The sequence below is a fragment of the Schistocerca nitens genome, chromosome 5, assembly GCF_023898315.1.
Source record: "Schistocerca nitens isolate TAMUIC-IGC-003100 chromosome 5, iqSchNite1.1, whole genome shotgun sequence".
NCBI classification, from domain to species: domain Eukaryota; kingdom Metazoa; phylum Arthropoda; class Insecta; order Orthoptera; family Acrididae; genus Schistocerca; species Schistocerca nitens.
The window spans coordinates 418,055,262-418,199,440 of record NC_064618.1 but is presented as its reverse complement, the minus strand read 5'-3'; positions in this window follow the sequence as shown (position 1 = coordinate 418,199,440).

The following is a 144,179-nucleotide window of genomic DNA, read 5'->3' as shown; positions in this document are numbered from 1 at the left end:
AGCAGATGTCCTATCATCCTGTCCCTTCTCCTTATCAGTGTTTTCCACATATTCCTTTCCTCTCCGATTCTGCGTAGAACCTCCTCATTCCTTACCTTATCAGTCCACCTAATTTTCAACATTCGTCTATAGCACCACATCTCAAATGCTTCGATTCTCTTCTGTTCCGGTTTTCCCACAGTCCATGTTTCACTACCATACAATGCTGTACTCCAGACGTACATCCTCAGAAATTTCTTCCTCAAATTAAGGCCGGTATTTGATATTAGTATACTTCTCTTAGCCAGAAATGCCTTTTTTGCCATAGCGAGTCTGCTTTTGATGTCCTCCTTGCTCCGTCCGTCATTGGTTATTTTACTGCCTAGGTAGCAGAATTCCTTAACTTCATTGACTTCGTGACCATCAATCCTGATGTTAAGTTTCTCGCTGTTCTCATTTCTACTACTTCTCATTACCTTCGTCTTTCTCCGATTTACTCTCAAACCATACTGTGTACTCATTAGACTGTTCATTCCATTCAGCAGATCATTTAATTCTTCTTCACTTTCACTCAGGATAGCAATGTCATCAGCGAATCATATCATTGATATCCTTTCACCTTGTATTTTTATTCCACTCCTGAACGTTTCTTTTATTTCCATCATTGCTTCCTCGATGTACATGTTGAAGAGTAGGGGCGAAAGGCTACAGCCTTGTCTTACACCCTTCTTAATACGAGCACTTCGTTCTTGATCGTCCACTCTTATTATTCCCTCTTGGTTGTTGTACATATTGTATATGACCCGTCTCTCCCTATAGCTTACCCCTACTTTTTTCAGAATCTCGAACAGCTTGCACCATTTTATATTGTCGAACGCTTTTTCCAGGTCGACAAATCCTATGAAAGTGTCTTGATTGTCCTTTAGCCTTGCTTCCATTATTAGCCGTAACGTCAGAATTGCCTATCTCGTCCATTTACTTTTTCTAAAGCCAAACTGATCGTCACCTAGCGCATTCTCAATTTTCTTTTCATTTCTTCTATATATTATTCTTGTAAGCAACTTCGATGCATGAGCTGTTAAGCTGAATGTGCGATAATTCTCGCACTTGTCAGCTCTTGCCGTCTTCGGAATTGTGTGGATGATGCTTATCCGAAAGTCAGATGGTATGTCGCCAGACTCATATATTCTACACACCAACGTGAATAGTCGTTTTGTTGCCACTTCCCCCAATGATTTTAGAAATTCTGATGGAATGTTATCCCTTCTGCCTTATTTGACCGTAAGTCCTCCAAAGCTCTTTTAAATTCCGATTCTAATACTGGATCCCCTATCTCTTCTAAATCGACTCCTGTTTCTTCTTCTATCACATCAGACAAATCTTCAACCTCATAGAGGCTTTCAATGTATTCTTTCCACCTATCTGCTCTCTCCTCTGCATTTAACTGTGGAATTCCCGTTGCACTCTTAATGTTACCACCGTTGCTTTTAATGTCACCAAAGGTTGTTTTTACTTTCCTGTATGCTGAGTCTGTCCTTCTGACAATCATATCTTTGTCGATGTCTTCACATTTTTCCTGCAGCCATTTCTTCTTAGCTTCCCTGCACTTCCTATTTATTTCATTCCTCAGCGACTTGTACTTCTGTATTCCTGAGCCGGCCGCTGGTGGCCGAGCGGTTCTTGCGCTACAGTCTGGAACCGCGCGACCGCTACGGCCGCAGGTTCGAATCCAGCCTCGGGCATGGATGTGTGTGTTGTCCTTAGGTTAGTTAGGTTTAAGTAGTTCTAAGTTCTAGGGGACTTATGACCTCAGCAGTTGAGTCCCATAGTGCTCAGAGCCATTTGAACCATTTTTTGTATTCCTGATTTTCCCGGAACATGTTTGTACTTCCTCCTTTCATCAATCAACTGAAGTATTTCTTCTGTTACCCATGGTTTCTTCGCAGCTACCTTCTTCGCACCTATGTTTTCCTTCCCAACTTCTGTGATGGCCCTTTTTAGAGATGTCCATTCCTCTTCAACTGTACTGCCTACTGCGCTATTCCTTATTGCTGTATCTATAGCGTTAGCGAACTTCAAACGTATCTCGTCATTCCTTAGTACTTCCGTATCCCACTTCTATGCATATTGATTCTTCCTGACTAATGTCTTGAACTTCAGCCTACTCTTCATCACTACTATATTGTGATCTGATATTATCTGCTCCTGGGTACGCCTTACAATCCAGTATCTGATTTCGGAATCTCTGTCTGACCATGATGTAATCTAATTGAAATCTTCCCGTATCTCCCGGCCTCTTCCAAGTATACCTCCTCCTCTTGTGATTCTTGAACAGGGTATTCGCTATTACTAGCTGAAACTTGTTACAGAACTCAATTAGTCTTTCTCCTCTTTCATTCCTTGTCCCAAGCCCATATTCTCCTGTAACCTTTTCTTCTACTCCTTCCCCTACAACTGCATTTCAGTCGCCCATGACTATTAGATTTTCGTCCCCCTTAACATACTGCATTACCCTTTCAATATCCTCATACACTTTCTCTATCTGTTCATCTTCAGCTTGCGACGTCGGCATGTATACCTGAACTATCGTTGTCGGTGTTGGTCTGCTGTCGATTCTGATTAGAACAACCCGGTCACTGAACTGTTCACAGTAACACACCCTCTGCCCTACCTTCCTATTCATAACGAACCCTACATTCGTTATACCATTTTCTGCTGCTGTTGATATTACCCGATACTCATCTGACCAGAAATCCTTGTCTTCCTTCCACTTCACTTCACTGACCCCTACTATATCTAGATTGAGCCTTTGCATTTCCGTTTTCAGATTTTCTAGTTTCCCTACCACGTTCAAGCTTCTGACATTCCACGCCCCGACTCGTAGAACGTTATCAGTTCGTTGATTATTCAATCTTTTTCTCATGGTAACCTCCCACTTGGCAGTCCCCTCCCGGAGATCCGAATGGGGGACTATTCCGGAATCTTTTGCCAATGGAGAGATCATCATGATACTTCTTCAATTACAGGCCACATGTCCTGTGGATACACGTTACGTGTCTGTAATGCAGTGGTTTCCATTGCCTTCTGCATCCTCATGTCGTTGATCATTGCTGATTCTTCCGCCTTTAGGGGCAATTTCCCACCCCTAGGACAAGAGAGTGCCCTGAACCTCTATCCGCTCCTTGGCAGAATGAAGCTGACTTCTTATGCCGGAAGTCTTCGGCCGCCAATGCTGATTATTTATCAAAATTTAGGCAGTGGCGGGGATCGAACCCGGGACCGAAGACGGTTTGATTATAAATCAAAGACGCTACCCCTTGACCACGGGTACTCTAACGATGTCTAATGACTACTGAGGTCCCTGATACGGAGTACCGGCAGTAGGTGGAAGCACAATCCAACTAACTTGAAAAACGTATGTTATTGAGGGTGTCCGGATACTTTTGACCACATAGTGTACATCTCTCTTGTATCGTGTGAACCGCTGTGAATCTAATAAACCGCTTTGAAAAATATAATTGTTCCGAGAAAAACACAGGCTTGTATTAGTATAATGCTTTTATTCTTTGTTTCTTTTTATTTTCAGCACACTCATGCTTCAGTAGGAGACGTCACTAGAAATGCTGAGTTCTCCACCCAAACACTTACTCTAAGCATTCATGGAGCCTACGTACAAGTTAGGGTAAAAAAAAAAAAATTGCTTCTTTCAAATTATATCGCGTGTAGTAATTACGAAGGTAACGTTTGTAATTTCAGGCCACCGACAAACATATCTTTCTCCTGTGCAGGATTAAAGAGACTGGCATGTGCTGACAGAGATTTATTCTGTAACACCATTCACCCTGACCACTAAGCTTCCAACTGATTACCAGTAGCAGACAAGCCTGAGTTCTATCTTAATGAAATGAAATGAAATGTCGTGTGACGAAGGCCTCCCGTCGGGTAGACCGTTCGCCTGGTGCAAGTCTTTCGATTTGACGCCACTTCGGCGACTTGCGCGTCGATGGGGATGAAATGATGATGATTAGGAGAACACAACACCCAGTCCCTGAGTGGAGAAAATCTCAGACCCAGCCGGGAATCGAACCCGGGCCATTTGGATTAACAGTCCATCGCGCTGACCACTCAGCTACAGGGGGCAGACTTCTATCTTAATAGTTTATTGATTCTAATTCTATTTTAAATTGTTTAGTCTCCTATTTTCTTAGAATATTTTTATACATATTACTAAGGTAGGTGTATCCGAAGACGTCCTCACACATTGTAATTTGTTAAATACGCAGCTATGAAAAATTTGTTGAAATGTTTTTTAACATACGGACATCAAATTTATATGCAGCAAAACATCGCACAGCGTCTATATACCAAACTATCACCCCTGCTTAGCGTTGGGGTTCACCTCTATACTGCAGCATTACGAATGCAAAATAAGTTTACTGTACAGAACGATGATCGTACTTTCAAATGAACCCTCCATACCAACTACTGTGAAATAGAGTGTAGATTCTAAAGTTGTGTTACCATCATCATACTCCAGGGTCACCTTTTTCTCCTCAATCTGAATTTCCTGACATTAAAACGACCGGAAAATGTCATTTATTGCTAAACACAAAGTACTGTATCTCGTCTTTCTTCACGGCCGCCTCTGTGAGGTTTAAGAGGCCTTCAGAGCTGGCTCTGCACTACAAGCTCCAGACGCATAAACTCAGCACTAAACGCTGACCAAGAGCAAAGAAAACAGCTTCGGGTGGAAAACACAACTGTAACCAATAGAGCTTCTCAAGCTGATTTATTTTTATTTATCTCTGATCTAGGACTGTAGAGAGGAAAACAGGGGTGGGAAATTGCAGCTCAGAACTATTCGATAATTATGACTAAGAAGAATTCTGTCCAATTGAACTGTTTAGTCAGTGTAAGTTGAATAGGAACCATCAAAGTGGAATTACTGGTAGGTAAATCATAATAATCCAACGGCCTTGCCACAGTGGCGACACCGGTTCCCGTCAGATCACCGAAGTTAAGCGATGTCGGGCTGGGCTAGCACTTGGATGGGTGACCATCCGGTCTGCAGAGCGCTGTTGGCAAGCGGGGTGCACTCAGCCCTTGTGAGGCAAACTGAGGAGCTACTTGATTGAGAAGTAGCGGCTCCGGTCTCGGAAATTGACATACGGCCGGGAGAGCGGTGTGCTGACCACATGCCCCTCCATATCCGCATCAAGTGACGCCTGTTGGCTCAGGATGACACGGCGGCCGTCGGTACCTTGGGGGTTCACGGCCTGTTCGGGAGGAGTTTTAAATCATAATAAATTAAGTAACAGTTAAGCAAGAAATAACTTAAGGAAGTTTAATAAGACACTAATATTTCAATGCAACCAGTGTTAATTGAAGTTTGTTGTAATCGAGAGAAACATGGAACTTAAAAATAAACAAACGCCCATGAAGAAGGTAGAATGTTAAATCGTTCGTTTACAACACTGCAGTGTCACATGTACCTGGTTTTGTTTAGACTGTTAAGTGTGAAAATATTAAGAGTAATAGGTTGCATATTAAGCTGAAATCAACAACAGAAATGTGAAAGCCATAATGTTAGATTGCTTTTAAAAGGTAATTTTGGAAGTAAACGCAGGTAACATCCCTGGCCGCACGTCAGCTACCAGAGTGAATTCGTAAGGAACCGTAGGCCCTCTGCTAAGTTGATGCATCGTGTTTGCTTGCGGTTGGCATAAAAAATTGCAGCTTCATAGCGTTGCGAACTACTTTATCCACAGTGGACAGGAACACATATGGAGCGAACAAATTAATACAACAGACAGAAGATTTACTTAGCTTTTATTTCTCCATGTGAAGGTAAACTTATCACAAACATTGCAGCAAGGAATAGAGTCCTTCTCTCAATGTCACAAGGAAAAGGCTCCACCTGAACAGGGTTGAGTGGCTGCCGCCGGCCAGCCTATTTCGCGGCGGCGCAGGGCGTTCGTAGTCCAGAGCAGCCGGAGACGTGGCTCAGTGGGCGCACACCATTGGTTCCGCAGATCCCACGTGACCGTTATCAGGGTCAGACAGAAACTTTCAATTCCGTTACCAACACTGACACAGTTGTGGGTTGGTATCGATATGTGATACCACACATAGGTGCCGTCCCATTTGCATTCAGATCCTGATCGCTCGTATTTTCATCACTGTTTCACCCGCTTGCCTACTCATCCTTCTGCTGATTGACCGTTTGTCTTTTTGCCCTGTTATCTATTGGTTTCTATGCAGCTTCAGATCGAGGATTAAAACTGCCTCCCTCCAGGAGGCGAGAAACTGTCCTGACCATTATATTTTAATTAAAAGATCCAGAAAAATCTCCGTTCATTTGTTGTCAAATAGTTGCAACACGCTATACGTCCCTCGGTTACGGTCAACATAATTACAAGTCATAGGCTTCTATGGTATAGCAAGAAGCGCACAGGGACTGGTTGGAATTCTGACAGGTTTTCGCTTACACAGCTTTGTGAATAGCAGTTTCCCTCTCCAAGGTAAGATTTAGCCTTAAGCAAGTACTCAACCTAACTACAAATGTCGACATTTGTGCGTAGTTTATACTCTCGCGTGCGACGACAAAGGGTAAAAATTTAAGTTCCAACTGACTGTCTTTAGTGTCACCTGTCCCCCTCTCCTCACTACCCTCATCACATTCGGCAATCAACATTTGAGATCCTCACTCATGCATGATCCGTTATTCTGTGTCTGTGTGTGTATGGGACGAACTGATCAGGTGGCACCATCACATGTACATATTTCATGAGAGCTGACAGTGGAATTTATTACTTACGGCGCTAGAAGTAACTTGCCAGCGAACTGAAGAATACTTGGGTCATAAATGTGTGTGTTTTGCTCCTTTATCATATGTGACTCATTAATAAATGTGCCGGCCGTCATCACGGAACTACAGTTTATAAACATTCTAATGTATCCTGAAATATTGGATCAAAGTAATTTTCTATTAAACCATCGATTTTTTAGAAATACTTTTAGTATCCTGCCCCTTCTTCCTGTATATGTTTGCCATAAGTTCCATTATTCGCCGATCTGGGGAGAACCTCCTTTTCTATACCTTACCATTCCATTTAATTTTAAACATTCTTCTGTAGCACCACATCTCCAATGTTTCGATTGTCTTCTGTTCCGCTTTTGCCATTGTTCGTGATACACTAACATACATTTCCGTGCTCAAAACGTACTTTCTCAGGAATTTCTTCCTCTTTTTAAGGCCTATGATTGGTATCGAAAAATTTCTTTTGGCCAGGAATCCCCTCTTTGCCTATGCTAGTCTGACTTTAAGGTCCTTCTTGCTTCGTCTATGGGTTATTTTTTGTAGCAACTTAGCAGAATTCCTTAACTTCGTCTACTTCGTAATCAACAGCTTTGATGATCAGTTTCTCGCTGTTCTCATTTATTCAACTTCCCATTACCTTCCTCTTGCAGTAGTTTACTGTCGACTCTTATTCTGTACATGTTAAACTGTTCGTTCCATTCAACAGATTCTGTATTCTTCTTCACCTTCACTGAGAATAGCAACGTTATCAGCGAATCTTATGACTGATATTTTTCATCCTCAACTTAAACCCCATTCTTGTACCTTTCTTTTACTTCCGTAAGTCCTTTTTCAAAGTATAGATCTAATGGTAGGGGCGAAAGACTGCACCCATGTCTTACACCATTTTAGTCCTAGCAATTCGTTCTTAGTCATCCATTCCTACACTCCCCTTCTGGTTCTTGTACATTACCCGTCGGTCCCTCATAGTTTCGAAAATCTAGCACCATTTTACACTGTCGAATGCTTGTTTTCATATCGACAGATCCTTTGAAAGTGAGTAGGCTAAATTTTTCTTGAGTTCCATTACCAATCACATCAGGTCTGCCTCTCTGGTGCCTTTACCTTTCGTAAAGCCAAACTGATCGTCATCTAACAGATTTTCAATTTTCTTTTCCATTCCTCTGTATATGATCCTTGTCAGCGACTTGAAATCATGAGCTGTTAAGCTGATTGTGCGACAGTTCTCGCACTCTGCTCACGCTATTATCGGAATTCCGTGGATGATGTTTCTTTCTGAAAGTCTGATGGCTTATTGCCAGTCTCATAGATCAATTGCATTATTGGTTTGTTTACCGCTCTCCCAGTGATTTTAGAAATTCCGGTGGAATATTATCTTACTCCTCTCCCTTACCTGATCTCAAGTGTTCCATAGATCCTATGGATTCTGACTGTAATATAGGATTTCCTACCTCTACCATATCAATTTCTTTTTCTTCTTCTATTCCTCCTTCCTCCCCCCCCCCCCCCACCTCCACAACCCCGCCATACAGCCATTCAATTTCCGGTTTACACCTATCTGCACGCTTGCCATCCCCATATATCCTTACTTTTCCTTACACCGAAAGCTATTTTGCCTTTTCTGTATACTCAGTCACTCATTCAGGCAATCATTTCGTTTCCGCTTTGTTACATTCTTTCTGCAGTCATTTCGCATTGTTTACGTTGGTTTCCCTGCTCTTCCGACTTACTTCATCCCTAAGTGATTTATATTTCTGTATTACTGTCTCTTCCTGAACATTTTGTACTACTTTCTCTCGTCGAGTAGTTGAAATATTTCTCCTGTTACTCAAGGTATCTTCGCAGTTACCTTACTTGTACTTATGTTTGTGTCCAAAATCTGTCATTTTCCTTTTTAGAGATGTTCACTGCTCCTCAACTGAACTGCTTACAGTGGTATTCCTTATCGCTGTATGTACATCTTTAGCGAAATTCAAACGCCTCTCACGATTTCTCGGTAATTCAGTATACCACTTTCTTCAACAATGATTCTTCCGTACGACTCTTTTAGCCATTACTAAATTGTGATCTGGGTTTGTCCTTGGGTACAACTCCCGAACCAATTCTTGATTTCGGAATCTCTGTCTGACAGTGATGTAATATAACTGAGATCTTCCCGTCTCTCACTGCCTTTTCCAAATATACCTCCTCCTCATGTGATTCTTGAACATAGTATTTGCCTTTACTAGCTGAAATTTATTGCAGAACTCATTCTTTCTCCCATTCAGTCCTACTATCAGCCGTTATTCTCCCTTAGCTCTTTCTTCTTTCCCACAACTACATTAAATTCCGCCTGACTATTAGACTATCTTCTCTCTTTACATACCGAATTGTCAGTTCAGTGTCATCACATAATTTCTCTATCGCTTCATTTTCTGCTTGAGACGTCTGCATGTATGCCTTAACTATTGTTGTCGGTGGTGGTTGACCGTTGGATCTGACGAGAACAACTCTATCACTGTACCGTTCACAGCTGCTCGCTCTTTGCCCTACCTTCCTGTTCATAATGAATCCTGCTCCTGTTACATTATTTTGTACTGCTTTTGATATTATCTTGTATCCTTATCTCCTTAACATTTCACATCACGGGCATTCCAGTTTTCACATTTTCTAGTTTCGCTATTACGTTCAATCTTCTGACATTCCACGCTCCACCTCGCAGTGTGTTACGCTTTCGTTATTATTCAATCTTTTTGCCACCTCACCTCCTCCTTGGCAGACCCCTCTCGGAGATCAGAATGGGGAACTAATCCGAAATCTTCTGCGAATGGAAAAATCATAATCACGCTTTTCAGTTGCAGCCCACACGTCCTGAATCTATGCCTTACACTGTCTTTAATGCACTATTTTACATTGGCTTCTGTGTCTTTCCGCCGTTGAGGAGCAGTTTCCCGCCCTAAGGACAAGTCTGTGTCCTGAACTTTTGTCCGTAACTCGGCCATCTTTGACAAGGCCTTTGGCAGATAGTGGGCGACTTCTTATGCCGGATGTCTTCGAACCGCCACTGCTGATGACTTTTAATTCAAATTTTAAGTAGTGGCTAGTTTCAAACCCGGGACCTAGGTAGTTTTGATTGCTAGTGAAAGATGTTACAGATAGACAACACGATATGCTTCCTAGGGAATAATGGCTGCATTATCTTAATCTCTTTCCCCACTAAAATTGGCCTTTTAGTGCCATTCATAGCCTCATAGTATGTTGCTGTCATGATCTTCAGTTCGAAACATATTCTAATCCAGCATACCTATCCAATACAAGTTTCTTGAGATTTTGTACGTCCATCCTTTTGACTTGAGATCTTGGGGACCAAGGCGGATATATATATATATATATATATATATATATATATATATATATATATATATATATATCCTGACTGTAATAAAGGATCTCCTTTCTCTACCATATCAATTCCTTTTTCTTCTTCTATACCTCACCTTCTCCCCCCCCCCCCCTCCCCCCGGGTGGCGGATAGGGGAAAGCTTCATATATATATATATATATATATATATATATATATATATATATAGGTGGTACTGGGGAAATGAAATACCCAGGGCAGACCAAAAACCAACAAAAAACAGAAACTCAGTGGTGTCTGTTCAGCATCTGGTGGCCAGTGGTCAGCGTTTGTTTCTCTGGTTGAGGCGGCTGCACTAAAATCTTCTCGAACACAAAAATCGAGTCGTATACCTGTAGTCTCAACAGATACCATCACAAAAACCAAAATTCAACTTGAACGTATTATGGAAAAGACGACCACAGAGTCACTGTCTCAGGCACCAGTCGATAGACTGGATTCACCTGACCATCGGATTCTGGGGGGGATCAGGGACACCATGCAGAGAAGAATCGGAGCTTCTCAAAGACTTCTCACACTCTCAAAACGAAATGTAGAAACGTTATTGGAGTGAACAGCCTCTCTAAAACAGGCAAATTAAAGCAACTCACCAACGCAATGGAAAAGTATGATTTAATCACTGCACTGAAAGAGAGAAGATTCATGGATGAAGGACACTTTAACACAGAGAATTACAGGATCTACAAGGTCAAACCTGCCACAAAAGTAAGAGATGAACTACCACTTTTCGGAACTGGATTCACTGTACACACTTCCATACTCGACTCAGTTGTTAAATTCACGTCTCCCAATCAAAGAGTCTCCCTGCTTTCAGTAAAATAAGCTAATAGAGCCTACATTTTTATCAATGTGCACGACCCCACAAATCACCACAATAAAGTCGACCCTGAAACAGTGGACAATTTCTGGGAAACGATAGAAGAAACAACAAATAAAATATCAACGCTCCATGTGAAAATCTTATTAGGCGATTTTAACACAGTTAGGCTAGGAAAAAAAATCAGAGATACCACTGGCCCCCATACCTAACACAAATGTACCAACAACTGGTGAAAAACTAATCAACTTCTATAGAATTTTCGGACTAAAAATCATGAGTACAGAATTTAAAGAACCTGCACATAAATTAACGACATGGAGATCACCCAGTCTTAGACAGGATGAATAAAAAATTTACCTTGCTGCAATTTCCGAGGAAAATGTAAAAGAAATTCTAAATGCTAGAACCCGAAAAGGTGTCTTTGAATTAGATCATCATCTTCTCCAAATAAAAACAAAATTCCAAGCCAACAGAATGCTGAAAAGGCCACCCAAAAGTACCAAACCAGATCCGGAATATTGAAACTCAAAAAGGAAAAAATCATCATGTAAATCAGGCAGGAAAAATCAACAGACTGGAGGAAAGGAGGAAACTAACACAGAAAATTCAGGAAACCATCGGTTTAGGACAACCCCCTTACACCAGGAAACATCGCTGGTGGAACGCAACCTGCAATCAGGCGGTCGACAATCGACTAATGGCATGGAAAAAATTTAGCTGTCACAAAAGTGAAGAAAACAGGTGGAACTTTCTTAAAACCTAAAAACAGTCCTCAAAAATAATTAGAAAAGAAAAACGGGGATATAACAACAACAGACTCTGCGAAATACAGCAGATTTTATCAAAAACACTACAAGAAATTTCTATAAGACTTTCAGAGAAAACTTACAGGGATACAAAGCGCACAGTTTGTGCTTCAAAAAAACCCGATGGCTCTTTGGAAACTAACACGAAAAGTAACTACAAAATCTTAGCCCAATATTTCAGTTCTCTCCTCAACTGCGAACCACCCCAAGAAAACCTGGTTTTCCCTTCTCCAGTATTCACACACCCAGACTCACATACTCTGGATCTCGAAGAAATTATGGAGATACTCAAACAGTTGAATAATAACAAAGCACCAGGAGAAGATACGATCATTGTTCAATTCTGGAAACTAAACGATCCTATACTTATAGAGAAACTACATCATATAATATCAGACATATGGATGACGGTGCAAATACCAGAGGACTCGCAATGCGCTCTAATTCACCCGCTACACAAAAAAGGCGACAAGACAGATATCAACAATTCCAGAGGAATTTACCTGCTCCCAGGCGCTTATAAAATCCTTTCCAAAGCACATTTAAATAGGATAGAATCCCTAGCTGATCCACTAATTGGTGAATACCAGGCTGGATTCAGAAAAGGACGATGATGTGCGGAACAGCTCTGGTACTTAAAGGCGATATTTGCAAATGTGGAAATGCAGAAACACAGTAATTACATTCATCGACTTCACAAAAGCGTACGGTTCTGTGGACCGTTAAACCCTATTTAAAATCATGGAAAAATTTGGGATCGACTGGAAGACACGAAAAATCATAGAACAAACACTTCCAGGAACAACATCCAAAGTGAAATTCAAGGGCGAAATATCAGAACCCGTCGAAATAAGAACTAGGGTCTGGCTGGGGGATGGACTATACACAATGATTTTCAAAATTCTTCTAGAAAAGATCATCAGGGAATGGAAATCTCATGTAAAGGGCATCCAAATTGGTATCAAAAAAGAGAACCGAATTAAAGTCAAGTGCCTTTCTTTCGCTGACGATATTGTAATCATCACCAATAACAGAACAGAAGGGATTCACATAGTGGAAAAACTATACTAAATTTCACAAAATAACGGACTACAGATATCTTATGAAAAAACAAAATATATGGAAAGACAGGCAGAAAATAAATCCCCTTTAATCACAAAACATGATAAAATTACACACGTCTGACATTTCAAATACCTCGGAGAAATTATACAGTCCTCAGGATTAAACCGAATCGCCAATGAGCAGAGAATCACCAAACTCCAGAAGGCCTACAAGGTAACATGGACGGATAACAACAAGAAGTGCAATTCGACAGATGCAAAATTAAGACACTATAGGACAGTTGTTCTTCCAGAAACAATCTACGCAGCTGAAACAATGGTGATTGATGGTCATTAAAAAATTAGGGAAATAGAAGAGCATGAAAGAAGAATTCTCAGCAAGATTTACGGGGCAGTCAACAAAAACGGCATGTGGATGAAGAGAGCACAAAATGAGCTCTATATAAAGACCAACACAGTAACAGACGAAAAAAGAAACCGCAGATCCAAATTTTATACACATATCTACAGGATTGAAGACACCAAAAGAGCAAGGAAACTTTCAATATTATAACAAAGAGTAATGCCCCACAGAATGGATGAAAGAAGTTCGGAGGGATCTGCAACAGATCAACATACAAAATCTCGAAGACCACACTGAGTGTCGGAATAAAATCACAAGTATGATGTTTGAGGAAAGAACATCGCGCCAGCCTGGTAAAAAAACGGAAAGAAGAACGGAAGAAGGAGCATTCTGAGAGGATGAAGAGTTTTTGCGAAGCCAAGAAGAAAAACGTACTGAGATGAAATTATGAATTCAAGTTCAGTCGCTCTCCTAAAGGGGAACAGTCGTTATAATATATAGGTCGTTATATATATAATATATAGGTGTTAACCCCTTCAGCATCAGTTACGGCCTGAAGATGGCGCACTGAAGCGCCGAAACTCATAGCTACACAATAAATAATATCATAAGGACGGCTGTAGGCGTTTAATTTTTTTACAGTTTCCTTCATCTCTTCATATCTATTGCATAGGATGTACTTTTGAACGTGTTTACTGTAGTCAAGCCTTGGCGCCTCCCAACATTTTTCCCATCTCTCCACCACACCCAACCCTGCCCACACAAACAACACACACACACACACACACACACACACACACACACACACAGCCGGCCGAAGTGGCCGTGCGGTTAAAGGCGCTGCAGTCTGGAACCGCAAGACCGCTACGGTCGCAGGTTCGAATCCTGCCTCGGGCATGGATGTTTGTGATGTCCTTAGGTTAGTTAGGCTTAACTAGTTCTAAGTTCTAGGGGACTAATGACCTCAGCAGTTGAGTCCCATAGTGCTCAGAGCCATTTGAACCATTTTTGAACAGACACACACAAACGCAAACACACCACACACTTCCCTTCGTTACGAAAATGAACTACTTGATGACTCTCACGGTGTGTCTTGTCAATAAATCCATTCATTGCTGCCCACGTACTAAAATATTCATATATTACCATAAATGCAATAAATGGAACATGTCTTTCTCATGGTGGCATAGGAGTAGAGACAAAGCGGTAGTTAACTTTCAAGCTACATTCGTGTATACACACAAAAACTACAATTTTTAACCTACGATTACCGTAATGTCATTTTTGAACATTCATGTTATTATCAGTCTACATCAGTGTTTTTGCCCTCATGACGTTTATGTTATGCACCCAAAACCAAAGAACTGTTCCAAACGAAAAATATTATATCTTTGAGCTAAGATCCTTGTAGTATGCTGAATGGTGGCAGATTTATGGCGATGGGGTTTATAGTAATTAATGAAAATGGAAGCTGTTAAACAGATACTGAATACAATAAAACCTGTACCGCTGCAGTAAGTAAAGAAATTGGTTTTTCGACACCATTTGCGGTTTAAATGACACTCATGGGGATACATTTGTTTCCTACAGACAGAAGTACATTAATTCTGTATGCCCCTTCGGAAGATGAACCTGAAAGGCTCTAAGAATACTCCACATAAATAAACAAATATTATATTGACTGGTCGTCGTTAAATGCACATAGTTTACTGAACACTTTCAGGCAGTAAAATCCAGAAGTTAAAATGGGTACAACTGATGAAACTATAGCTGAATGAAAGCGCGTTAATCTATAGTAGCTGTATTTATCGAAGTCCTTACGGACTTCATAATCCAGCTATAGTGGATGAATGAACTTTCATTCAGCTATATGTTCATCAGTTTTACTCATGACGTTTATGTTATGCACCCAAAACCAAAGAACTGTTCCAAACGAAAAATATTATGTCTTTGAGCTAAGATCCTTGTAGTATGCTGAATGGTGGCAGATTTATGGCGATGGGGTTTATAGTAATTAATGAAAATGGAAGCTGTTAAACAGATACTGAATACAATAAAACCTGTACCGCTGCAGTAAGTAAAGAAATTGGTTTTTCGACACCATTTGCGGTTTAAATGACACTCATGGGGATACATTTGTTTCCTACAGACAGAAGTACATTAATTCTGTATGCCCCTTCGGAAGATGAACCTGAAAGGCTCTAAGAATACTCCACATAAATAAACAAATATTATATTGACTGGTCGTCGTTAAATGCACATAGTTTACTGAACACTTTCAGGCAGTAAAATCCAGAAGTTAAAATGGGTACAACTGATGAAACTATAGCTGAATGAAAGCGCGTTAATCTATAGTAGCTGTATTTATCGAAGTCCTTACGGACTTCATAATCCAGCTATAGTGGATGAATGAACTTTCATTCAGCTATATGTTCATCAGTTTTACTCATGACGTTTATGTTATGCACCCAAAACCAAAGAACTGTTCCAAACGAAAAATATTATATCTTTGAGCTAAGATCCTTGTAGTATGCTGAATGGTGGCAGATTTATGGCGATGGGGTTTATAGTAATTAATGAAAATGGAAGCTGTTAAACAGATACTGAATACAATAAAACCTGTACCGCTGCAGTAAGTAAAGAAATTGGTTTTTCGACACCATTTGCGGTTTAAATGACACTCATGGGGATACATTTGTTTCCTACAGACAGAAGTACATTAATTCTGTATGCCCCTTCGGAAGATGAACCTGAAAGGCTCTAAGAATACTCCACATAAATAAACAAATATTATATTGACTGGTCGTCGTTAAATGCACATAGTTTACTGAACACTTTCAGGCAGTAAAATCCAGAAGTTAAAATGGGTACAACTGATGAAACTATAGCTGAATGAAAGCGCGTTAATCTATAGTAGCTGTATTTATCGAAGTCCTTACGGACTTCATAATCCAGCTATAGTGGATGAATGAACTTTCATTCAGCTATATGTTCATCAGTTTTACTCATGACGTTTATGTTATGCACCCAAAACCAAAGAACTGTTCCAAACGAAAAATATTATGTCTTTGAGCTAAGATCCTTGTAGTATGCTGAATGGTGGCAGATTTATGGCGATGGGGTTTATAGTAATTAATGAAAATGGAAGCTGTTAAACAGATACTGAATACAATAAAACCTGTACCGCTGCAGTAAGTAAAGAAATTGGTTTTTCGACACCATTTGCGGTTTAAATGACACTCATGGGGATACATTTGTTTCCTACAGACAGAAGTACATTAATTCTGTATGCCCCTTCGGAAGATGAACCTGAAAGGCTCTAAGAATACTCCACATAAATAAACAAATATTATATTGACTGGTCGTCGTTAAATGCACATAGTTTACTGAACACTTTCAGGCAGTAAAATCCAGAAGTTAAAATGGGTACAACTGATGAAACTATAGCTGAATGAAAGCGCGTTAATCTATAGTAGCTGTATTTATCGAAGTCCTTACGGACTTCATAATCCAGCTATAGTGGATGAATGAACTTTCATTCAGCTATATGTTCATCAGTTTTACTCATGACGTTTATGTTATGCACCCAAAACCAAAGAACTGTTCCAAACGAAAAATATTATGTCTTTGAGCTAAGATCCTTGTAGTATGCTGAATGGTGGCAGATTTATGGCGATGGGGTTTATAGTAATTAATGAAAATGGAAGCTGTTAAACAGATACTGAATACAATAAAACCTGTACCGCTGCAGTAAGTAAAGAAATTGGTTTTTCGACACCATTTGCGGTTTAAATGACACTCATGGGGATACATTTGTTTCCTACAGACAGAAGTACATTAATTCTGTATGCCCCTTCGGAAGATGAACCTGAAAGGCTCTAAGAATACTCCACATAAATAAACAAATATTATATTGACTGGTCGTCGTTAAATGCACATAGTTTACTGAACACTTTCAGGCAGTAAAATCCAGAAGTTAAAATGGGTACAACTGATGAAACTATAGCTGAATGAAAGCGCGTTAATCTATAGTAGCTGTATTTATCGAAGTCCTTACGGACTTCATAATCCAGCTATAGTGGATGAATGAACTTTCATTTAGCTATATGTTCATCAGTTTTACTCATTTTAACATCGGAGTTTTACTGTTTGAAAGTTTTGTAAACTATGTATAAGTATTATTGTTGTAGTTCACCACGGTTCCAAACTATCTGTAGTGAACTACATTTATTTTCAATTTTATATCCAAAAATATTACTATGCGATCAAAAAAGAAGAAAAGGGCTTGGCAGCATGTTAAGCACAAGCGAAGATGTACGCCAAGGCCTACCACAAATAGGTTCGAAGCGAAGTTTCATTCGATTCATGCCCAGAGTCGCGAATACTGATGAGCATCTTCCAAGTGATGCAACTATCGGGATGTCATTTCTCAACTGTATGAGCTTTAACTGCATCATATTAAAATTATGGACAATGTTGCACATCTTAATTTATCATATATGCAGAGTAATCTACTAGCATACACAATTACCGAATATGGCATGTTCTGTTACGAAACAAAAACATTCGGCAACGTTATAGAAGTCAAAAGCGTCCGGAGAGACACAGAAAAAGGACTCTAGACGACTTCGATAGAGATTTTTCGTTCCTTCGTATATTGCATACCGTACACAAGTTCGTCGAATCTCGCTGGTGATGACTGTAGCACTGTCGGGTACAACGGGAGAGAAATTTCGCCAAATTCCTCACATTTCTCCCACTTCTAATCACGGCCGGCGTTCCTCGGGTGCAGCCCTTTTATTCGGCAGCACAAAGAGAGCGTCAGTTGGAACGATCACAGAGGGCGCGGGATGTCTGCGGCGCGAGTCGAGTTCCAGATGTAATCACTCCACAACACGAGTGAGATATTTTCCCCTGGAATCTGCTCTGAATCGGTCGGCTGGGTCAGCTTATTTCTTTGATGAGATCCAATTCTGTCTAGTGCTTTCTTTTTTTTATATTTTGTTCCCTCCCTTCATTTACGGCCCTCTCGCTGTCGTTCCTTTGTTCGCGGCTAACCCTCCTTCGACACGGGTCCCCTACTGCACCCTCCGGCATGGTCCACCACAATTCTCATTCCCTGTCCGTGTCTGCGTGTCTCCGTGTCACCGCCCCCGTGTTTCCCACCTTACGGCACGCTGGACGAGCCCCTCCGTACCCGAACTCCTGACTGACCCCCTCCCGCCGCCCCATTCACTCCCACCACGCATCCAGTACTGAGAAATCAGCAGCCTATATCGGATCTCATGTTATATCATCGACACAATGTTCACAGCTAACGCCAAACTAGCATTTAGCATGTTTTTGTTTGTATACATTTATATGCGGTGTCAGTACAAATTTTTACATCTTGGTATCATCAGAAGAGATAAAAGAAACTTCTTAGCTAAAGAGAAAGAAAAAAAGCAGTACAATACCAAAACCTTGTAACTGAAAATTTTACTTAAGTGACAGGCAAATTGAAGTGGACAAGGGGCGCTAGGTAAGTAGTAGGCAACAAGTTGGAATTTGGAATGGCCGGGAAGTGTGCTCGGATAGCCTAAGTGGTGAAGACCATCATTCATGGAATGTGGGAAATCTGGGTTCGTGTCCCGGTCCAGCACAACTTTTCACTTGTCGTCATTGAATGCATTTCAGTGACTGCCTGCTCCCGATGTCAGATTTTCTATTTCATTTTGTCATGTATATGTATGGATGTAGGGTCAAGAAGGATTTCTGCTCTTTCGGACAAGTCCGGAAGAAAAGACGCCACACATATATAAAAATTGAAGTCTTTTTTGTAATAGTAGACTGATGAATTCATTGAAAAGAAAGCTTATCACAAATTAAATAAAAATTATCAACGATATCATACGAATACCAGTGATTATGAACTACTTTTTTCCCGTTTTGTTGCAGAATTCCTTAAATTCTTTTGCTTCGTGGTGACCAGTTTTGATGTTAAACTCGTTGCTTACCTAATTTCTGCTGCCTTCGCGTTTCTTTGGTTTTCTCTCAATCCATATTCTGTAGTAATTAACTGTTCACTGCATTCAACAGGTCTCACAACATTTCTTGTTTTTCACTGACGATACCAAGCTCATCACTGAAACTTATAACTGAAACCGTTCATCCCCCATTTTAATCCCCCTCTTAATGAAATATGACCTTTCAGAGTGCAGCTTAACCAAAATCAAACACGTGAAGTAAGTGGGCCAGGATTTTAAATACGTATCATTCATCAATCGACAAACTTTATTATTAAAAAAAAAAGAAGAAGGAAAATTTCACTATACATACTGGCAGAAACAGTTTCTTAGATGAGCTATTAAAAAAAAAACACCAGATAAATCACTCACTATATTTTATTAAGAAAGAAAAACAAAAAGATAACAGTTCGGATACCAGCAACAGTTATAAAATGAAACAGAGCCTCGTATCAGATTGTAACTCTTCATAGACAATCCCATAAGATTCGACCTCTAATGTCAAATTAACCAAATTTTATCATCAGTTACACCACACACAGAGAGTATATATTTTAACAAAGGTCATAGCTTGGGTAAACAGTAAAGGGCGCAATACAATTTTTCCGTAACCTTTGAAAAGAACGTTACGAACTTGCGCCACTGGCCTGACTCAGCATTTAAACAACTATGAAACTATGACGCAATGGCCTGGATTTTACAATAAAAAGATAACAAATACGAAAAATCGGGGCTAGGTGCTGCTTCTAGATCTCCATCGAGAAACAAATTCCGGCGCCGTAGCTTTCCTTAGAATTCTGTGGCTGGAAAATCAGTTTTAAAATTTGGCGCTGTGGTATATTTCCACCCCTTGAAAGGTTCAGTATCAAGGAACTCTAGCCTGGACAAGACAGCTCACATTAACGACGCGAGGCCACAATGTTCGGCACGGATAAACCCCTTAACCAAGGCTTAACCACAGAGATTGTATGCTTTTCCTCTTACAAGATTTGACTGATAGCACCAAACACAATAAACAGAACACAACAAATGGTTCAAATGGCTCTGACCTCTATGGGACTTAACATCTGAGGTCATCAGTCCCCTAGAAATCCGAACTACTTAAACCTAACTAACCTAAGGACATCACACATCCGATTCGAACCTGCGACCGTAGAGGTCACGCAGTTTCGGACTGAAGTGCCTAGAACCGCTCGGCCACTGCGGCCGGCACTGAACACAATAGGGCGATGACCTGACAAAATAAGATATAGCTAAAACAATCTGTTTACATGTAGGCAACTATTGCCAAATCAACCGCAATGTGTCCAAAGCCAATGCGTTACAGTCCCCGACATTAAAGAAAAACAGGTCGGGGTGGGGGGGGGGGGGTCTATCACATAAAATAACCTACTAAATCAGAAGAATGAGCAGTTTACAACAGAAGTAGCTTCCCTTACTAATTAAAAAAATATTTTGCCAAGTTTAAAAACATATTACACTGTTAAAAGAAAGGGTATAGAATAAGCGAAAGACTTGGCCGCTTGGGCCCGTAGAATGAGAAAAACTGGAGGTACATGATGCAGTTACTAGTTTACAAGCTAGCGAACGGCGACCTCCACTGACCACTTAGGCCTTTAGAATGAGGAAAACAGCAGTTAAATGAAACAGTTAAAAGATATAAATTACGTAACTTAGCGAGCGGCGACCTCCTTAGCAAAGATGGTGCAGGTCGGCGTGCCATGCAGAAGCACAGCTGTAAAGACACTACGGTAGAAGAGCTGCATAAGGCGGCATATCACCCTGACCGTGACGATGGAACAGACTAAACGTATGTCTATATTCGGACTGTCACTACGCGCTCAATACCGTCTCAGTTCCACCGCTCAACGAGATGGTTAAAGCTGAGTAAACACGCTGTTGATATCACGAACCAAGATAGCAGAACAGAAATAATTATCGTACTTCCGAGCATGGACTGTTGTAGTTGCGGTCTTCAGCCAAAAGACTGGTTTCATGTACCTGTCAATGTTGCTCTAACCTGTGCAAGCCTCTTCATCTCCGAGTAGCTACTGCAACCTACATCCTTCTGAATCTGCTTAGTGTATTCATACGAGTTTTACCTTCCACTCTTCGCTCCAATACTAAATTCGTGATTCCTTGATGCCTCATAACGTGTCCTACCAACCAATCCTTTCTTCTAGTCAAGTGGTGCCACAAATTCCTCTTCTCACCAATTCTATTCAGTACCTTCTCATTAGTTGCGTCCTGTACCCATCTAATCTTCAGCATTCTTCTGTAGCACCACATTTCGAAAGCTTCTATTCTCTCCTTGTCTAAACTGCTTATCGTGTATGTTTCACTTCCACATGGCTACACTCCACATAAATATCTTTAAAAAAGACTTCCTGACACTTAAATCTATACTCGATGTTAACAAATTTCTCTTCTTCAGAAACGCTTTCCTTACATCGCCAGGCTACAATTTATATCCTCTCTACTTTGACCACCATAAGTTATTTTGCTACCCAGATAGTAAAACTCATCTACTACTTTAAGTGTCTCATTTCTACATCTTTACATTTATCCTCTAGATATTCCTGCTTAGCCACTTTGCACTTCCTATCGATCTCATTTTTGAGACATTTGTATTCCTTCTCGGCTGCTTCCTTTACTGCATTTTTATATTTTCTCCTTTCATCAGTTGAATTCAATATCTCTTGTTTTACCCAAGGATCTCTAATAACTCTCGTATTTTTACCTACATGATGCTCTGCTGTCTTCACTATTTCATCTCTCAAAGCTGCTCATTCTTCGTTTACTCTATTCCTTTCCCCTGTTGTTGTCAATCGTTCCCTAATGCTCCCTCTGAAACTGTCTATATCCTCTGGTTCTTTCAGTTTGTCCTGGTTCCATCTCCTTAAATTCCTGCGTTTCTGCAGTTTCTTCAGTTTTATTCTACAGTTCATAACCAATAAATTGTCGGCAGAGTCCATATCTACCCCTGGAAATGTCTTACAGTTTAAAACATGGTTCCTAAATCTCTGTCTTGTCATTATATAATCAATCTGAAACCTTCCGGTGTCTCCAGATCTCCTCCCTATATACAGCCTTCTTTTATGATTCTTAAACCAAGTGTTAGCTATGATTGAGTTATGCTCCGTGCAAAGTTCCACAAGGCGGCTTCCACTTTCATTCCTTACCCCTAGTCATTTTCACCTACTGCTTATCCTTCTCTTTCTTCTCCTATTATCAAATTCCCCATGCCTATTAACTTTTCGCCTCCCTTAATTACGTGAAAGCCAACGATCTTGCTACAGCGGTTAACAGCGGTTTCCGTCAGATCACCGGAGTTGAGCGCTGCCGGGCTTGGATGGCTGACCATCCGGTCTGCCGAGCGCTGTTAGCAAGCGGGGTGCACCCAGCCCTTATGAGGCAAATTGAGGGGCTACTTGATCGAAAAGTAGCGGCTCCGTTCTCGAAAACTGACATACGGCCGGGAGAGCAGGGTGCAGACCAGAAGCTCCTCCATATCCGCGCCGGCCGCGGTGGTCTAGCGGTTCTAGGCGCTCAGTCCGGAGCCGCGCGGCTGCTACGGTCGCAGGTTCGAATCCTGCCTCGGGCATGGATGTGTGTGATGTCCTTAGGTTAGGTTTAAGTAGTTCTAAGTTCTAGGGGACTGATGACCACAGATGTTATGTCCCATAGTGCTCAGAGCCATTTGAACCATTTGAACCTCCATATCCGCATCCAGTGAGGTGGGCTGAGGATGACACGGCGGCCGGTCGGTCCCGTTGAGCCTTCCGAGACCCGTTTGAACGGAGATCAGTTTAGTTAATTACCTGAATAATTTTTTTCATTCCATCATACAATTCTTCCATCTCTCCATCATCTGTGGAGCTAGTTGGCATATAAACTTGCACTACTGTGGTAGGCGTGCGCTTCGTGTCTGTCTTGGCCACAATAATGCCTTCACTATGCTTTTTGTAGTAGCTTACTCGAGTTTCTGTTTTTTTTATTCATTATTAAACGTACTCCTGAGTCAGCACTATTTGATTTATAACCCTCTGTTCACCTAATCAGAAGTCCTGTTCCTGCTGCCAGCGAACTTCACTAATTCCCATTATATCTAACTTTCACGTGTCCATTTCGTTCTTTAAATTTTCTAATCTACCTGCTCGATTAAGGGATCTGACATTCCACGCAGCATGGACTATGAAAGTAAAGCTAGGAATTTGCACCTCAACTTGGCTTCACCCCGATTTGCAAAGGTACCGAGAACGAGACAGCCGGGGCAGTGAGACTCTCATATGGCCGGAACAACCAAGTTCACTTGCAAGAGTTCGATCTATGCTTTCAGACAAGAAGTGGGTCTCTCGGAGCCAAAATTCACACTAGGTGAACAAGCAACGAGGGGGCTTTTTCCTCAGCCATGAATCAGCTATCACGCGCAGCTACATTACCACATGGCAAATAATTAATCAATTCAGTAAGAGTTGCGTGTCTGACCCCAGAAAGTCGTTGTACACACACAAATTTTCCAGTGACCAAAGTGAGTATGCCTCACTACAAATTCGAGCCACGTGACCGCTTTGACACTGATAGAGGAGGATGTCGCCGTCCAACCACAGCCGGTCACGAGGCAATTCCTCGCTTCCCCGATCGCGACATCACTACCACGCCCCCTAGATGAACAGTGGTCGCGAACTAATGCGGACGAGGGAGTCAGTCTGTAAAAGGAAAGGGAGTCAACGCAGCTCACTTGAATCTTTCTTTTATTTCCGTCATTGCATCTTCGATGTATAAATTGAACAATGCAGGCGAAAGACTGCATCTCTGACTTATACCAGCGAGCGAGGTGACCTAGTGCTTAGCACACCGGATTTAAATTCATTTGGTTGCATTAAAACAAGTTATTGATTTGCTACTGGTTTCTGTCGACGACCATCACCTATCACCTGAATCAGCAGAAGTGACATCGAAACCTCAATGAACAAAACGTCATAAAGACACAAATATAAGGAAATCTAACTTACGAAAAATTGTGTAATGCAAGTCGCATGTCGATCAAGTTGAACCGTAAAATGGCATTAGCTGTCAACTACATGAATAATAATATAGAAGAACAACAATTTTCGAATCCTGCCTCGGGCATGGATGTGTGTGATGTCCTTAGGTTAGTTAGGTTTAAGTAGTTCTAAGTTATAGGAGACTGATGACCTCAGTAGTTAAGTCCCATAGTGCTCAGAGCCATTTCAGCCATTTTGAAAAATAATTTTCCCACATCAGCAGCCTCTGTCATGCACATACAACAGCAAACTGGAGATGTAGCCTGGACATAGCTTCAGTATCCAAGGTAGTTTTAGCGTCAAAGATAACACCACAAAGACATCAAGTCCATACAAATCATGACATACAAAAATTATTTTGAGAAAAAAAATCACCTGCTTACAACGTTTACAGTAGATTCCTAAGTGACATCCAATACACTATCGGTTTAATAGGCATTAAATGACGAAAATGTAGCCGGCCATGGTGGCCGAGAGGTTCTAGGCGTTGCAGTCTGGAACCGCGTGACCGCTACGGTTGCAAGTTCGAATCCTGCCTCGGGCATGGATGTGTGTGATGTCCTTAGGTTAGTTAGGTTTAAGTAGTTCTAAGTTATAGGAGACTGATGACCTCAGTAGTTAAGTCCCATAGTGCTCAGAGCCATTTCAGCCATTTTGAAAAATAATTTTCCCACATCAGCAGCCTCTGTCATGCACATACAACAGCAAACTGGAGATGTAGCCTGGACATAGCTTCAGTATCCAAGGTAGTTTTAGTGTCAAAGATAACACCACAAAGACATCAAGTCTATACAAATCATGACATACAAAAATTATTTTGAGAAAAAAAATCACCTGCTTACAACGTTTACAGTAGATTCCTAAGTGACATCCAATACACTATCGGTTTAATAGGCATTAAATGACGAAAATGTAGCCGGCCATGGTGGCCGAGAGGTTCTAGGCGTTGCAGTCTGGAACCGCGTGACCGCTACGGTTGCAAGTTCGAATCCTGCCTCGGGCATGGATGTGTGTGATGTCCTTAGGTTAGTTAGGTTTAACTAGTTCTAAGTTCTAGGGGAGTGATGACCTCGGAAGTTAAGTCCCATAGTGTTCAGAGCTATTTGAACCATTTTGAACCCAAATGTAAATAACGTAAACTTCTTTGAAACGTAAGTAAAACAGAAGTGCCAAATTCTAAGTATAACTTATGTAGCATGTCGTGAATGCAGATGGTCGTTATATTGAGTAACGTTTGTAGCCTGGAACGTAACATTGCGCACAATTAACAAATATACCCACTAATGTATACATTAAAATTTGTTTCAACTGTTTATTCGTTATTTCGCTTCCGCATGCCCTTACAAATTTTTCCACAATGTTTCATTGTTCTAGGAGCACTCGTTTTCCATGGGAGGGGCCTCTCAGGTAGAGAAAATTTAATTATAACAGCCCTGTACTCACATCATGAGAAAGCGGAAATCAGCAGCCATACTAGCTAAGGTGATAGTGAGTCCAAACTTCACGAAACGTGCGCCGGCTCATGAATAACGTTCTTCCCCGGCTTTCGATTGGTAGACGGGGTCCACTGGAATGGCCGCCTAAGTTACCACATGTGACGCCACTGGACTTTCCCTTTGTGGGCAGCAGAAGACTGCAGTGTACACAAGCACACCAAAAACATAATTGTTTGAGGTGCTTTCCCACTTTCGGCGTCGGTAACGACATTGAGATTATTTTGGTAATAGGCAGCTCTTGATTCTGCAATATTATTAACCAACACACTGCACTACATGTGGAGACGTAACGTTGTCGTCAGTCATATATTGTGTGCAAATTTTATATGAAAATATATATATTTATATACAATGTAATTAATTAGACAAATTGATTTTCTCTCTCTTTTAACCTTTTGATTCATTATAGATTTTTAAGGGAATGCAATGTCCTTCACTTTTAACTTACATCGATTCCTGTACAATTAGTTCTCATTCTTGACCCTGTGTACAATATTGATTCTTAATCGGGCTTCCTCTTCAGATGCAGGCAGCCAATGACATGACGTTAGCATAATGAGCGGAAGGAAATGAAAATTTTCGTGGTTTTGCACTAATAAAAATCCTCACACTTCACATTTTCATAAAAACTATTATACAGATAATACAATGTCTACTACACACTTCTCACAAGAATACGTATTCTCGCTGCCAGAACTAATAATTGTCAAAAAAAAAAAAAATGGAAAGGGTTTCCATCAATTGTCTTTCGCCTTCCAGCGTAGCAAAATACCTCTTTGTCGACCATTACAGTGGCTGCGCTAGTGTTTATCGTAGCGTATTGGGGCTTTTCCTGTATGTACCTATACAATTGCCCCAACACCGTGCGGTGACATTCAATGGCGGCGCACAGTGTTTTGTACATACCCGTACAGCTTAAATCTAAATTTTTGCCGAAAGGGGTACAATGACCTTTATTTGTCGGCGTATTTTTCTTTCTATTTTGGGTAGGCGATGTCAGCTTGTCTTGCTTACACATTATCTTACAGGAAATACACAACTTTCATACGGAATGATAATACACTGAGTATTTAGACTAGCGCGCTGCGAAAGTGGGTACTTGTCCTTTTGGCAACATTGCCAGTCTCTGTGTGCATGTGCACGAAATATGTTTGTTGGCTGCGCAAGAGCCGTTAATGCTCCACACATTATTGTGTACGGTCGTTCGCGCTTCCTCTCCCACATTAGTGTCACTTTCACACTGAGTGCCGTACTTTCCGTCGAATAATTTGCTGTGGCGTGGTCTTCTATTGCGAGTGCGGTGCATGTGCGTTTACTCTCCAAGAACCGATGCTGTGGCAGATAATTCACCTTTGATACGGCCCGAGAAGGATCTTCTCCGTCGTATCCACATTTTCAGTGGGGTGAATACTGTACATCAACACCCGACTTCAAGGTAAGTGATGCTTGCACAACTATAGTTTGCTGATTAATATATCAAACGTTACGTAGCTTGACATTACCACAATGCATTCGTTGCACTATTGCACACGCATTTGGATAACAACATCTACTTCGTCGTTCACTTTGGCGTGATAATTGTTTTTATTCTTTGAGGTGTTTTCCTTTTTTGTTAGTTTTTTCAAGTTCATCTTTAACATATGGCTCAAAATACAATTAAAATTCACATAAACATTTTGACATAACAATGCATATTACAATGGCTTACATCTAAGGCTGACATTCCACCCATTATTTGTATCAAACGTTGAAAATTCTTAAATATTAAAACATTACAAAATTTCAATTACAGTTGCTGGTTAGTATAGTTTGTTTGTTAGTTTCACAAAGAATTCCTTTGTGCATACATACAAATAAATTATTTACATTTCAGTACATCCTGCTGTATATATGCATTTAATGCATCCACATTTTATTTTCCAGTCATGCATACATCAGTTATGAGAGTTTAATATTTTGCTTGGGAGAAATAGAGAAAAACATTTACATCAGGATTCTACATTACGCGTTGCTGGCTTAACTACGCCTTGGCGCCGCCTCCTGCGTTGGGGAGGGAATAAGGAATACTATTCTACTGCGTTAATGTATTACTATAAAATGCTATTCGACCTTTCTTAAATCACTTATCAGGGAAATCCTTTTTCATGGAACCGAAACGTTTTAAAGACTCGTGTACTATGTACCATTGTGTTGCTTATAATTGTTTACGTGTAGCTTTGTGTTCGTAACGCAAAAGCTTCGCATTACTTCAAGCTTACCTCTTTACAATTATGTGGAAATGTCGTCGTTTATATTCGCATGTGACCGCGATATGAATTGATTAGTTTTATTTGAGGTCACATGCCTTCGTGTTTGTGTGCAATTTGTAGTCAGTAGGTACGGATAAATGTAAATCTCTTCTTCTGCACCGTGTCGATGCACTAGTCGGTGCAATATAAAAAACTTATAACTAACTTAAAAACTAATTGTGTTTCGTAGCTCATACGCCACGCATACACTTGGTCATCACATTCGTTCGTAGACGATTTTCATATTCCATTCTTATTTGTTTATACATTTATTTACTTGCATTTGGATTCCTTTTATTCATTTACTCTGCAAAGAAAGTTTCTTTGACATCTCCTGTGGTATCTTTTTTGTTAGCTAACAGGTCCTGTATGTTTTGTTGTAATGATTTCTTTTAATTCAAGTTACAATGTCTGTATCTTAGTATTGACGCAACTTCGCATTTTGATAAATGTAATATTATATTCTTTCGTTCCCTGATAGCAAATATAGTTGTTACATGTTATTATTTATTTTGAAATTGAGTTTGATCCTTGTGTAGCCTTTAAGTGTTTGTGCGGGTGGAGACATTTGTCTCTTCCCGTTCTTTCATATACCAAACTGTAAGTTCCAGGATACGTTATTTTGCAGTTTGTATATTCTCTAGCGTAATTACTGCTTGTTTGCTTTTATCCTGTAAAGTTAACTCTTTAGTAGGTAATTTTGGTATAGATGATTCCCATTCGTCAGTTTGCTTTGTGTTAAACGTAAGATCATTACGAGTGAAACCTGTGGAAGAGTGGTGGAGATTGTTTGCTATTTGCATAAATGGAGTCACGTATTCAATCCATCGTGAATGCTTATTATGTATTCCTTAAACACCCTCTCCACGGGACTTGCTTCTGGATGGAAAAAACTTACCAAGATGTGTTTAATGTCCTGTGTATTCATGAACTGTTTACATTTACTTCCTACGAAATAGGCTGCATAGTCTGTTAATATTACTTTGGGTTCCCTACTCTTCGTAAATAATCCTCTTCTTTTCTCCTTATGATGCTACTGGCTGTAGTGGTTTTGATAGCATAAAGTTTAATATACACTCCTGGAAATTGAAATAAGAACACCGTGAATTCATTGTCCCAGGAAGGGGAAACTTTATTGACACATTCCTGGGGTCAGATACATCACATGATCACACTGACAGAACCACAGGCACATAGACACAGGCAACAGAGCATGCACAATGTCGGCACTAGTACAGTGTTTATCCACCTTTCGCAGCAATGCAGGCTGCTATTCTCGCATGGAGACGATCGCAGAGATGCTGGATGTAGTCCTGTGGAACGGCTTGCCATGCCATTTCCACCTGGCGCCTCAGTTGGACCAGCGTTCGTGCTGGACGTGCAGACCGCGTGAGACGACGCTTCATCCAGTCCCAAACATGCTCAATGGGGGACAGATCCGGAGATCTTGCTGGCCAGGGTAGTTGACTTACACCTTCTAGAGCACGTTGGGTGGCACGGGATACATGCGGACGTGCATTGTCCTGTTGGAACAGCAAGTTCCCTTGCCGGTCTAGGAATGGTAGAACGATGGGTTCGATGACGGTTTGGATGTACCGTGCACTATTCAGTGTCCCCTCGACGATCACCAGTGGTGTACGGCCAGTGTAGGAGATCGCTCCCCACACCATGATGCCGGGTGTTGGCCCTGTGTGCCTCGGTCGTATGCAGTCCTGATTGTGGCGCTCACCTGCACGGCGCCAAACACGCATACGACCATCATTGGCACCAAGGCAGAAGCGACTCTCATCGCTGAAGACGACACGCCTCCATTCGTCCCTCCATTCACGCCTGTCGCGACACCACTGGAGGCGGGCTGCACGATGTTGGGGCGTGAGCGGAAGACGGCCTAACGGTGTGCGGGACCGTAGCCCAGCTTCATGGAGACGGTTGCGAATGGTCCTCGCCGATACCCCAGGAGCAACAGTGTCCCTAATTTGCTGGGAAGTGGCGGTGCGGTCCCCTACGGCACTGCGTAGGATCCTACGGTCTTGGCGTGCATCCGTGCGTCGCTGCGGTCCGGTCCCGGGTCGACGGGCACGTGCACCTTCCGCCGACCACTGGCGACAACATCGATGTACTGTGGAGACCTCACGCCCCACGTGTTGAGCAATTCGGCGGTACGTCCACCCGGCCTCCCGCATGCCCACTATACGCCCTCGCTCAAAGTCCGTCAACTGCACATACGGTTCACGTCCACGCTGTCGCGGCATGCTACCAGTGTTAAAGACTGCGATGGAGCTCCGTATGCCACGGCAAACTGGCTGACACTGACGGCGGCGGTGCACAAATGCTGCGCAGCTAGCGCCATTCGACGGCCAACACCGCGGTTCCTGGTGTGTCCGCTGTGCCGTGCGTGTGATCATTGCTTGTACAGCCCTCTCGCAGTGTCCGGAGCAAGTATGGTGGGTCTGACACACCGGTGTCAATGTGTTCTTTTTTCCATTTCCAGGAGTGTATTTTGTGAAAATATCATAAAGAGCTATTATGTATTTGACACCACCTTTTGCCCTGGGATATGGCCTTGCGATATCCAGAGAAACCATTTCCAGTGGAGCTTTGGTTAGTATGGCGTGTAGTTTTGTAAACTTTGACATATTGGATGGTTTTGGTCTTTGGCAAATAGCACACGTTTTTAATATCTGTGAAACACCTCGTCTTAAATTAGGAAAGTAAGAAAGTTTGGAAATCTTGTCTGTACATTTTGTTACCCCGTAGTGTCCCCATATTTCGTGTGTATGTTTGATAAATTCGGCGATATATTCCTCTGGAAGGCACACACACCAATGGTTAGAACTTTCGTGCTTCCGGTGAAACAAAACGCCTTTATATAACTGATATCATTTACTTACCTTATGGTTTATATTCTGGTTTAGATTTTGTATTACCTTTTTTTACCTATTTTCTTGGTGTTGTATCATTCCCATCTGTTTACAAAATTTTTTGTAGCCTGATTTTTGTGCATTACATTCATCAATAATGTTCGGATTTCTGATTCATGTTCAGACAGTTCACTGAACTCGTCTAGTCCCTGCCGTAATCTGGATAGGGCATCTGCGATAATATTCTGACTGCCTTCTATGTATATTATTTCAAAACTGTTTTCCTGTAGGTACAATCACCACCTCGCTAGTATTCAGTGTAACAGTTTTTTTTTACATGTTAATAGAAAAGATAATGATTGGTGATCAAAACAGATCTTAGTGTTTTCACCCCAAAGAAAATACTCGAATTATTTAAACGACTTAATTACTCGCAAACTTTCCAGTTCTGATACGGAATATGATCTTTCTGCCTCTGATAAACTTCTGCTGGCAAATCTGATGACTTTGGGTACTGTTTTTCCTTCTCCTTCTTGTCTATGAAACAAACATGCTCCCAACCCCTGAGACGAGGCGTACATGCTTAAAAAAAGTCCTTAGACATGTCAGGATGACTCAAAATGTTTGCTGATATTAATGCATTATTAATTTTGGTAAATTCCTCCTTATTCTTCTTTAACAGGTAAAATACGGCATCGCTATTCATAAGCTGTTGTGGTACAAATTTTCGAAAAAAAGGAGGTTAGTCCTAAATATGCTTTCAATTGTTTTTGTTCCTTGGGTTTGGGCAATTACGTATGGCATCTAGTTTCTTTGGGTCCAGTAATGTACCCTGTTCTGATACGATATGTTCTAAAAATTTTACTTGCTCTTTGCCAAAGCTAGATTTTTTAAAGATTTGCTGTTACTGTCTATTCTGTAAATCTCTGTAATACATTTTCCATTATACTGATGTGTTCTGCCGAAGTTGATGTGGCTATTAACATATCGTTAACATAAACGGTAACTTTACTGAGCAATTCTGGTCCTAAGACCTTGTCCAAAGCTTATATAAATATGCCTGTGCAAATGTTTAAGCCGAAGGGTAGAACTTGATTTCAGAACTCCTGTCATTCCAAAAAATTTTGTGTATTTTCTTTTTTCCCCATGTAACTTTATTTGCCAGTAGGATGTTTAAGGTCGAGGGTGCTGAAATATTTGGTGTTATGGAATTTTAGCAATTGTTCATCTAAATTATCTGGTTTTGTTCTTACTGGTACCAGGATTTTATTTATGCCTCTAGCGTCTAAACCTTGTCGTACTGATCCATCAGGTTTGCTAACTCGTAGTATTGGACTCCAGTATGGTGAAAAGGATGGCTGTATGTTTCCCCAATCGCACATTCTATTGATTTCCTGCTTAACTGCTTCATGCTTTGCCCACGGTATAGGGTAAGACATAACACAAAATATTTAGTGAGGACATACATAAAGTTTATGTTCATAATCTTTGATTACTCCTGGATTCTTATTAAAAACATTTGCATGTTTAAAAAGTAAATCAGAAAGCTCTTGTCGTTGTGTAGCATCTAGAATATTTGATTCTCTCAGTTTTTATTCTACTAGTCCCTGGTTAACTTCAGTGTAGGTCTCGTGTTCGTTATCACATTTGTTCAACAAATACAGAATGGGATATGAATACTGTACAGTGACATGGGGTTCTGGGTGTACTGTGTCATACCTCTCCGGTGTGGTAATCAGGCTGATAGAAAATCTTTGGTATTTCACAAAGAAATGGAACTTACCATTACCTATGTCTATCTGAGTTTTGTAGGTTCTAAATGCGTCCATACCTATCAAGCAGTTGGCTAAAAGTTTGTCTACTAAAAAAAATTATACTGCACAGAAAATTGTTCAATGTGCACAGCGATATGAGCTTCGTGCTTTACTAATTTAGTTTTGCCGCTGGTAGCGGTTTTTACTTTGCAATTTTGTACTCGCAGAACAGGAAATTTATTCCGTCTTTTTAATTGAGTGAAAAATGCTTCAGACACTAAATTAGTCGTGGGCCCTGTATCAAGGGTTAACTGTTTGTCTATTCCAAAAAGTTTCACCCTGATTACTGCTTGCAGTTGTTCTTCTAGTGTATTTTTCACCGATTCTAGCTTATGTTGGTATAGTTCGTCTTTTATGTCCCCTTGCTCATCGAATCGTACGAAATATGTTTGAAAATCTGATTTGCCTCCATCGCTTATAAGGTCTATAATATGGGGCTCAACTACGACTGATTCGGGTTTTTCTGCGGTGTAGTCTGATCTACATCGGTACACGGGACAATTTCTGTCAGTTGTACTGTGTGATTGTTTCCGCAGTATGTATCATTTTCAGTTCGTGACATGCTTTCTCGTGTGTTCATATGGCTGTTGTGGAATGTTGCCATATTGTGATTTTGCTGGGCAGAAGTTGGCTGCGATACGGCGTGCAGCATGGTATCGTTGTTGCCTCGTGCCAGCCTTTGGTACTGCTGACTGCACGCGCTGCATAGTTTTGAGAAGAGGGATTGAGATTAGCTCGTGGATGGTAATTGTTCCTGTTATACGGAAAGTTTTGTTTAAGTCTCTTGTTCTTGCCATTTCCATTCCCGTATTCATTACCACGGTTAATGTATCCTTGCTGTTGCGCGTACCAGCCTTGTTGTATGTTCGCGTCTGGCTTTTTATATTCACCATTCGAGTTATGTTGTGGTGTTTGGCTGTCTGACGCCCTGTTTGTTATTACTTTCTCATCATATATTAGATCGATTGAATCTAAAATGGATAGAAAATATTCTGTGTCGTGCTCAGGTGTAGTAATTAAGTTTTCACGAATGTGTGATAGCAAACGACTTTTTAAAATTTTTGGAACATCAACATGAGAAATAGGATTCGTCCAATAACGTGTTTTATTGAGATACTTCTCAAAATGCCCTCGCAAGCTACAATATTTACTATTAAAAGAGAAGGAGTTAAAAACCTCTCGCCTAAATCTCTCCTGTACGGCTTCTGACCAGTATTTGTCAAGAAATGGCCATTCAAATTGTAAATATGTGGCACAACGCTCAGCTACCTCGGTCGCCCACAAAAGTACATCGCCTTGCGTGTACCCAACAACAAACCTGATCTTTTGTGCTTCCGTCCAGTTTCTAGGAAACACATGTCGAAAAGTACCAATAAATACAACAGGATTCATCTTCTTACCTTCACTCATAATTGTTGGAAATTGACGGTGTCTGAATAGACCTTCCTCAGCGAATATAGTGGATAAGCTGTTTGCATTTTGTGCTGTGTTTACTTAGCTGTCGTAATTGTTTGCATTTCTAGTAGGTACTGGTTCCTGTGTTATGCCATTTAAACGTACACTCTGCGGTCTGTCATTACTATTGGCATTGTTTGTAGGACTTGCAATGATCTGTGTGCATACATCACTTTGGTTTGCTGTGTATGGCTCTTTATTTATGTGTACAACTTGTGTCCGAGTAACACTTTCACCTAAATACTTGCGTATCTTGTGTTCCGTAGCTTGCAAATTGGTGTTCACTTTGTCAATAATGTAATTTTCCTTTTGCTGAATAATTTTTTCAATTACATCATTGATTAATTTACATTCCTTCACTACCTTTTCTGCTGTGGCACTGGTTTTGTCCAAAGTACTTGCTTCAGCTTGTGAAATTACATCAGATAAATTTTCACTAATTTTGTCTCTTTCCTATTTGGCACAGACTTATTCGATTTCAAGCGATGCTACTTTTAAGGTGAGTTCATGAATAGCTTCTGGTATATTTTCGTAATCCTTATTAAGGTTGTTCACTAATGTAGAGATGTTCTTTACTGTAGAAGTTAATTGTATTTGTGTAGCTCCCAGGTTTGTGTGTGTGTCTTTAATCGCTTTTATTTGCTGCTCTACTGTGTAATTCTGCTCGTTAAGAGTGTCTAATTTCTGATTTACTTCCGTAATGTCATTATTTACTTCTACATCTACATCCATACTCCGCAAGCCACCTGACGGTGTGTGGCGGAAAGTACATCTTGCTTTAGCTGTTTTCCCTTGTCTCTAAATTTTACATTCACTTCTTCGTGAAAGTTCTTTGTCAAATCGTTGATCTGTTGTGTGACTGTCTCCTGAAAATCTTTTAAAACTTGTTTCTACTCTTATTTTATGTTGTTTATGTCTTGTGTGACTATGATAAGGTTTTGCCACAAACTGTCAAATTTTGTGTTTATGTCCGTTCGCAAATTGGTTTTTATAGTTTTTATGTCTGCGCGCAAACTGGTGTTCATACTATTAAGTTTTTAAAGTATAGCGGCAAGTGCGTCATTTTGGTTTCCGTGCAATGTACTTTGGTTGTTAACAACTGTACTTTGTAAATTGACATTTGGATTTCGTATGACAGGTGACGGCAAAGTGGCGTCAGAAATCATGTTATCTTCGCTTTCCATGTTTTCCTGGGCGAGGTGAATGTTGCTCGCGGAGGTACGTGATGTAGTTTCATCTATTGTCATCAACGTATCATCAAAGTTAGAACTCTGTGAAAGCTCACTAGCACTTGTTACTTCGCTTATGTTCATCTCTGACCTACTTAATACTTCTGAGTGTGGAAGATATCGCGCTGGTTCTTCAGATGTTCTGTCTTGCAATTGTAAACCATCTTGGCTCATTGCGTTTTCGCCATTGTCAACAATAATGGAAACTGATTTTTGTGCCATTTCGATTGAATATTAAAACCAAAATTTTCAAAAATAGAAAATTGAAATATATTAATTTTGGAAATCTAAACATACGATTTACGTGTCGTCAAGCGTTAATTGGCTAATTTTATGACGCACGATATGTTGTGGCACATAAACTTCAAACTTTTATCTCGCTAACCATTACGTGAAATTTCTGAAAAATTCATTACAATACATTAGGAAGGAAAATTAAGGAAAGGATGCCTAATTCCTACGCAGGACACGCTACCAAGCATAGCTAGCAAGCGGTTGCGTAGTTTTTGCTGCGATGAAACAAACAGCATATTTCCAAAATTTTCCATAAATTTCGGTTTCACTTTTGCTTCCCTTCTGAATTGGTTACTTCAGCCACAAAACTTCTGGTTGTGGTTATTTTGCTCCCAGTCGTGATGTTCCAAATAAAAATTTGAAAATAATTAGTACATGCAAACATTTTTCATACAGCGTCATAAATAATTATGAATAATTTAAGCAGCTGATTTCATAGCTTTCTCAATATCATGTCACCAGGTCGCAAATTGGGCAAATTTTATATTTAAAAATATATATTTAATTAAACACATTGATTTTCTCTCGCTTTTATCATTTTGATTCCTTACAGATTTTTAAGGGAATGCAATGTCCTTCATTTTTAACTTAGATCGATTCCTGTATAATTAGTTCTCATTCTTGACTGTGTGTACAATATTCATTCTTAATCGGACTTCCTCTTCAGATGCAGGCAGCTAGTGAGAAGACGTTAGCATAATGCGAGGAAGGAAATGAAAACTTTCGTTGTTTTGCACTAATAAAAATCCTCACACTTCACATTTTCATAAAAATTATTATTCAGATAATACATTGTCTACTACACACTTCTCACAAGAAACGTCTTCTCGGCGCGATAACTAACGACGGAGTCTTTCTAATAATTGTCAAAAAAAAAAAAAAAAGATTTGGGTTTCCATAAATTGTCTTTCGCCTTCCGGCGTAGCAAAATATCTCTTTGCCGACGATTACAGTGGCCGTGCTAATGTTTATCGTAGCATGTTGGGGCTTTTTATTTGTGTACCTATACAATTGTTCGTCATACACGGAGATGGTAAAGGGTGTTCCACGTACGATACAAACGTTATGCCCGCAGTTCGCACGAAATGTGCAACGGCCAGTTCACTCGGCCTGTCCTCTGAATGAAAGTAAATTAGGCTTACCTTTATTTATGGCAGATGCCCTCAATAACAAACCTGTTTGTAAGAGTGGCTGACACGCTCTGAACACACTGACTCGTAACAATTCGGGCTCCGAATATGGTCTTCCAACACATCGACTGTTTGTTGACTGTTTGCGTACTCTAATCTTTTAAAAACAAAAGATAAAACTCACATCGGTTCAGATCTCAGGAACAAGGAGGTCAATCAACTATTCTGTCATAAAAGAATATCGTAATATTTTCAGAAAAGCTACAATTTGCATGAAGATGGTGTGAGACGACGCGGCCATTTTGATGCACTTTTAATCGCTTCTCTTATGTCTTGACCACACTTTTATTTTCCAACAACACCTTACGCGTTTCGACTTTCCGCTATTTTCAAAGGATAAAAAATACAACACATAACCGGTATCAGAAGATATGAAAATATAATACGTTTCATCATTGATAAGAGACATAGTAAAACGACTGGAATATGGCTTTTGGCCTTCCAGTGTTATGTCAGTCACGTAAAATTGTTCATTTGACACACTGTATCACGTCAACATTTTCAGTCACGATACAGGTTCAAACTGCTACCAAGGGAAAATTTTGGAATCCTAGGGGACTAAACCGCTAGGTGGCGCTGGGTGCTTGGTACATGCTGCAATCCGTTTTTGGTTACAACCACAGTTTTCATCGTTACATCGTATAGAACAATTTCCTCAGTAAACATGGCAATCACTTTAAGATGTTTTACAATAAGGTATTACTTTAAAACCAATGTGAAACAGACTTTTTGTCTTTGGAAGACGGCGTGAAGACAATGAGGAGTTTACAGGACTAGGTGTGGTGACTTCGAAGAGTTTTATATAGGACAGACTGTTAGTCCTTCAAAAAACGTTTTACAGACCACAAATATGACAGCAATGAAGGCTGTAAAAAACGGAATCTTTTACGAAGTAGCCACTCGTCAGGCGAAATCCAAACCAATCTTAAAATTCTGCAGAAAGCACAGAAGGGGCTGCTGTTAAATAAGTTTGATGAATTGGAAATTTTTCAGAAATACTAAACGAACAAATAGATTTCACCAAGATCTGGTTTTTCAGTCTGGTTAAGGAGCACTTACAGTTCTGCCGCCATCCAGGGGCTTAGGTAGATGGCGACGCACTACAGTTCGCCACTAAACAGTATTTTCTGCATATTTATCGTCATTGGCGGAGATTGGTCATACGCCGATGGAGTATTTAAAAGCGATATAAACAGTTTTGTAGGACTTTTTTCAATATGCCAAGAGTAATATTGTGTAGCTCCTTTCCCATTCTTTAATTGCATCACGGCACTGTACAATGTTTGTAATTCACAGAAAACATTTTTTTGGTGATACATCCACAGAAGATCTCATTTACGTTATCTTAAGTGTGCCAACATTAACCATTTCCCTTCCACTCTTCTAGTAGCCTCTAGAATTTTAACTATTATTAGATATTTATTAACCTTTACTGATGATATGATAGTAATTTATGTGCTGTAAGCTGACAAAAAAGTATTTCTTTATTAACAGACAGCTGGCTCCAGCGACAATCAGCTAGTTCTTCCAGAAAAAAGATCTGTTTCACATTGTTTTGTAAAGTGATACTTTTTTGTGAAACATAGTAAAGTGATTTCCATATTTACTGAGGGAATGGTTTTATTCGATGTAACGATGGAATCTGTGGTTGCTAACAAAAACAAATTACAGCATATACCAAATACCCAGTGCCGCCTAGCGGTTTAGTCCACTTGGATTGTGCTGAAGTGATGCAGTGTATCAAATGGACAGTTTTATTTGAGAGCATAACACTGGTAGGCCATAGAGCCATATTATAGTCGTTGTACCATGTCCCTTATAAATGGTGAAATGTATTATATTTTCATATTGAAACGCCCTGATTAACTCCGCAGGACAGAACAGGTAGTTGGAATTGTGGAAAGGGGCCAAAAATGAGCGGCTGTCAGTTACACTGAAACACATATAACTTTAGTTGTCCAAACAATACAGCAAAAATTTTTGAACTGGCTTATCGGCTGAATAGGCCACACTATGTTATGCCTTGAGAGCACAACCACTTAATTTTAAAAACGGCTGAAAGCCATTAACGTAAAATTCAGACTCAAACCACAATTTTGGAAGGCAGAATGCCTCAGGTAAGTAAGTTCTATAACTTGGCTGAAGGCCCAAGAAATCTAACACTTGAAAAGCAAACAGGTTTAAGTTAAAGACGGCTGAAGGCCCATGATTTAAGATTGCAGGTAAAATTAATTAAAGAAAACACAAGGCAGAAAGCCTTATCTTCAATTAGGCTGAAGGCCCCGCACAATCTGATACTGGAAAGACAAGATCTTTAAATTAAAAATGGCTGAAGGCCAAATGCTTAAAACAACTAAAATAATTTTTAGTATGCAGAAGACCCAAAGCTTTATCTTTAAACAATATTTTACACAAGCTGAAAGCCCAAATAATTCAAGATTTAACAAGTAAGGAATTTAAATTTTAAAGCGGCTGAAAGCCAATTATTTAAGACCCAACTAAAAGCAAGCAAATTCAAACCATCGGCTATAAGCCATTAAAATACACAATCAAACACCAATAACAAATGGCAGTACAGCCAGCGGCGCTCAGAAGTTTCCGGGGGTCGATCTGCATTTGAAATATTAACGAGACAGGTAGTCGGCCCACCTATATCCGATGTGCCGGCAACCCAACCAAGAGACAGTCAACGGACCCACCGACAAGACGACTTGCTTTCCAATCGACCGGTGCACAAGGAACTCCAAAGCCAAAACGTAAAAGGCGTAGCCGCCCACAACCAAGTATGCATAAGCTGTCAAACTATACACACATGTTGGTCAGCGACAACACGGTGAGGAAAGGACACTGCCTGAATTTTACGTCATCAGCCAGGGCAGGTAACCGGAACGCTAACGGCCACAAGGCAGAAAATTCCGCTGGTGCACTTGGACTTCAAATAACCAAAATTCAGTTAAAGTCCACAGGATGGTGGCCAAACTTTCGCCAACTCGAACACTCGCTGTTGCTCACGGGAATATCCCCAACAGCCAACCATGAAAACCAACGGCATAGTGTGAACAGTCTGGCTTCGGTAATTAAATCACCACTAAACTTTGATGTCCTGGGTCGGCGAGCCACGAACCCTGTAGTAATCGGAACAGCTCCCATACAATCCGACACTGCGTACAGACCGCTAGCGGGCCCGGCCCACTGCGCCGCGCGGAGACTTCCTGGCTGATCCACACCAACCGACCGACCGCCACACATCAGCCCGGAGACAGCAGGCAGCGACTGTGCAATAACAAGGACGAATCACGAGTCGGCACCCGCAGGCAACCCATAAGCGATCGCCGGCCAACATACACGTCTTCGGACAAGACGACCGACCGACGACCAACCAAGGTGGTCCGCACTCAAGTGATATGTATCGGCAACCGTCGGGCGAGTCATGGCTGTCCGGACCTCACTGCAGCCGTGCCCCGACTGAACTTCTGCCGCGTCGTAAGTCAAACACTGCCAGCTCCGAACTGCACTGCTAGCGCCTCCCAACTCACTTTCAGATTCAAACTAACTCCGAACACACGACAACCGGGAAGTAAAAGCAGTCAGCAAAGATAAATCGCCAGGGCTTATTTCGATAAGCGCCGCTGCTGCCGCTCATTGGCAGGCAAGGCGGCATCTCAGTGACACCAGTAATGGAAATTAACACAACGTGGCGATAGTACAGTAAAAACAGGATGTCAAATGAGATATGGTACCAACACGAGCCACGCACGGCTCACATATCTTCTGATATCAGTTTTGTGTTGTGTTTTGTAGACTTTGAAACTGACGGACAGACGAAACGTGTAACGTCTGTTGCAAAAATAAAAGTGGCGTCAAGACATAAGAAATGTTATTAAAAGTCTCACAGAAGCATTAGCGTTGTGTTCTAGAAACGTCTGTCATCCCGAGACGTCTGACGTTCACGGCGACGTAAATGCCGCGCCAAGACGAATCGCGAGCCGCGGCAATGAAGTGTGTCGTTGAGTACATAGCCGACCGCAGCGCCGATAGAACTTCCCTTTGGGATAGGGATGGGAAAAACCGACCGGTTAAAATCGATACCGTTAGTGTCGTCCTGAAAACTGGTACTTTGAAGCGCCAAAGAAATTGGTGTAGGCGTGCGTATTCAAATACACAGATATGTAAACACACAGTATAGGCGCTGCGGTAGGCAACGCCTATACAAGACAATAAGTGTGTGGCTCACTTCTTAGAACGGGTACTGCTGCTACAGTGGGAGGTTATCAAGATTTAAGTGAGGTTGAACGTGATGTTACAGACGGCGCACGAGCGGTGCGACACAGAATATCCGGGTTACCGATGAAGTTGAGATTTTCCCGTACGACCATTTCACGAGTGTACAGTGAATATCTGGAATCTGGTAAAATATCAAATCTCCGACATCGCTGCGGCCGGAAAAAGCTCATGCAAGAACGGGACCCACGGCGACTGAAGAGAATCGCTGAACGTAACAGAAATGCAATCCTCCCACAAACTGATGCAGATTTCAATGTTGGGCCCTCAAAAAGTGTCAGCGTTGGAACCATTCAACGAAACATAATCGATTTGGGCTTTCGGAACCTTAGCCCGACGAGTGTATCTTTGATGATTGCACGACTCAAAGCTTTAGGCCTCACCTGGTCTCGTCAACACCGACATTGGACCCGTTGATGACTGGAAACATGTTGCCTGGTCGGACAAGTCTCGTTTCTAGTTGTATCGAGTGGATGGACGTGTACGGGTATAGAGACAACCTCATGAATCCATGGACCCTGGATGTCAGCAGGGGACTCTTCAATCTGGTGGAGGCTGTGTAATGGTGTGGAACACGTGCAAATGGAGTGACATGGGACCTCTAATACGTCTAGATACGATTCTGACAGCTGACATGTATGTAAGCATCATCTATGATCACTTACATCCATTCATGTCCATAGTGCATTCCGACTGACTTGAGCAATTCCAGCAGGACAATTCGACACCCCACACATCCTGAGTTGCTACAGAGTGGCTCCAGGAACACTCTTCTGAGTAGAAACAATTCCGGTGGCAACTACCTCCCCATACATGAACATTATTGAGCATATCTGGGATGCCTTGCAACGTGCTGTTCAGAAGAGATCTCTACCCCCTCGTACTCTTAAGAACGGATTCATAGTGTCGATTGCCTCCAGCACTACTTCAAACATTAGTCGAGTCCATGCCACGTCGTGTTGTCGCACTTCTACGTGCTCGCGGAAGCCCTACACGATATTTGGCAGCTGCACCAGTTTCTTTGGCTCTTCAGTGCATTTTTCGGTATTTGTTTGATCTCGGTGATAATATGAGTTTTTTATTTTATTTTTATTTGCTAATAACCGAGTAAAAAAACGAAATGCCAACTATCCATAGGAGTACTGCTAGCTTTTTATTCGTAAAATTTGCATTGGTTTGAAATATTACGTTATTACAGAAACTGAAGAAAGCGATCAGTTTTGTTTTCATAACAATGCCACAGAACCGAGCATAAGAACTGGTACAGCACTGTTTACACAACAGTATCGCTGTCGCCGTGTGTCGTGGCTTAAGGTATGCGTGTACATCTAATGCGCAATACCTGGTCTATACAGTATATTCTCTCTGTCGTCGCCCTACATCCATTGTACTGCAGAATGGTACCCTCCCTAGTCTGGAAATATTTTCATGAAGTGACTTAGCAATGAAGTAGAATGCTTCATCTGCTTTAAAAGATTCAAGATTTGTATGCCACTTCTATGAAATAGCACAATATGAAGGAAATTATGCTAAAAGTAATGAACTGAAAAGTTCACAGCAATTCATTTATAGTGTATAATAAAGATTGAAATCTGCCTGTAGCTCTTGAACACCTACATATAAACATGAGGAGTAGGCTTCTTCAACCTCAGTTTTCACCTCTTAGCACTGACTATTCTTAATACTCAAATAGTGGCATGGCATCCGATTACAACGCGATTTTTGAGCTGCGTGTCAAAAAAATAAGCAATAGGAGAAAACTGGCCATTTTCTGTGGTATTCAGCCACTCGTCACTACTTCATAAAAGCAGCAAAACTGTGAATGGACTAAGTTTTCTTTTATTTGCCAATTTAGTTCAATATTCTGATTCTATTTTTCCTGTAACTGAGAGAGCCAACGTTTTTCATTCTTTGATCGATTCCTAAGTTTATTACAGGAATAAAAAACTAAGAATATCAGAAATAACAAACCAAAAGTCAGTTATCTCAGAAACCGATTATTTTGAGCGCTTCTAATAGTCCGATTAAACTGGCGTGGAAGAAAACGATGTAACCGAAAACCGGTTGTTTCAGCGATAGTCGCCATCCCTACTCTGGTAGTGTGCTCCAGAAAAGAGCCGTTTCTTGGCGCGTCGAGCATTGTGTGTGGATCGTGTGGTTCGATTGAAACAACGGGATGTCGACGGCCGATGGGTGGCAGCTCTGTTGGACCTGGGATTTCTGTACTGTGTAAATTTCTTGTATAAACGGCCGAAAGATTGCTGTGGGTGATGTAATTACCGGATAATGTGTCTACATGGAACATTGTTTCAGCTCGAGCCAATGTATGAGCGTTGATAATGTTTTTATGTAACATCACTTTGGTGGTTTCTGCAGAGAATGTTATTACAATTAGTCATTGTTAGTAAAGCCGAGTCGATCTGAATATGATTTTAATCTTTTTTATCTGTAATTGTGGCAATGTGTTCACTTGTGTATCCTGCAACATCCTAACTTAATTGTTAAAACTGTGGCTAGAGGAAACCTATTTGAATAACAGAGAATGATGGCTTGCAGTCTATATACGTTGTTAAATACAGAGCATGAGAAGAACGAGTTAAGTGAAAGCGTAGTCAAATTAATATTACAGTTTTATTGATTACATTGGTGCTACTGTTGTAATTAATATTAATAGTTAGTTAATGTGACTCATTCTCACCCTTATAGTTGTCCGTGATAATGCGCCGCTTCCGTATGGAGAATTACGCCGGCGACGGATGGAGTGCATTAGGCGAATTTACGATGAGGGTCGGTGTGCTGGCGGGACTGGATATGGCTTTTACGCGGTTTCCCGTATCCCACTATGTGAATATTGGGCTGGTACCTAAATACCATTTCAGTTACACAAACCGCAAACATATACAACATTTCTGCTCAGTTTCACACGAATGGCACTACATACGGACAGGTAGGGTACACATATTCCGTCCCAGGGGGTAATGAAGAGGCGACACGAAGGGCATGTGGCCCTCCCTCTAAGTAACTGCGCTAAATCCGCTAACAACCACGTAGACCCTCTTCCGATGTGGGACAGAGACAATAAAAGAAGAATAAAAAGAAGTGTTAATGCAATTCGTATCTAACGAAATTCAAGTTTTGTGGTCTCAGTGAATTGTCAAAGTAATAAAGAGTTAATGTTGTTTATATGCGGTATCTAGAATTAATAATTCTACTGGTCAACCAGTGATTGTTAAAGTTCAATGTGTTTTACTGTAATTCAGATAGTCATCTTGAAGCTCAAGCTCTTCTGTCCATGTTTGCTTACACATAGATTTCCTTTGGAGGGCGTGTGCCCTGAGCAAAACATAATTTTATCTTTTTTCCTCTTAACCAGATTGTTTCGCACCAGTTTCAGCGTAATATGCGGGCTTTTATTTTCTTTCCATTAAGTAGGATATGTGCCCTTTACTAGTAGTACACATATAAATTTGACTTTTTAGGACAGTGTGTACAAATTTGGAGAACACACACAGTTTTGTATATACACCTTGTTAGCTCATTCTGGGACTTTCCTTGGTTTTTATATTTTTTATTGCACTTGTTTTCTTTCACATTTTGTCACCTGATACAACTATAAAGAATTTAATGTAGAAAAGTTACTTGCTTCGAAATTTACGACTGGGAATGTTATGGTTATGTATAACACTAACTAATGCGAGAACAATATGGCGTATAGTCCAACAGTTGAATGCGTTTTTGAGCGGTAGTTTTGAATCTTTGTGATGTGTATTTCCATTCTGTGTATGAGTGTGTGCGAGTGTGTGTGTGTATGTGTGTGTGTGTGTGTGTGTGTGTGTGTGTGTGTGTTTAAGTAGCTGCAGATTTGTGGGTTTTGTTTAATTATGGAGTTATGTGAGCCTGTTCGAGGGAAGGGAGTTAAGTGGGTGGATGTGTTGATGAGTTGGTGTTGTCTGATAGTTCTTCGAGGGCAAAGAACAGAGCTCGTTGCAGAGAGTTCTGTATTCGCTACTTATTTGGTCTTCTTCAGCTACGATAGTGTTCTTGAATGATCATGGAAATAAAAGATAATATAAACGTATATTTTCTTCATAACGGCTCCGTCCAAAAACAAAAGTAATTCTTACGTTCAGGAGATGCATCTCAAATCAACTAATGTTTAAACGATTTTTTCTGAAGTTATATTCGCATACGAATCTGTAGCACTCAACTATGAAATACCATGCATGATCTAAGGACAATAAGTCGAACTTGTTTCTGACTTGAGTTTTATTATCACTGATGTTCCTTTTTCGTGCATTACATTTTTGTGAAATAAAATATGTTCACAAATATTGTTCACTCACGGTGCAATCCAGCCACTTCCCTCTGCGACTACAAATTGTACAACACGTAACACTACAGATTTTTTTCATATACCAAAGAGAAGTTATGGTTTGGTGGAGAAGAATGAGCTCAATATTTGAACTTGTTGCACAGCACAGTTGTAGTTTACCTCTTAGAGAGGGACTTGATCTGATAGTTTTCCTAACTCCAACGTCTATTGTTCTGTGAGTTTACGTACAGGGCTATTGCAAATGATTGAAGCGATTTCATAAATTCACTGTAGCTCCATTCATTGACATATGGTCACGACACACTACAGATACGTAGAAAAACTCATAAAGTTTTGTTCGGCTGAAGCCGCACTTCAGGTTTCTGCTGCCAGAGCGCTCGAGAGTGCAGTGAGACAAAATGGCGACAGGAGCCGAGAAAGCGTATGTCGTGCTTGAAATGCACTCACATCAGTCAGTCATAACAGTGCGACGACACTTCAGGACGAAGTTCAACAAAGATCCACCAACTGCTAACTCCATTCGGCGATGGTATGCGCAGTTTAAAGCTTCTGGATGCCTCTGTAATGGTAAATCAACGGGTCGGCCTGCAGTGAGCGAAGAAACGGTTGAACGCGTGCGGGCAAGTTTCACGCGTAGCCCGCGGAAGTCGACGAATAAAGCAAGCAGGGAGCTAAACGTACCACAGCCGACGGTTTGGAAAATCTTACGGAAAAGGCTAAAGCAGAAGCCTTACCGGTTACAATTGCTACAAGCCCTGACACCCGATGACAAAGTCAAACACTTTGAATTTTCGGCGCGGTTGCAACAGCTCATGGAAGAGGATGCGTTCAGTGCTAAACTTGTTTTCAGTGATGAAGCAACATTTTTTCTTAATGGTGAAGTGTTTAAACCTCCTCTACCAAGAAACGTGCCAGAACTGCGAGCTCGCATCAACGATGCTTTCGAACTCATTGATGGGGACATGCTGCGCCGAGTGTGGGAAGAACTTGATTATCGGCTTGATGTCTGCCGAATCACTAAAGGGGCACATATCGAACATTTGTGAATGCCTAAAAAAACTTTTTGAGTTTTTGTATGTGTGTGCAAAGCATTGTGAAAATATCTCAAATAATAATGTTTTTGTAGAGCTGTGAAATCGCTTCAATCATTTGTTATAACCCTGTACAACGATAAAAATGCAGCTACGCTTCACCACACAGAACAGCAAGAGATCAACTTCTCCACCATGCATAGACTGTAATAGGCAGTTGTACTACTAATGTAGAGCAACTCTATCAGAACCGCTCAGTCGATGCATCACCCGGTGCCCTAACGTCAGTTTATAAGATTTTAATATGTGCTATATCTCTGAGCAGAGGGTACTGACGCATCAATCTCAGATGCTAAATGGCACCATGATTTTCTTACCAAGACCACTCCCAACTCACATAGTTTACTCTGCTAAAGAACTAAGTTTTCTAGACTCTTCTTGTCTGACACTCGTAGTTGGCACACTGGACTCGCATTTGGGAGGTGCCGGGATGGCTCCTTTGAAGTGTACGGCCTATTTCTAATCCCCACCCTTTAATTTTTCCGAGCTTGTGCACCATCTATAATGACCTCTATGTTGACAATCTTCCGTCCTTGTCTAACACAAACTTTCCCTATTTAACACTTTATAACACTAAATCTTTATATCGTACGAGTACCAAACTTGGTACATTAATGTCCATAGTATGGGATGCATGATTTTCATACGTCACAGCGCCACCTTCCAGTTCCAACTATGGCCACCAGGTGATGTGGTCAGTTATCGTGACTCATAGTCTCCTATTTCGACCTGCTTATTCCTTCGATGTTTAGTTGGTAGAAGCGAATAGATGGTCCTGTTCTACGAACTTGTGCGTCCTGAGAAGGACTTTTTGGTTGTTTGCTCTGCGTTCTATGACCGGGAGGCCTTTTCGGGCGATATATTAATAGCAGAACATCAGCGTCTGAAGTCAAGAGAAACCACCTTGGCGAACTGCACAACATCGTAAAGCGTCCGACTTTAACATCAACGAAATATGGAGAAGTCAGTAGGAAGAATCGTCAGTGTTCAACAGTCATCTGGAAGAAAAGCGTTCCATGCGAGTTCCAGGTTTCACACTCCCTAGATGCCAGTGGAGAACCATCAACCGCATACGAACAGGACAAGGGAACTGCGGATATCTAAAGCACAAATGGGGGTGGGCAACATCTCCAGATTGTGACTGTGGAGCTGCCCTGCAAACAATAAATCGCTTTGCATCACCTGAAGGGCTCAATTGGATCACCAGATTGGACTTAGAAATCTAAGAACTTGTCTAATATGTACATAATTTAACATTATACTTTGGACATTTTATTCTGTACCTGTATTTTGCTTGTCATTTCTTACACTGTATATTCTTAAAATTATGTATTTGATCCAAGCTCTGTATCTTCATACGATACATAAATAAATAAATAGTCTCACACACCTGAACAGTCGCAGTGTACTTGTTGACGTGTCAACTAAACGAGCAGGGCATCATTGGTGTTCTGTTATCAAAACAACAGTAATGCTGCAGCTGCACTTCGAGAATATCGCAGGCTGAAAGGATTACGGACTGGTCCTCTTTCTCCACCTGCTGTGCGGAGCATGATGAAGAAGTTCGAATCAACTGGAGAACTAAGCGTCGCTCCGGTAAGAGGCCGACGCCTGGTTGCACCACAGATAATTGATGAAAGGGTTGTTGCTATGGCAGACAACGCAGCGTACAATTCCTGATCGTCAGGCAGTGCACATGCTCTGTCAAAACTGTTGAACATCCCTTGGTCCATTGAATGGAAGGTACTTCGAACCATCCTCAAATGGTATCCGTTCAAGGTCATATCGTACAGCGGCTTGCACCACAGGACTTCGCTCTCCACTTTCTCGCAAGGATTGAAGTCCTATGCACAGACGAAGCTCATTTTTCTCTGATGGGTGACGCGCGCAGACAGAATTGCCGAGTGTGGGGATCTTCACCTCCAGTCGCTGAACATGAAGTTCCTCTATCTGGTGAAGGTGTCACCTTATGGTTTGGCTTCACGACTACGTTCATCATTGCCCCATTCTTTTTCGAACAGGTTGGCGCTCGAGGACCAAATATGTACAGGGTGAGTGGCCAGCGTTACTGTGATATGCTTCGCCAGCATGTCATACCCGCCAACAGGAGAGAGACGCATTGAACTCAACATTTTCATGCAAGATGGGGCATCACCGCATGTCGCTCGTGAAGTTCACCTGTTCCTCCGAAACACGTTTGAAAACGATCGAATTATCAACCGACCGTTTCCAAATACTTTGCTGGCACGATCACCTGATCTCACTCCCTGTGATTCCTGGTTGTGTGGCTTCCTGAAGGACAGGGTGTACCAGGGGAGAACTCACGCATGTGTTGATCTGAAACGCAGCATATCAAGAGAAGTAGCCAGCATACCTATGGATATCCTTCGTTCTGCTGTGCAGAATGCAATCCTGCGCTTTCAGACTCTTCTGGACACTGATTGGCGCCATATTGAGCCCCTTTTGTTGCAGTAATGGTACCGGCATGTAATGGTACGATTTACCGTAGCAGCACATTAAAAGTGTTTCAGTTGAATTGATTCTGATTTATTTCTCTTCCACGTGTCCTTGATATTAATGCTACCAAGTTTGGTACTCGTAGGGTAATTAGATTCTCTGTTATGACGTGTTAAATAGGGAATAATTATAAACACTTTGTTCATCTAATAAATACGATCGCGTATACACGGAAATGTTAAGGGCCCGATAGACGAGCGGCGTATCGCAACGATCGTCCGTGCGCTCTGTCCGACATCGCATGCGTGTGGGCAAATTACAGATCGCAGCCATCGATCACTGGTACTAGGAATTCCCTTGTAGTCTGATGACGTGCATGCGATGTATGGAAACACGGCTGATTGGCTGCGGTAGCTATTCAAACACTCTCTGAGAAGTGAGGTTGAACGCAGAGTTGCCCTTTTGTATTAGAAAGCAATATAAGATACACAATGCCATTTTGCAAATATTAGCATTTTGAAGCTTGTACTGCAGAAGCAGAACTGGTGGGAAGTTCGTAGCAACAGTCGCGATACACTGGGCTCCATTTCATGATTTTGAGTGATTTGTGAAGCAACTACACTTGTTATTACAGTTTTTAACTTCTGAACAGTATGACATACCCTGATATTAAGTGGACATTTTAATTAAAAATGTTCAAGGAAAATCTGTTATACAACGATACTTGCGATTTCATATAAACTAACACTCCCTCAAACAATTTATAACAAGAGATATGGCAATCAGCTCTTGACAGCATTTCTGTAGACCTACAAGATTGTATAACAAGTTCTGCAAATACTTGCATTTAAAATGTAAGACTAATGAACGGCAAAGGAATATTCGGTAAATAAACCATATTACTACACTGTAAAGCCATAAAATGTGACGTAGTACTGGAGTGGTTGTGCTGGGATTTACAGGCATGCGTGATGACATTCCAATGAACAAAGTTTCATGCTTTTACTACACACAAATATTTAAACAGGAAACTCAAGGGGTGAACCACCAGTTAGCTTTACAAGAAACTCGATTAAACAATTTTATCACACAACGGTTTTATTTATTTTTGCAATACATCTTTCAAGATCAATGAACAGGGAAAATTTGAATTTAAACTTTCATTCTACTTTTACCTTTATTAAACAACAGTATGACACAAACGTACTTGGAATCAACCAAAACAACTTTCAAATCATGTACTGGGTTTACTTTCCTGCATCGAGAATAAACAGTTTTAAACCGTTCACAGATAACCTTTAATAAGTAACAAATCCCATTAACTAACGTGGCAGACGAAAATCACACGTCTCATCAGCAGTTAACAAGAAGGATTTAAATTTACGCACTGAGTTCACCCTACTGCATTTCAGAATATATAATATTAGAATGACCATAGGTAATCTTTACACAATGGAAAAGTCCATTACAACTTTGAACTGATAGCTCGTCCTTTAACATTACCCATATACAGCCCTCCTTCCAAAATGTGAACACCTTTATCAACAACAATCAAATGAATAACATGACACGCAGTATTCAACATAATGTAATAAAGATGGTTCTTTTTAAGATAAGCAGGCGCATCCAATACTACTTGGATTCAATACAGTAACTATTTCACTACAGCCAAGTCACTCAATAGTGTGAACAATAAACGCCCTTTTACAAGCTGTAATGGCCACACGAATCCACATAGCCTAACAGTTACAAATGGCCATCTCAGCCAGCATCACCTTGTTTTATGTGGCTGTTTAATGTCGCTCAGAGTCCACAATTCAGCAAATGGCGCTATACAGCAGCTCCAGCGAACCCCTCCATAAAATTCTTCATGCCCACTCGATCCAAAAACGACTTGGAACCTCCGGTTGACCGATCTTGCGCGCCGATCATTCCAACGGAACACCATGCTAAAAGCTACGGCCCCTCTTAATCAGCCGTCTCTGTCGCAGGGCGAAGTTCCTGTCGTCCCACTCCGAAAAGTTCTGCGATGGATCGCTGCGATCCGCCACTCGTGTGCGAGATCCTTTAGTATGAAATCGCGCCTACGTTATTCAACATATCATTCTGTTATTGCAACACTCGTTAATCTATTTTTGAACATCAGATTGAACGGAAACTACATCCAACAATAAAGGGAAAAGAAACGTAATCGCGAACGCACGGTAAGCGAACCATCTACAGGGTGTTACAAAAAGGTACGGCCAAACTTTCAGGAAACATTGCTCACACACAAAGAAAGAAAATATGTAATGTGGACATGTGTTCGGAAACGCTTACTTTCCATGTTAGAGCTCATTTTATTACTTCTCTTCAAATCACATTAATCATGGAATGGAAACATACAGCAACAAAACGTACCAGCGTGACTTCAAACACTTTGTTACAGGAAATGTTCAAAATATCCTCCGCTGGCGAGGATACATGCATCAACCCTCCGTCGAATGGAATCCCTGATGCGCTGATGCAGCCCTGGAGAATGGCCTATTGTATCACAGCCGTCCACAATACGAGCACGAAGAGTCTCTACATTTTGTACCGGGGTTGCATAGACAAGGGCTTTCAAATGCCCCCATAAATGAAAGAGGGTTGAGGTCAGGAGAGCGTGGAGGCCATGGAATTGGTCCGCCTCTACCAATCCATCGGTCACCGAATCTCTTGTTGAGAAGCGTACGAACACTTCGACTGAAATGTGCAGGAGATCCATCGTGCATGAACCACATGTTGTGTCTTACTTGTAAAGGCACATGTTCTAGCAGCATAGGTAGAGTATCCCGTATGAAATCATGATAACGTGCTACATTGAGCGTAGGTGGAAGAACACGGGGCTCAATCAAGACATCACCAACAATGTCTGCTCAAACGTTCACAGAAACACTGTGTTGATGACGTGATTGCACAATTGCGTGCGGATTCTCGTCAGCCCACACATGTTGATTGTGAAAATTTACAATTTGATCACGTTGGAACGAAGCCTCATCCCTAAAGAGAACATTTGGACTGAAATGAGGATTGACCCATTGTTGGATGAACCATTCGCAGAAATGTACCCGTGGAGGCCAATCATCTGCTAATAGTGCCTGCACACGCTGTACATGGTACGGAAACAACTGGTTCAAATGGCTCTGAGCACTATGGGACTCAACTGCTGTGGTTATCAGTCCCCTAGAACTTAGAACTACTTAAACCTAACTAACCTAAGGACATAACACACATCCATGCCCGAGGCAGGATTCGAACCTGCGACCGTAGCAGTCGCACGGTTCCGGACTGCGCGCCTAGAACCGCGAGACCACCGTGGCCGGCAAACAACTGGTTCTCCCGTAGCACTCCCCATACAGTGACGTGGTCAACGTTACCTTGTACAGCAGCAACTTCTCTGACGCTGACATTAGGGTTATCGTCAACTGCACGAAGAATTGCCTCGTCCATTGCAGGTGTCCTCGTCGTTCTAGGTCTTCCCCAGTCGCGAGTCATAGGCTGGAATGTTCCGTGCTCCCTAAGACGCCGATCAATTGCTTCGAACGTCTTCCTGTTGGGACACCTTCGTTCTGGAAATCTGTATCGATACAAACGTACCGCGCCACGGCTATTGCCCCGTGCTAATCCATACATCAAATGGGCATCTGCCAACTCCGCATTTGTAAACATTGCACTGACTGCAAAACCACGTTCGTGATGAACACTAACCTGTTGATGCTACGTACTGATGTGCGTGATGCTAGTACTGTAGAGCAATGAGTCGCATGTCAACACAAGCACCGAAGTCAACATTACCTTCCTTCAATTGGGCCAACTGGTGGTGAATCGAGGAAGTACAGTACATACTGACGAAACTAAAATGAGCTCTAACATGGAAATTAAGCGTTTCCAGACACATGTCCACATAACATCTTATCTTTATTTGTGTGTGAGGAAAGTTTCCTGAAAGTTTGGCGGTACCTTTTTGTAACACCCTGTACAGTCTTGCTACAATGTCCGGCGCCTTAGAGCTATCGAATCCTACGGGAATATGCAGTGCCGAAGACAGCATTTGCGCCGTGTGTGAAACATGCTGTATTTTCACATTACAACCAAGTGGTGTGTTCAACTGTGCTACAGTGTGGCATTGATACTAACGTCAAAGGTGGCCAATACCAAATGGCTTTCTACAAAATTTACAGCTGCAAGTGGAAAACCATTTAGAAACCTAATCAGTTACCGAAAGCCTAGTTTATGTGGTAACAAGGCGGGTCCGCGTTTTAAGATTTCATGTACTGGCAGGTATCATTTCGTGCGCTTAATATCTTTCCATAGGATGTCTTTCTTAATTTGTCAGTCACCTTTAAGCAATTGTATTGTTCATCATCCATTTCATGGTGCGCCCATGTATGTTTGTGCACTTTGGTGGAGAATGGGAAAGGGGGGGGGGTAGTACTGTTTATTAAAATTTATTTAGGGATGGTGGATCCCGGTTTTAGGTTGACCATGTTTTTCGGTATTCCACATACATTCACCTCAGTTGCCAAAAAGTTGAATAATTCACTTGTACTTTGATTTGTTCCCGTCCAAGCTTGCTTTTCGACAGTATGTAAACCACAGGTTCAAAATTCATTTTAAAAGAGAAACGTTGGTAGAAGAATAGCTGGGATGACGACAGTGATTAAACTGGGTAGCAACACTGATTAAATTCTTCAGTTCTAACTGTCGTCAAGTAACTCCATTATTCATAGCTGAGCGACAAAGAGATAGAAGATCAAGTACCAAAAGAATCACAGTCCCCCTTAAACGATTGTATCGTTGTTGAAAACTGAAATGAATCTCTTTTTTTCATCATTCATTTCACGGTGCGCCCATGTACGTTGTGCGTTTCGCTGGCGAATGGGGGGAGGGGGGGGAGCTGGTGTAGTACTGCTTATTTAAATTTATTTGGGGATGGTGGGTCCCTAAATAAAAATACTCAAACCCCTCAAAAAAACAACGATCACATTTTCTTTAAAAAAATTATATAAAGACTTTCTCTCTTCGCATTCTCTAAAAATAAAAGAAATGGTTTGTCGAAAATAGTCTTCGTAATATTAACAAATCAGTCCACGATTCTCAAATACTGTTTAACTGCACAGGAACGAACGTCGTCAACATGCATTCAACAGCATCTTTAATTCACATCAACATAAATCTGATTATATCCCAACAAGGACTCATTACTAATAAATAAAATTCTTATAGCAGAGACAAGAAATGATGCACGTTCATTTTTGCTAATAATGGTTCTTAGGCAACACTATTTCCAGATTACCGGGACAATCAAGGAGGTATAGTAAGGAGAGCTGTTATGAAGGCCCATACTTGAAGCCGACGCCCGCTACGTTCATTGTCTGCAGTATTATCTTCTGGTTATCACTGTTAGCATTGAACCGCGATTCTTATACACATATTTTAACAACGCGTTTCAAGAGACAATGCTCTCATCGTCAGGTTGTAAAGTCTATGTCATGAAATTAAACGGACTAAAAAGACTTAATACCATCACAAATAGTTGGGAAGTCCATAGAGTAAAACAGAATTAAAAGTATATTGGACTGTGGGTCCTCGTCTTACATTGAAGTTGTTGACACAAGTCGATGGCCGTCCCATAGCTACCAAGTATGCTGTCGCACTGTGCCAGCTCGGGAGCTGTTGTGGACTGACGTGCCTAGGTGTTGTGGCGTGGTTACAGCCGTGTGCTTGACGGTAACGCTATGCTATTGGGTGCCTTATTTCCTTATTACATTGGTCTGCCATCGTTAGCCTCTCGCAACTCCGTCAGTGACATGCTACAAGTTTAAAGTCGCATACCTACCCTAAAATAATTCTAAAAACCCGCTAAAAAATCTCATTTCTTTAAAATTATATTGTGCATTTAGAATATTGCTTTGTTTCTTTTCATGGATAGCTATCTCGAATTCCTCCAGTAAATCAAGTTTCCTCCCTTTCTTTTCTACATGCAATATTTCTACGTTATCTTCTATGCTATTGAAGGGATGGCCTGCTTCATATATATGGTTCGCAACAGCTGATTTTTCATAATTTCCTAACCTGAACGCAACTTTATGTTCTTTATACCGGATACATGATCTTCATGTCTGCCCTATATATTTTGCATCACAAGTTCTGCACTGAATCTTATAAACTCCCGATCTTTCAAACTTATTTCTCTTCTCGCAAATAGACAGGAAGATCATTCGCGATCCGGTATAAAGAAGATAAAGATGCGTTCAGGTTAGGAAATTATGACAAATCAGCTGTTGCGAATCATATATATGAAGCAGGCCATCCCCTTAATAGCATAGAAGATAACGTAGAAATATTGCATGTAGAAAAGAAAGGGAGGAAACTTGATTTACTAGAGGAATTCGAGATAGCTATCCATGAAAAGAAACAAAGCAATATTCTAAATGCACAATATCATTTTAAAGAAATGAGATTTTTTAGCGGGTTTTTAGAATTATTTTAGGGTAGGTATGCGACTTTAAACTTGTAGCATGTCACTGACGGAGTTGTGAGAGGGTAACGATGGCAGACCAATGTAATAAGGAAATAAGGCGCCCAATAGCATAGCGTTACCGTCAAGCACACGGCTGTAACCACGCCACAACACCTAGGCACGTCAGTCCACAACAGCTCCCGAGCTGGCACAGTGCGACAGCATACTTGGTAGCTATGGGACGGCCATCGACTTGTGTCAACAACTTCAATGTAAGACGAGGACCCACAGTCCAATATACTTTTAATTCTGTTTTACTCTATGGACTTCCCAACTATTTGTGATGGTATTAAGTCTTTTTAGTCCGTTTAATTTCATGACATAGACTTTACAACCTGATGATGAGAGCATTGTCTCTTGAAACGCGTTGTTAAAATATATGTATAAGAATCGCTGTTCAATGCTCACAGTGATAACCATTATAACGACAACTGCTACCTCGACTCCATAATGGATTATATTTAAAAAAGTATTATCTTCTGTTAACGTGTTGATCAAAAACGCCTGCTTGGGTCATTCACAAGTGTACTAATCATTCTCATTGTAGCCTAGAGTGTGCAAAAACCACATTTCATTCGTAGGTGGACTCATTCAAGCGACATTTTCATTTACAAACGTGGATTTTGGCTGTTCTGTTTACTTTCCTGTAGTGTTTTTATTTCTGTCATTTGACTTTAGATTACCTATCAGTCAAACTGGGAAAACATTCCGAGTGAACGCTCTGAGAAGGAAAGATTGGAATCCGACCAAACAAAATATGTTCCCATCGTTTTCGGGAAGATAGAATAGACCGAACATCAGATTCGTCAGACCGTATTGAGGAAAATGCTGGATTACGAAAGCAACCCTTTCACAGCACATACTTGTTTTTTTTTTGGTTATTCGAAACGTGTAACAAAACCAAGGACACATTAACGAGGTGAAATTCATTCCACTGCTGGATAAAACATGCATTTAAGAGCAGTAAAAGATAAGAATATTGTGAATGAGACTTGTTATTCACGAAAACATTGTAAAATTTTCCAATTTCATAGAAGAGCTGTGTGCATGCGGCAGAAATAAGAGCAAGGCTGTAACCACGCCACAACACCTAGGCACGTCAGTCCGCAACAGCTCCCGAGCTGGCACAGTGCGACAGCATACTTGGTAGCTGTGGGACGGCCATCGACTGTCTGTCAGTGTTCTGAGGCAACCAACTTTGCGGTGCCGCATTCGAAATAATGCACAGCGTAAATCTGTAATGCCATCCCTTACTGTAGCTATTTGATTGAAAGTAGCGGCTCCGGTCTCGTAAACTGACATACGGTCTGGAGAGCGGTGTGCTGATCACATGCCCCTCCATACCCGCATCCAATGACGCCTTCGGGCTGCGGATGACATGGCGACCGGTCGGTACCTCCATGGGCACAATACGGAAGCGAGTGATGGCCTCCGACCCATTGCAGTTGGTGACCAGGCACTCGGCATGACTCGGACATCATATTTGTGGTTACATAATGTATCTATATATTTCCAGACTTAGTAAAACGTGATGAATGTGTAGTGCGTACATTTGGTTGGTTGTTGTGATAAATGGGTGTTGCCAATAAGTTTGTGACGCAGTGAGTGAAGATTGGGTGGTTCTGGGCAACCGGTAGTAGGCCCATGCATAGGGTGTTATGGATCTAAGGACAGATATTTTTATTTATGACTAATAACAGTGTGCTGAACAACATTACATAAGTGTTTATTTCATTTACAGACTAATTACTACAGCTATTACAAGTTATTTGTTTCTGGGTTGGTTAGTAGCTCCAAGTAGATGCGACAAAAGCAAGCCATTAATGCTTATTTTGCCGGGCGGTGTGGCCGAGCAGTTCTAGGCGCTTCAGTCTGGAACCGCGCGACCGCTACGGTCGCAGGTTCGAAACCCGCCTCGGGCATGGATGTGTGTGATGTCCTTAGGTTAGTTAGGTTTAAGTAATTCTACGTTCTAGGGGACTGATGACCTGAGATGTTAGGTTCCATAGTGCTCAGAGCCATTTGAACCATTTGAATGCTTATTTTCCCCCAGGCAACAGGACTGGCGAAGCAATGTGGACAGGTGGACACAAAACAGCTAGTCCACACTGACAGGCGCAGTGCACTCAGTGGTACAGTGACGGTAGTGCAGAAGACATCAGGTACTAAGTTCTGACGTGTTTGTGAAAAGACTGATGCAGAGAAGAACGAACTAACACACTGAAGTGGGTACATGTTAAGGTACCGATGTTCACTATCTCTGCATTTATACCCATAACACCCTGTATGTTTCAGCAGGAATGATTACTTATGATTAAATACATCATAATATTTTAGTGGGCATTGTAAGGACATTTCTGCTAAATGGTGCAGCTACTGCCATCAACACCTCCACTGTCACCATCACCACCATTATCATCATCAACATCATCATCATCAACAACAATAACAACAACAACAACAACAACAACAGTAGCAGCAGCAGCAAGAACATACCATACCTTGAATATTCATCGTGTTGTCCGTCGTCGAGACACGCAATCATCACTTTTGGCGACTGTTAAGTTCATATATTTTGCATTTCTGTGAACATAAAAAACATAATTAAGATTTTAAAATTTTAATTTAGTTCTAAGCTAGTAAATACTATAAATATCTTTCTAAGTATACACAGTGTTTTTTTTTCTTGCCGTTATAATTATGTATCTCTGTTACTGTTATGAGATACTTTCATTCGTTTGAAATACATCATTTACGTCAAGCGTTCTACAACTTTTGTGATACTGCTGTGTGCGCTGTCTTGTTACAGGTGTTATTACATTTTCTTCCGTGTTAATCTCGTATTTAAACCACAGAACTTTAGGAACCTGTATTTCCTGACCTCTTTCGAAATTCACGGGACATTAGGTTTCCTCTCACTGACTGTTCTATGTTTGCCCTGTACTTCACATGTAAGGTTACTTTATTTTTATTTTTGTTTGCTTTGTAAGCGAACTCTGGATACCGCAACGTAATCTGTTTGACGTTCACATATTTACTATGTACGGGTCTACGTACGAGTATTCCCTCCTGTGTCATTTAGCCTTTTCCGAGATTACATTTTCTGTGCGTACACAAAAAAAAAAAGAGAAACGTTTCAAACAGGTGTGAGCGTCTGCTACTACTGCATGAGTAAATAAAATCGTAAATTAGCGTCTGTTCCACGTGGCGTGTTGCAATATAAAAGGAAGTTTAAATGTAAACATACTAACGGGCGCTTAACAATATACCCAGCCGTGTTTATTCTCTTTGACACTGAAACCGACAGCTCTGCGTATAAAAAGAGAGGATGAAAAAATAATGAAAGTGAACATCACAAAGAATCGAAATGGCTGAAAGTAACAACTCTCACCTTTTAGAGAGAGGAGTCGACTTCGAAATACAGCTGCAGACACGCTATTAAAAAGTCTCTCGAGACATTTTTACTTCGTACCATTATATTCAATAAACCTCTAAGAAACGACATTTCAATAAAGATCTAACACGTAACTTGAAGTTAGTGCGGTGGCGCCAACAAAACCACGGTAGAACGAAATGTAGTCTAAGAAGATCATGAGATGTCGTCTTGTAGCATACGGGCATCGACAGATATTTGTAAATAATTAATAAATATAGGGATAACAACTTTCATGTTATCTTTACTATTACAGGTACTAGTATTACAGATGAAACACTGGGTGTGAAATGGAGAGTGCGCTGTAGTGCAGCTTTCTGGCGGAATTACTCTGTATTCCGGAACAGAAGTCCCTGCACAGAGAAAATTTCATTTAGAACTGTTCTCAACGTTGTAGCAAAATCATTTTCTGTCATAATCTTTCTGATAGTTCATGAAGTTGTACAGTATATTTCAGTGAACTTTCTAAGCGTACGAGAGTAGCTGAAACGTTAGGTAAGCAACAGAAATTGGGTAGATTGGCTAGTTCAAACTGATAGAAAAAAGGTTTTTTGGTGTTAACAGTCTAAATTTGATCTAAGGCCAAAAGAGAAACTTTGGCTTGAGATCACAAGGAAATTTAAAAGTTCCTCTCGTTCGTGCCTCGGAGTTTCCGTGACATCGCGTGACGTCACAGTCGTGTCCGCAGCAGAAATCCGAGCAATGATTATGTAATGAGCGGAGTGCGTGAGATATTACCGGTTTATTAATCCGCATATTTACACAGAAAAATATAAAGACACAACCGTGTTAATTGTTGCCCTGCTACACCATCAGAATCACTTTAAATGAGGATCACCACCCATGTTTTGACACGCGAGGAAGGGTTAAACTTCTTTCAACTCCAAAGCCTTCAGCTGTTTACTTAAATACGTATGCGAAACTTAAGGACGAAAACAATTTTCGCATGATGTGTCATTGCCAAGAACCATAGCTCAATATAATTTGGCCCATACATAGAAAGAACTAAATGAAATGGCTCTGAGCACTATGGGACTTAACATCTTAGGTCATCAGTCCCCTAGAACTTAGAACTACTTAAACCTAACTAACCTAAGAACATCACACACATTCATGCCCGAGGCAGGATTCGAACCTGCGACCGTAGCAGTCCCACGGTTCCGGACTGCAGCGCCTAGAACCGCACGGCCACCGCGGCCGGCATAGAAAGAACTGCTACAGTACAGTATAGAAGAACCTAACTGAAAGAAATACCTAATTGCACGAACAGGAATGAGACTTTCATTCAGAGACAATAATTACATTGAAGTCACCGCTATTCATGATGCAGCCCTGGACCTTGCAAAAGACGGTACGTGGTTCTAAATAGTGTGTGCCATCAACAGACGGCAATGCACGCCGTGTATCCTGCTCCCATACAGATCACAATGTTGTTAAGCAGTTCTTATGGTAGGCGTTGCATTCCTCCAACATCGCTGTTGATAACTGACGGTTGGTCTTTGGTGTGTGTGGACGTGCTGCAATACATATCTCTCCAACGCATTCCTCACGTGGTCGATGGTAGCGGGCACACCTATCCGTTCGCCGAACACCCTCTCGTTCCAAGAGCCCCTCCTGCTGCACTAAGTGCTGCACTATGCGCAACTGCGTCGTCTTTCATAAAAAAAAAAGGCCAGGCGCGAATAGGACTCGCGCACTGAGTATTCCGTGAAAATTTAATTATACACAAGTCAGAAAATTGTTTTGCATTACTCCGGTTCCCAGAACTCCTGAAGATAGACGTTGATTGCGAATATTGCTATCACAGGCACATTCCCTTTTACTGTTCAGAGATATCACTAACCCTGCCAAAATATGTAGAAAGCCACGCATGAGCAGCGCCTATTAGACGGAGGGGGTTCGACAGTCGATCAGTTCCAGTCATTCCACCAGAAAGGAGGTACACGCCTTGTGTTGTCTGTAGTTCAACCATGCCTAGACGGTCAATATGGTGGTTCGATCGCGTCCCCATTGTTACTTTGTGCCAGGAAGCGCTCTCAACAAGGGAAGTGTCCAGGCGTCTCGGAGTGAACCAAAGCGATGTTGTTCGGACATGGGGGAGAAACAGAGAGACAGGAACTGTCGATGACATGCCTCGTTCAGGCCGCCCAAGGGCTACTTCTGCAGTGGATGACCGCTACCTATAAATTATTGCTCGACGAAATCATGACAGCAACGCCACCATGTTGAATAATGCTTTTCGTCTAGCCACAGGATGGCGTGTTACGACTCAAACTGTGCGCAATAGGCTGCATGATGAGCAACTTCACTCCCGACGTCCATAGCGAGGTCCATCTTTGCAACCACAACACCATACAGGACGGTACAGATGGCCCAACAACATGCCGAATGGACCGTTCAGGATTGGCATCAATTTCTCTTCACCGATGAGTGCCGCGTATGTCGTCAAGCAGTCAATCGTCGGAGACGTGTTTGGAGATAGCCCGGTCAGGCTGAAGGCCTTAGACACACTACCCACGGAGTGCAGAAAGGTGGAGGTTCCCTGCTGTTTTGGTGTGGCATTATGTGGGGCCGATTTACGTTGCTAGTGGTCACGGAAGGATCCGTAACGGCTGTACGATACGTGAATGTCATCCTCCGACTGATAGTGCAACCATATCGGCAGCATATTGGCGAGGCATTCGTCTTCATGGACGACAATTCGCGCCCCCATCGTTTACATCTTGTGAAAGGTTCCTTCTGAGTTACGACATCGCTCTACTAGAGTGGCCAGCATGTTCTCCAGGCATGAACTCTATCGAACATGCCTGGCAGAATTGAAGCTGCGAGGGCGGATAGTGAGTCGCGCTTGGGTAGTTCAGTTGGTAGAGGACTTGCCCGCGAAGGCAAAGGTCCCAATTTCGAGTCTCGGTCCGGCACACAGTTTTAATCTGCCAGGAAGTTTCATACCTGGGATAGATTGAAAAGGGCTGTTTATGGACAACGTGCTCCACCAAATATTCTGAGGGATCTACGCCGAATCGCCGTTGAGGAGTGGGACAATCTGGACCAACAGTGCCTTGATGAATTTGTGGATAGTATGCCATGACGAATACAGGCATGCATCAATGGAAGAGGGCGTGTTACTGGGTATTAGAGGTACTGGTGGGTAGAACAGTCTGCACCACCACCTCTGAAGGTCTCGCTGTATGGTGGGAACATGCAATGTGTGGTTTCCATGAGCAATGAAAAAGGGCGTAAATGATGTTTATGTTGATCTCTATTCCAATTTTCTGTACTAGTCCCGGAACTCTGGGAACCGAGGTGATGCAAAACTTTTTTTGGTGTGCGAATATAGAAAGAGTTTATCCATTCCGGCAGTCGAGGATGTCAACGACTTTTGCCTGTTATCAACATTGATGGGAGGTATCGGTCCCACTCGTTCCAAGACTTTCGAGAATGTTGTAATATTAAGTTTGAAAATGGACAACAAATGCCCAAAGAAATATTTTTTTTCGTACGATACACTTAAAAATTAACAATTTTCGGATTTTTTCCTATTTCTGTATTGTGAAACCTTGCTTGATGGCATATTTCGTGATTCTAGACCAACCAGGAGTACCGTTTAGGTTTTGACGAGGGAGTTTGTGAGTATGGAAATACGGAACGTAAATATCCGTATTTTTTGATTGCATTGACCTAGAAAATAATGTTTATTATTACTCCAAGGGATCGTAAACCTCAGTATTTGACATAAATTTCTACATGTTACATCTACCCGTTCCTGTGAGGAAGGTATCGTAAGAGACAGTCAATCTAATAACAAATGATAAATTTATTTTGCGGGCAATACAATAACATATTAACAATATTCGGAGTTTTTACTTCTGATGTGATGTAAAGCTTCTGATTTCATGTTTCTAGGTCGAAGGAAATACCATGTAGGTTTGGATGAATGAATTTGCTAGCATCTTCTGACTACATTGACTTGCATGCTTCACTTTTTTACAGCACCAAGGGACCTCAGACCTTAATATGTGACAAAAATTTCTGAGGAAAAGGGTTTCCAACAGTCGGACAGAGAGACTGACAGACAGACATACAAGATGACAACAAAGCGATACACCAAGGGATCCGTTTCACCGACTGAGTACCGAATCCTAAAAATGAAATCAGGGTCGAGTGCATCCCTGAAAAGACGAATATGGGGAAACAGAAGAGTGTCGCAATAATGAAATTTCCTGGCAGATTAAAACTGTGTGCCGGACCGAGACTTGAACTCGAGACCTTTGCCTTTCGCAGGCAAGTGCTCTACCAACTGAGCTACCCAAGCAGGAGTCACGCCCCTTCCTCACAGCTTTACTTCCGCCAGTACCTCTTCTCCTACCTTCCAAACTTTACAGAAGCTCTCCTGCGAACCATGCAAGACTAGCACTCCTGGAAGAAAGGATATTGTGGAGACATGGCTTAGCCACAGCGTAGGGGATGTTTCCAGAATTATAGTGTCACAATAATGTTTAATGGTGGGTGTACCAAGTTCAAAAAATTTGGGGGTCAATACATTCCTGAAAAATTAAGCATTTTCATGCCCTAACACGTGGACCAGCAGAGAGATCATGTCCGACAACGTTCCTGGTTTTTTTATTGGAATTAATTACTTTTATTTACTTGCAGTATGAATTTTGCTTATGAACTTCCTGCATACCCTTAAGTACAGATCCACACTAACTAATAAATGATTTCTGTCCATGTGTACGATTATAGTGAGTGGAACTATTGATGTATGCAGACCTAGAGATCATCTTCGGTTCAACTAGTACACAATGATCAGCTGTGCAGTCGGTAGTATACAAGATGAATTCGTTCGTATTGTTAACGCTGACAGGTGACACAATATGGAGTGCAATGCTTGGCACATCTTATAACCGAAGATATAATTCATATTACTACGAAACTAAAGGTGACTCTGTGTACGTAAGTACAATGATCCATGATTTTATGATATGCTTTGTTCGAAATTAGTTACATTATACTGTGAGTCGTACGTTCATTTCCAGTGACGAATTCATAGATGTCGTTATCTGACACCTTTCGTTTTAAATCGCCATTATGATGTAAATGCTTTTATGTGATTACATCACGCTCTTTACGTGTGTTTCTTTCGTTATTATGTGCATCAGTGCACACAGTTGTGACCAATATTGTAACAGTTTTTCTTTCAATCGGTGTACATCAATCTGATGATGGTCCGTGGACCGAAACTGGTTGTTCAATAACGAAATTTTATTAGCATCTCTTGGCGGTAATCATGATATTCTTAAAATATTCTAATATGTTGCACGCTGTCAAAGTGACAAGAGGTGTCTCATTTGTCTATTTTTGCTTACAGAGCTCACGGCTAATATAGTTGTGCCCATAATTACTATGATCATAAGAAACTTCAATTAAGGACGCCCCCTAATGTTGCGTTTTTTACGTACATGTGTGGATTATGTAAAAAGATTCGAGATTTTCATTGTGATGCAAGTGACAGAGGAAGCTTGCAAATCTCATACAGGACTAAATTACCTAACAGCTAAACGTGAAATAAAAAGATTATTTCAAAAATAAAAAGAGGCTACACAGGAAAGTGGCCTACCTTATGAAGTTTACAGCAGTTGTGTACCCACGTATAGAAGAGTACTGACCCTCTTGCGTTCATGACTCCGCGCCTGTCGGAGTTCTGGGGAACCCATTGCACTTAAATGCTACTCTCGAATCAGAATTAGCTTCGACGTAGCTTATGTTGGTAAATGTTTGACAATTTTTGAAAAAAATGCATGATAGTCATATAGAACATTTATTCGCTACCGGTTTCGATCTTGAACCACCTTCGCAGTGGAAAAATATCTGTTGTAATACCTTCATCTGCCGTACATGCTATTTAACCAGAAAAGTACTCGTGACTACTGACGTGAAGACGTAAGGAACTTCATACTTAAAGCCGTAACACAGGTATCAAGTTCCTTACGTTTCCAAATCAGCAGTAATGTATACTTCACTCATTAAATAGCGTCTTTACCATGTGAAGTGGTTACAGTAATATTTTTCTCTGTGAAGATGCTCTCTGATCGAAGCCGGTAATAAATAACTATATTGCAAGACAGGACAGTGTGTCATGCTATTCTCCAAGCATATAGACGCTGCTGACAGTTGTATGAAAAACAAATTGCTTGACGGTGGCCGAAGGCCGATGTTGCAATAGAATAAAAACTGTTACAGCGGTAAGTGCAAAATCATGTCATCTAAATGAGTACAGAATGTCTGTAAAGTCCCTTAGCATTTCTGTCTTTAATGTTCGTTTTTTTTACCGTTTAGAGGTAATCTAAAAGGACGTACACAGCAGAAGAAATAACGGCTGTTGTTGCTGACTAACATCGTGGTATGCCTTCAGGAGATGCAGAACAATTTTACGACTAAATTTAACAAACCAACTCCTACCAGGCATGCCATTAAAAATATGGTCAACAAATTTGTGTGAAATGATTCTGTTACTGACGAAGGAGTTCGGCAAGGCCGGCTGTAGCAGATGAAACTGTTGATAGGATTCGGGAAGCTATTGCTCGCAGCCCCTCAACATTAGATAACTAAACAAAGAACACACACACACACATACCACGTTGTGCAAGACGCTGCAGTTCAAATTGAATTATCATGTCTACCACATGTAAATTTTTTATAAACATGAAGATTAGGCTTATACAGCCAGACCAGCTATACGCTACTACTAACTGGATGCCGTCAGAAATAAAAATTTAATGCAGAATACGCTGTTAAACAACGAAGCATTATTTCACACTTCTGAATGTTTGAATAGACATAGCTGTACGATTTCGGATGAACAGAGTAAAGGGGACATGATAAGTCAAAGTTAACTGTGTGGATTAGAATTACAAGATCAAAAGTATGTGGACCGTTCATGTTTTCTGAGAAAAGAGTGACCGGTAATAGCTGTCTTTACCTACTGGATCAGTTTGTGAATCCACTGGTTGATTCAGGCTAACATTTTGGATCCTGTCTTCTAACAACAAAATAGAACATCTCTACATTTTTCCATAATTGTCTACGACTTCCCGGCGGGGTCAGGGATTTTCTCTGCCTCTTGATGGCTGGGTGTTGTGTGCTGTCCTTAGGTTAGTTAGGTTTAAGTAGTTCTAAGTTCTAGGGGACTTATGACCACAGCAGTTGAGTCCCATAGTGCTCAGAGCCATTTGAACCATTTTTTTTTTTGTCTACGACTACCTGAACGCCACTTTTTCTAAGAGATGGACTGGCCGTGCATCAGAAAGCCTTTGGGCTCCCTTCTCACTTGAGGGGCATGTTCTCGTATGGAGATTCATCAAGTACGAATTCTATCAAGTGAAAATAAATGATTTTCAACAACTGAAAAATCCTCTTTTTAGCAGCTGCAAGGTTGTTTCCACCTACGCAGCAACGATGGACTAGAGCTTACATACGCATGATCATCACACTGAAAAGCACTAAATTTGTATAAACGAATGTCCCAACATATGCTCATTTTGTATATTCCATAATAAAGTGTTCATAAACAAACTGTATCTTTGTCTCCTACCATCTCGAGCGCATAAACACACTGTATCTTTGTCTCCTACCTTCTGGAGCGCACAAATACCGAGTACTACATGTGAAAAAAAGCCTTTTAAGGTAATTTGGCTAACAAGGTAGTATGTTCTCGGCACGAACGCAGATCGTGTATTTTTCTGGGGAATTTAAGCTACACAAGTGTAATGATTTTCGACCAATTATTTCAAAAGGAAACAAAATTGCATTCATGATCTGCACCAAACAAAACGGCCTCGCTCGAGTTTAATTAAAGGGGAAGAAAGCTCTAAATTTGTGGGTACGGTGCCTGAATACTACATTCTTCGTATTTAAACAAATATCGTCTATCTACCAAAGGAGAATTCCGTTGTTCCTTTTCCCCGACTATTCACTGCAACTTGCGACATTCCGCTGAGAATTTATCCCCGATCGCGAATGGTCCCCACAGAATATTGCGTGTGTAATTGTGCTGGAGTTTGGGTGGCCAGGTATTCGCCACTAACCTCAGTTTCGGTTCCACTGCGCTGTGCCTCGCTTCGCAGGGCTGCCTAACCGCACAGGAGTCTTTGTACGGCTTCAGGCGCACCGCCTCACAAAAGTTATCTTTACGCGCACGAGTTATGGCCGTATACCAGCAGCGGGAGCTGAATGGAACCGCAAGCTTCGCGAGAACTGTGGGCCACGGTCGGTTTTCAAAACCTCCTCCGGGCCAACTGTTATTGTTTCCGCAGAACAGTAGGTCCCTCGTAGATTGTTCGTAATGGGAATTCGACAACCGATCGATTAGGTTCTCTGTGAACAATAGCACCAGTGGGGAACACTACCGTATCTCCTTGGCACTCGGTTCCTTTCTTTTCCATTAGTTCTTTATGACGAGGTGATAAGCACAAACATTACACAGCCTTTTGTGAATCGGCCAAAGCCACAAAATTGTTTTCGTTTAGCGAGAAATACTTTTCCACAAAATTGTTTTCGTTTGGCGAGAAATACTTTTGAAATGTAGTTGTAACTGATTGTTTCTCTCCCAAAATGAATTGTTCGTGATTTTTTTAAATGCTAGTTCCGTAATTGTATTTCTGGATACTATACTGTTGAGTGAATTTTGACTGATATCAAACTTGTAACAGGTTAAGTAAAATTTGGCCAAAAAATTTGAATGAAGTGAGTGCCAAGATACTCCTTAAAACAGTAATGGAATCATTGAGGAACAATATGCATCCATGTCATGAGAATTATACTTAACTTTTCCCTCTCATATTGTTCAGAGCAATATTCTTCCACACAGATTTGTTTGTTACAGTTTTAAAACAAAAATCTTTAAAACAATAATTTTTCAAAGAACTAAGTAATTTTATGAATCAAAAAAATACTAGACTCTAGAAGATTGGAGTCTGTTTCTTTTAAAAGACACAATTTATCCGCATGAACACAATATTCAATTTCCACGTAACTTGTAAAACAATACATTAGAACAGATAACGTATTATGCTGAATATACATATGTTCTCACATCGGAAAAGCTTATATGGAATACAAGGCAGTTTAGAATTCATCCACTATCAAAAAAATTTAAACAATTTGTTAAAGTGTTGGTAGTATAAAGTAATACCGTCCAGGCAGAGAGCTGGAGCCATCACGTAAAGTAGAAATATTTCAATTTTTGAAGTACATGTCAGCGTATCATAAATACAATCCCTTTCCTGGTACAATAAGAATGAAATCAGTCCTTTTGAGAACAGAACAGGTTCATTAAATTCACTGTGGTATTTTCTGAGTTTATTTTTCAGTTAAACGCAAATTTTAATATGTCAACTTCCACTGTAGTCCTACAAAAGGGTTATGTTCACGTAGCATAAGGTTGGCAGCAGCAACACTGGAAGAAGGCAAAAGTAGCTTTTCGTTGATAAACAGTAACGAACAATTAATATGTACTGGATGATGGTTATTTCTTGTGTGTTAATGCTACAGGTAATGTATTTAACACGTGAATCATAAAATCGCGTTATGCTATGAAGCGTGATAACCCAGAAGTAAGATATAGATATAGTTTTTAAGTTTTAATGTGGATCCAACGTTCGGGATAGGAGAATACGGGGTAATATAGGAAAAGTAATCTCTAATATAACGAAAAAGCCAGTTTGAGCAATAAAGGTAGAAAGCCTAAAAGGACGAACTTTAGCGAAAGGAGTTTTGATGCTAGGGTTTATGATAAGCAAAGAAAGGCTAATGTAATTAAAAGATATGAACAAAATCAACGACCACAAGAACTTCAATAATATTTTCATTACAGAACCAAATAATGGATGAATCAAAGGGAAACTGAAGAAAATTCCTTGGAGTGTCAAAACATTGGAAAACTGCTGAAAAACAAATTCCTGAAACTATACAGTTTGAGTACAACACGATAAGGAAAACTGCGACACGAAAAACACTTCCTCAAATGCGTACTTTATTACGTGTTAGAGAATATCACATGATAAAGGGATAAATACTTCATTTGTGTGGCCATAGTGTCAGTAGTTGCTTTATGATTTTTGAGGGTATTTTTGCTCCGTCGTTGCAACTACGAAAATGAGCGATTTTTTTTCCAGACGCATTTCTCTTTATTGAGGTAAAGCCTCATCAGTGGTCTGTAATTAAGTTGTGTACAGTCGTGGACAAAACGAGCGAGACCCCTCGCCTTTTCGTTATGCTGATCCGCACAGCTTTGAAGTCTTCTGCACAGCATAACAGGCAAGGAGACGAAGTACTACCAACATACTATGCACAGGAGTGAAATTGAAAAACCATCCGAACTATGTCAGACTGTTTTCAATCTTCTGTATGACTATATTAATGCTGACTACTGTGTTAAACACAACGCGTAAATATAAGATATAAATGAAAGAAGAAACGCTAATTAGTATGAACTGTACTAATAAAAATGAAGGTCAGCTTATCGAGATAACATAACTGTTTTAGTAATATAAAGTATCCCAGATCGTAACGAATTAGCAAAATAATATACGCATTCGGCCGCGAAACGGTCTGTGTCAACGTTCAGACCAGTCATACTGGATTACCGTTGCTGACCTACCATGAAAGTGTGCAAATTTAGCAATGCGTGAAGATTCATAACGAAATTCAGTTAAAAATCATTCAGTGCCACACTTAAGTCAATTCAGTTATTGACAGAGAGGAAAAAGTAGATGGTAACAAGTATGAAATTCTACGAGAGTTTCATATTGACATCCACAGGGCGCCCAGTACAGAACAAATGTAGCAATAAAACGTATTGGGGCCGCGAGAATTTGTTAAAATTGCTTTACTGATAGTGTAAGAGTGGCACGGTAGAGAAATAGTCCGAAGTTGGTTCGATGAACCCTCTGCCAGGCACGTAACTCTGGATTGCAAGGAAATCCTGTAGATGTAGTCATGTAGATGTAACAGCGAAATTATGTTGTAATTGCGACATGTGAGTTACATTTGATTTGAACATCGAAGTTGTTCGCTGTTTATTTATTTTTTGTTCATTATTTTCAGCCATAGACAAACACCTAGGTGCGTTAAAATGATACTGAAATACAGTGTCATGCGTGGACCAATAACAATAAATTCTTAACTACTTGATATAGTACTGCAGATCTGCCAGCGTCTTCAGAAGTTGATATCGCATACGACGTTCCTAGGGTGTTTATAAGTGGCTATTGCACAAGACTTCGAAAAAAATTTGTATGTAGCTTCGCTAAAGTCCCGTGATCAAACGATCTGAGTTGCTGGCGAATACAGTTTGTCCTCACTAGACAGTATATATTATCATTATACATGAGGTGAAAAGGGTTTAGCCGGGTGCGGTGGCCGAGCGGCTCTTCTTTTTTTTTCCATCTTGTTCGTTGTGTCTGGTTGTCGCCGCGGATGTCACAAGACATCCATTAAAGTTCGTTTGTTGATCCTTCCATTCAGGTTTTTTTATTTTTTATTTTATTTATTTATTTTTTTTATTACAGAGGCCAACCAGCTCTCTGACCGAACACGCTGAGCTACCGTGCCGGCGTTCTAGGCGCTTCAGTGACGAACCGCGCGGCTGCTTGGAATCCTACCACGAACATATATGTGTGTGATGTCCTTAGGTTACGTGGTGAAAGGTCTCTGTTGGATTCCTTTCATGTTAATTTCTTAAATCTGTTGTCATTTACGGCATAAATTCCTCTTCTAAATTTACTGTGGTGTTTCTGAATATCTGGGAGGAGACTGAGCTGTGAAACGTGTTACTTTTACACATAAACAAGAACGATCTGTCACACTACTACACTTTCAAACACAATTTATATGTAATTCATGTCACACAGTCTCATACGGAACCTACATCCGCTTTCTTTTATATACTGCATATGATAAGATACTGTCATCCCCCTTCCCTTCTGTGTGAGAATATGAATGAGCAAATGTATTTCTAGTTGCATGCTGGATGGTAGCAGACAAGCCTGTCTGCTAGAGAACAGTAGGACCAACGTCGGAACAGGTAGCTACGCTTTCTAAAAGCAAAGAGGTTTCTATCCTTAGTATGGTCCTGTCCATCCCTTGTCATGTTCGTATAGGGAGCTGCCTCTCTGGTCACTTCCGTTGGTATTTGTGAGGCACCCTCAGGAAGGGACCACGTCAGTCTGTCCTTTACTTCAGGTTTAGCTCTAAAATATCTAATGTTATCTTAAATTGCTATGCAGTGTAATTCGAGTGTGAAGTTCAGAATATATTCCGGTAGTTGCTTTGTCACTACTTTGTGAGTAAAGTGGAACCGCGTGTTGATCAGTAACTCTAACTAGCATCATCAATCTTCAATGAGAATGTGCGTGAGATTATAACGTCTCGTCTTGACAATATTTTTCAATATAGCAACTTTTCTTTATGTTCAACCCACGTGGGGTGTACTTTGTGGGACCAGTACCACGTGCTTATACAGTTGTTTGACCCAGCAGGTTAATAGTAAGACGATAATAACCAGTTCGAGGTTTCTCTTTTGTAAATTGCTTTTCGATCTAATTTATTTTAACTATCGAAGTCATTGTGGAGTTACACTCTTTGTGTAAACCAAGTTGACCACGTGAAGCATGTGGTGTAATCATCAAAGTAGCCCTCAGCTATTCTTTTCGGGAAGATTTCACAGAGAGTTAGTATGAATTTAGTATACCAGTGTGTGGTAATTACATGATCGACAGGATTGCGCTACGAACGTAACTTCTTTGGGTGAAAATTGAATCGGTTGGTTGTGGTTAATTTCCTCTCATATGTTTCAACGCTCTTCGTGTGTTATTTTATTAATGCAGTGTTGAATGCAGTCTCCCAATCTTGGCTCCATATTTGATGTGTTCCGTAAGGTTACAGTCTCACATTTTCACAATCCTAAATAAGGCACCAGTTTAGTTATGAATCAAGTTTAATATGTTGAAATTTCAATGATCAATGTTAAAATAAATTTCCAAATATAAACTGATTTATTTCTTTTTATTGAAATTCTCTTATATATATATATATATATATATATATATATATATATATATATATATATATATATATATATATATATATCACCGGTTGTCGTATCACTATTAAAAGATTATAATTAATGTTAGTCTGGTTGGGAATTTGGTAAGCTAGACTGGATACCTGGTGAAACAGATGCTCAGTAATGCAAGGTTAACTTCCCCACACAGCTCACAGCTTTTAACCCGCTTTTATTGTCTATCAGCACCGTAATCAGAACAAATTAAAGCAACAACGTTACACATGGCAACCCTGTTCTGTGATTCCGCTAGACTCTGGAATCTCTGAAACGTTAGATTGCGGGTGTTGTATAATCTTAATTTTTTTTCCCTACAGCGCTCAAACAACTTCTGCGTTGTTTCTGAGCAGACTTTCAAAAGATTCACGGCGTTGTTGAGTGGCGTTGTGTTGTTTGTCTTGTTTTGTTTTCTATATTTGTGTGTTTTATATGTGTGTTTTTTTTCTCGCTTATAAATTGCACTGTTTCGATCAAAGATAAAAATTTGTTTTGCATGTGAAAAAGTGCGTACTAGGTTGGGTACCTTTCGTGTGACTGTCGTAATTTTTGGGGGATACATTTATTGTCATTAGTGTGTTGCATACTGGGTATAAATTGAACGAATGCAGACACGTAACCAAGCTAAAAATAGGCGGTCCAACAACTTAAGCAACATGGACCAAGGGGATAACTGATTTCGAATATTAACGTGTCGGACGGTTCCGAAAATGCAATGGGGAATACTTCAGACGAAATGCAAAACAGGACGAACGGGCTCACAGCAGAGGCAGAAATTAATTTGCCTCCTACTAACCAAATTGATTTGGCAGAACTCATGAAAGCCTTATTGCAACAAAATAAAGAAAACGCAGAGAAATCTGAAAAATCGATCCGAGAGCTAGGCGAACAAATGACGCAGAAATCAGAAAAATCGATCCGCGAGCTAGGCAAACAAATGACGCAGAAATCTGAAAAATCGATCCGCGAGCTAGGCGAACAAATAGACGAAAAACTAATTCAGCAGACAAATAAAATCAACAAGTTGATGCAGAGAGTGTCCAATGATATCTCACAAAGAATAAACAATCTGGCAAGTGAAATAAAAAGTGATATTATGAAAGAATTAGGCCGTACATTTGAACAAATCGATGATCGTCTGCAAGCCTTAGAACAGGGCAAGCGGAGTCGCGATGCGGAATCGAAAGAGAGCGAAGAACAGCTACTTAGGAATTTCCAAGCGCTGAGAGAAGAATGCCAAAGGGAACACCAGCAGGTACTCTCGAGGGTCCAGGAGGCGGAAACGCATTGTCCCGCTTCCGTTAGCAACACAGTAGCGGACAACAGTCAAGCGATTCACGCACTCGAACAGCAAGTAGAACAATTGAAGCAGACTGGGGTGGAGGAAAACAGACAAATACATGATAAGATTGCGGCATTAGCGGACATCGTAGGCACGATGAAGGTGACGGAGAGCGATAACAATACTACACAGGTAGCGGTCGCAGAGACCGAAGAAGTGCGTTCGCTTCTTAGATTTCAGATGGGACAGTTCGAAGTGACGAATTACAAGAACGCGTGGGGCATCTGGAAAGCCACATTGGGTGTGATTCCGAACTCGCCAATAGCACTAAAAATAGCCGTACGAATAGTGCAGAGAGGGACTCCGGCCACGAGGGAGATTTTGACGACAGGGAAGAATGTTTTTTGAGGGGCATACATGAGAAAAATAGAAACATTCAAGGGCCTCGCCGGGAGGAAATGCGGGGATTTGATTTCAAACATTTCCTTACGGAGAGAAAGTTTGAGATACTTCGAAATTCGCAAAAAGGAATACAACCACGAGCATGGCTTGAGCAATTTGAGTTCTGTCTTCCCCGCGACTGGGCAAGTTCACATAAGACAGAATGAATATATGTGAGGCTATTTGGAAGGCGAACCAGCGATTCGCATGAGGTCGGCAGCGCGTCACTGTAACTCCACTCGGGAGTTTCGACAAGCCTTTCTGTCCGCCTATTGGTCGGAAGTGGCACAAGATAGGGTCAAGCATGGTATAATTATGCTGCCAAATTTGAACGTCTGGTTTCGGCAGCCCAGCACGCCTATTCGACCACATGCTGCAGGCAAATCAATTTCTATGCGACCCATACGGGCCTGCGGAACTAATTAGGATATGCATCACAAAATTGCCGATGCACTTGCGCCACGTTATTCTTGCGGGACGATGCAAAGAGGACGTGGAAACGTTTAAGACACTTCTCCAAGAGTTGGAATATAATACAGCAGAATGCCCGCCTAATCAGGCACAAAGTTATTACGGGGCACAGAAGCGCGATTGCAGTCGTGGCCGTAGTACTAATCAACGGCGTGACTGGTCGTCGCGACGCGAACGGAACAACAATCGGGACCGGCCGTATAGAAACTGGGGTAATAGTAGCGAACACTGGTGGAACAACGGAAATGATCGAGGACGTGGACAGGATCGAGAACGCAACAGTTACGGCAACCAGAATCGATAGTACGGTGAACACGGTGGGAATAGGACTGTAGGCGGAGCACCTCATGATGTTGAAATTCGGCCGGCTAACGCTAGACATAATCCAGCAAATGGAAATGAAAAAAACCGGCAATGACAAACGATCAGCGCAGAAGGCGCCCAATCGGAACAAATGAGCGACATGGCAAATGAGTATATACAGTATATAGAGAGGGAAGATATTAGAGAGGATTTGTTGCAAGAAACTACGAGTGCTAAAATTTCGGGAATAAATCCAGTCGTGACAGTTGCAGTAAACGAAATATGTTTTAAGTGTGTCATTGACACTGGAAGCCCTTTCTCCATAGTGAGCGAGGCAGCATTTCAAAAATGCGAAGGGACTGGGACTTGGCCCGTTTTTCAAGTGCGAGGAATAAAGGTGAAGGGCGCAATCTACGGTAAGAGCGTAGAAATCCGAAGGCAGACTCGGCTTAATTTTACCTGCCAGGGAAGAGAGTTTGAGTACAACTTCTTTGTGCTCCCAATGCTGAATGTGGCAATGATTTTAGGAAATGACTTCATGATTGCCCAACATGCAGTAATTGCATGGGTGGAGGAGTAATGACAGTTCAAGTTGGGGATCAGCCAATTAATTTAGTATTTGATGAATGCATATTACGTGCCGAGTCAGAAATTAGTTACCTAAAATTTCAAGCTCAAACCGAGTCGCAACCCAGACTGGAGCTACTCGTGAACTATGTAAGTGAGTTGTGCTCTACGTCTGGTGAGCAGGGGAAAGATGATGTTTTTCCTGATGCACTGAGAAAGAGCATCGCGGGTGTTAGAACCACGGACAGGGAAAAGGAGAAATTGTATTGCCTACTTAGGAATCATGAACGGGTATTTTCTGAGACTCCGGGGGCGATTAAGGGTTTTACTTACCAATTCGGAGTACGTGACCATCAGAAGTTTTCTGTTAGACCATACCCTATACCCGTGGCGTATAAAGCCCAGGTGGAGAAGGAAATAAACAAAATGTTAGAACAAGGAATAATTGAGCGGGCAGTAAGCTCGTACAACTCGCCCTTGCTTGTCGTACCAAAACGCGACAACTCGGTTCGTTTGGTACTAGACTCGAGACAGATAAACACAATTATTATGTCGGAAACGGACAGGCCTGAGAGCCTTGAGGAACTCTTACAACGTTTCCACGGGGTAAAGGTCTATCATCTGTCGACCTCCGTTCGAATTTTTGGCAAATCGTGCTACACCCATCTTGCAGATTATATACAGCGTTCCTGTGTTATGGAAATTGTTTCCAATTCCGGCGTCTCCCGTTCCTGACAATTTACGTGGATGACATATTAATTGCGGAAAAGTCGTGGGAGGATCATAATGACGTTCTGAACAGACTACTGGATGTTTTTGAGAAGGCAGGTGTAACAGTCAACTTAGATAAGTCACAGTTCGGACGAGAGAACATAAAATTCTTAGGCCATATTGTCTCAGCAAATTGAATGCAACCTGACCCGGAAAAAATTGCTGCGATAGCGGAGTGTGCAATGCCGACAAATAAAAAACAGTTGCGAGCATTCTTAGGCCTGTGTAATTTATATAACTTATTTATAAATTTTAGTGTACTTGGTACATGTGGACTAACAGGGAAGAACGCTTTGTGGGTCTGGGATCAAGAGGCACAGGATGAGTTTTATAAATTGAAAAAGGCATTGGTAGAGGCTCCAATCCTCGTGCATCCCGACACAAGACACAAGAAACAAGAATTCTGTTTAATGACGGACAGTTCATTGTCAGGATTAGGTGCGGTACTGTTTCAAACGGAAGGAAATGATGATATTACAACTTGGAAAACAATCTCGTTTGGGAGCAGGGTGCTCTCTAGATGTGAAAAAAATTATGCCGTGACGGAACTCGAAGCACTCGCGAAAGTTTGGGCATTCTCAAAATTTAGGTATTTCTTATTTGGGAGGACCACCAGGGTGTACACCGACCATCGTGCACTCCAATTTCTTATGAGCACAAAAATCACGCATGGGAGACTACGACGCTGGGCACTATACCTACAGGAATATAATTTCTCTGTAGAATACATTCCGGGACAGAAAAATGTAATTGCTGACGCTTTATCGCGCATTCCTATAGGTTTGGTTCACACATAAGAAGGGGAACTCGGTGAAAACAATTTTAGCATCCTATACTTACAGAATGTAGCGTTCGAGAACTTTGTTACCACCTCTTTAGGGAGTATAGCGGACGAACAGGATAAGGACGCAGTATTGAAAGATATAAAGAAGAAGTGGGAGGACAAGGAGAATGTAGGAATACGCCAGTACTACTTAGTGCGCAATAGAATACTATTCAAGAAACGGGCCCCGGACGACTCCAGATGGGTGTTGGTGATCCCGGAGGAACTCGTAAACAAAATTATATGGTACATACATTTGAGCTATGGTCAATTCGGAGCACAGTAATGTGGAAAACTGAAGGAGACATGCTATTTTAATAACATGTTACGGCGTATTCGTTGTGTACTTAAGAGTGTGCGGACCTTGTCAGCGAGCAAAGGCGGCCACAGTGACGTATGCTGCATTATTGCACCCGATAATACCAAGCAAACTTTGTGACCTCGCGGCCGTGGATCTACTTGGGCCACTAATACGATCTAAAGCAGGTTTTGCATATGTTTTCGTAGCGGTGGAGCTAACCTCCAAGTTTGTGTGCCTGACTCCGCTGAGGCGAGCCACAGGAAGGGCAGTGGCAACTGCATTTGCAAAGCAGTTTCTGCATGAAGTTGGGCCTGTGAAAAGGGTTATCTCGTATAATGGACCACAATTTAGATCGCAGTACTGGCAGCGGATGCTTCGAAGGCGAAGAATTAAACCTATATATATATCTCTATTTCACCCCAGCTCGAACCCCAGTGACGTATTATGCGTGAATTAGGAAAATTATGTACGTTATACTGCAGTCGTGATCACCGATACGTGAACAAAGCTTCCGCCAATCACTGTGCTAAAAAACAAGGAGCCCCCGAGCAAAATCAAAGAGGTGGTGCCTTGGCCACTAGAGCCGAGACTACGCCGGAACGCAATTGTTGACTTAGCTTTACGCAACATCAAGCGTGCAGCAGAAGCCACAGTCAAGGCATATAAGAAAAACGTGAGAAAAACAGTGTTTCATGTAGGACAAAAAGTTCTTATCAGATCACACAAGCTGTCTAACAAACGGTCAGGGGTCTGCAAGAAATTTTTTAATCTCTTTAACGGCCCGTATCGGATAAGGAAGATTCCCCATGAAAACGCCATAGAAGTTGAAAATCTTCGATCGAAGAACTCAAAAGGGCTACACCATGTGTCAAACGTAAAACCATACATTGAGTAGAAACGACAGTGAGGAGTAGAGAGGATGGTGAAGAGAAACAACTGATTAGTTTACATTTGTGATAAATGCATTTTGAATTATATGTTGGTAAAAATAATGATAAAGATGTTTCTATGTGATTGATTGAAGTGATGTTTTAAATTTTTTTTTCTTTCCCTGTGCAATTAGGATTTAGGTTGGTTCAAATGTGAAGATAAAACGTTTCTTTGTGAACGAGTGAAATGCTGTTTATGTTTTTTTTTTTGTGTAAATTGAAAAGAGTCGCTCCTGAGAGAAGCAAGATCTGAGTTGAATTAATGCAAAACTCAGGGGAATATCCGATCTGTGGGTATTATGGGTCTGGCAAACCCACGTCCCCAACTGTTAGTAGCGTTGTTTCCGATTTTCTGCTTTCAGTGCTACCATCTATCTATTACTATTCTATTTCTCTATCAGTATAAATGAGGATCTCTTACTATAGTATGCATACTGTATGAATATTTTGAGATAGGAGAACTCTGAGAAAGGAATGAGTAAGTTTGGAATCTTGAAAACAGGATGCGATAATACGATTGTTTAACCAATGGCTTCCCAATATACGCTAATATGTTAATATTGATGATATATGTCTTTTCTGTTCTTTACAGCTGAGTACGTAAAGTGCTGTCTGTGGATTTCGTAAGTGGATTGATTCCCTTAAGGTGAAAGAAGAATTGTGGTTTGTGTAATTTACGTGGCCCTGAAATATTATTGTGGTAGTCAAATACGAGCAGTTTTGGAACAGAAATATGGATCCTTTCTGTAGTCTTGATTGATGTTGAGCCAGAGCCTGAAAAATTATTCTGCGTTAATACTTGTCCTAGAAAAGCGACGTTTATGTGTTTTGCTGATGCTGTGAGCATTACAGCTTACTATTTTCCCTGGTGCGGGATGCACTGCAGCCTATATGATTTCTACTGAGGACATTTCCCTCTTGAAGGTAGAGGAAGATTAAATAATTTTGATTATGGGGCCGAAGGAAAGCTTGGTTTAATGTAATAAGGATGAAGCAAAACATTTGTCATTTAAACTACAGGAGGATTCGGATCTTTTGTGTCTGTTGTAAGTTCAATATGTTAAGATGAAACTGTTTTACAGAATAGAGGAGACCGCAATTTTGCCATTCATGAGAAATGAATCAAGAATAACCATCACAGGCGAAATAACTGACTTGGAAGGGAAAGGTAACTTAAAGAAGGAACGAAATTGGGGCAAAATGGGTAAGAAAATGTAATATAACCTGTATGAGAAAAATATTTTACCCTTCTCAGAGTCATCTGTGTGATTAATTCTTGTGATAACGTAATCTTAGATGAAATTGTCTTACTGTTTTATGTATGATCATATGAGTATGATAAATGTATAATTGTGAGTCTCTTATCAGGTGTGTCAACTGGTATAAATGTTTTGGCGTGTAAATAACCATTGTTCTTTTTACTATGTATGTTTAAGGAAAGTTTCTCCATATTTATCATGTGACAAGACATATGCCGCGAGCGTCAAGAAGAGGAGTAATTAGAACAATGTTGTAGTGGTATAAACACTGTGTTGAAGTAGCATTGAAGTAGCTTGTTGGATTAACTAGTAGTGGATTGAAGTAGAATTTTGAGTAATTCATGTTTATGTGTAGTTAGTTTGTAGTATAGACAACAGGTGTGCATGTGTGTGTGTGTGTGTGTAAATAACTTGTGAACCCTATGCTGTCCTGACCTGTACTTCCACAAGGCATAATCCTATTCATTTTAGCCGGCCGCTAGTGGCCGAGCGGTTCTGGCGCTACAGTCTGGAACCGCGCGACCGCTACGGTCGCAGGTTCGAATCCTGCCTCGGGCATGGATGTGTGTGTAGTCCTTAGGTTAGTTAGGTTTAAGTAGTTCTAAGTTCTAGGGGACTTATGACCTCAGCTGTTGAGTCCCATAGTGATCAGAGCCATTTGAACCATTTGAACTATTCATTTTAGTGAATTAATAAGCAGCATTTGATTTCTTAAAACGCAAGTGAACCACATTAGTGACGTGGATTTAGATACTATATTGTCAGTTCATTTAATTTTCATTTTTATACTGACAAGTCATTTCACGTTTATTTTTTATATTGTCAACTCATTTAACTTTTATTTTTATATTGTCGATTCATCTAACTTTTTTATTTTAAAAAAATTAAGTCTCACTTTTGTTCTTAAAAATTGTGAAAGACAATACTAAGTAGTATTATGTATGACATTTTGTAATCACATAACTGGGATGAACAATTTCTGTGAATGCAGTTGTGAACGTGAAAGCGAACCGGCTAAACTCTTACGAGACAGCTTGAGCAGCGAGGAGGAGGGCTAGTTGTAAACTGGCGGGTTTCCCAGCAGGACACACTGTCAACCGGGCCACTTGTCTTGTCTTGTCTATCAGCACCGTAATTAGAACAAATTAAAGCAACAACGTTACAGTCGGTTTAAGTAGTTCTAGGTCTAGTGGACTGATGACCTAAGCGGTTTGGTCGCATGGTTCTTAGAGCCATTTTTTGTCCTTTCGCGTAAATTTTCTTTAGATAAACGGCCGTATCTTGAGATTGCGTTGACATAGAAGCTCACTTTTTTACGCCACCGGGGGACCATATACCGCAGGAAGTGTGATACATTTCCGCTTATTATGTCTACCCATACTCGAGGTAAACAGGTTTTACGGGTTGGGTAGACAGATAGACAATCAAGAAAGTTAGGCTAGTAGGGTTCTATTTTTACCGATTTAGGTGACAAAAATAGCTACGACAGTTACTGATGGCGACAGCCGCATAAATAATTCCCCCTACTCTTTATTCGAAATGTCCTAGTTTCAGTCGATACATCAGCATATTACTCGTAGCTACGCTTTCGATCCAAACCACGTTTACAGGAATACAAATAAAATCCATTTGCCTATACACGTGGTAATTCAGATCCCAATATTAATGCCACCGCGTTTTAGAAGTCGAAGTTTCCCATTGCTATCTAGCTTAAGAGACACTTCGGCTAATGAACTTTTTCTGGCTGTGACGAGTCTAATCGAGAATTCGAAACCTTGTATAACACGTTTGGCAGCTTTGTAGCCGTTTATTTCCTGGAGTGGGGCAAAATTATCTTAGTAAGTTTACTCGCTAATAACAGTATTTTGTTATTTCGATAGACATCCCGAAAGATTGTCACATAAGCGGTGACATAAACGTAGAAAATTCATGTTTTTGAGTCCAGAAAGGTCTATGCAATAAAACTGCAGACCATTTTGCCATTTTCATTGCGAAATTGCCGACTTATTCATGTCTGGGGTAATAATAGAGGGCTGTTTGCCTGGGTTGTCTGCTAACGTAGTGAAAGCCTACTGCAAGGGAGGCCTGCTTTGTTTTCCGTTCTAATCTCGATGGACGCAGACAGACTATCAGTAAAGCAATTTTAAGAAATTCTCGCGCCCCCCAATACGTTTTACTGCTACCTTTATTCTGTACCGGCGCCCTGTGGATGGCAATATGAATTGACTTAAGTGTGGAACTGAATGATTTTTAACTGAATTTCGTTATGAATCTTCGCGTATTGCTAAATTTGCACACTTTCATGGTAGGTCGGCAATGGTAATCCAGTATGACTGGTCTGAACGTTGACACAGACCGTTTCGCGGCCGAATGCGCATGTTATTTTGCTAATTCCTAACGATCTGGGATACTTTATATTACTAAAACAGTTATGTTATCTCGATAAACTGAAATTCATTTTTATTAGTACAGTTCATACTAATTAGCGTTTCTTCTTTCATTTATATCTTATATTTACGTGTTGTGGTTAACACACTAATCACCATTAATATAGTCTTACACAAGATTGAAAACAGTCTGACATAGTCCGAATGGTTTTTCAATTTCACGCCTGTGCATAGTATGTTGGTAGCACTTCGTCTCCTTGCCTGTTATGCTGTGTAGCAGACTTTAAAGTTGTGCGGATCAGCATAACGAAAAGGCGAGGGGTCTCGCTCGTTTTGTCCACGACTGTACATTTTGATTTGCTTTTAGATCGAAAAAATGTTGGTTAAGAATAAATTGATTTGCACTTACGGTGATTTTCGGTTGATTTCTCTCTTACATCGGGAAATGCCGTCTGCTAGCACATCGTCCTTTTTCTGAGTGAGACACTGATAATTTTGGTCTAATTTTTAGATGCTCTGCAGCACTACGATTTTCTTATGTTTTTCACAACACACTTTTATGCACACCACTGTATTCTGTTTGTTTTTGTACGTCAAGTATGGGTTTTGGTTTGTGTTTTGTACTGTTGCCAACATAAACTTTCCTTTATTTTGTCTTTGACCTAAAAAATTTTTTAATTGTGTTATTGTATGTGCGTAGTTTAATTAGGTTTCTGTGTATTTTTGTACGATTTAAGAGTAGATGAGGAATAGCCATAAAGGGATTTTTTTTTGTTTTTTGTGTAGGGGAGGGGGAAACCATGGTGAGTGGACGGAAGTACGAAGTGTGATGGAGTGTGAATTAGAGGGGAAGGTGAGGAGCGAAAAAATAAAGCTGTGAGTAGGTAGGGGTTGTGGGAGAATGGGAGGTGGTGAAGGACGGAAGAGGCTGTTTGCTTTTTCATGTAATTTCATCAGTTGTTCTATATAGAGTATAATTTCAAATATTTCAGTATTGCTTGGTCTATGGTGTTCTTGTTTTAGATGATCCGCAAATGTTGAATGATTTGTACCGTATTTAAATGTTGTGATGTGTTCTTTATATCTTGAATGTCCTGCCAGTCATTCCAACATATATCTTCTCACAATCTCTCCAACTGAGGTGATAGATACCACATTGTTGGTATCTGTCTGGTTTTGATTTCAGTTTTGGAATGTGCTTTTGTATGGAATTGTTTGTTTTGTAGGCAATGTTTATGCCTTGTTTTTTGAATATGTTACCTATTTTATGTGTGAATTTGTTGTGGAAGGTCATTGTGTGACATTTTATTGTTGTGGTGCAAGTTGTACGAGTTAGTATGGTTTGGTTAGTATTTTTTTCATTATTCGTCTCTCTATTTTTTATTTAGTTTTTCTACCATTTTTTCTTTGTGTCCATTTTTAATGCTATTTGTTTTATAATGGTTAACTCTTTCTGATAATTACAAGTGTTTAGGGGGATCCTGTTCAGCCTGTTTAACATGTATCCCATAGAACCACAGAATGCGGCAATCAGCAGGCTTCAGAACGACATGAAGAGCACAGGACGAAGCCAAAAGCAGGTGGTCGCTCATGTTGAAACTAACAAGAGATTCTCTTTCATTTTTGACTGTTGGCTGAAATAGTACAGACTTGCTTTCGAGAAGAGGGTGGAACTTACCATCGGTAGCATCGTCGACAGAATCGACTGTGGTCCTTTAGTACAGAGTCGAGTGAAGACTAAATTAGAGGCTCAGGCGGTTTTTCGACCATGTAGACTGCAGATTCCTCGACTTACGACGTCAGGTGGTGGGTTTCCAAGTTCCGAATAATAGGTCAAGTGTCCTGTACACACAGAAAGCCGCTAAACAGGTACAGGGGACCCTGTGTGTGTTTGGGGGGGGATTAGGTGTTTTTTTTTAGGTTAAAGGGTCTCGGGAAGCTAAAGAAAGTGTGCCAGTCTAAAAGGATGAAGGACAAACACAGAAAACCAGACCTATTAACGATCAGTATTGTAGTTGTAAATTGAGGTAGCTGTGTCGGAAAAGAACCAGAGCTCCAAGCAGTAATAGAAATCACAGAACGTCAGATTGTTATATATATAGAAAGCTGGCTGTATCTGGAAAGAGGATGAACCAAAATATTTACAAAAGGGTTTATTGTGTTCAGAAAGGGTAAATACAGGTGGTGGTTGAGTGTTTATTGCTGTCAGAAGTAGCTTACCTTGTAGTGGAATTGAAGTAGGTAGTTAATTAGTATGAATAAAGATTATGCTTGACAGCCATAATGAATTAATAACTGGTCCGTCTTACCGATCGCCGACTCGGATCATACAGTTGCTTAACGGTTCAAAGAAATATTTGCCGTTCTGTAGGACCCGCAGCATGGTGTACCTTGGTAAAAGACATTGCGGATGTGAATGCTCCAAAACAACTGCAATAAGATAAAGTTTTTTAATATTTTACATGACACGCCTGTTTCGGCTTATTGCCATTAGCAGGTGGCGTCTAGAAGGAAGTGACGACCTTACTACATCTACAGTAAAATCTTTCTTTCATGTCTTGGCAAGTACAATAATTCTAGTACTTACGAAACGTAAAAATACGTTTTCGTCAGATTTTTACAGTTCCGTTTCGATGTCATAATAAAGAGCATCAGAACTGAGCGCCACTTGATAATAGCAATAAGCCGAAACGGGTCTGTCGTATAAAATATTAAAAAACATATTAGCTTATTTCGGCTGGTGATGAGCATTCACTTCCATTAAGTTAAAAGAGAAATTTCAAATAGATGCCCCATTCATACAATTATAGTTGGTAGTGACTTCAGTCTAGTCTGTCATCCGTAACATCACCATGGTTATGATATAGTGACGGTATTGATTGTGTCTTGCCGCTGGTGTACTTTCCATATGACCAGAATATCTTTGTATTTTCTGCTACATTTCGAGATAAAATGTAGTTGTGGAAACTATGAAAAGCATCTCCCATTAAAGTCGATGTTAGGAGTAAAACGTTGTCTGAAATCGTTCTGAAAGCCTTGTCAGAAAATTATTTTGAACAATTATTTCAGGAGCCCACTCGAAGTGTACATGGTTGCGAAAACATACTTGACCTGTTTGCTGCAAATAATTCTGAGCTAATAGGTAGCATCATGGAAGAAATAGGGATTAGTGACCACAAGATTTTTGTAGTGAGACTGAACGCTGTATCACCCAAACCCACCAAAAATAAACAGAATATATATATTTTTTAAGAAAAAAAAGAAGTAAATAAAAATTTTCTTTATGTCTCCCTAAGAGACAGTCTCCCATCCTTCCAATCTATTTAAGTGCAGACCAGATGTAGTTTAAATTCAAAGAAATAGAATCGATGTCAGTCAAGAGATATACAACAAATAAATTAATAAGAGATGGTGCTCGTCCCCAATGTTACACAAAACTGGTCAGAACACTACTGCAGAATCAACGGAAAAAGCACGTAAAATTTAAAAGAACGCTAAACCTCAGAGATTGATTTTTACAGAGGCTTATAATTTAGAGCAAACTTCAATGCGAGATGCTGCTAATAGTTTACACAACTAAATTTTATCTTGAAATATGGCAGAAAATCCAAAGAAATTCTGTTCGTACGTAAAGTAGCAGTGGAAATACTCCATCAATACTTTCAATACGCTATAACAATGATGATGTTATAAATTACAGTCTCACTAAAGCAGGGTTCATAAGCAAAATTTTCCGAAATTCCTTCACCAAAGAAGACGATGTAAATATTCCAGAATTCGAATCAAGAACAACAGCCAACATGAGTAACTAAGAAATAGATATCCGTAATGTAGCGAAGCAGCTTAAATCAATAAAGGCAAGGCCATCTATACCATTCAGGTTCGTTTGAGAGTATGCTGATACAATAGCTCCTTGTACAACCACTCGCTCTTAGAAAGATTCGTACCTAAAGACTGGAAAGTAGCACAAGTCACTCTAATACCCAGAAAAGGAAATATGAATAATCCGCTGAATTACAAACCTATATCACTAATGTCAATTTGCTGTAGGACTTTGTAACACATTCTGCCGAACATTTTGAGTTACCTCGAAGAAAACCATTTACTGACAAACAGCCAACATGGATTTAAGAAATATCGTTCTTGTGAAACAGAACTAGCTCTTTATTCTCAAGTAGTAATGAGAGCTGTCGACAGGGTGTGTCAAATTTACATCATATTTTTAGCTTTCCAGAAGTCTTTTGCCCTTTTTTCACAAGCGACCTCTAATCAGATTGTGTGCCTATGGAATATCTTTTCATTTGAGGAACTGTCTTCGTGATTTCCTGTTGGAAAGGACATAGTTTTTAGTACCTGACGGAAGGTCATCGAGTAAAACAAAAATAATATGTAGCGATCTCCAAGGAAGTCCTGTAGGCCCTCTGCTGTTCCCGATCTACATAAACGATTTAGGAAACAAGACCGGTAGCTCGCTTTGATTGTTTGTGGAAGACGCTGTCATTTAAAGTCTTTTAAAGTCATCAGATGATCAAAATAGATTGCAAAACGATTTAGACAAGGTATCTGTATGCTGCGAAATCTGGAAACTGACTATAAATAATGAAAAGTGTGAAGTCATCCACATGACTACCAAAAGGAATCCCCTAAAATTCGGTTACTCAGCAAATCACACATTTAAACGCTGTAAATTCAGCTAAATTATTAATGATTACAATTACTGGAAACTAAAGTTAGAATGATCACATAAATAATGAATTGAGTGAAGCAAACCGGAGACTACGATTTATTGGCAGAACACACAGAAAATACACAGTGCCTCTAAAGAAACTCCTTATACCCCGCTTGTACGTCCTCTCATCAAGTACCGCTATGTGGTCTTGTATCCGCATCACACAGGATCGACGGAGGTCATCGAAAAAGTTCAAAGAAGGGAAACTGGTTTTGTATTGTCGTCGCGAAATGAGCGAGAGTGTGCCACGGATGTTAGCGTATTGGAGCGGCAATCATTAAAACAAAGTCGTCTTTCGTTGTGGCAGAATCTTCTCATCTTTATCATAATAAAATAAGAGAAATCAGAGCTCGCACGGAAAGGTTTAAGTGTTCGTTTTTCCCGTGTGCTGCTCAAGAGTGGAACTGTAAAATAATAATTTGAAAGTGGTTCGAGGAACCATCTGCCAGACATTTACTTGTGAACTGCACAGTAATCATGTGGATGTAGATACTGATATAAACAATGTAGCGGAAAATTTCATTTTTTAATTAACACATACTGTAAGATTTATGTTATTGCTATTACGAATTTCTGTGTGGCGCCTTACTCAGCTCCTTAGAATCAAGTAAGCATGCCAGTTACATTATCTGTGACAAACACAACACGTTCAGGAATTTAATTCAATTTCAAGTACTGTAGCACCTACATTTTCTTGAACATGTAGCCTGTGTAAGTGAGTGTGTGTGTGTGTGTGTGTGTGTGTGTGTGTGTGTGCCTGCGTATTTTTCTGCGGTTTCTGAAAGTCAGTTACAAGAATGTTATGAAGATTTCTACACAGAATAATGAAGTTATGTATTATTCTATTGTAAATGAAATCGAGTTTTGTCATCTGCTTTTGAGATTCCAGCTAGTGCAAATTTCACTACAAAAGAAACCAGTCATTCAAAATTACGTTCAAATTATCAAAGACAAAACTACTACTGTCTTCTAAAATGTTTCCTCGTCTCTTACGTTAACAACACTGCGACTAAATATAACTGCTTCAGGATTCTCTAAGTATTCTTTATTAATAACAGACTTTACCTCTCATACTATTTTTAATCAATATTATTTCTTCTGCAACCAATTTAGAGAATATCTACAACTGATGCTATGAAAACAACAAACGTAGCCCTCAACGTATCAAAAGTGATTCGCCCATATCTACAACAAAATACTGAATGGTCAAAATTAAACTGACCCAGAAAGTATTTTCAAGTTTGACGTGGAATTGACACTTGTTAACTAACAGGACAGATCACTATTACAGAAAATGCTGGATACCGTGATTTCGATCCACCTATCTCTTGTTGTCACATGCCTGGACATGTGTACCTCCCGCATGCTATGTCCCGAGCACTTCGCTGTGTCATTACATTTGCGAGAGTGAGAGGAGCAGACGATTCTTGTGACCAGTCGAGTGCAACACGAAATGGTGCGTGCGAAAAAACAGCCCATGTTTAGCATTGAGTTGTTATTTAAGAATGTGACTAAACCTAGGGCAAAGTCTACAGTTCGAAATACAGCGAAACGGTGGCCATTTCCAGCAACTTCCGCAGTATTCATTAACTAGCGCCAATCCCGCGTCAGTCTTATTGTAAATGTTATACGGGTCCGTTTTATTTTGCTCATGCTGTACATACCTCGCAAGTAACTGCAGAGTGCACGAATGTACTAGTATTTGTCACTGTTCAGCCAATTCCATCCTCGTATACAGTGAGGAGCAACTGACTTTGTTTTTCACTCCATACGCATCCTAATTACTCTACACTTATTTTCATTGTCCCTACGCGAGAACTACAATCGAGGGGCGGAGCGGTTACTGGCTTTTCCCGGAATGTTGTACCTTTGAATTCACAAACGGGTTTCGTGAGAACAACACTGTCTTTCCCATTTGTAACCTTGATCATATTAAGCCCACTGCAGGCATTTTACTTTACACAGATGCCGTATCGCCTCGTCATAATTCAGCCAAACTGTTGGCAGAGTGTTTACAATCAGTGTTCCTAGATGTAATCTTCAACAGACCATCTATGTGTTGACTTCAAAACAAGTCGGCGACCTGAAGCTGTACAAAGAAACGAAACCGGCCATAACAGAATAATTGCGTAAAAATACAGCTCAAGCGGTTACCATCAGCCATTTCCCATTTATGTTCTCTGAGCATATTGCATTGTCGTACGAAAACATCGATAGATAGGATGTTAACAGAGATTTCCTGAATTAAATACACGTATCCATTTGCGTTTTCGTCAACTCTTCTGTCACACTTATGTGTTTCTGGTGCGTCCGGAAAAACTGAAGATCATTTTGTAATTACTATGATGAGCACTAGAGCTCCATAAAATCCCGCAGAAAAACCCAGAAATATGAAATTACATTATTTACGCTTATGAAAGTACAAAAAGTGTTTGAGAAAAGTGGGTGTAAGTGCTCCTCTGGCATGAATAGGTTCGTACACGTGAGAAAGTTGCAGTGGACGGCAACAAACCAGTCCCACATAAAAAATACTACATAAAGTTATCCAATTGACTTACACCATTTATGGTTGATAAATGAATTAAAATAACTAACTACCTTCTAAGAAAAAAGAAACTTATATCTGTACCAAAATGCAAACCACACACTGGTATTTTCGTGAGTGTAAATCAACTGAAGAAAAATTAAAGAAAGAGTGAGTAGAGCATGAAGAGTGGGAAAAGGAATGAATCCCAGAATACTGCCTACTCTCACTTGAAGGTTATCATGAAACTGTTTGAGAGAGCCAATCTACCTAGTGCTGTGCGAGATGGAAGTGTATCCATTGTAGCAGCGGCGAGACAATACAGGTTCCTATTAGGGACTGTTGACCAGCGGTCGCTATTGTCGAGCTGCTTGCATATAACGTGCCTGCTTTCCCCCAGTGTTATTCTATCATATTACGTCGTTCTGAAGCGGAACTACAAACATCACAACGATAATCATAAGCCCAATCTGTGAAAATTTTCTGTTTTTGTATCAAAAACAAGCCTATCCACCCTAAAATTTCGATTCCGTAAGTGGAAGTCGAATTTGTCTCTGTTATTCGATTATCGGTGTTCAGTTTTGATACGACCGATGATTCGTACAAGTCATTTGCCAATTTCTTGATCTCATACAAGGACCTCACCCTCAGCCTCCAATTATTTGTTGTACAATATATACAGCCTGTCCAGCGAAGGAGTCCCTGATTTCAGAATTAAATATCTCTAAAACTAAGATCGATAGACGAGTGCAACAGTCGGTATGTTTATTGTGAAAACTGTAAGAATTCTATACAGAAGTTACACGAAAGTTTCGAAGTGAAGAGTTGCTAACAGATGGTAACGTAGTCGCAATAAGTAGTGCCCATAAACAGTGCGCCGCCGCTCAGAGCGATCAGTCCCATCTTTGGAACGTGGAAAGAGGTTTAGCGTACAGAAGAAAGAGTTTTAAATCGTGTATTCAATCGAACCACGTGTTTACTGGTACTGGAATGCCGCAGGTTAGAAAACAGTCCTTCGGAAACTAAGTTTTCAAACTCGATTTAATTGGTACTTTATATTTCCAACAGGAATAGTAGGAACATCAATAAGAATATTTATTCGTGCCGAACTGGGCACCCAATGTGAAAAACGTTCACGAGCTCTCCGCTAAAACCCAAACCAAGAAACGACATCACTGATCGTCTAGAGGAGAATGTTTATCGCAAGCAAACTGTAGCTACTTCTGAAAATGTCGCCCCGATTTCTGGACTTATTCAGCAAAATCCAAAAAATCTGTCCAAAGCATTGCAGCAGAGACCACTCCGAAAGCGTTCCAACACGTAGAAAATACTGAGACAGAGACTACACATGGTTCCATTCAAAACCAAAACAACCAGTCCATACCTGTACGAGCTGTGCAACAGACGGCTGACTTTGCGATCCCGATTCTCTCGATGATTGATAATGAACTTCACAGATGAAGCACACTTCCACCTGAATGGGGTCGTGAATAAAAAAATTGGAGATTCTGGGATTCCGAAAATCCCTTTTTTGTGTGGAGCGAAACCACAATATTGTCCTAGAGCTACTGTTTGGACTACGGTATGCAGCAGAGGCTTCATTTGTCCTTTTTTCATGCGAGAAACGTAGTGAACGTTGCGTTGCAATTTCGGCACAATTTGTCGCAGCACGCCGTTGAAGTACCGATAAGACACCGAGTCATTAAAGCAAGATGGAGCCAGACCGAATCACTCTGAAGAGGTATTCCGCTTTCTTGATGCATTGCGTTGGATTATTGCAAATTTACTGGGGCAGGGTGGATAAGCCTCCATATTCGCCCGACTACTTTCCACGGGGCACAAAAAATGGTTCAAATGGCTCTGATAACTATCTGACTTAAAATCTGAGATCATCAGTCCCCTAGAACATAGCACTACTTAAACCTTACTAACCGAAGGACATCACACACATCCATGCCCGAGGCAGGATTCGTACCTGCGACCGTAGCGGTCACGCGGTTCCAGACTGTAGCGACTAGAAGCGTTCGGCCACACCGGCCGGCCCCACGGAGCACACTGGAAGGCACTGTACCGAAACCATCAAACCACACTGGACGATTTGGATTTGCGATCTGTGTGGCGTTTGAATCGTTTCCGTTGAGACACTGCAAGATTTGGTGGCAAATTTCATTGTTAGTTTGCGCCAGATACGCACTGCGGGTGGCGGACATTGCGAAAAGATTGTGATGTGATTGCAAAGACTACTTGCAGAGGAAGGGTTTGATTATGCATGCTGATACTGTACGAGCTTCACTGTACGAGCTGATAGCAGCTTTCGAAACTTGTGTATAAAATTCTTACAGCTTTAACAATAAACATTGCTTTTGCTGCACTCGTCTACCGGTCTTAGTTTTCTATTCGAACCTCTCTCTCCTTCTTCGTGTCCCTCTAGCGCCATATAAGTTATTCTCCTGCAGGAGAGCTTCTTTAAAGTTTGGAAGGTAGGAGACGAGAGACTGGCAGAAGTAAAGCTCTGAGTACCGGGCCTGAGTCGTGCTTCGGTAGCTCAGATGGTAGAGCACTTGCCCGCGAAAGGCAAAGGTCCCGAGTTCGAGTCTCGGTCGGGCACACAGTTTTAATCTGCCAGGAAGTTTCATATCAGCGCACACTCCGCTGCAGAGTGAAAATCTCATTCTGGAAATGTTGTTGATATTTTCCAGAACTAAGATAGTCCCCCATTCAGATGCAAAGGCTGAGACTCTTCAGGAAGATTCTGTCATCAGGAGAAACAATTCTAAAGTTCTACAGGTAGAAGCTTGGAACTTGTCTGCACACGACAGTGCACGGCACTAATACGAATGTTCCGAAAAACCACGCAGAAATGTGATTTTTCGGAGGGTAATATCTCAAATTCTGTTTCTGGCGAAGGATGACGTGTTCGAATAGCCCTTGGCCTAGAAAGCATTTGTATACGTATTGGAAGAAGGGACATGCTGTTGCTACTGTACAGTACAGTGTCAAAACTTTAACATAAAACACTTCCTCCACCCCAAGCAAGTTGAACAAATCGATTGGTTCTGTTGCGTTTGATGTGATCTAGGGTGGACCTCAGGCGGGTCTTATAAAAGTACAGTTTGTTCAATGGCGATTCCTGAGAAAACGCTAAGAAATCATGTTTTTTGGGCACGAAAAGTACCAGTTACGGGAATGGCCACTTCCCTAATTTCTATTCACGGCAACACATCCAAATATGTACAGTATGTTCCTAACATGATGTTGTCGGGGTACCTTGCAGGTTTTTTCGTTATCATCATCCGTTACCGAGATCCCGAGGTGCAAAGTTACCGTACTTACGCCCTCAAAATATGCACGTAACATCCGGTCCGAAACTTAAATGTAGTGTTAACTGATGTAGTGAACACATGACAAGGGCTCTTAGAGTCATCGCGAGGGTTCTGATGTCACCACAATATGTTTTAGTCTGCATTTTTTCGCCAGTAAATGTTTATTGGGCATTTCACGCCTTACTAATATGCTCAAAGTTGTACGGCAGTGACAAAAATAGGCTAAAAAGGGTCTCATTTTGCCTAAAACGAACCTAAAAAAAGCCAAAATTGCAAAAAATATTTCTGACAACAGTTTTACTCTTTTAATATACAAAATATGAGCCAGGCACTTCAGAAGAATTGCGAAACATGGGCAACGCACTCAGAAAAAAATTAAAGCTTACGATTTTCAATTAACCATATATTACACATATTTCTTTTTCGTTTGTGTGTGTCAAAGAACGTAAATGTGTCGAAATTTATAAATAAACTGTCAAAACCTTACTGGCATAGAATATCTTTTATATAAGCATCGCACCATGCTGTAGCAGGGAAAACAAGGTAACCGGCGGAAAAAGTCTCCCGTCGGAGCACAAAAAAGGAGAATATGTTCCCCTATAAAAGACTGACAGAAAAATGGGGAACCGGCTGTCTCATTTAACTTTCCTTGAAACAGCGTAGAGAGTAAACTACAGTCTTGTTTCACCTCTTTATTTATTTCTGTCGGTTCTGTACACGTGCCTTCTGTATCTAATATCACTGCACCGATATTACGTTATATAAGCTTTTGATAGGTGATATAACCTGTAAAGGGAAACCTCTGCACTCCATTATTCTCCAATCCTTTTCTCCAGCTACATTATCAAAAGCTTTCTCAGAATCAGAATCTCTTTATTAAATTCTCTTTTATTTTCAATAAACAGTCGTCCCTTCGTAAATCTGCTCTTCTATTAGTAACTTTTTTCTGTTTTTTCAGTCTTCTGGGTAAAATTCTTGCATAAAGATTATGTGCTGTGTAACTTCAGCTTATCCCGCTGTAGTCCTCACACAGATATTTTTTCTTCTTCCTTATACATCGATGTTACTTCTGTTTTCTTCCAGTTTCGTTTTACGTTTGTTTTGCTTCCAGCTCATATCACAGAAATGCATCACTTTAAGCTCCAAATTCAATTACGCCTTCATTAATACTATCTACACCTGTTGATTCTCGTATTTTTGTAGTTTTCAAAGGTGATTTATTGTTACGTCCTCCTCTTCTATGATAGTCTTTAGAGTATTTAATCCACTCTCGTTTCGTAATATTTTTCAAACAGATTGTATCGTTTTCTGTTTCATTTAATGTTTCCAAAACGGTATAAGCTATCTGCTGATGACTATGAATATCATGATCTACATTGATAATGTACTTGTCTCAGGCTTTCTGGGGGCTCTCCACATCACCCCTCTGCACAACTTCTTTTCCTTCTATACATCTATTTATCTTTCGGAGTAGTCTTTCAAAGATTTCGTTTTTTCAATCCGTACCATTTGACGTTGTCGAATGCTTTTTCCAAGTCGACAAATCCTATTAATGTATCTTGATTTTGCTTTTATCTTGCTTCCACTATCAGCCGCAACGTCAAAATTGGCTCTGTGGTGCCTTTACTTTTCCTAAAGCCAAACTATCGTTATCTAACACATCCACAATTTTCTTCTCCATTCTTCTGTATATTATTCACGTCAGCAACGTGGATGTATGAACTGTTAAACTGATTGTGCGATAATCCTCGCAACTGTCGGCTCTTGCAATCATCGGAAATGTGTGCAGAACGTTCTTCCAGATGGCATATCACCAGACTCATACGTTCCGATGGTAAGTATGCGGAAGATAAATTATTATTCTGGTACTGGATCCCCCAACTCTCCTAGAACAACTGCTGTTTCGTCTTCTATCAGATAAGTCTTTCCACTCTTAGAAGCCTTCAATATACATTTTCCTCTGCATTTAACGCCGTAATTCCCGTTGCACTATTAATGTTAGCACCCTTGCTTCCCATTTCACCTTAGGTTGTTTTTACTTTTCTGTATGCTGAGTCAGGCATTCCGACAGTCATTTCTTTTACGACTTCTTCACTTTTTCTTGAAGCCATGGCGCCTTGGCTTCCCTGTACTTCCTATTTATTTCATTCCTAAGCAACTTGTATATCTGCATTCCTGTATTTCACTGAGCGTTTTTATACTTAAACCTTTTATTGATCAACAGAAGTATTTTGCCCATGGTTTCTTCGCAGCTACCTTTTTTTTATACCTACGTTTTTCCTTGCAACTGCTTTGATTGCCCTTTCTAGAGATATCCATTACTCTACAACTGAACTGCCTATTGATCTGTTCCTTATCGCATTATCTATAGCCTCAGAGAACTGCAAGTATATCTCTTCATTCATTTGTACTACCGTATCCTACACCTTTGCACATTGATTCTTCCTTACTAGTCTCTTAAATTTCACCCTACTATTCATCATTACTAAATTGTAATCTGAGTCTACATTCGCACCTCGGTACACCTAACAATCCAGTATCTGATTTATGAATCTCTGCCTGTATCTTATATAATCCAACTGAAATTTTTCCGAACATCCAGGCCTATTCCATGTACACCTCCTCTTCTTGTTAGCCTTGAAGAAAGTATTCCCCGTTACTAGCTGAAATTTATGACAGAACACAATTAGTCTTTCTCCTCTCTCATTCCTAGTACCAAACCCACATTCTCCCTCAATCCTTTCTTCTACTCCTCCCCCTACAACCGCATGTCAGTCACCCTGACTATTAGAGTTTCATCTCCCTTTACGTACTGAATTTCTCTATCTCTGCCTCTCTGGGTTGCGACATTTATCCCTGGAATATTGATGACGGTGTTGGTTTGTTCTGAAGAGAATAAGCCTATCATTAAACTGTTATTAGTAGCTCACTCATCACCCTACCTTCCATTTCAAAACGAATCCTACTCCCTTTATACCATTTTCTGTTGATATTACCCTGTACTCATGTAACCATAAATCCTGGTCTTCTTTGCATTTCACTTCATTGACCCTCCCTCATAGCTAGACAGAGCCCTAGAATTTCCCTTTCCAGATTTTCTAACCTCCCTGCCACGTTCAAACTTCTTACATTCCACGTCTCGACGGGTAGAGCTTTATCCTGTCGTTGGATATTCAATGTTTCTCTCATGTTCAGCTCCCCTTTATCAGTCCTCTCCCAGAGATCCGAATGCGGTACTAGTCCGGAATCTTTTGTCACTGGAGAGATCATCATGTCACCTTTTCAATTACAGGCCACAGGTTCTGTGTATATGCCTGGGTTACACTGCCTTCTGTATCATAATGCCGTTGATGATTCTTCCTCCTTTAGGAGAAACTTCACACTCAAGGGCAAGAGCGGGTGCCGAACCACTGTCTATTCCTCTGCCCTCTGTGATAAGGTCGTTGGCACAGTGAAGGTGATTTATTATGCCGACAGTCCTCACCCACCATTGCTGATGATTTTCATTTAAATTTAAGGATTGGTCTGATTCAAAATAGTGCTATTGGTATTTTAAAAACTATCGAGAATCCAGTCTATCTATATTTAAGAAAATGTCAATATCCGTCCTTGATATATCGTTAAAACTATCAATATATAGCCTGGAACAAACGACACATTAACCAAAAAAATGTATCGGCTGCACATTGTAAATATACTGCCAATTTTGGCATTGTATATTTAAGGATTGATTTATTATTAGAAATTCAACGAGCTACGCAGCTTGCTTATCCCCCTCAGAGCAAGAATTAAGAGGAAAACGATGACTTTCACGCTTGGCTATAACCACTTTACTAACAATGGTGGCTCTCTCGTCCTGTTTCGTCACATAATGGGTTTGTCTGGAATACTTCATATCCACTTCCTTATTTTTCATTTCTGCAAACTCTAACGAACTAGGAGTGGTAGTGTATGGTGAAGTTAAACGTTGCAGTTTCTGCTCGTAGTGCCGAGCGACGATTACATCAGCATTTCATTTCCCCTTGCCGTCCTCCCCCCCCCCCCCCCCCCGTTCCTGCAAAGACCAATCTTGTCAATTAGATTTTTGTTCATGAGTTTCGGCAACGTCTTTTGAGGAATGCCAATGTGAAGAAAAATTGCAAACTAGTTGCGTTGAAAATTGTTTTTTTGACGCAACTGGTGTGCTGTTTCTTCACATGAAATATCTTGTTATTCCATTCACACCGCCCACCCTTCCTCCCCCCCCCCCACAGTACTGTCGGGCTGTTTCTTTGTGCCACCTATGCTTGCTTCACACAGTCAAGAAGAAAGACTGAACATGATGAAAGCTCAAAAAGTAATAAAACTCCTTCACATAGTGAAATGGAATTATATTCTACTACAATTGCAAAAGAACAACTTCATATATACATCGAAAAGTGTGAAAAATATAATACAATAACATAAAAATATCTGTACATGATACTGTCATTACGTATCGATATATCGATATACAATCGGCTGGTATGCAGTCGGTCCACATCGATAGTCTTTGAAAAAATATCGTTATAGTGATTTTTATAAACAGCCCTAGTAGGAATCCGGGCCGAGGACGTCTTGATTACCAACCACAGTGGCTACACCTAGAAAACTGGTGAAATACTGTTATACACTCTGTAACTGATGTGTATCCGCTATGTGTCCAAGTATATTTTTCAACGTCTCTGAGTTGTATAAGTCACCAAAGAGAAAAAAATCGATGGTTTTGATTATACTGGCCCACAATTATATGAAGGTGGTCATAAAAGAAAACTGGTTCCTCACTCTTACCTTCCTCTGATTCACTAACTGCTATTAAAGTTAGGAAATTTGTAAATTTGTGGTAAGGACTATTCGACCAAACTGCTAGAATTGCGCACTACTTAATCTAACTTAAAGTAACTTACGTTAGTGACAACACACACACACCCATGCCCGAGGGAGGACTCGAACAGCCGACAGGGGCAGCCGCGCGAACCATGACAAGACGCCCCAGACCGAACGGCTACCCCGCGAAGCCGAAAGTTAGGTTTTCTCTTTCTGTTCAAACCGTTGGTCTTATAATTCCTCCGTCAATTTATTCACAGTTATTGACATTTTCTGTCAATGTATATTGCTACACCTTTATTTTCTTTTTCTTTCTGTTGTAGTCTTCTATACAACTTTATCTATTTACCACCATATTTACTACATTTAGGCTTTTTCTTAGTTTCTGAGACAGCTGCAGAATTTATCTGTTGTGAATATCTTTGCCATTTCTTATTCTTTTTGAACTATTCACATAGTATTCCGTGTAATTCATCTTACTTTCCTAGACATCCACTTTCTCTTCACCTTTTCTCTAGAAGAAGTAGTCATATAAATCCATCCTGTTTTCCAAGGCAGATTTTGGAGCTGAGAGTATTTTGAAATGTACCTGAAAGAGTTACGAACTCAGAGCAGGTAAGACTGATGATGAGCTGCCACCTTCGAGGTTGCCAGTACAGCTCTAGCTCACATTTAATGAGTATTGGTGCTGCATTTGCTCTGAACTCGATCTTACAGATACTCAGTCGTCAGAGCCTCGTTTGCTTGTCAGTGTACACCACGGGCATCTATGGTTCAAGTTTGAGTGAGAGAGGCTTCAGGTTCACGTCATCACCCTATTAGTACCCCACTGAAGGTGGACATAGCAGAAATGGTCGAAATCCAGTGGTGGGAAGAAAAGGACATCACGTCAGGTAAGTTTAGAGTTATCAACTCAAATAATAAAATAGTAGTAGTTCTAATAATGAAAATAGAAATGTGACTGAGTTACTATGAACAGCATAATGACCGGATACCACAGGCAAGAAACACATAACGACCAAGAACTAGGAGAGACGAAGTTTATGTACTTACTATCTCCACAGATAATTAATAGACTAGTATGTATGACAAAGTAAAATAAATCACTCAGATTCTTATAGGTGGAAAAGAAAATTTTTGTGACACAGGACAATTTAATCATTGCAAAAGAAGTAGGGAAATGGGACTACATAATTCTGAAAATGAGACTGACAAAAAATTCAAACTAGCTCTCAGGAATCCCTAAAGCATAGAGGCCAAGTGTTGCAGGATGTATGACTATGGAAAAAAGTAGATGCTATGAGAAAGGCAGATGCTGCCTATAGGAAAATGGAAGAAACCCTTGGAGAAGAGAAATGCAGCAGTATATCATAATTTCAGATGGCAAACCAGTACTAAGCCAAGAATGGAAGATTGGGAAGTGGAAGAATCGTACAGAAGGGCTATACAAAGGAAGTGGCCCTGTAGATAAAATTATGGAAAAAGAAAAATAGTTGATGAATATGAAATGAGAGGTGTAAGTCGAAACAAGGTCCCTGGAGCAAATAAAATTCAGTGAGAATTATTGAGGTTCTTGGGAGAGCCAGCCACAACAAAACTATTCCATCTTATATGTAAGATATGTGAGATTGGCGAAACAACCTCACGCTTCAAGGAGAATGTAATAATTTCAGTTCAGACGAAGGCAGGTTCTAACATGTATAAACATCACATGACGATCAGTTTAACAAGTCATGGTCGCAAAATACTACCACAAAGTATTTACAAAAGAAAGGAAAGATTTGAAACCAATAGAAACCGAAGATCTATTCGAGTGGAGAAGATCAACTTGGTTTTCAGAATAATAAAGGAACACACGAAGCAGTGCTGGCCCTATGACTTATCACTGCATACAGGCTGAGGAAAGGCGAATCTGCCTTTAAATCAGTTGTAGATGTAGTCAAACATTTTGATGTTATTGATTGGAATACACATTCTGATATTCTAGAGATAGCAGGGATAAAATAGGGGTCAAATGTTATCTACAACTTTAAGAGAAAGCAGACTGCAGTTATGAGTGGATAGACTTGAGAGAAAGTGATACAGGGCTATAGTCTGTCCTCAAAGTTATTCAGTCTATATGTTCCACAAATAATAAATGAAACGAAGCAGAAATTAGGAGAGCGAATTTAAGTTCGGAGAGAAGAAATAAAACCTTTGAAGTTTGCCGTTAACATTATAATTATGTCAGATGACAAGGCCCTGGATCATTACTTGGACGGTAGGGACAGTGTGGTGTCTTCCGAGGAGTGAGGTCCCTTGGCACAGTTAGTACTTCACGACGGAACCGCAGGCTAAAGACAGTGGCTGCCAGACTCATTCACGAATGACAGACATCAACAAAGAGACGCCCCCAAGAAGTTCTGTGCGTCGCCGCTGCTGGAAGTCTACTTATTTCAGAACAAAGTGCCTCTCTTCTCACTCTTTGATAGCCGAATCTGGCAGCAACATCATCGTAGCTCAGAGCCTGGCAGCGAGCTAGTCTCATTGGTCAGAATTTTGTACCAAAGATTACTGTTAATTGTGCAGTGTTATTGACTGTCATCCAGTATCGTTCGTATTTATAAGCACTTATCATTGTATTCTGTGATAGAACTAAATATAAATTGTCATTCACGTGGACGTGGATTGCATCCAAGTCTAGTATTGTGTATTAAAGAATGTTACTAAACTGAACTAGTATTCTTTACAAGTGTTGCAGTAACCACTCGACCTCTTTCAGTAGTAACACTATTGAACTGTTATTGAGGGTTGCCATGATATATACATTGTGTTACTGGCATAACTGCAGCTATTGCTATTAGTGACGGTGCACTGAATAACATTACATTAGTATTTAAGTCATTTGCAGATTAATAGTTATATCAAGAGTTTTTAGATGTACCTACAGGTACACATGCAAGAGCGAGCCATTAATGTTTATTTTCCCTTGGACACGAAAGTGATTTGTTGTGGCGTAACACATGGATGCATAATGATTAGCCCATATTGATAGGCGTAGTTCACTTGGTGGTGCAGTTATGACCGTGCAAAAAACATCGGGTAGTAAATTACATAACATATTTGCGGGAAGACTGTTAGACGCAGGGAAAAATTCAACCAACACAATACGTATACATGTTAAGGTACCACACATAAAAATATTTGCACTTGTGCCGCCGGCCGAAGTGGCCGTTAGGTTCTAGGCGCTGCAGTCTGGAGCCGCGAGACCGCTACGGTCGCAGGTTCGAATGCTGCCTCGGGCATGGATGTGTGTGATGTCCTTAGGTTAGTTAGGTTTAACTAGTTCTAAGTTCTAGGGGACTAATGACCTCAGAAGTTGAGTCCCATAGTGCTCAGAGCCATTTGAACCATTTTGCACTTGTGCCCGTTACACCCTGTATAAAACATAGTGTCTTGGACGAGATCTTAAAATGAATGTTAACAAAAGTAAAACGTAGGTAATGGAATGTATTTGAATTACCTCAGGCGATACTGAATGCATTACAGTAGGAAATAAAGTAGTACATGAGCTTTGTTATTTAGGCACTAAAATGACTTACGTTTCCATAACAGAGAGAAATAACACATAAACTGGCAATAGCAAGAAAATAGTTTCTTAAGAAGAAACAGTTTTTAACATCGAGCGTAAGTTTATAAATATTGGGGTTTTTCTGGATTTATATACGTTATGTGATGACACGGAAAAATGCTGAAGACTAGGTAGGTACATTGAATATCCAATGAAGAGGTACTGCAGCGAACATATAATAAAATAAACTTATGACAGAACTTGACCAACAGAAGGGAGCGGCTCATAAGACACAGTCTGAGGCGGAAGAATGTAGAGGAAGACCAACGAATGAACATAGCAAACAAGTTCGAATGGATGTCGGTTGCAATAGTTACTCTTGACCAACAGAAGGGAGCGGCTCATAAGACACAGTTTGAGTCGGAAGAATGTAGAGGAAGACCAATGAATGAACATAGCAAAAAAGTTATAATGGATGTCGGTTGCAATAGTTATTCAGAGATGAAGAGGCTTGTAGATGATAGACTAGCGTGGAGAGCTGCCTAAGACTGAAAACCACAGCAACATCTCAAGATCTCGGCTTGACACCAACAGATTTATTTTGGTGAGGAATGCCCACTTAACATGCGTGATTCTTGTATCCTCTTTGCAGCGTTCGTCATGGCGCAATTTGCTATGAAGGCAGAAAAATTTCTGAACATATTTCGCAGTGCTCCGATTTTGATATAATTGCCCTAGATCTCATTTCTCCTGCTTCTTATAAATTTCTTTGGTTTACTGTTAATCCATATTCTATGTTTTTCACTGGAATCAACATGTCCTGTAATTCTACCTGTCTTTCACAAAGGATAGTAAAGTTATACCAGGCGTGAAATAACAGAACTCCAAGGGCGCTTGTGCCACAAACGCGTTCTTACCAGCGACACTTGTGCAGAAGGGTGTGGGACAGAGGGGCGAGGAGTTGAAGGGAGACTGCAGCCGCAAGCCACTGAAGCAATACATCCGCTAGTGTCAGCCTAACAAAGACGTTCCTACATACTCAGTTGCTCGCCGAACGAATTGTTTTACATTTTGCACTAGATATATTACGTTGCTTACGCACTTCTTTTGAAACCCCGAAAGTTGAGAAACCACATGTTCAAGGCGAACTGACAGTTGCTGTAACTTTATGCGCCATTTTAAAGCTATGAAAGCATATAATGTTTGCACTTATACCAACAAACCGTTTTACTATGGGAGGGAACAGAAACCACTTGGACCGGTTACAAAGAAGACTGTACGCAAAGAACTTACATTCTTAGGAATGAGTAGAAAAGTTGTCAAGTTTCTATAGTATGCTCCGTCGATTGTTGACTAGCTTATATAGTAAATATTACAAATTATTTGAATTATTAAACTTCTTAGTGCAAAGGAAAAACACATTGGGCTACAGATATGTTGGAAAAGATTGATGATTTCTAACATATATTAATTTTGTGGAAAGTCGACATCTGTTTCATGGCAAGAAGGATTTCCGGAAACCCTACACTGTCAGGTGCAGAATAGGTATGACTAATGACGATTCATTCGTTACAACACTTTATGAAGAGATTTCAAAGAGGTTCTAGGATTGGTTCTGACTTACAAACTGCTCTTGCTTACGATTGCTGCTGTACCGTGTTACTTCTAACTTGAAATGGTGAAGAACACATATTCGCAACTCTGAAATTTACAAGACTGTTAACTATTACCTCAAAAGAAGAGTCTGCAAAGGATCGGACAAGTTGCTTAATTTATTTTAGGTTTGCTCCAAGAATTTCGTGAAGCCACATTCAAGATGTCACATATCCTAAACCCGAAATACGTATAAATCTGTAAACATCGTACCTCAGTCGTGAATGTATGAATGTAATACTTTTGGCTTGTAAATAAGATTTTTGTTACCATAGATCATAAGCTGATGAAGCTGTTCAGTACACTGGATAAAAACTGAAAACAAAAGCTGCTCAGAAAAGTGAGTTCCTATCTTCTCATGGTAGTAGATGCGTTGTTTCGTGAATGTGCCCTTCCACTGTTACTCGCTCGCCTACAGTCTTGGCGCACCGTCGTCTCACTCACATGCACTTGCTCCAGAATGAGTGGGGGAGGGAGTATGGGAGGGAGCCAGAGTGGTGGCCTGATGCGGCTGCACTCAGGGGTGCGCGAGCGTGTGCCAGAAGCGCAAATCTTGGAAACCTTGAAAAGTCCCTTCCTGCAAGGTTGACCTGGCCTTCTTGTAGAACCGCAGGACAAGCTGTTGCACGGCAGTTAGTAGTGCTACCAGAAGTTGACAGTGTCAATGTACTTTTGCATTGAATACTGAGCAACTATGCTGTCAAGAGATTGTAACGATAGTGTCGACACAGTGAATATATATTATGTGCTACGAAATCATTTATGAAAGTGTTTTGCCTAGTGCGTAGTCTACAGTGAAAAGAAAGCTAGAGGATAAGCAATAAAGACAAGGAGAAATTAAAAGTTTTTGAAATGGGGTGTTACAAAAAATGTTGAATACTAGATGGGTAGAACGGCTAACAGCAAAATTGAGCATAAAAATTCTTCACAAACCAATTTCGTTACAAATGTGTCCTATGACATATCCCTGGTTAAAACAAGAGATATTCTACAGGGCACTTCCTTAGGCATAAAGGAACAGCCAATTAGCTTGTAGTCTGGGTCTCAATGGAAAAACAAGGTTGAGTACAGTAAGCAGGTTTAAATTGGCGTAGGTTCCAGTAGTTACACTGAGATGAATAGCCTTACGCGTGTTATAATTGCGCAGAGAACTGTACTGAACTTTACTGACGTACGTCATGTTGACAGTTCACGTGAAAGACAGTGTGCTACTTACCACGTGTTTCTTCGAAAAGATTCATCCAGTTTCAGTTCATAAGTTTATATCTGTGCCGTGCAGACGTTTTTTCTGGAAAGGCGCCAGCGAACGGGCAGTCGAGTGGCGTTTCCCGATTTTGTACTTGGGATTTTCCGGGTTCAGAGGGCCGCGAGCTGCCGAAACACGGATATAGATGTTCGCGCAGCTTGAGCGGAGTTGAGTTTGTTTACGTCTGGGCACAGTGTGGAGGCCGGTTGTAGTTTGTTGGGCAGGACGCGGCCCTACTGATACCGGCCGGACGAAGTCGCAAGGAGGAGGCAAGTAATGGAACAGGTGGTTGCCATGTCGTGGCAGTTTTAAACAGCCGTTTAAAATAGCACAGACGGCTACTGAACGTTAATTTGTCGATTATGTTACAGACTGGACCTCATGTTGAGCATCCCAGCCTCTGGTCATTAAACAGACTCTGATACTCTGTCACCGAGGCGCTTGTGTACGTTTGGGTGCGAGTTAGGTTGAGTGCATTTAGTTCGTCGACCACACGGTTTAAGTTAGGGAAAGCTACTGAACTTTTATGCAGTGTGATCCGAATTAACGTGTTCTCAGGTCGCGTGTGTTGTAATCCTGTCCGATGAGCGTTCGGATTTGTATTTTGTAATTACTGTGAACATAAATTTCCTGTTATTATTATATTGGTTAACGCTTAAAATTGTCTTACTGTGCCGGCCGCGGTGGTCTCGCGGTTCTAGGCGCGCAGCCCGGAACCGTGCGACTTCTACGGTCGCAGGTTCGAATCCTGCCTCGGGCATGGATGTGTGTGATGTCCTTAGGTTAGTTAGGTTTAAGTAGTTCTAAGTTCTAGGGGACTAATGACCACAGCAGTTGAGTCCCATAGTGCTCAGAGCCATTTTTTTTGTCTTACTGTGTGATATTTATTCTTTTACTGTGCGTATTCAGCTTTATACACACATTTCTTATGTCACTTGTTGTCCATTTTCAAACTTGAAATTACAACATTCTCGAAAGTCTTGGAAGTAGTGAGACCGATAACTCCCATCAATGTTGATAACAGGCAAAAATCGTTGAGATCCTCGACTGCCGGAATGGATAAACTCCCTCTATATACGCACATCAAAAAAAGTTTTGCATCACCTCCGTTCCCAGAGCTCTGAAACTTGTTCATAAAATTGGAATAGAGATCTACATAAACATCATTTCGGCCAGTTTTCATTGCTCATGAAAACCACACATTGCATGTTGTACGCCCATACAGCAAGACCTTCAGAGGTGGCAGTCTTGATTACTGTACACACCAGTACCTCTAATAACCAGTAGCACGTCCTCATGCGGGTTGATACATGCCTGTATTCGTCGTGGCATACTATGCACAAGTTCCTGAAGGCACTGTTGATCCAAATTTTCCCACTCCTCAACGGCGATTCGGCGTAGATCTCTCAGAGTAGTTGGAGGATCACGTCGTCCATAAACATCCATTTCCAATCTATCCCAGGCATGAAACTTCCTGGCAGAATAAAACTGTGTGGCGAACCGAGACTCGAACTCGGGACGTTTGCCTTCGCGGGCAAGTGCTCTACCAACTGAGCTACCCAAGCACGACTCACGAGCCGCCCACGCAGCTTCAATTCTGCCAGGCATGTTCGATAGGGTTTATGTCTGGAGAACTTGCTAGCCACTCTAGTCGAGTGAAGTCGTTACCCTGAAGGAAGTCATTCGCAAGATGCGCACTATGGGGGCGCGAATTGTCGTCCATGAAGCCGAATGACTCGCCAATATGCTGCCGATACGATTGCAATATAAGTCGGAGGATGGCATTCATGTATCGTACAGACGTTACGGAGCCTTCCATGACCACCAGCCGCGTACGTCGACCCCATGTAATTGCAACGCAAAACAGTAGGGAACCTCCATCTTGCTGCACTCTCTGGACAGCCTGACGGGTTGCCTCCAACCACGTCTCCGACAGTTGTCTGGTTGAAGGCATAAGCGACACTCATCCGTTAAGATAACGTGATGCTAATCCTGAGCAGTCCATTCGGCATGTTTTTGGGCCCATCTGTACCACGCTGCATGGTGTCGTGGTTGCAAAGATGGACCTCGTCGTGAACGTCGGGAGTAAGTTACGCATCATGCAGCCTATTGCGCACAGTTTGAGTCGTAACACGACGTCCTGTGGCTGCACGAAAAGCGTTATTCAACATGGTGATGTATCTGTCAGGGTTCCTCCGATCTCTGATCCGTAGGTAGCGGTCATTCACTGCAGTAGTAGCCTTTGGGTGGTCCGAGCGAGGCATGTCATTGACAGTTCCTGTCTCTCTGTATCTCCTCCATGTCCGAACAACATTGCTTTGGTTCACTCCGAGACGCCTGGACACTTCCCTTGCTGAAAGTGCTTCCTGGCAAAAAGTAACAATGCGTACGTCTAGACAACACGAGCCGTGTACTTCCTTCCTGGTGGAATTTCTGGAACTGATCGGCTGTCGGACCCCCTCCGTCTAATAGGCGCTGCTCGTGCACGGTTGTTTACATCTTTTGACGGGCTTAGTGACATCTCCGAAAAGTCAAAGGGACTGTGTCTCTGATACAATATCCACAGTCAACATTTGTCTTCAGGAGTTCTGGGAACGTGGGTGTTGCAAAACTTTTCTTGATGTGTGTATTTTGTAATTATTGTGATATATACATTTTATGTTAAGTGGAGAGAGCAGTTCTCGGTTAAAATCGTCTTGTTGTCTTGTGATATTACTTCCAAACTGTGTGGGCTAATTTAAGTTAGTGGCAGTTCACAAGTAACTCTTTTCAACGTATATATTCGTATTTGTATATTGTACTACTGAAATCTAATCTTTTGTCAATTTCTGTTGTAGACAGATTATTAGCCTTTTATGATTTTTCTATATTATACTGTTTAACGGCACGTGGGTCGTGTCGTTGAATCTAACTACTTGTATTACATTTGTTAGTCAAACGTTTTAGTAAAGACCTTGTTCAAACACGATAGCAGGTTAACGAGTTGTTAGTTTCCTGTGCCTGAAACTAAGCCGTAGATGTTAAGTTGTTCTTTTTGATTTTAAAAATGTGTGCCAATGTATTTTGAATACTACGGTAACTGCTATGTTGTATGTTCCAGTTATAGCGAAGTTGTTTTAAATGCACTTGGCAGGCCACTGCCTTGGGGTTGTAAAATTATGGCGAAAAGATTTGAAAATGATAAGGGAAATGTTATTTAAAGGGTTACATGATTTTTAAGATTATTCTAGAATATATTATCGGATAAAGGAGGGGTTTTGGCTATCCGAACGGTCACCGTAGCTAATGAAAAAGAAATTCAACAATAAGATTTCGTTTTGAATACACAGATATGAAAATTAAAAATGTTCTTACGTCTCTTCTTCAAATGATTTCTTATACCTCTTAAATATTGCGGTGACACTTTGGTGTTTCCCTCCATTATTACTGGTATTCTTGCAGGTCCTCATGATCTTCCGAACATTTATTACAATGTACTTTCGTGGACTAATAAATAAATATTCAAAAAATTATCAAACTGTCCCGAATATATATTCACGCACGACCTTTATGCAATACATTCATAAGGTTAATAATACTTGGGGTGCGTATATTTTTTACACAAGTCATCATATGCGTCTGGCCTCTTTCAAATCTCAACAGACAGACGGATACTAATTAATTAGTGTGCGCTGGATTGCTCATTAATAATCATCACTGGCCTCCCTATCTTTCATCGTTGTCACAGATGTTATCGCTATCTAACGGCTGGAGAGCGCGTCTTTTAATCAACTTAAAATTTATCGCCACATCTACCCCCCCCCCCCTTGCTGTGTGATGTTTACAAAGATATACAGCACACAATATTTACATATAATTGATCGCTGCCTTTACGTAAAGATTTTGGTTATCACAAAAAATTTACGTATACAAATATAAAAGGGGAGGCAGTGTGTCATATTTAGTAAGGCCATATCGGCATCGTCATTAGTAGTGCCATATCGGCAGATCCTTTATTTCTCGGCCTTTTTTATCTTAATCTGTTCTCTGGGATGCATGTAATTACTTATGATGGCAACCTCTTTTATCATAATTTATCTCCAAATAGTGCTTGCTACCATTATTATAAACATAAACGAAAGAGAGACAGGTATTAATTACGTAAATAGGCTATCCAATTCTTGTGGAAGTGTGATATTTCTTCACAGTTTTACACTCCACCATATAAAACCACAAAAAATAACCTAATATTACAGTACACAGATATATGTATACATTTAAAATATTTACTTTCCTTTCCGCAGCCCATTACATAAGTAAGAGGGGAAAACGTTATTTTTCTTTTGTTTTTCGTTATTTCCTCAATAAGTTTTTGCAAATTTTGCGATTAATTTTGTAGGATCACCTAAGGTCCTTATTGACTGCAGGAGAAAAGGAAATCTTGATTGCGTTTGTAGGCGTCAGTGTTTGGCTACACTTCTGGATTTGACTGCCACTAATATCACTGGCCATGGCAAACTGTTGTTCGTTGTCTGAGCAGTCGTGGCATTGTCTTTACTCATACAAGTTACTATACGAGCTCGCACACGGACTATTCTTGTAACCACACGGAGTCCAACATTGTTCTTCTTAACTTTGTCTACTTACGCAGACTCCAACGACAGCAAGGTTGTGTATCGCCTTAAGAACCTATCGGAGCATCCACACCCGACGAAATTATCCTAGTACATGAGGTGAGTACCGCATGCCTTCGCCAACAACGCGTCGCTGTTCCGCCTGTAAAGCTTGGCGTCATTATTAAATGGATTCCTTCTCCTGATTTGCCGATAAAATTTGTGCACTCGAAGAACGTACTTTTAAGATGCAGAGAACGTTAATTTTTCACTGGGCGAGTGCCTCTGATTTTAGGTATGTAACACTTCAATTGCATTGCACTTTACCACTTTGTCATGACACCTTTGGGACGCTTAATTCACTGCACCATAGTTTTTTTCTGATTCACATGTTTGGTTAGACATGTTTGGACTTTCATGTCTAACATTTACATATATATGCAAATACATAAAAGTTGAAGCAAATTACAAAATTGTTGGAAACAAACTTTACTTACAGATCCTGTTATGAAGGATTAAAGATTTTAAATTTTACCTATTTTTGACATTTCAATTAGAGGTCCTATCTACCTAGTTTTGAGGTAAACTTTCTTCTTAAAAACCAATCCTTTTTTCCTTTTAATTATTATAGCTTTCTCTTTCAGACAAGGATAAAATTCCACTACAAGAGAGAAAACATACACGAGTTGAATCTGAAAATCACGAATATTGCTGTCTTCATACATAAAAGAACATTTCAGTCACATATGAGGAGAGAATCGGAAAGGAATTCATTAAGCAACTAATTAGTCAAGTTATTTGTTAAATGTTGACTATTATTATTTACCTTCATCTTCAAAAGCTATTCAACTTTCATTGTTAGTGTTAATATATATATTTATTATGTTCCTAAGAACTCATCATCCCGCACCTTAGGGTAATAGAATATTCATTAACGTATTTATACAATATGTATAATTTAATGTAAAGTGTGATTAAGGCTCTTCTGGTTCTTTCAAGTGATTTTCACAGTAGCCTAAGCATCATCGTGTTTGTTGTTCAAGATTTGTGTCAGTATTCCGTCACGCAGGCTGTCATTAGTGCGACTTTGATCACTTCTTTCCCTTTGGAAGCAATGCAACAGAGTTCAGGCTTACCGCTGTAATGTAAAAGAACAAATGTACTTGTCTTGAACAATTCTCATTACCATTTGTACACAGTCACGTACATACTTGTAAACTAATAGAATAGGGGTCCCCTTCTTGGGTATCTGCCACCTACACTTAATATTTACTCCAATTGGGTCATGAACTCGCAAAATACCCTATGCAATAATTATTGTTATGTAACTTCTTAAACAAGCGTGTCGTCTCCCAAAGGCTACACAATTTTCCACTCATACATACACATAAATCTAAATTTTGCAGCTATGTACTTCTGCAGGGTGCTAGACACTTCCGTTTATTTGCTTTCCTCCGAACAAATCGCTCTATTACCGTCTTGTTTTGATATTTGACAATGAATTCAACTGTAGTGATGTTTTTCTAGGTTCACATCTTGTGTTGTGATGTTTTAACTTAACTTGTAGCTTGCCCCTGTTGACTGTGTTACGTCTAATCTATTCTTGTGTATAGTCATCATACGCTTCCGTGTTTTAGCGTAGTAGTAATTCAATTAGGTATAGGTTTTGCTAGCTGTAGTTTCGTGTAGTTTGTAGTTGAGTAGCGTAATCGGTTGTGGTTAGTAGCAAATTTAGCATGAGGCATTCTTAGACTAACTAGGTGTAGCTAGTAGAATATAAAGCGTATTTAGTTTTAGTATAACTCGTTCTTTCGTTTGCGTAATAATCTCGTTGGACATAGTTTTTGTTCCTCCGTGTGTTTGTATGTTTGTAAATAGTTCGCATCCGCGCGCGCGCGCGCGCGCGCGCGCGCGCGTGTGTGTGTGTGTGTGTGTGTGTGTGTGTGTGTGAACTTCTTCTCCTCTTCTACATATTCCCTTTCTTTAGCATTTAGTTTTCTTTTTGTATATATTCTCATCTCTTTTTCCTATAATATCGCTTCCCGCTATTTTAATCTATTTCTTATTTTATCTACAACTTCATGAAGAGTACCAATACAGGCGCTACATTCAAATGGTCAAAATGTTATCTCGCTCCTAAAACTGTCAAGTGTGTCATGTCCCTTACGGTAAATGTGCACATATTTGGTCCTTATTATTTAGCCTACTTATCGCTGCTTAATACTACAGGTGAATGTGTTCTGGCGCTACAGTCTGGAACCGCACGACCGCTACGGTCGCAGGTTCGAATCCTGCCTCGGGCATGGATGTATGTGTTGTCCTTAGGTTAGTTAGGTTTAAGTAGTTCTAAGTTCTAGGGGACTTATGACCTCAGCAGTTGAGTCCCATAGTGCTCAGAGCCATTTGTTAACATTTGCCAACAAAGTTCTGTTTACAACATTTACTCTCAAATGTGTTGGGAAATCTTTTTCTGATTGCTCAGATCAATTGCTCTTTTAGTTGTGCTTGGTAGCGCTTACCGCTTCGTAGAAAGCTGAACAGCATACTGCCAGCATTTTGCAGTGCTGTGCGTGTATGAGATGACTGCTGTGTTTTTATGTAACCACGTGAGAAGAAGTATGGGGGATGAATGCCTTCCAAACTGTCCTTTTTCTGCTGCGCCGTACCTACATGGCGCAGCCAGTATTGTTGCATATATATGCGTTTGTTGATGAATAGGTTCAGTTCACAGCGCACTAGGAATGTTTACCTTTCCCAATAGTATTAAAAACATAAATTCTGCCACAAATTAATTCCTTTCAAGTCATCTTATTTACCTTACTTTTACATTATATTTACATCGCAATCTATACACAAGTGTGTAGTTTCACTTGATTCCTTCACCTTCTTTCGTTATATACAAGTCGCTAAGGTGTGTAATAAATGTCACCCTAACAATAATTTGTGCTTTTTATGTTCACCTCCATGTTTCGCCTTCATATGTGATTTGGACACGACTTTCTCTCCTATGCGTATTCTGTGTAATGTTTGAGGTCCAAGACCTCCGTCTTCTCATATAAATTCCTTAAGATCTTCATCCAGGTACAACTCCACATTTTTCCGGTTTTTGGTTTACTTGGTAAGTAACATTCTGGATGTTGCATTTTATGTATGACATAAGGTTCTACATAAAATAACTGCCATTTTCGTTTCAGTTTCTTATGTTTTGTTGATAGTGTTCGTATCAACAATTCTTGCCTTACATGAAGCTAACCTTTTTATCGTACTGCACCTTCGTGTATTATGCGTTTTGTACTAGAGATATCAATGCTTGTTGTACATCTTTTTCCAAAGGTGTAGCTTTTTCAGATAATTCTCGTAAAGGTTTGACCCATTCATCACTTTCAAGCTTGTCAAACAGTAATTTGGCAGATGTATATCCTGCAAATAAGTGAAGCATGTTGTTTACTAGTTGTTCGAAAGGTGTTCAGTATTCTATCCATATATTGTGTTCAGTGGGGACGTATGCTCTGATGAATCTATTGTATTCTCGAAATACCTGTGCAATGGGGCTTGCTTCTGGGTGGAATTTAGATACAAAAGCATGTTTTACACCATGAGATTTTACAAATTCTTTCCATTTAGAGCCTATAAAATTGGTAGCATTGCCAGTGAGTGTGGCTTTCGGCTTGACAACTCGAACAAAATAACCACCTACTTCTTTCTTTATTATGGGTCCCACTGAGAGAGATGTGATAGCACACATTTTAAGTGTTTTGAAGCTACATCATTGAATACAATTACGTATTTCGCACCTCCTCTGGCTGTTGGGAACGGTCCAGTGCCGTCTATATACACAAAGTATCTGGCTTTTGTTGGAATGGTTAGATGCAGTTCATTAAGACGTGATTTTTCGGGTTTTTAGACTTTTGACCTATAATGCACTTCCTGGTTACTTACAATATCCTTTTTCCAATATTTAGGAAATAACTGTAAAATATGAGTTTTTTGTTGCACTTTGTCACCCCGTAATGTCCCCATATATAACGTGTATACTGTATAAAATTGTCGATGCATTTTCCTGGCAATCAGGTACACCAGTTATGAGAAACCGGTGTTCTTCGGTAAAACAATACTCCGTTGTGCAATCTGTATCGTTTCCCTAGTTCAGAGTTCCTGTTGTACACCAGCTGTTGCCTTATCTTATGCTACCGTTTATCCTCTTCTTGAAGCTGGTTCCTTCACACTTCAAGATAATAAGGTCTAAAAGAGCCATCTTGCATAAGGAGCACTCTGAAATGTGAGGTCTGCTCCGTGAGTTCTGCATAATCGCTCAATCCTTGCCATAGCCTATACAAGACGTCTGCTAAAATACAGGTTGTTTCAAAATGAATATACGGGTTTTAAGGCTTTGTAGCACGTATTGCATTGACCTTACAATTACAAACAATACACCAAATAAAAGAGAAAAACATACAGTTTGTCTTACAATTACTCATTGTGAACACCGATCACACATCGAGTCGATAGGTGAGTTGTTCAGAAATCTTGATCAATGTGTTAGGAGTAACTGTTGCAGTAACACTCTTTCTAAAGTCAGATAGATCAGCTGGTATCGGAGGCACATACACATGATCGTGTCAGATCTTATGTGAACGTGGAGGTCATGCATAAAATGCTGTGTCAACCGGCCTCTTGCTCCCAATCCACCGGTCGGGTACAACGTCGTTTAACCAGTCGCGTACTTAGTTATGCCAATGAGGCGGCGCACCATCTTCCTCCCAAATAAAGATGTGTTGTTCTGCTTCTTCCAATGAGGGACGGGCCATAGCTGTATCACATCAAGATAAGAAACATCAGTTACAGTTGATTCAACGAAAAAGAAAGGCCCATAAACTTTCCGCGAGGATATTTCTTGGGAATAAGCGTGAAAGACTCGCTCGTTCAGCACGCTTTTCAGTCACTCTTTGTCATTCCATAACCTTCCTATTGGGCACAGGTGTATAAGCAAAACTGTTTTAGTTGCTCTTTCAGTTGGTGTATTGTTTACAATTTTAAGTTGAACGTAATAAATTCTACAACGCCTTAAAACAGGTACGTTCATTTTGAAACACCCTGTTTTCTGTTCTCCCTTGACATACATGATTTCAAAATCGAATTCTTGTTAGAATAAGTGCCATCTGGCTAACCGTTTGTACAGTAATTTGCATGGTAATAAGAATAAAAGTGCTTGATGATCGCAGGAGATCTTAGTGTGATTTTTCCCTAAAACATACTGAAATTCTCGAAAACCCCATATCACTGCCGGTGTCTCTGTTTCTGTAACTGAATAAGCTCATTCACTTTCTGTAACTTTACGACTTGCGAAACTGATGATGGTTATATTTTGACGTCCCTGTTCTGTTGTGATTTGAAACAATATTGTCCCCAGTCCTTGTCCCGAGGCATCAGTATGAAGACAAAATTGTTTCGTCATGTCTGAGTAGGCTAAAATGTCTGAGGTTATTAAAGCCATTTAAGCACCTCAAAATTCTCCTGGCACTTGGGTGTCCACAACCTTATTTGGTTTTTCCTCAATAAATTCCGAAGATAATTGGTATTTAATAGCTGATTGTTCACGAATTTTCGAGAAAATGATGCTAATCCTAGAAATACCTTCAACTGTTTCTTTGTCTCTGTCTGTGACAATAGTTCATTGCATCTAGCTTTTTGGGATAAGGTCTAACACCTGTAGGTGAGATGATGTTGCCTAAAAATTTTATCTCTTCCCACACGAAATCAGATTTTTTTTTCAAGTTAGCAGTAATTTCATATTCAGAGAACCTTTGTAAGTATTTCCACATGACGTTTCCACATGGATGTGGCGATATGAATGTCACCCACACACACGGTGACTTGACTCAAAAGTTCTGGCTGAAGTACTCTATCTAATGCCGCAATAGACTCGCCAGCACTCACGATAAGGCCAAACAGCAGAACGCTAAATTCGTAACTTCTACCGTTGCACACGACGGCAGTATACTGGCGACTTGAGGAGAGTAAAATTTGCCAGTACGAGGTTCCTGTTCTCCCTAAAGTTTTGACAATTGTGCTTCAATATTTTCAGGTCTGATTCCTACAAGTATGATGATTTCACTTATTTCCCACATGTCCGGGACAAGCCAGACAGTATCATCAGCTCTGGCTACTGCTAAAATTTGACTGCAGTATCGTTAGTGTGATGTTTCAATTACGTTCCACTTAATCATGGACTCGATCTCTTTCCTGACAGCCTCCCATTTCTTCCATGGAATTGCGTATGACGTGTGACAGAAAGTTTCATTTGATACTCGTACCTTTGGGATTTTGGTCGAAATCGTATGAGAATTCTTTCAATAAGGCATATAAATCATGATTCTATCTTGTGTAAGTGTAGTTGACTCATCAACTGTTTGTTGTATATTGTATGGGTGGTCACCTTCTCCAAATTTACGTCACTAAATGTTTCATGTACATATAAAATCTCAGGATACATCAACTGAACACTAACTTTTGATTTAGCAGAAGAGCCAACACCGTGTTACGAGTGGAGGCCTAAATGCAAGCGTTTTAGCTCACGTGGGCTGGCGTGAAGAGGGAAGAACTATACTGACGTGAGGTCTGGAACATGACAAGGAATGAGAATTCAGAAAGCGGACGTAATTAGTTTGATACTTAACTTTAAGCCATTAATGATGAACGTCGATCTTGACGGTACATGAGTCACAATATTATCTGTTCAGAATACATTCTTGAATATATTACTTATAGTAATTGAATATGGCGCATTGCTAGGTCGTACCAAATGACGTAGCTGAAGGCTATGCTAAACTGTCGTCTCTGCAAATGAGAGCGTATGTAGACAGTGAACCATCGCTAGCAAAGTCAGCTGTACAACTGGGGCGAATGCTAGGGAGTCTCTCTAGACTAGACCTGCCGTGTAGCGGCGCTCGGTCTGCATTCACTGATATTGGCGACACGCGGGTCCGACGTATACTAACGGACCGCGGCCGATTTAAAGGCTACCACCTAGCAAGTGTGGTGTCTGGCGGTGACACCACACTAACCTTATTTGCCAAATGAATGTGGACATTTGCCTTTATTTTCAATAAACCCACTATAATAGGTTTTTCGTCAACATACAAATGGCACTTAGTTTTGCCTGGATCAGTCTTTACCTGATACTTCCTAAAAACGTCACTGCCTAACAAACAGTTAACTATTAATTTTTCGACTACTAAAGATGTGCTTGTAAATATGTTTTCATTTATGTCAATAGGTAAACATGTTTTCAGCCTTACAACCTTTGATTTACTACCTAGCGCAGTTGCAATGTGACAATTTTGTACTGGTAAAGTAGCAAGTTGAGTTTGTTCTGCAGCTCATCAAACACACTTTGCAAAATTAAATTCGTCGGTGTGCCAGTGTCTAGCACAACCCATATGTTTTCGTTGCCAATGTTGTGCAACTTTAATAGCTTGTACTTCGTCCTTTAATATTAATTATGTCTTCATCTGTATAAATATCGTCCCTCATATCATTTTACTGATATCATCTCATAAAATAGCTATTCAAAAGCCTTATGCCCAGCTTCCATTCACTGTCTTTGGCAGCGGGCTTGGCCCGACCAATCGCTGTTTTCCTGTGGCGGAGGTGGTGGTTAATCCCTCCATCTGTCACATCAACTATGTGTACCGTGGTTTCAGAAGTGTTCCATGCAAGGCCTTGTATTTGACCTGCGGTGACATGACCCCATTCTGGGTTTCTCACGCTCACATAACAACTTTTATTGTTGTAGTTAGTTGGTGGTTTATTACTACTGTTACCAAAATTTTGTTGTGCATTGCCGTTCGGAACATATTCCATCCATTCTGGTCACTACGGTGTTGAGAACGGCGCTTTCGTTGATTTTTGTCTCTGCCGTTTACGGCTTCTGTTACCGTTTCTTCGCTTGTTTCGGAAATTAGCGTTCTCACTATACCCCTGAAGTGGCGCATTGGATGACACGCTTGCCGCGCTTTACCATACTGGTTGCAGTGGTTGCTACCATTATTGTTGTTGTAGCTGCCCCCTCTGTCATTACCGCCATTATTGTTGTAGTTGTTAAAATTTTAAATTCTGTGTGCGTGTCTAATTGATTATTGTTGTCATAGAATGAAATTTTCACTCTACAGCGGAGTGTGCGCTGATATGAAACTTCCTGGCAAATTAAAACTGTGTGCGTGACCGAGACTCGAACTCGGGACCTTTGCTTTTCGCGGGCAAGTGCTCTACCGACTGAGCTACCCAAGCACGACTCACGCCCCGTCCTCACAGCTTTACTTCTGCCAGTACCTTGTCTCCTACCTTCCAAACTTTACAGAAGCTCTCCTGCGAATCTTGCAATGGTCCCGAGTTCGAGTCTCGGTCCGGCACAGAGTTTTAATCGGCCAGGAAGTTTCATGATTTTCACAGTTTGTCTTAGGACTGCTTTCATATGTGAGATCAATGGACTAGACTACGGATAAAAAATATTCTAAGTCGTAAGTCGGAATTGCGAACAGTATTTCACATATATCTATGAATAGCCGTCCTTTTAAGAATTTTAAGCGTCAACATGTGGCATAGGGTCTTTTTTTAAATATTTTTGAAATATTTACGCAACCCACCGTGTTTTTCATAGAAAAATTGCGGGTCAAAGAGATCCATTCCAAGTCTCTTTTGTATTCCCTGAGACCAGTATGTCTCTAAAAACGCTTGTTGGAATTCTTCGCATGTATGACTATTGTTGTCTTCTTCCGCTGCCCATAAACGGGCGTCACCTTGAATCCATCCTAGAACGAAATGGTTTTGTTTTTGTTCAGACAAATGTTGGGATAATATGTTCCTAAACGCTCGCAGAAATACCACTGGCTGTGTCTTTTTCGATTCCAGCGTAAAGATCGGAAATTTTCTGTGTTTCTGCAAACCTTAATCAAAAAGGAATGACGATATTCCTTATGCTATTTCACCTGTGATGTAGTTGTCCGCCTCTTTGTTTACGGCATGGCAGTGTTCGACAACACTGGCACATTCGCGTAATTATTTGCAAATTGTTCTGGTTTGCCTGTATCATATTCCCTAGCTGACCAATTCTGGTTTGTAGCTATAGAAGAACCGTTTGAACTATTCTTTCCTCTTATTTGCTCAAAGCGAATTCTATCTTCGATCGTTTTCGTGTCATTGTCAATTTTAGCAAGCATTTTTGTTTCACGCACACTAATTATTTCCTCTGCGGCCTTGACATAAGTCCTATGTTCCTTGATACACGTTTCTGCCAGCATGGTGTCACTGTCGTATATTCTCTCGTCGGCTCCTTCGTTTAATTTATTTACATCTTTCTTAAGCCCTTCACATTCGGATGTTAGACATCTATGACTCAGTTTTATTTAAAAGCCCAACATCTTGCTCGAGTTTGCATACGTCATCTGGAAATCCCTGACAAGTCTATACAAATTCGGATACGTTTGTTTACACAGTTGAGACCAATTCGGTCAGAGGTTTGTGCTTTGTTTTGCAAGGCTTCTTGCGTCTCTGCTACCTTTTGTACTTGGTACACAATTTTTTTGTGTCTTTTCAGTGTCTGATAACTTCTGACTTAACTGCGTATTCATACTAGAATACTTCGTGTCAAGTTCGTTAGTTGTCCCTCTTATATCTGTGTTGCAATTATTACGCAAAGTTTCATGTTCACCAACTAACGCACCGACTTTTTGTTCTACCACACTGTCTCGATTAGTAAGCTTTTGATCGAGACTGTTGACTTCCATTGCAATAGTCCCAATTTTTTAAGTTAATTTTGTATCCAGGTTACTGATTTTGTTTGGTAATTCCGTATTATATGACAGTACCTTGGCAGTTTCAGTACTTATTTTTGTCTTATCTGAACGTATACCAACAATTTCTGAATATGTGTTGGTCATTTCTGGTTATATCTGAACTCTTTTTTAATACTGTATACAATATTTAGCTACTCTCTATCTCATTCCTACAGTTATATATTGATCTGTCCACATTACTCATTCTCGCGAACTCGTTTCGTTCTCTCAAAATTGAGTCGCGAATAGTTCCATTGTCAGTTCCATTACCTCTTTCTCCATTACTATCAAAAATTTCTCCTTCCAACATAGACTGCGGACTGATCTCACCGAGTGTGAGCCACATATTATCCCTAATGTGCACCTGTGATTCACTAATAATAGTAGAGTTTAGCTGAATATTCCCATTATTTCGCTAATTACTCCTTGGTTGCGATTCATTATTGTCACCGCTTATTGCCAAATTTGTCGATACTTCTATGTTTTCATTATTATTAATAGTTATTGGTTGTTTGTTGTTGGGTTCCATTTTGACAAACACACTTAATATTTGAATATATAAAAATGTTAAATTCTTACAGAAAGCTTTTTTTGTATCTTGAGAAATAACTTTTTACTCACAACAAGAGGGTACGTAATTGTTTTACCCTTACTTAACAACCACTACAAGAATACACATTACAAGGTTCGACATTGTTGCTAGCTACAACTGATGTGAAATTGAACAAATGATGAAGTCGTGGTGGAGTTGCTTGTTCTCACATGCATAAAATTCGACAATACTCTTGATCCTACCTTGAATGTGATGTGGTTCACGTTTCCTCGTAATTCGAAATTTCTTAATTTCCAGTATATTTGCATAACTTAAAAGTTTCTTATTCCTAGTAATTATTAATTGGCTTTTCCGTCTTTCTTACTCATAAGCCATAAATATGGAACAACAAATAATTATTAGTACAATGTCAATCTCCTTTAATGACTACTAATTTTTATCGTACTTACACACAAAAGTTTTGAAGATCGCGCTCATTTTTAGGTCGCCATTACAAAATTTTAGCGCAAGTATTTGGAAATGGTATGGGAAATGTCATTTAATTTAATATTATCGGATAAATGAGGGGTTTCGGCTACGCAAACAGTCACCATAGCTACTGAAGAAAAAATTTAGCAATAAGATTTCGCTATGAATACAGATATATAAAAAAAATTTCTTATGACCCTTCTTCAAATGATTTATTATACCTCTTCAACACTTCGGTGATAAGTTATTAGTGGTGTCCTCGCAGGTCCTCACGATCGTCCAAAGATTTATTACGATATACTTTCGTAGACCCCCCCATGAACCATGGACCTTGCCATTGGTGGGGAGGCTTGCGTGCCTCAGCGATACAGATGGCCGTACCGTAGGTGCAACCACAACGGAGGGGTATCTGTTGAGAGGCCAGACAAACATGTGGTTCCTGAAGAAGGGCAGCAGCCTTTTCAGTAGTTGCAGGGGCAACAGTCTGGATGATTGATTGACTGATCTGGTCTTGTAACATTAACCAAAGCGGCCTTGCTGTGCTGGTACTGCGAACGGCTGAAAGCAAGGGGAAACTACAGCCGTAATTTTTCCCGAGGACATGCAGATTTACTGTATGGTTAAATGATGATGGCGTCCTCTTGGGTAAAATATTTCGGAGGTAAAATAGTCCCCCATTCGGATCTCCGGGCGGGGACTACTCAAGAGGACGTCGTTATCAGGAGAAAGAAAACTGGCGTTCTACTGATCGGAGCGTGGAATGTCAGATCCCTTAATCGGGCAGGTAGATTAGAAAATCTAAAAAGGGAAATGGATAGGTTAAAGTTAGATATAGTGGGAATTAGTGAAGTTCGGTGGCAGGAGGAACAAGACTTTTCGTTAGGTGATTAAAGGTTATAAATACAAAATCAAATAGGGGTAATGCAGGAGTAGGTTTAATAATGAATAAAAAATAGGAGTGCGGGCTAGCTACTACAAACAGCATAGTGAACGCATTATTGTGGCCAAGATAGACACAAAGCCCATGCCTACTACAGTAGTACAAGTTTGTATGCCAACTAGCTCTGCAGATGATGAAGAAATTGATGAAATGTATGACGAGAGAAAAGAAATTATTCAGGTAGTGAAGGGAGACGAAAATTTAATAGTCATGGGTGACTGGAATTCGTCAGTAGGAAAAGGGAGAGAAGGAAACATAGTAGGTGAATATGGATTGCGGGGAAGAAATGAAAGCGGAAGCCGCCTTGTAGAATTTTGCACAGAGCATAACTTAATCATAGCTAACACTTGGTTCAAGAATCATAAAAGAAGGTTGTATACCTGGAAGAATCCTGGAGATACTAAAAGGTATCAGATAGATTATATAATGGTAAGACAGAGATTAAGGAACCAGGTTTTAAATTGTAAGACATTTCCAGGGGCAGATGTGGATTCTGACCACAATCTATTGGTTATGACCTGTAGATTGAAACTGAAGAAACAGCAAAAAGGTGGGAATTTAAGGAGATGGGACCTGGATAAACTGAAAGAACCAGATGTTGTAGAGAGTTTCAGGGAGAACATAAGGGAACAATTGACAGGAATGGGGGAAAGAAATACAGTAGAAGAAGAATGGGTAGCTCTGAGGGATGAAGTAGTGAAGGCAGCAGAGGATCAAGTAGGTAAAAAGACGAGGGCTAATAGAAATCCTTGGGTAACAGAAGAAATATTAAATTTAATTGATGAAAGGAGAAAATATAAAAATGCAGTAAATGAAGCAGGCAAAAAGGAATACAAACGTCTCAAAAATGAGATCGACAGGAAGTGCAAAATGGCTAAGCAGGGATGGCTAGAGGACAAACGTAAGGATGTAGAGGCCTGTCTCACTAGGGGCAAGATAGATACTGCCTACAGGAAAATTAAAGAGACCTTTGGAGAGAAGAGAACCACTTGTATGAATATCAAGAGCTCAGATGGCAACCCAGTTCTAAGCAAAGAAGGGAAGGCAGAAAAGTGGAAGGAGTATATAGATGGTTTATACAAGGGCGATGTACTTGAGGACAAGATTATGGAAATGGAAGAGGATGTAGATGAAGACGAAATGGGAGATAAGATACTGCGTGAAGAGTTTGACAGAGCACTGAAAGACCTGAGTCGAAACAAGGCCCCGGGAGTAGACAACATTCCATTAGAACTACTGATGGCCTTGGGAGAGCCAGTCATGACAAAACTCTACCATCTGGCGAGCAAGATGTATGAGACAGGCGAAATACCCACAGACTTCAAGAAGAATATAATAATTCCAAGCCCAAAGAAAGCAGGTGTTGACAGATGTGAAAATTACCTAACTATCAGTTTAATAAGTCACAGTTGCAAAATACTAACGCGAATTCTTTACAGACGAATGGAAAAACTGGTAGAAGCGGACCTCGGGGAAGATCAGTTTGGATTCCGTAGAAATGTTGGAACACGTGAGGCAATACTAACCTTACGACTTATCTTAGAAGCTAGATTAAGAAAAGGCAAACCTACGTTTCTAGCATTTGTAGACTTAGAGAAAGCTTTTGACAATGTTAACTGGAATACTCTCTTTCAAATTCTGAAGGTGGCAGGGGTAAAATACAGGGAGCGGAAGGCTTTTTACAATTTGTACAGAAACCAGATGGCAGTTATAAGAGTCGAGGGGCATGAAAGGGAAGCAGTGGTTGGGAAAGGAGTGAGACGGGGTTGTAGCCTCTCCCCGATGTTATTCAATCTGTATATTGAGCAAGCAGTAAAGGAAACAAAAGAAAAATTCGGAGTAGGTATTAAAATTCATGGAGAAGAAGTAAAAACTTTGAGGTTTGCCGATGACATTGTAATTCTATCAGAGACAGCAATGGACTTGGAAGAGCAGTTGAACGGAATGGACAGTGTCTTGAAAGGAGGATATAAGATGAACATCAACAAAAGCAACACGAGGATAATGGAATGTAGTCAAATTAAATCTGGTGATGCTGAGGGAATTAGATTAGGAAATGAGACACTTAAAGTAGTAAAGGAGTTTTGCTATTTAGGGAGTAAAATAACTGATGATGGTCGAAGTAGAGAGGATATTAAATGTAGACTGGCAATGGCAAGGAAATCGTTTCTGAAGAAGAGAAATTTGTTAACATCGAGTATAGATTTAAGTGTCAGGAAGTCGTTTCTGAAAGTATTTGTATGGAGTGTAGCCATGTATGGAAGTGAAACATGGACGATAATTAGTTTGGACAAGAAGAGAATAGAATCTTTCGAAATGTGGTGCTACAGAAGAATGCTGAAGATAAGGTGGGTAGATCACGTAACTAATGAGGAGGTACTGAATAGGATTGTGGAGAAGAGAAGTTTCTGGCACAACTTGACTAGAAGAAGGTATGGGTCGGTAGGACATGTCCTGAGGCATCAAAGGATCACAAATTTAGCATTGGAGGGCAGCGTGGAGGGTAAAAATCGTAGAGGGAGACCAAGAGATCAATACACTAAGCAGATTCAGAAGAATGTCGGTTGCAGTAGGTACTGGGAGATGAAGAAGCTTGCACAGGATAGAGTAGCATGGAGAGCTGCATCAAACCAGTCTCAGGACTGAAGACCATAACAACAACAACTTTCGTAGACTAATAAATAAATATCCAAACAACTTTTTAACATGTCCCGAAAATATTTTCACACACAACCTTTACGTAATACATTCACAAGGATAATAATACTTGGCGTGCGTATATTTTTTACACAAGTCATCATATGCGTCTGGTCTCTTTCAGGTGTCACCACACTAATTAATTGGTGCGCGCTGGATTGCTCAATAATAATGATCTCTGGCCTCGCTGTCTTTTATCGTTGTCACAGATGTTATCGCTGCCAAGCGACCAGAGAGCGCATCTTTTAATCAACTTAAAAATTTCTGTCACTGAGTTGATGCTTGATTACATACAGAATGTTAATACGATAGGGCATAAAAATTAGTCCCACGGCGTGCTAGCTTGTGTGACAAAAGGTATATTTGTTGGCCCAGTATTTTAATCTGTGTATCAGCAAACTATTACGTTGTGTTCTGGACTCAAGATTAATTACTGTTGACACTTGAGGCCGTACGCTGTACCCATTTAATATGTTTTGATGGAGCCTTCCACCGGTTAAGTGAGTGTCTGCGTTAAATAATAAATTGAGCTTTTAACTCGCCAGATAGAATTCAATGGCTTGTAATGATTTTGGGTACTGGATTGTAACTTGAAGTTATCTCACAGACTGAAAACGGTAAAGTTTAAGTGATTTCAGATGCTTTGAATAATTTCTGGGTTAAGTTATCTGAAAAACCTAATGAGTATAAGCTGTTGCTGCCAAAACTTACTTGTACACCCTTCACCAAGATATTCCTATATTCAGTTAGAAAATCTTTTGCTATCGGTTACTATGTTACGACTACATGACTGATGAAAATTTTCGAACAGCCGTCAATGTGTCTATTTCCGTATAATTTTAAATTTTCTGGTCTCTTTTCTAATTCACGTAATGATTCTTTCATTTATTTGACCAACTATTCCACCAAATTTGAATTTTTAAAGCAGTCGCTGGCGTTGATCTCTGAAGTTTAAGCAATCTCTGTCGCTAACTTCAAGGACTTGATTGAGTACACGATAGACAAGCATGCTCGACTGGAAGGTGACGTCGTGAGCAGAGCAAATACTAGGTACAAGGTGAGGGGTCACCATTCTCTTTCATGTTTCAATTAAATGGTGGGGACAAAGAAGTGACAGTGCCATGGGTAACGTTAACTCATAGCAACTTTCCTGATTACAGTATTGATTTTCATGATCCACTCACATTAATGTGACCACTGTCAATGTTCGATGTCAACATGCAACCAGCACTCATAGACGGCAGGTTGCAGTTCTTGCAGTGGAGGATGTATGAAACTTGTCGGCGAACGCGGAAAAAAGTGGAGTTGTTTTCGAAATGCGGAAGCGGAGTGATGTATCTGACGTCCTAAAAGGCCATGATCATTGCCTTTCTGGCCAAGGATGGAAGCATTTCCGAAATGGGTACGTTTGTAAGCCGTTCGCATGCCACCGTGGTTAAAGTATTCAGTTCATGGCAAAATGGTGCTACCACAACAGGCGCGAAGGCAACTGTAGTGCACTATGGGTCATAGATGACAGGGGTAAACGACGGCTATGGAGACCTGTACAGGCGAATATACGTAGAACTGTAGAGCAACTGACTGCGCATAAGAGCCAAGGGGCTACCAACAGTGTTCCCTCAACGACCGTTCAACGAATGTTACGGCTTATGGGCCTCCACAGTAGGCTGACTGCTGCCCATCAGCGGCGGATCCTGGAATTTTCACGCCATTCCCCCAAATAGACGCCCACTGAGTGGCGACAGGTTGCCTTTGCAGACTAATCACGTTTTATGCTACATTGGACCGGTGGCCGTTGGCGTGTACGGCGTAAAATGTCCGAACACAAAAATCCTGTGGCAATCGTCGGAAGGGTCCAGGTCGGAGGAGAGAGCGCTATGGTCTGGGGAATTTTTACGTGGGATTCACTGGGTGATCCCGTCATTCTCGAAAAAACAACGGATCAACACTTGTGTGCATCTATCATTGGGGACCCTGTACACCCCTACAGGCAGTTAGTTTTTCCTTGGCATGATGGCGTCTACTAGCAAGAAAATGCAGAGTCACACATCTCGCAGTGTATGACAGTGGTTCAAGGAGCACCCGGATGAGTTTACCGTACTTCTCTGGCCACCAAACTGTCCAAATTTAAACCAATCGTTGATCTGTAGGACCACCTCCATTGGGCCACACACACCTTGGATCCTCAACACAGAAACCTACTGCAGCTGGCCACTGCTCTGAAGTCGTCATAGCCCCCCACATCCTTGTCGGTATTTTCTGAAACCTAAGTGACTCATTGAGGCTTTTGACAGGTGGTCTCATTAATTTGATTGGACAGTGCTTTACATGTCTTAATCCTTTTATTATTTCACAAACATCTTTTGCCATTGGCATAAGGGCTTTATCATTTATCGAACATAACATATACATTTATTTGTGTATGCGTGGAGAACACTGCTCTCCACGCCTACCCCCCAGATAGAACTGCTTCACGCCAGCGGCTCCCACGGTCATGAAGAAATGTAAGATCTGAAGATGATCTCTTAGAAAATCGAAACTGGTTACTTAAAAATAAAACAAAACAACTTAAATGTGATCACGACCGTGTGTACTGAAGTAAGTTATAATATTCTGTTTTTCATAGAATGATGTTCCAAAAAAATATCAGTATGTAATTTGCGGATAGGAGAAAGGTGGATTCTTTCCACAAACAACATCGTTCATCTTCTCACGGCGAATCCTACCATTGACTTAAGGCCTAATTCTCACTACTCAGAACAAAACATGCTGCACAAGGAACCTAAGACTCACGTGAAATTTACACAAAAACGCCGAATAATCATGATTCGGGAGTATTACTCGCCATTGCGATCTGAACTAAGTGCAATATCAAATCGAGAAGGTTTTGCATATATGTTGTTTGCGATCTGAGAGCAGAAAAAAACAAACACTACATTACTTTCCAACCCAGGCTGGACTGTGTACCAAAAGCTTTTTCTGCAGCGCATCGGCACTCTCAGCAGCTGCAGGGAATTAAGAGGCTGCTGCCGCCAATACCTGTACCTTGCATCAGTTTTAAACATTCACCTCCTGTCCCACAGTTATGTCTCTGCTTCCCTCGTCCCTCCCCAAGTAGTCAAAAAGCTAAGTCGGCGTTACAGTCCTATGACAGTAGGATACCATTTTACTACACAGCAGCATATTTCTAAACATTCACTACTTCTCATGTACACAACCAAACGCGCGCGCACACACACACACACACACACACACACATACACACACACATTGGAGGTGAAACTAACTGCATCAACCTTAAGTAAATAAAGAGACATATGTGCTTTCTTCCTTAACAGAGACTTGGCAATAAAATAGCCTTCAAGGAAGCAAATAGGAGGAAAAATTTGAGAGACAAGTCGCTGGCAACAAGTTATGATGCAAGCCGCACACATCTTTAATGAAAAATTTTACACAGTCACCTGTCAGTGTATTTGCCGATAGTGGTCTCCCTGGGCGGTTAATTCACTCTTTCACTATTCAAGCCGCTCTCAATGGTGATAAACAACAACGTGTAGAGTTTTGTGAATCCAGTCTGGGCGAGGAAATGGAAGATAACAATCGCCTCTGACGTTTAGTATTCATTAATAAAGCTACGTCCCACTGACATGGAAAGTGAACTGGAACACAGTGATATGGTAAATGTAGCAGCCGCGTATCACAGTCGAGCGTGAGAGAGATGTCTTGTTTTTTGTGTCGTTTGCCAAGCAAAAGTTTACAGACCACCCTTTGTTTGTGAAAAAGATGTTTACAGGAATCACGTACTTACAGGATGTATCATAATTAACAGTGTAAACGCACAGAGTTGAAAGAACACGATACAGAAGAAAAAATGATCATAGTAAGCATGAACCCTGAAACTCATCTCTTACGAGCTGTGAGCACTTCTTCGATACTGTGAAACAATACTCTTCCAACGTAAACTCTTTGCTTTCCATATTTTAAGAGGACGTAGCATAGACGAAAAGAAGAAAAATAAGTCAAGTGAACATGAGCTCTTAAGATGCATACCTTAACTGCTGTGAGCTCTTGTTCATCGTCGCTATAGTGAAACACGTCTCTGCTACTGAACAAGTGCTGATAGCTGTGAAGGTACGCGTTTCACAACCGATATCTACTGAGACTTTTTTTGCTTCTACTATCATGTTCTTTCAGCTATATGCGTTCACGTCATTAATTGTTATTCACCTTGTTGGAGATCTGTTTTTTCCACAACTGCAAGAACATGCTGAAAATTTTAGTGTTGAGACAGGATGAAAGAAGAGGACGACTACAGTGGCACCTGCTTGTAATAGCATCTCTCAACAATGAGCCGGCTCAGGGAAGTGAGTGTACTGGATCGCTAAACAGCTGAGCTGCAAGCAATGACTCTACACATGTTTACAAATCTACTTGACAAGTTTGACTATCGTTTGGATGTTTGCCGTGTGCCCAGTGTCCAGTTGGGAGTTCAATGAAAACTTTAATCTTAAGGAAATGATGTATGCCCTAGTCATGTTCGAACGGAATTTAAATAAGGAAGTGATACATGTCGTGCCACGCTAAGATCATTGTGTAACTAGAGTGGCACAGTGTCAGAGTGTTCTGGTTTTCCTGCAGACATAGCCTTGCTGCGGTAAAAATAACAGGTGCATTACAATGTGCGAAGGAAATGGCGCGGCAGCTGAAAATGTATTGAATCGTTGAAGTGCGCAGGACAGTACGATTTTAGTGGGCTGGATTCACAATGAATTTCTGTCGATGTTTGGACAGCTGCCTTGAACTGGTGCCAGTAAAGTAACTAAGGTCACACAGTCGGGGAGATGATGATCTAAAAGGAAGCCCGTCGATATCGAACACAAACGACAGTGTACTGACAGTCGATGAACTTATTCTCAGATATCGCAAATTTTTCAAAAAAATGGCTCTGAGCACTATGGGACTTAACAAAGAAAAAGGTTCAAATGGCTCTGAGCACTATGGGACTCAACTGCTGAGGTCATTAGTCCCCTAGAACTTAGAACTAGTTAAACCTAACTAACCTAAGGACATCACAAACATCCATGCCCGAGGCAGAATTCGAACCTGCGACCGTAGCGGTCTTGCGGTTCCAGACTGCAGCGCCTTTAACCGCACGGCCACTTCGGCCGGCATGGGACTTAACAGCTGAGGTCATCACTCACCTAGAACTTAGAACTACTTAAACCTAACTAACCTAAGAACATTACACACATCCATGCCCGAAGCAGGATTCGAACCTGCGACCGTAGCGGTCGAGCGGTTCCAGACTGAAGCGCCTAGAACCGCTCGGCCACACCGGCCGGAGCAAATTTTTCAACGATGAGGTTCACACAGTGATTCTTAAATGGATTTGTGACAAAGGATCGGCTCTTTCATCGAGGAATTGAACGACTGGTACAACGTTCCGACCGTCGTTTACAGAGGGTGAAAACTATGTTGATAAACGGTGTCATGAGTCTGAGTCACTTTGAAGTGTGGTGCAGCATTCATTCAGATTTACTTGGATTGCCATAATAGTGTGTAACTTACTTTTTGAAGTTCCCTGATAAAGACCACTCGTTGTAAGATGTTATGAGTTTATGAAAATGAAATCTTTATAGTGTTATGCATAAGTACAATTCACCCTAAGTTTCTGTCTTGATTAATACCTAATATAGAGTGTGAAATCTTTTATTAAGACACTATGTATGCATGCAGTGTATGAAGCTGACGTCAAATGAGGTAGATCCCGAAATGAAAATTTAAGGGAGTGGAAATACTGTAGTTAAAGGGTAAGATATTTAGATGGGTGTTGTAGGACTGAAGACTGCAGCAACAATGGTGTCAGCCTACTATGGCTATATGAGTAAAGAAAACGTTTAGCCTTTCCGCTTATTACATATTCTTGTGGGAATTCGCTGGCCCCTTTTTATGAAACCGTACAAGTCGACGCGGGACTGCGTGCAAGGAGTGGCAAACCAGCCAGGAAACTGAAGTTGCTGCTGGCCCAGAAGTGTCACCTGTAGCGGTCACAACAAATTAGACGTTTTGCACGCTGAACTTCGACTTGCTTATTGCTGACAAGGGGACCATACAAATTTTCTCTCACCGAATTGATTCATTGTGTAGTGCACGACTAGCACTTCAACATATGTAATTAGGAGGATGCAACACTGTATCGTTTTCGAAACAATCGTGTTTGAACTTTTCACAAATTTTTATATACTTTGCATGGTCATTAGCTATTAAGGATTCAACAGTCAAGCGAATAAGCGCTTAGTTTCGTAAACGCGACGTCAGTAGATTAAATTTTGCTCGCGGGACTTTTTGTTCAGTCCCACGCAATTGTAACAACACACACGCATAGTTCAACACAAAATTGAGTTATGGCCGACAAATGTTTAATAATTTAAACAAGTTTATTTTGCATTAGGCACACTGAAAAAACCATACACATGCAAAGACTTGTAGCCACTACTGATTGTCACATTAATTCTTGTTTTCCATGTTTCTATGATCAGTATCACGCTGATTCGTTCAGTACTCCATAGGTTATACATTACACCCGGCACACATGTAAATGTGATTTGATTGAAAGTTCTAACTTTTTCTCCATTTTCTAGTCTAAAGATTATGAAAATAATAAATAAGTCATACAATAATGTTAGTTTGTCCAGTCTTAACCATTACATTGAAATGAAAACTGAAAAAAAAAACGGCGGGGAGGAAGATCCGATCAATGGATCAAGCTGTTCTGAAACAAGTTGCTTAACACGCTCGGCTGCGGATTCAGTGAGTGCTGGCCAACATTGTTGTTGTTGTGGTCTTCAGTCCAGAGACTGGTTTGATGTAGCTCTCCATGCTACTCTACCCTGTGCAAGCTTCTTCAGCTGCCATTACCTACTGCAACCTACGTCCTTCTGAATCTGCTTAGTGTATTCATCTCTCGGCCTCCCTCTACGAGTTTTACCCTCCACACTGCCCTACAATACTAATAAATTGGTGATCCCTTGATGCCTCAGAACATGTCCTACCAACCGATCCCTTTTTCTAGTCAAGTTGTGCCACAAATTTCTCTTCTCCCCATTTATATTCAGTACCTCCTCATTAGTTACGCCATCTACCCATCTAATCTTCAGCATTCTTCTGTAGCATCACATTTCGAAAGCTTCTATTCTCTTCTTGTCTAAACTATTTATCGTCCATGTTTCACTTCCGTACTTGGCTACACTCCATACAAATACTTTCAGAAACGACTGCCAGACACTTAAATCTATACCCTATGTAAACAAATTTCTCTTCTTTAGAAACACTCTCCTGCCATTGCCAGTCTGCATTTTATATCCTCTCTACTTCGACCATCATTAGTTATTTTGCTCCCCAAATAGCAAAACTCGTCTAACGTCTCATTTCCTAATCTAATTCCCTCAGCTTCACCCGTTTTAATTCGACTACATTCCATTAACGTCGTTTTGCTTTTGTTGATGTTCATCTTATATCTTCCCTTCAAGACACTGTCCTTTCCGTTCAACTGCTCTTCCAGGCTCTTCCTGGCCAACATACAAAATAAATAACCAAGTGTAAAAGTCCAAGCGTAAAATTTTCAAACCCGACGTTTCCCGAAAACGGTTGAGAGTTGGGTCTTCTTATACACATGTGTTGAAGTCTTTGTCGTGCCCTACACTTCCTGTCAGTACGAATCAGATCGTTGAAGGGAAGCTCGCACGGTCGTCATGTGAATTGTCCGCTCACGAAAAACGATGGAGAAGCGGCGCACACGACACGGTCGGTTGTTCCTAGGGAGACGGCGTATCGAGCGGTGTGAGGGCGGCTGCGGCTGCCGTGGGGCGTCCGCGTTATCTGAGGCCGTTGGACGTGCCGCGCCCGCGGCGCAGTGAAGCCGCTCTCACAGGGGGGCGCGCGCCAAAAGGGAGTCGTGAACAGGGGCAGCCGCGGCCGTCCCGCAAAACGCTCGCCGGCTCGCAGCCGCAGGCGGAACTCCAAGCGGCGAGATCTCACTGACGAGGGAACCACGCGAACAAAGGCGCGACGCTCCACCAGCTGGCTTCTCGGCTTCGCGTTAACGGAATGTCACCACCTCCAAGATTACAACTCATCGTTTCCCAGTAATTAAAGAGCTCTGCTCCGTAACCAAACGAACGTTACGTAGAAAGTTTTAACATACATTTGCAGGTTGTCCCAGAAAGACTGGTCAGTATTCGGGGACACCACCGGAACAACCACTGGAGCAAAACATGGGCTCAAAAATGCATACCTTAAGAGCTATGATCAGTTCTTCTTTTTCTATACTCTGAAACAAATCACTTGTACTACAAGCTTTTTGATTTCCATATTTTGATGGGTAGAAATATGTAGCAAAACAAGATAAAAGGTCCAGGACATCGTTTAAAGTGCATACCTTAAAAGCTATGAGCACTTCTTCATCTTTGCAACTATGAAACACATTTCTACTGAATAAGTGCTTATCGCTCGTAAGGCATACGTTTTAAAGCCCATGTTTACAGGACAATTTTTTCTTTTTTGGTCCAAAATATGTTAAGTAAAGAGCTTGCAACAGAAGAGATTTGTTTCACAGTATCGAAAACGAAGAAGTGCTCAGAGCTGTTAAGGTGTGCATTTTAGAGCCCTTATTTACTAGATATTTTTGCTTTGGATTATCATATTTGTCATACCCCTTATTATTGTCCACGGCCATCCTGATTTAGGTTTTCCGTGATTTCCCTAAATCGCTCCAGGCAAATGCCGGGATGGTTCCTTTCAAAGGGCACGGCCGACTTCCTTCCCCGTCCTTCCCTACTCCGATGAGACTGAGGACCTCGCTGTCTGGTCTCTTTCCCCAAAACAACCCCCCCCCCCCAAACCCCCTTATTATTGACCATTCGTCCTGGGACATACTATATATTATACAAGCTACCGTACGGTGTGTAGCGGAGGGTACTTTTAATACCAGTGACACTTCACGATTTTCCTGTTCCAGTCGCGTATTAGATGGGTAGGTGGAGTAAGGACTGGGTTGAAAAGGCAGACTGTCACTTTCAAATATTTATTAAAACTCAATATTCACAAGGAAATACAAGCTATTATACCATTAACGATCAGTATCTGTTCAGTCTTCTCAGTTTAGTGTCCAAGTGAACTAATTATGGAAACATCAAATTAAAGCAATTTTTCACAATGACTGTGAATTAAAAACTACACCTAATTCCTTTACGTTTTCATGTTTATTAAAATTCCTTGCTAAGAAGGGTTTAGAAACAACAATACTTATTTAAACAAACTCGAACAGTATAAGAAACGCCCAGTTCCGTAACTAATGAAATATTAATTAAAATCAAGAATTTAATAACACTGTTTACACACATTGCACACAAGGGAATCCAAGTATTTTAAGTTGTCCTACATTCAAGTACCAGTGACAATAATTAAAACCGTTACCAAAAATATCAAAGACTTAACAGTCAGTAATGTAGTCTCCTATGACCAAAGCTCAGCCAACACAGTCGAGACACCGCAATCAGTTGAAGAGCCGATAACGTCAACAGGCATCACTCGCCATATCATAGCAAATGAAATAGTATTCGTTGTACTGACAACATTTACTGGGCGTCCTACGCAGGGATAATCATACATCAGACATATCCTTAGGCAATAACCATAATGAGTTCCTGGAAACAACATCACCAACAGCTGATAGGAACAGGAAATTACCAAAGTCGCAAGACAATTATGACGACAACGTTGAGGAAGATAACCTGTTTCTCCAACTAATTTTCCAAAATAATAATACACTTGTCTTAGGTCATAAATGAAGCAATCATATAACATCAGGACTTTTGCAAAACGCCCCACATACACTAGCATACAGAGTTAAATTAAAAGACCTCGGGTGTTAACAGCAATCACTTCGATAAATTTCCACTTTATTTGATAAAAATACGCCTTTAGAGTACTCATAAATGAGTTTCGATGAACATGTGCTTGGTATTCTTGCCAGCTGAAACCAAAGTTTCAGACTCACGGTGCCTGTGCCACACACAAACTACTACACGCAATATCAGCCCACCAGGGGGAGGGAGGGGGGGGGGCTGTGGCATTCACAACTCTCAGAAAAGGTATGGTAGAATAGGAAACCATCTGAGCTAGCTAAAGAATAACACCTTTCACTAATATGGTCTTTTCAGTGGTATGTTCACGACCATTCGAAGGCAAGAATCTTAAGAGTGGAATGATTTGTCACCAATAGTATACATTTGGACTTGAGCATCGGAAATGCAGGCCGCCATACTGTGTGCTGGTAAGCCCCTATGTAAGCTTGCATCTCACTAATTTTATCTTAATGGTCTTTCCGCGAGTTATCCCTTGGAGGAAGTAATATATTGGCAGCAGAGGTACAGGGCGTAGGAACACAAGTTGATCTACTACATCAGTCAATTGCTGGACGTAGGTCTCTCATCATATTACTCCCGTTCATCAAGCCATAGTTATAAGAGAACCTCACATTCATATTAGGCCATAAAATCTAGGTAAGCACTGACGTATCCCAAAACCAAATCAGTGGCGTTTACCACACAAGAAACTTTGAAAACACCACAACCGCGCGTACATAACGGACACTAATCGGCTTGTCGCACTGTGACCCACCAAATAACTGTCTCTCCACGCTTCTCCGATTACGGATAGCGATGTTGCTGTCGACGAGAATCAAAGGGGCACCAAGTCGCAGATGTGACACTAATCGGCATACTGGTAAGCCCCTATGTGAGCTTGCATCTCACTAATTTTATCTTAATGGTCTTTCCGTGAGTTAACCGCTGGAGGCAGTAATATATTGGCTGATTACAAGGCACGTACCCTCTCGGGAGTTTAAAAATAAACCACAACATGATACAGAAAACCTCTCTCGCAGTGTCTGCTATTCGATTTGTTTGATCATGTCGTGCTTACTAAATGAACCTGTAACGAGACGTCTCCTCTTCTTTGGATCTTCCACTGCTTATTAGTGGACGTTGCGCTTCTAGCAAACGGTTCAGCAACCGCATAAGTCGTGTTGTACGATTCCGGTATGTCTATGTCGGTGCTGTCAGCACCAGTGATTTGTTTTACATAAGAATTTTGAATGGATTGTAAGTACTTGTCGGCTGCCAAGAAAGAAAATGGAATAGCGACGACCTAAAAGAGCAGTTGCGGAAAAGCGGTTCATTAATTAAATTTTTAAACCAAACTGACAGAGTTTCTGCAAATGTTCAAGGAGATTTGAAGGAATGTAGTGTTACTAAATCTTGATCAGTTCATAACGTTGAAGAATCGTATGTTTCGAGCAATCAATAACTATTGGCTGATGAAACTGTAACACTAGCAGAAATAGTTAATGATGCTACTTACTATTAAAAACAGTCTTGATCACGATTTATTTAACAAGGTGACCGGTTTCAACCACTACTGTGGTCATCTTCAGACCTATAAGTTGTATACAAAGCTCTAATTAGAGGGTTACATACATTAAACAAAATACATAAAGTTATAAAGCTATAAAACGTTGAATTACCATTGAGTAGGAACCTCCTTCTGTTGAAGAATCACTACTGGAGAAACCAGTGCACGTCTTACTATATATAATGGAGGCTCCACCCACTTCTGACTACATGATGTCATTATTAACCAATGAGTTATAAGTCGAATTACAATTTAAAATTTCTTAGTTAAAAGAACATTGTCAAGAATTAGAAATAAATACACACTAAATTTAGCTTATTAAACAGCTATTGTCAATTAAGAAGCGTTAAAAATATTTAAATATGTAGGAAAATTAACTTCGGTTTGGCAGTACATGGGTTGCCCTCTCAAGGCCTGTCAGTGAACCATTTGGAACCACTTGTTGCTATGGTGAAGCAATTTCTTTTACTCCTGCTGAGACAACACTTTTAAACAAAGGTCTAAAATATAATTTAGCTCCACAATTGAGCAATGCAAATATTAAACGTGTGATTGCTGATGTAAAGATTGCTGTGAAACATGCACAATTTAGTAGGTCTGAAATATGTGACATTGCACGTAAAACTAAGAATGTCATTACTAATGAAAAAGATAAAAATAAACATAATAATGAATTAAAACTTGTAAAACAAATCAACCGGAAGTTAATAACTAATAAAGCTATTGCAATCAAGGCAGATAAAGGGAATACTCTAGTCATTGTTAGCGAAGATGATTATGTTTCTAAAACTTTACAATTTTTTAACGCTAATGGAATAACTGAGGTTAATAAAGACCCGACTTCAAGATTTCAAACAAAAATTAAAAAGCTGATTGATGATAGTGACTCTTTACTTTCACCTAAAGATTAAATAACACTTAGAGTTATGAACCCCATTTTACCTAAGTTGAGATCGCAAATCAAATTACACAAACCAAATTTACCAATTCGTCCAATTGTTAACAATACCAAAAGTCCCTCTTATAACCTGAACAAAAAGCTCAATCAAATCTTAAAATCCTTCTACGTTTATGAAGAAAATTATAGTATTAAAAACAGTTTCGAATTAACTAAGTTAATTTATGATGTGGATATTCCAAAAAACGCAAGGTTCGCGTCATTGGACATCACAAATCTTTACACGAATATACCTATTCAAGAGACTATCTCTATCATTAATGATAACTTAACGCATCACAAAATCATGAGCCCCAAAGAAATAGTAGAATTCATCGAACTGTTAAGAATTACTCTAGATTTTAATTATTTTTCATTTAATAATAAAATATACATACAGGAAGATGGACTTGCAATGGGGAATTCCCTGGCTAGCACTATAGCAGATATTTTCGTCAACTACGTTGAAATCCAATTTTTCAAAAATAATCCAGAAATAACAAATAAAATTGTATACTACAAAAGATATGTTGACGACACACTGCTATTATATAACGGCTCTAAAGAAGAAATTGACGCTTTCGCTAACAACATAAATAATTTACATCCAAAACTTGTATTTACAGTAGAACACGAAAGTAACAATAGTATTAATTTCCTTGACCTCACAATTACAAATCAGAATGGAAAACATAATATTTCTATTTATAGAAAACCTACATCAACTGACGTAATAATAAATGCTACATCATGCCATCCATTAAGATACAAAATGGCATTTTTTAAAACTATGATACACAGGATACTGAAATTACCTCTCCAGCAAGATGCAATCCAAAAGGAAATTGATACATTAAAACAGATAGCAGTTGCTAACAATTATAATTCCCTTCAGGTTGATCTGTTATATCAAAAATTGCAAGAAAAAAATGATGCTGTTATAAATTCCAAGAAGAGATTTACACAAATGACATACATGGGACCTATCTCAGATAAAATAAATAAATTGTTTAAGAACACAAGCGTGACAATAGCATTTAAAACTACTAACCCCCTACAGATGAAACTGAAACACACAATTGGAGACTCAAATAGATACCAAAAGTCAGGCGTTTATAAAATAATATGTAATGACTGTGAGAAACAGTATATTGGCCAAACTGGCCGTAACTTTTTAACACGTTTCAAAGAACATACTACTGGTACTGCACGTATCAAATCAATATTTGGTCAACATCTCGATGAATACAATCATTCTGAGGGTTGCATTTCTAGCAATTTGAAAATATTACATACTGTGCCAAAAGGACCACTGCTAAATACCTTAGAAGAAATTGAAATTTTTTCACTTCACAAAAGTAATCCATTATCTGTTTTAAACGAACAACTTCAGTTCAAAGACAAACATTTCTTTGAGCTTTTCGATGATCTGATTTAGAATGTTTGCTCTTCTGTCCTTTGTCTTGAAAGGTTATGATATATATATATATATATATATATATATATATATATATATATATATATATATATATATATATATTTAATTATAAAGACTTTTAGCAAATATTTTATCTTCACATTAATTGTCTTTTACCAAACATTATATTACGATTGACTATCTATTTTAGAATTTTGCTTTTATTTTTTTAGACTGCATATTGCTAATTCACATCGTTTTATTTTTGACACTGGCTTATAATTTTATAATTTTAAATTCTTTCATTTTTATTTGCTTATATTACTGGCATATAACTTGAGGTATAGCAATGCCTTAAAATAGCACATGTAATCTACATATCAACTTCATAGATAATATTTCATACATACGAACAACTACTTCATATCGTATTTGGACAGCATGTAGTATACATGTCAGTACAGATTATTGTAGCTTACTCTTTTCGTTTCAATAAAGACAAGTTGCTGCTCAATAATACATCGTCTGACGCCACAGTCTTTGCCATTCTACTTCGCAACAACTTCGTTGGAAAGAAGCCTGCTGCCACATCTTTGCACTGGCGTTTGTCCTCACCATGGCAACCACTAGTTCGACTATCGACCTTACAATAACTTCAGTGAAAAAAGCATGCTGCTTCATCTTTGCAACGGCGTCTAACTTCACCATAGCAACAAGTGGTTCCAAATGGTTCACTGACAGGCCTTGAGAGGGCAACCCATGTACTGCCAAACCGAAGTTAATTTTCCTACATATTTAAATATTTTTAACGCTTCTTAATTGACAATAGCTGTTTAATAAGCTAAATTTAGTGTGTATTTATTTCTAATTCTTGACAATGTTCTTTTAACTAAGAAATTTTAAATTGTAATTCGACTTATAACTCATTGGTTAATAATGACATCATGTAGTCAGAAGTGGGTGGAGCCTCCATTATATATAGTAAGACGTGCACTGGTTTCTCCAGTAGTGATTCTTCAACAGAAGGAGGTTCCTACTCAATGGTAATTCAACGTTTTATAGCTTTATAACTTTATGTATTTTGTTTAATGTATGTAACCCTCTAATTAGAGCTTTGTATACAACTTATAGGTCTGAAGATGACCACAGTAGTGGTTGAAACCGGTCACCTTGTTAAATAAATCGTGATCAAGACTGTTTTTAATAGTAATTATCTATAAGACATTGATCACTGCTGTGCCCATAATGTATTCAAAAGTAATTTAGTTAATGATGGTGTTACTGCTATAGATACCAACATCGCCAAGCGAACCAACATCACCAAGACCAAAGAAAATCGTGTATGGAGGACAACAAGCAGGCCGTTGTGGTCGAGCGGTTCTAGGCGCTTCAGTCCGGAACCGCGCTGCTGCTACGGTCGCACGTTTGAATCCTGCCTCGGACATGATTGTGTGTGATGTCCTTAGATTAGTTAGGTTTACGTAGCTCTAAGTCTAAGGGACTGATGAGTCCCATAGTTCTCAGAGCCATTGGAACCATTTGAAGACAACAACCTTCAGGTTGTCGATGGTCTCAGCAACCCGGTGCGAGCTAACATCCCCTAGATGTTCAGGCTTACATGGGGTTCCTCTTCTTCGAAATGTCTTGGCTCAAGCTCGTCTAATGGTTGAACCACACGCGTCGCATTACACGCAGTAAATTAGACACTTGTGATGGCTGATGGCAAGTTTGCGAAATACAAAATTAATATAACATATAATAACAGTAATAGTAATATATGGAACTAAATTAACGACCCATAAATGATGTAGGTCACAGAGTTGCGATTTTGTTAGAATAATGTTTATTCAGAAAGCAAACAAATAGCGAAAGTGCTCCTATTTAGAAATAATATTACAATCGAGAGCATATCCATTTGACACAGTTCGATCATTCACAATCTCATCGCGATATACAAATCTAATAATTCACCTCGTTAGCCTCGCAAAAAGTTCACGCCAGGCGCGCAGCCGCGCATCGCTCAGAGACTAAGTCCCGCGATACCACACAACGCGAAATTTTCTAAGTCGTTTCACTTCCTAGCTGCCTAAAGACCGACTGTCGGCTTTTGCGTCTCAATGCAAACTGTACACTTTGGTGTCTCCAGCCAAACTGTCCCTGCCTGTCCGCGGCCGCATTTCCCGCGCGCCGAACATACTCGCTCAACTGAATAGTGCAGTTCTCTTTCCTGAAGCCGTCCATCTGATTGGCTTCAGCTGATTCTACATTATTTTACATTTTAAGATATTCAAATAATCAAAGCTTGACCACTTTGATGTTCTAAATAAAGTAACAATAATATCCATTGTTAAATTCTTTTACTTAAAACCCATACAATTGCCTTCTTAACTTTGAATGTAATGGCAAGTAGCTTTCTTAAATTTACTATATGTTTTAAGCAAAGAAAGTAGCATAGTTGATATTTACAACATTTGTCATTTTAATGATGCGCTTCTGTATGAAATATCGATCGTTAAGATCTACCAAAGCGTTCAGATTTTATCATTCAGGTCTTTGTTACAAAACTTGTTAATTTCACTTTAACAGTAAATCCTAAACTATCAGAGATAGGTCCAATACTAAAGTTTAATTGGGATCGCCATGAAGATTTCTGGAGGGTGGCAGATTAAAATTACTGTGGCTTGATTCCCTGCATTACTACAGAATTAAATAATTTCCATAAAAGTTTCCCTTTATAGCCGATCTTAGGTCCATCATATTTAACACTGTTACGTCTCCTCAGCCACAAAAGCCTTCAACTGGGTTTCCCTATGACGTAGGTTCTCGTCTGTCTCACTCCACACTACAGCGCTTAGTCCTCAATAGGCAATAGACACCTATGAGTTTCCCCATTTCGTGGTGAATCTGCGCCCTTTGTTGCACGCGGTCCTGGCCGACAGTGTTCGTTTCACAATTCCTGGCAGCTGACTCTTTCAGCCACATATTTAAATGAGAGTGCAATGCTCGTTAACTCACACTGGGAATCTGGTACAGTATTATAAATGGTAATTTTAGGGAAAGAACGGTTAGGGAAGGTCAGCAAGACATTACCGAAATTTCCTGTGGACAGCGAGACAAGAGGTTTTCTACTGTTTTTTATAGCTTCCGTCGTCATTCGTATGAAGAAAAAGTTAAGCGAACTTGGTTTGTGGATAAAAATCAGCACATTATAAAAGGTTTTTCATACCTAATGTGCTGCTCTTTATCCACATGACAGCTTGGAGTGAGGTTCAACGTTAAGTAACTCCGTTTCACAACTAAGAGATTTTTTTAACACATGAAGATGACAGCAACGTCTGTCGAAACCTGTTGTCTTAAATATAGAAATAGATAATAGGCTATTGAATGTTTTCAGCCAGTAAAAGAGATCGCCCCTTCAGTCTTCTCAAAATAAGAAAATTCAATGAAATTCTTTAATGTGTTTCAAGTATATTTTTTCTTCGTCTTTCAATGTTTTTTATTTTAATTTAAAATACTAAGAAAAGAGTAATGTAATTTTACATAAATAGCATCAAAAAACTATATTTTCACAGATTTTAAACGCATTTCCAAATTTTTTAACATTTGGGAATTTTTGTAACGTCTTTATATTTTAAAACTTTTTGCTGAAGAGCGGGATCTTGTATCACAGGCAGCCCACCACCCCCTACTCATGGGATCGTAAGTATTAATTTTACTAGCCGTATGCTCATAGCTGGACAGCTTAGTGGTTTGTGTTCATGCACGTCAGCTAATGCTACAAAATGATGCTTCAGCCGAAATTGGCCAATAGTGGAAAACAAACAATAATTACGCATTATGACCGAAATTTATTTATTTCAGAAACTTCGTCCGATAGCGGTACCTGACTGAAGAAAAGTATTCCACTATGCGACTTTTGAGTTGACAAATGGAACATGAACGTCAAGACAGAAAATTTGACGATATTATATAAAACCATGCCTTCCCGCAAGGAAAAGCTTTGGTTGCAACGCAAAGTGCGTCAAATAGTCTCAATTTGCACTTGCAATTTTTCCACTGGACGTAGACCTATCGTGAAAGGGAGTAACATTAGATTTACGAGATAAAGCTCTTTTCATAAGGTCGAATACCGTATGCTCCGAATAATCAAGTGAATTTTTTAAATCTTACTATTCGTTAGAAGCGAAAGTAAAAGTTGGAAAACGCTAGGTTCTGCACATTTAAGAATCGAAAGATTCACGTGGACCACGAGGTCGAACTTGAGGCAATCATACAAGTGTCAGCTTTTGTGGATGAAGAACGGAGTGCCCTTGAAAGTCCGACGTGAACACTATTTTATATCACAATGTTTGGCAGTAATTTAGAATCATCCATAATATGTCTGCCTACGAAATTCTGATCTTGCAGAAAATGCATCCTACCGTTTTGGCGAGGGATCCATAATCCTAGAAATAGACCGTTTATCCATCATTCTTTTTGCAAATGAAACTCTCATTTCAGGTCGAGGTATAGGTACAGAAAACAAACATTTTTGCGATAGGTAACCCAGAGCCCACTTTCAAAATCCCCTTATACCACCCAATGATTACAGTTTTTTAATGCTGATTGTTTTCCCTTTCGGGTTGGTGACAACGGTACGTTAACAGATTCCTTCTACAGTATGTGAGTATTTTCAACGTTTTTAAGAGGCAGCTAACACTCAGTATATTAACTCGTGGAATATGGAGCACCTCTATGCACTTTACGTCCTGTCAGTCTGCAGGTCTCGGTACCGTTTTGGGCATTAATTGCCAGAGAGATCTTTCAAGCTGTTACGTTTCCTTCTGAGTTACCGGTGTACTGAGGCTGCAGATATCATACTTTAGCAACAGACAGCAAAAGTTCATTATTCACAGTGTTGAGAATGGCTGTGATGTGGGGTCTGAGTGGGGTACGGTTAAGTAGGGGGTGCCCCATGGATCAGTGTTGGGGCCACTTCTGTTCCTTATTTATATAAATGATATACATATTTCTGTTTGCTGGTGACAGTAGCTTGGTAGTAAAGTATGTTGTGTGCAACATTGGCTCAGTTTCAAATAGTGCAGTTCATGACATAACTTCATGGCTTGTAGAAAATAAACTAACTCTAAATCACAGTAAGACTCAGTTTTTACAGTTTCTAACACTGAGTTCATCATATCCTGACGATTTAATTTCACAGAATGGGCATATGATTAGTGAAACTGAAAAGTTCAAATTTCTAGGTGTTCAGATAGATAGTAAACTGTCGTGGAAAGCCCAAGTTGAGGATCTTGTTCAAAAACTTAATGCTGTCATTTTTATTCTTCGAACGGTATATGAAGTGAGTGATCCTTCGACAAGAAAATTAGTCTACTTTTCTTATTTTCATTCTCTTATGTCGTATATTATATTTTGGGGTAACTATTCCCATTCTAAAAGGATATTTTTGGCTCAGAAACGGGTGATGCGAGTAATATGTGTTGTATGCAGTCGATCCCTGTTCACGAGTCTGCGTATTGTGACATTGGCCTCTCAATATATACAGGGTGGTCCATTGATCGTAAACGGGCCAAATATCTCACGAAATAAGAGTGAAACGAAAAAAACTACAAAGAACGAAACTTGTCTAGCTTGAAGGGGGAAACCAGATGGCGCTATGGTTGGCCCCCTAGATGGTGCTGCCACAGCTCAAACGGATATCAACTGCGTTTTTTTTTTAAATAGGAACCCCCATTTTTATTACACATTCGTGTAGTACGTAAAGAAATATGAAAGTTTTAGTTGGACCACGTTTTTCGCTTTGTGATAGATGGCGCTGTAATAGTCACAAACATATGGCTCACAATTTAAGACGAACAGTTGGTAACAGATAGGTTTTTTTTAAATTAAAATACAGAGCGTAGGTACGTTTGAACATTTCATCTCGGTTGCTCCAATGTGATACATGTACCTTTGTGAGCTTATCATTTCTGAGAGCGCATGCTTTTACAGAGTGATTACCTGTAATTACCACATTAATGCAATAAATGCTCAAAATGATGTCCGTCAACCTCAATGCATTTGGCAATACGTGTAACGACATTCCTCTCAACAGCGAGTAGTTCGCCTTCCGTAATGTTCGCACATGCATTGACAATGCGTTGACACATGTTGTCACGCGTTGTCAGTGGATCACGATAGAATATATCCTTAAACTTTCCCGACAGAAAGAAATCCTGGGACGTCAGATCCGGTGCACGTGCGGGCCATGGTATGGTGCTTCGACGACCAATCCACCTGTCATGAAATATACTATTCAATACCGCTTCAACCGCACGCGAGCTATGTGCCGGACATCCATCACGTTGGAAGTACATCGCCATTCTGTCATGCAGTGAAACATCTTGTAGTAACATCGGTAGAACATTACGTATGAAATCAGCATACATTGCACCATTGAGATTGCCATCGATAAAATGGGGGCCAATTATCCTTCCTCCCATAATGCCGCACCATACATTAACCCGACAAGGTCGCTGATGTTCCACTTGTCGCAGCCATCGTGGATTTTCTGTTGCCCAGTAGTGCATATTGTGCCGGTTTACGTTACCGCTGTTGGTGAATGACGCTTCGTCGCTAAATAAACGCGTGCAAAAAATATGTCATCGTCCCGTAATTTCTCTTGTGACCGGTGGCAGAACTGTACACGACGTTCAAAGTCGTCGCCATGCAATTCCTGGTGCATAGAAATATGGTACGGGTGCAATCGCTGTTGATGTAGCATTATCAACACCGACGTTTCTGAGATTCCCGATTGTCGCGCAATTTCTCTGCTACTGATGATTGGCTTAGCCGCGACAGCAGCTTACTTGGGCATCATCATTTGTTGCAGGTCTCGGTAGACGATTCACATGTGGCTGAACACTTCCTGTTTCCTTAAATAATGTAAATATCCGGCGAACGGTCCGGACACTTGGATGATGTCGTCCAGGATGCCGAGCACCTAACATAGCACACGCCCGCTGGGCATTTTGATCACAATAACCATACATCAACACTATATAGACCTGTTCCGCAATTGATAAACGCTCCATTTTAACACTTAATGTATCACGAAGCAAATACCGTCCACACTGGTGGAATGTTACGTGATAACACGTACTTATACCTTTGTGACTATTACAGCGCAAACTATCACAAAGAGAAAAAAGTGGTCCAAATAAAATATTTATATTTCTTTGCGTACTACACGAATATGTAATAAAAAATGGGGGTTCCTATTTAAAAAAAACGCAGTTCATATCCGTTTGACCTATGGCAGCGCCATCTAGCGGGCCAAACATAGCGCCATCTGGTTTCCCCCTTCAAGCTAGACGAGTTTCGTTCTTTGTAGTTTTTTAGTTTGATGCTTATTTCGTAAGATATTTAGCCCGGTCACTATCAATGGACCACCCTGTATATTCCTTACTGTTATTTCTTGTTAACAATATTAGCTTATTCCCAAGAATAAGCAGCGTTCACTCAGTTAATACTCGGCAGAAACCAAACCTGCATTTGGATTGGACATCCTTAACTCTTCTGCAGAAAGGTGTGCAGTAGAGTTCTGCATTCATTTTAAATAAGCTATCACTCGAATTCAAAAATCTTATCAGTAAAATACGCGCTTTCAAATAAAAATTGAAGAGTTTCCTCATGGGTCACTCCTTCTATTCTCTGGAG